Source organism: Balaenoptera ricei, chromosome 10 (genome assembly GCF_028023285.1).
Source record: "Balaenoptera ricei isolate mBalRic1 chromosome 10, mBalRic1.hap2, whole genome shotgun sequence".
NCBI classification, from domain to species: Eukaryota; Metazoa; Chordata; class Mammalia; order Artiodactyla; family Balaenopteridae; genus Balaenoptera; species Balaenoptera ricei.
The window spans coordinates 97848875-97963307 of NC_082648.1; the positions used below are offsets into that span (position 1 = coordinate 97848875).

Below are 114433 nucleotides of genomic sequence, written 5' to 3' on the forward strand. Positions count from 1 at the left end.
ATGACCAGCACATAGTCAAAAATAATCAGGTACGTTGGGACTTCCCTGGTGGCACAGTGGTTAAGAATCCACCTGCCAATGCAGGGGACATGGGTTCGAGCCCTGGTCCGGGAGGATCCCACATGCCACGGAGCAACTAAGCCTGTGTGCCACAACTACCGAGCCTGTGCTCTAGAGCCCACGAGCCACAACTACTGAGCCTGCGTGCCGAGAGTCCATGCTCCACAACAAGAGAAGCCACCACAATGAGAAGCCTGCACACCACAACAAAGAGTAGCCCCCTCTCTCTGCAACTAGAGAAAGCCTGTGTGTGGCAACGAAGACCCAATGCAGCCAAAAATAAATAAATAAATAAATTTATTTTTTAAAAAACCAGGTACACAAGAAACATAACATCATGAGCACAAATCAGCAGGGCAATAGATAACAAAAACAGACCTGCAAAAACCTTAGGTTCTAGAATTACCAGCAAGTACAATAAGCTGGGAAATTAAGAAATGTACTTCTACATTTCTTCATGATAGGAATTAGAATATATTTTGAGCCAAAAGACAATGAAAATATTATCAATACCTATCAAAACTTGTGGTTCAATGCTGAAGCCACTTCAGAAAATAGTTTGTCAATTCCTCAAAAAGTTAAACATAAGAATTACCATATGACCCAGCAATTCAACTCCTAGGTATATGACCAAGAGAAATGAAAACACATGTTCACACAAATTCATAATAGACAAAAAGTGCAAACAACCCAAATGTCCATGATGAATTGATAAACAAAATGTGGTATATATCCATATAAAGCAGTATTATTCAGCCATAAAAAGGAATGAAGTACTGATACATGTTACAACATGGATGAACCTAAAAAACATTATGCTAAATGAAAGAAGCCAGACACAAAAAGCCAAGTATTATATGATTCCATTTATATGGGATATTCAGAATAGGCAAATTCATGGAGACAGAAAGTAGATTAGTAGTTGCCAGGGGCTTGGAGGAGGGGGAAATGAGGAGTGGCTACTAACAGGTATGGATGTCTTTTTTGTGGTAATAAAAATGTTCTATAATAGGATAGTGGAACCTTGTGAATAAACTAAAACAACTAAATTGTACACTTTAAAAGGGTAAATTTTATGGTATATGAATTATATCTCAATTTTTAAAAATTGTGGATTGCAGCTATGTAAAGGAAAATTTATAGCTTTAAATGCATGTATTAAGCCATTCTTAAAAGTTCCTATCAAGAATACTTTCTAGTTTACTTACTGTTCTTATTAGTAAGAATTCTATACTAGTTTGCTTGCCATTCCTAGTAACAAAGATATGCTTGAAAATATCTGCAAGAAACAGAGACCTATGAAAAGCAATAAAGCAGATTTTAAAAGAACCAAGTAGAATTCTAGAAATGAAAAATACAATAACTCAATTAAAAACCCTATGGGGAGATTTAACAACAGATTAGACATAGCTGAAGAGAGAATTAGTTAACTGGAAGGTAGGTTGGGAAATAATTACCCTGATTCATGCAACAGGTATGCTGAAGTATTCTGTTGTGAAGTGTCATGATATCTGAAACTTACTTTCAAAGGGCTCAGCAAAACATGTTTTTGTGTGTGTCTACCTAAATAATGTGTATACAGACATACATGTGTTTAGCAACAGAGGGAGATAAAGCAAACATGGCAACATGTTAAAAATTGGTGAATCTGAATAGAGGCTATATGGATGTGCAATGTATAACCGTACACTGAACATTTTTATAAACTATTCTTTTCTAAAATTTAAAAATGGTAAATTAGCAAAATGGTAGCACTTACAATAGCATAAAAATATCAAGAACAAAGAATTAGGTCTTTAAAAAAGAAATAGAAGCCCTCTGTGGGAGAAATAATGAGCCTATTGAAAAACATTAGGAGAACATTTATATGGATATAGATAGAGATATACCATGTTCATGGATTAGAAGATTAAATTTTTAAAAATTCCCCCAAATTGATTCATAGACTTAACGCAACTTTGTTCAAAATCTAATAGGGTTTTGGAAAGAACTTGACAAGATGATTCTGTAATGCATATGGAAGACAAAAGGGCCAAGAATAGAAAAACCCTCTTGGATTCCAAATACTACACACTGTATTTTTTTTGTTCCTACCTCAGTGGTGGCTCTTTCTCAGCTCCTTCATTGGTTCCCCAACTTCTTCCTGATCTCATGTTAGAATGCCCCAGGGCTCAGGCCTTCAACTCTTTTCCACTATCACACTGACTCCTTTGGTGATTTCATCCAGTCTCATAGCTCTAAATAAAAATCAACTACTAACTCTCAGCCTCCATTCCAATCTAGACCTGTCTCTCAAACTCACTCTCATCTCCAACTGTTTACTTGATATCTTTAATTGGTTATCTGATAGACATCTGATATTTAACAAAATGGATGCCTCAATTTTTTTTCTGTCTTCAACTTTCCTCATCTCAGTTGATGGTAACTTCATTCTGAATTTTAGTTGCTTAGTCCAATACCTTGGGTTCATCTTTGACTCCTCTCTTTCTCTCATATATTTTATCCAACCCATCAGCAAATCCCTAAACTAATCACTTCTCACTTTACTTTACTATGCTCACCCTGGTTTGAGCCACATCAACTCTTACCTGGCTAACTTCAACAGCCTTCTGATTGGCTTACCTGTCTCATCCCATGTCCCTGCACTAACAGTCCCCTCTAGTTCTTAACCGAGTTTGCATGATGAAAATCAGTTTTGATTTGGGAGTGGCACCCAGGGCATTAGAATGCTTTTTAAATGTCTCATACTTCTTCAAAATTATCAGATATTATTTTATCCTTTGGTTAGTAATTGTTGAAACTGAGTGACAGGTACATGGAGCCCTTTACACTATTCTTTCAAATAAATATGAAATAAAACAAAAGCTTCTCTGGTGACTCTACCACCTTTTTTTTTTTTTTTTTTTTTTGGCTGCACTGCTTGGCATGAGGAATCTTAGTTCCCTGGCCACTTCCCCTGCAGTGGAAGCATGCAGTCTTAACCACTGGACTGCCAGGGAAGTCCTCTGGTGACTCTAATCTGCAGCAGGATTGAAAAACAATGGTCTGTAATCCCAAAACCAGAGCATTTTCCCTATAAATAATTGAGACATTTCTACTTGAAAGGCAGTCTTAAAGAATTAAAAAGATACATGTAAGATGAAAAACACCAAATTTATTTTCCAAAATACAAGAAAAAGAGTACACATTTAAATTCACTTTGCAATATACATTAACAACAACAACAACAAACCACCTGTTCCATGTCCTACTTGTCTCAACTTAACTCTCAACCAACGGTGGCATTTGCAAGAAGGGAAAGATTTCTGGCCCTTGGTTTGCAGAACCTGAAACTTGACATGAGAACATGTGAAATGTATACTCCAGACTCAGTTCTCCTAAATCAAGGCAAAGGTTTGTTAACAATGAATCTCCATACAGATGGAAAATGAAGGGCTTCTTACTACCAATTTATCCAAAAGCTCTAGAATAGTCATTTGCAGTTTGAAGTCTGACCACAACTTTCACTAGTGCTCAATGTATTTTGAGGTAAAGTACAGAGCATGGAAGAATGAAATTCTCCTCAGTTTCAAATGAACTAATATCTAAACCTGAAAATATTATCAAAGGTGATTCTTTGTTTCTGTAAAGAATAAACCACCCAAATGAATTTATTGGTTTGAAATATACTTGTTTAATAAACCTGACAAGGAAAAATCAAACCAACAACCCTATTTTTGCCATAGTAATGAGAATCTATAAAAGGTTAACTTCTTAGTCCTTGGGAAGTGACACCACATGAGTTCTATAAAAAAATGGCTATTGAGATTGTTAGACTCGATGTGAGCCCCCCTCAGAATACTGGGGAAACTGCAGAGACTTGTTTATTTGTGGACTACTCCCACTCATGCTTACCAGATGGCTATTGATGACATTAAGTTCTTGTATCACCATGCTCAGATCTTCATGTAATTTAACTATTGCGTTTTTCACCTCCCCTAGAAGAACGTTAGTGGATTCGTTTGTTTCAGGCTCCCTAGGCAGGTCTTTGGTTGCCTGAAAACTAGAACAGGACATAGAGGTGAAATGGTCTACATTTTGGGTGGAAAATGCTACCCAATTACTGCTAGAAATAGGACTTGTCTTCTTTTTGGCAGAATCAGAGTTGTCTGGAAGAATTTCCAGTAGGTTGAGGTGGTCATTTTCCTCTTCATCAGAGGACAGTGGGCCCCTAGGAGCAAAAGGGTGATGAACCCTGGCTGTCTTATCTTTATCTTTAACAGAGGCAGAAGAAGATTGTTGATGGGACAAAGTCCAGAAGGAAGGTCCGGCCAAAATTGGGGGTGAGAGATGAACAGACTTCTCTGGAGAGGCTGAATCAGGAGATGACACGGATAAAGTAGAAAAGGAGGAGGCTCCCTCAGAGGCAGTTGAAACTAAAATGTATAAATGACAGACAAAGATTAGGCAACATACAAATGACAGTAACAGCTAAAATCATTTTACAGTGTAAAATCCTATCTGGTCTCAACTTAAATAAATTACTTAGAATTTTATATGTTAACTCATCATAATAAGCCCAAATAAACCCAAAGCAGGAAATAGAGAGAATCTAAAGATGTGTTATATATCAATAATACCATGGAAATGAAACTAAAATAGAAATATCAATATTCATCTTGACTCTCAAACCTTGCCCAATATATTTTTACACTACACTTACCAGAGAGAGCAGAAAAGTAAAGTATTACATGGTATTCTACTCACTGCCAGCATTTTAAGTTGACATTTAAAGTAGAAAGTGTGAGAAACCTGTAACTTAGATTCCTTCTTTTTTTTTTTTTTGACAGAAAATATTACGGCAAAATGAACAACCAACTACAAGTACCCCGCAGTTATAGAACTAGTCTTTTTCTCTTAATGGTCAAATATAGTCAAGACTGAGTCCAAGCCATCTGAGATCCAGGACACTTCAGCACATGTATATAATTTTTTTTTTCCCACCAAGAAACTGTAAGTAAAATAAAAAGCATTCTAAGCTTATTTTCCATAAAATTAAAAATTTGATAACGTTTTAAACTTCCCTTCAGGCAAAATCATATTAAATCTCTTCTTTCACACTTCATTCTAAATCATTATTTCCCGAACTGTTCTGGGGAACACTGTGTTCCTTAAGATGTAAAAAGACATTTTGTGAGAACAGGGCTTCAAAGTCAAGACTAGCCAATTGCATACTGTGCCTCCCATTAGGAGATTAACAATGTCCGTTAGCAGATTTAAGGTTCTGAGAAATCGACAGTACAGCTGATCCTTGAACATGGGGGTTAGGGGCGCTGGCCCTCAGCACATTTGAAAATCCCTGTATAACCTTACAGTTGGCCCTCCATATCCGAGGTTCTGAATCAGCAGATTCAATCAACCTCCGATCCTGTACTACGTGTTTATTGAAAAAAATCATGTATAAGTAGACCCATGCAGTTCAAACCCATGTTGTTCAAGGGCCACCTGTAATTTATTCAAGTGTTTTCCAAACTTTCTTGGGCACAGAACTTTTTCTTGTCTCCTTGGAATGTCTATTTACGTTCACTTATGTCTTAGGTGGTAAAAATTGGCAAATTCCAGTGCTAAAGTCTTTGTAACTAACTCTGGGCTTGTTACTTAAAAAAACAAAACAAAACAAAACAAACTTATTGACTATAAGTCATAGAAGAGGGGAATTAATGCTTACCATTTAGCACTTATCTTTCTATATTAATTTTATTTATTTTACATATTCATGTCCTTCTAAACTAAATTGGACCTCCTGTAAAAAAATGTGGCCAGGGCAGGCAGCTTCTATTTTTTGCTTCAAAGCTCTCTGAGGCCTATCTCCAGTTCTCAGGAAAGAATTCCAATCACAAACCTTTTGGGGGGTGAAATGAGTATTCTCAGCTGATGCAGCAGCAGGACACAAAAAGGAAAGTAGGAACTTCATTAACACACGGTCAAGACAGGACAAGCACACTTAAGAATCTAGGTCAGCCCTATCCAGATATTCTATCCTGGGATTAAAAAGAGGGTACGTGGTAATGGGCATGCCAATGACGAAAGCCTCCGCATATTTGTGTTCTGAGTCACACAGCGACACTCTGAGCTCCACTCACAGCTGTCATCTGACATGTCCTTTTGCCATCCTCCTGTTTTCTATATCCCAGGTCTTTCTCTTTCTTGGTCTACCCTCGTGCTGGAGCAGTGTGTTCTCCAGTAGTTCACTGAAAAAGGATGCACGAGAAGTAAAATTTTGAGAACTCGCATGTCTGAAAATGTCCATGTTCTACTTTTAGGCTTAATGATATTTGGTTAGGTAAAGAATTCTGGGTCAGAAATCCTTTCTTTCAGACTTGTGAAGGCAAAATCCCACTGTCTTCTTGCTTCCAGTATTGCTGCTCTGGAGTGGGAGCCATTCCATTCATCGTATATAACTGTAGGTAACGGTTTTATCTCTGAAGTTTCATAGAATTTCCTCTTGGTCTGCCGTGTTTGGAGGCTTCTCTGTGTGCCCCAAGGGTGACTTTTTTTATTCATTGAGGTCAACTGAAAGTCAACTGACTTTTAATCAGGAACTCATTTCCTTCAGCTTTAGAAAATTTTCTTTACTGCTTTAATAATTTATTTTCTCCTGTTTTCTCTGTATTCTTTTTCCGAAACTCTAACTAGTCCAGGTGTTAGACCTCCTGGAATAGTCCTCTAATCTTCATTTTCTCTCCCATCTTCCCTACCTTTGTCTTTGTGCCTTACTTCCTCAGAGAGTTTTGTCAACTTTAGCTTTCAGTCCTACCACTGAGTTGCTAATTTCTGCTCTTATATTTTTAACTTCCAAGAGCTATTTTTTGGGGGTTCTCAGAAATTCTTTTTGTAACACCCTGTTTTTGTTTCATGGGTGCAACATATTCTCTTATCCCTTGTTTCAATGTTCCACATTAGAAGTTTCTTTCAGATGTCTGGAACACCTTGCTGTCTGCTTATGATTAAGAATGAAAAATTACAAAGTTGATTGGAAGCTCTGAGTGTAAGTGTGAGACTTGTCAACACTGAGCTTCAGTGTATAGTCATCTGAGTGGGTCATCTGTTGGGGAACCACTAATGTCAGTATCTTTGGTTCTTTCCTCTGAGGGTTATAGGTTCTTGTGAGAACAGTTTCTCTCTCCTGCCTAGAAGGTAAAGATCTGGCTCCCGGTGTGCTGGGAGTCTAGCAGGGAAAGGGGACAGGGTTCTCAGCATTCAGCATTTGGTTTGCATATGGTCACTTAATCCTGTAGTGTTTGCTATAGGACCTGCACACTCAACTCTACCTAGCATCTCTCATTTCAGAGACCCTCCACCTACCTTCTCCAGAAAACAAATCTCCAGACTTCTGCCAGAGGTTGTAAGAGTGGGTGAATATTCAGGGCAATTGTTTATCTATTTGGCAAGGAGGAAAAGTCTAAGGATTTAAATTGCTTTTCAAATAGCTATTTTCTAATTCTCTTTATTTAGCACCACACTCCAATAACAACATGTGGAGTAGGCTTTATAACCCCATTTATTTTATTTTATTTTAAAATAAATTTATTTATTTATTTTTAATCTATTTTTGGCGTGTTGGGTCTTCGTTGCTGCACGCTGCACGCGGGCTTTCTCTAGTTGCGGTGAGCTGGGGCCACGCCTCGCCACGGTGCGCGGGCTTCTCATTGCGGTGGTTTCTCTTGTTGCGGAGCATGGGCTCCAGGCGTGCAGGCTTCAGGAATTGTGGCACGTGGGCTCAGTAGTAGTGGCTCTCGGACTCCAGAGCACAGGCTCGGCAGTTGTGGCACACGGCCTCAGCTGCTCCGTGGCACGTGGGACCTTCCTGGACCAGGGCTCAAACCTGTGTCCCCTGCATTGGCAGGTGGATGTTTAACCACTGCACCACCAGCGAAGTCCCTATAACCCCATTTAAAACATGAGGCAAAGGAATCTCAAAGAGGCAAAGAAACTTTCCCAAGATCACAGGACTAAAAAGGGGCAGAGATGAGACTCAAATTCTAGTCTCTGATGTTAAACCATATAATCTAACCCACTAAGCTCTAAGTCCACACCATTCTACTATATTATAATTATTTTTACAGTATTAGAGAATTACGTTAAATTCTGGATATAAAATTGAGAAGGCAGGCAACCAGGATGGTGAGGGAATATGACAACCATTCCTTACATAAAGATATATAAGGAACGGTTGATGGATATGCAAATCTTTATTCAAAAAGGGATAGGAAGACAAAGGGTAAGAGGCTATATTTGGTTATTGGAAAATAGTCACAAAATCTTAGTAATATTTATCTCCCTTTTCTCATATTGTGCACAAGTTGGAACTGGGGTTAACAGGTGAAAAGTAATAGGAAAAGAGATTTCAGCCCAATTTAAAAAAGAAAACTTTCTAATAGTCATGGTTTTCCACACATGAAATGAGCTGCTTTGGGAAGTGGTGAGTTTCTTGATACTCATGGAGCTCATGCACAGCCTGAATGACCGTTTGGCAGGAATGTTTCAGGCCAGATCAACGCATCATGTGACAGAACTATATATCCTTGGTGAGATTCTAAGATTCTAGGACCCAAAACACATATGTTAAGAGTACTAAGAAACTACTCTAGAAATAATTCACTCTGGTCAGGAAGAATGATTTCATAAGGAACATTTAAGAAGGCTGGGAGGAAAATAATATTTGAGTCAAATATTAATATCATGTTATCCATGTAAAGATAACACAGTTATGACAGTCACACACGTGTGACGGGATGAATATCTGGTATTCCACTTCATGTGCAGTGTTTCTCAGAGTGTGGTTCCTGAACCAGCAGCAGCAGCACCTGGTTATTTGTTAGAGATGAACTTCTTGGGCCCCACCCCGGACCAACTGAATCAGACACTTGCGGGGATGGGTTGGGCTCAGGAAACGGATTTTTAACAAACCTGCGTTTCTGTTGCATGCTCAGGTTTGAGAAGCACTGCTTTTTACTGTATGCCCACCCTCCTTCTGCTTTGTAGCTACAACTGCTGAGTAAATAGCTTCTCACTATTTACAGTTCTGCAGCTTTGATTCATAGGCTACAGGATGCTTTTGCTCATAAAAAGCCACTTCATCTCTAATTGCTGCAGGCCAATTTACTTTTGTTTCCAAACACGCTGCAGCTGTGCCAGACGCTGCACACTGCACTTCAGGGTGCATCTCCCTGCCTGTTTAGTGACCCTTCTCTGGCTCATTAAGGAGGTTATTTGTTAACAAGCACCCTCTTCATACAGTCCACCCCCCAGAGCTGAAATGCAGAGAATATTGCAAATAAGCTGCAGTAAATGGCTGGTTGTAAAAATCTCACTGTGTGATACATGCACGCTAATGAATGTTGCACTCACTTGAATATATATAGCACTGACAAAATTATTCCAAATGCTGATGTGTTATCTCTAACTTTTTATACTCACGAATAACATTGGGTCTGTTAATTATCATATTACAATTTTAAACTTAAAAAGCATTTGGAAGTACTGGGCTGCAAAAATAAGATGACAAATACACTTCTGGAAATATTTAAAAACTCTCTTTAGCAGTAAATGGAAATTTTTCTGCTAGCAGCAGGTCTTTGGTCAACTAAACAGTTCACTGTACAACAGAGGGATTTTTTTTTTTTCATTCTCCAATTCATCTCTTTCAGTCTTCCTCACTGATATATAATGGCTGTCAAGTTACCTACACACATGAATTAAACTATTGTGATTTTGTTCTATGGTTAAAAAAATGAGACATTTACAAAAATCTTCATAACCGAATTATTCATAACAGCCAAAAAGTGGAAACAACTCAAATGTCCATCAACTGATGAAGGGATAAATAAAATGTGTTTATCTATACATTGGAATATTATTCAGCCATAAAAAGGAATGAAGTACTGATTTATGTTACAACATGGATAAACCTTGAAAACATGATGCTCAGTGAAAGAAATCAGTCACAGAAGGCCACATATTGCATGACTCCATCATATGAAATGTCCAGAATAGACAAATCCAGAGAGACAGAAAGTAGATAGTGGTGCCAGGGGCTGGGGTGAGGGGGACTGGGAGTGACTGCTCATGTGTACAGGACTTTTTAAAATTAATTAATTAATTAATTAATTGATTGATTGATTTTTTGGCTGTGTTGGGTCTTCGTTGCTGCACGCGGGCTTTCTCTAGTTGCAGCGAGCGGGGGCTACTCTTTGTTGCGGTGTGCAGGTTTCTCATCACAGTGGCTTCTCTTGTTGTGGAGCATGGGCTCGTGGTGCGTGGGCTTCAGTAGTTGTGGCATGAGGGCTCAGTAGATGTGGCTCGCTGGTGCTAGAGCACAGGCTCAGGAGTTGTGGCACACGGGCTTAGTTGCTCTGTGGCATGTGGAATATTCCCGGACCAGGGCTCAAACCCGTGTGCCCTGCCTTGGCAGGTGATTCTTAACCACTGAGCCACCAGGGAAGTCCCTGTACAGGACTTTTGAGGGTCATGGAAACGTTCTGGAATCAGTAGTGATGGCTGTACAACTCTAAGAATATACTAAAAACCACTAAATTGTCCATTTTAAAACGGTGCATTTTATGGTACATGAATTAGATCTCAATTTTTTTAACGTAATATTTGAAATTTTACTTTTAATGCCATTATTATAAATAAGCTACACAAACGAACCTGATTTAGGAGTAACACAGAGAAATGCTAACAAGTCTGCCTCATTATAAGTGATTATAAATCACTTATGCTACATTTGTATTAGGAAAATTGGATTACTGGATTAAAGATGAGTTTACTCACTTACCTATGAAGTATAAGTTTGGTTCACTAAATTAAAAAAATCAAATCAGTGTGTCTTTTTGTCTGTACAAAAGCAGGCAGGAGCTGCGCAGCTGGAAGAGCTGTCGGGGCCGTGTCTGGGGGACAGGGAGCACCTGTGCTGTGACTTCCCCGGCGGGTGATAAGACTCCCCTCTCCCTTCAATGCTCTGCTCTGCGCGGTGCTTCTGAATCAGCCTGACAAGTAGCTCAGAGTTAGCTGAGATGGTCTGCAGAACTGTTTTCTATCACTTTCCCCATTTCTTAGGGAAATTGTTAATTGTTCTAGCTCTGAAGGCTTTTATAGCCCAAAAGAAAAAGGTATGGTTAATGAGTCCTTTGTGTGTGTGTCATGTTTGGTTTCTTTCCCCAGCAAAGGTGAACTGAAAAACAGCTACAAAGAACAACTACTGCTGAAATTCAGAGTAAGAAAATGGAACCGATGAGACAGAAAGAAAGGACGAAGCCAGTGAGAATGCTCACAACTATCGCAACATGAGAATGTATAGATTTTTTTTCCTCCCCCAAATTAGAAAGTAAAATCCAGTGCGTCTAACACACTTACCCTAACTGTGGCTTATGAGACTATAATGAAAGCTGCCTGCCACCAGATCTGGCTTCTAAGTACTTACTAGCTCCTTCTTCCTTTTTAGCATGCATGATAAACTAAACGACTAACGACCTAAAACAATAGTTTGAGCTCTAAATAAACAGAGAAGCAGAAGGAATGGGCTGTTCTAGGAACAGAGTTATTTACCATCAAAGGGTCAAAGGAGGTCGCTGCAGCAAATCCATCCCTCTCATTCAGTAAAGATACTAAAGTGTATTAGGTGGCTGCCTCAGACAGCCTCCCTGATATTTGCAAACTGCTAAAATATGAGTGTGCAAGTATTTTTTAATTTGCCCAGCTCATTATCTCCAAACAGTTTATAACATCAGACCTGGAGCCTTCCTGTAAACAAATATTTCTTAAAAGAAAACCAGGAAATAGGTACTATCTTCTTTATCCTCCGTCATCTGAGACTAGCCATCCATCCTGACCTCATCATTTCTTGAATTCCTCAACCACAATGACCTTCAGCCATTCCTCTGAGTATTCCCTAGAATATGTCATCACTCACAACTGCCCTACTCTGAAATCTTGTTTTCCAAGATTACTTTTCTTCTCAATTACTTCCAGCCTTTTAGATTCCTTTTACATTCCTTTTAATACACCTACACTTTGGCCTCATTGAGACAATAGATGCAACGATCCTTCTATTTCCTCTCTAGCAGTGCCTCCCGGTTCTGGCTCCTTTCTTGTCCAGTCTAGAATCCCAGGATCCATCACTTCAGCCATTTTCTAGCTACCCCCTTGCCAACACGTCTTCTGCCTTACCTGCTACTAATTCCTAGTTCAGGAGTCAGCAAACCTTTTATATAAAGGACCAGAGAGTAAATCTTTTAGGCTTTGTGGTACATACAGTCTCTGTTTGAACTACTCAGCTCTGCTGATGTAGCACAAAAGCAGCCAAAGACAATATGCAAGCTGAGTAGTGTGGCTGTTTTCCAATAAAACTTTATTTACAAAAACAGGCTGTGGACCAAAAGGCTGCAGTTCCCCAATCCCTGTCCTAATCCTATTTCAATTTAAATATCTACCCTTTTCATTCCTATCCCTGGGATGCTCAGCGCTACAGGAGAAAAGCACAGGCGGCTGCAAATCTGGATTACAAATTACTACTCCTCCGTCTTCTCAGTGTCTTATCAGCTCCCTCTTCCATTCTCTATATTGGCTGTTCTAAATCTCCAGTCTCTTCACAGCCCTTTTACCACTCCAAACCCTCAGGCTTGGTAGGTGACCTCAGACAATAAGATCCTGAGGCCATGACACATAGAGTGTGGCCCACGAAGGCTCAACGCATTTAAATTATTAAAAACAACAGAACCCTTCCCTCACATCTGGTACAGCCTTTCTCCTCTCTCCTTACAGGCCCGCAGCATGAGGTGACTCTCTTTCTGGTCTGGATTCTAGTCTGCCTTCCCCACATCATGCTTCATCTTGGGATCTCTCCCCCTACCTCACCCACCGGCTCTTGTCTCCTTTCTCTCACGTCGAATCCTTTCCTATAACGGCCTCTGTGTTCCATGTGGCAGTGCCATCATGACTTCTGTCCTATAGATGGAGATACTGACATGCAGAGAGGTCAAGGGCCTTGCCTAAGGTCACACAATTAGTGATTGAGCTGAGATTATGAACCCAGGCAGTCTGACTCCAGAACCTGTGCCATTAACAACTATGCAATTCAGCCATTCTTTGTGCTATGTTGTGATGTAATTACATTTACATAAGTTTTAAAACCCAAAATACAGTATTAAAATTTTTTGCTTTAAACAGTTGTGTTACTTTTCAAATTAGAATTAAAAATAAAATATATAGTATTTTATATTTACCCACATATTTATAATTTCCAGTGTTCTTTTATTTTTCCACGAGTCACTGGGGTCTTCCCTTACACATACAGTTTAGCAGTCAGTCAAGGATTTGGGCAGAGTTTATAAATGGAATCTGAGACTCCATCTGAGTCTCCCTCGCTTTCAGGGTTTCGCTCATAAATTTTCAGCTTCTCTGCCAGTGCTGAACTCTCTCTTTTGACGTCTCAGGCCATGTGAACTGAACAGTACCCTCAAGGTATTAATTTCAGTTACTATATTTTTCAGCTTTGGAATTCATGAATTCATTTGATTCTTTTTTTATAGATAGTAGTATTCTATTCTGATGAAATTCCCCATCTTTTCTTCTGTTTTCTTGATTATATTAATCATAATTATTTTAAAGTACCTACCTTGAAACTTCAGTATCTCGATTATTTGTGACTCTCTTTCTGTTGTCTGTTTTCTCCTGTATTTCTGGTCATTTGTTCATTTCCTGGTATGCCTGGTAATTTTTTGTTGAATGCCAAACATTATGCATGAAAAATTGCAGCAGCTCTCAAGAAAGGATTTCATTGTCTTCCAGACACTTTGTTCTAGTTGAAGTTCGGTTTCAGCATTTGGGAGGGCTGATCTATTTCTGGCTTGTCCTTACTCCTAGAGTGTACTTCTGATGCTTAGGGTGTAGCCTGTTAGAGAGCCCAGCTGAAAGCACAGAGTATTTACCAGAGCCCCTACAATTTGGCATATCCTGAACTCCAACCTCTGTCTCTTAGTGCCACAAGATTATGAGAATCTCTGATTAGCTCGTCAGCCTCTTCCCATTTAGGATGGCTAAACCGGTTGGCTGCTTCCCATTTCGATTCTCGGCATCTTATCCAGAACATGAGTTTAGCAGCAGGCAAATGTAACAGTAAGAAATTATACAAAGACTTATGGACTTTTTCTCTGTGATTCCCTTCCCTCTGGAATATTGGCCCCTTGAGTCCCTGACACCTTGGAAGTCCCAAACTCTAACCCTACCTCCCAAGCTCAGTGAGACTGTGGAAAGCCCAGGCCTCTAATTTTCCCTCAGCTTCTATCATCCTGCTCTGCTAATAAGCAAACGATGCAAGCGGGGAAAACTGAGGTGAATGTGGGACCAACTAAATGTGAACTAGTTTCCTACTCTTCTCACATCACTTCTGACACCAAACGTGTGGGGTTTCCACATGAAGGATTTCTCCTGTGCTCTGTGGACACCCAATTGGGTGTCCTACAATTTAATTCAATTCTGACACTACCCAGAGTTAGTGCAGACCCCAGAGATTAAGGATTTAAACCCTCAAGACTGCCCCCCATTTCAGATGCCAATTGCAAGTTCAGGCCTCCTCTATTTCTGATCTGTTGACTATAAATTGAAGGATCCCATGGTCCCCTCCTTGGGTTTGATAATTTGCTAGAATGGCTCGCAAAACTCAGGAACATGCTTTACTTACTATTACTGGTTTATAAAGGAACAGCCAAATGGAAGAAATGCATAGGGCAAGGTATGGGATAGGGGCACAGAGCTGCCATGACTTCTCCAGGTGTGCCATCCTCCCAGAACCTTTATGTGTTCCCCAACCAGGAAGCACTCTAAACCCCGTTGTTTAGGGTTTTTACAGAGGTTCCAATACGTAGCCATGATTGACCAAATCATTGGCCCCTGATGATTAACTCAGCATCCACCCCGTCTCCTCTCCCCACAGGTCAGGGGTGGGCTTGAAAGGGCTTATTATGAATAACAAAAGATGCTCCTCTCTCTCCTATTACTCAGGAAATTACAAGGGTTTCAGGAGCTCTGTGCCAGGAATCAGTGATGAAGACCAAATATATATTTCTTATTATATCACAATATCACAATCCTTTTTCCTAGGATCCTGACCCATCATGTGTTTTCTACCTTGGTTGTTTTACGATGACTTCTAATAGTTTTCCAGCTTTAACCAGTATTTTTGGTGGAGGATTAGACTAATGCTACCTACTTCATTTTAAGTAGGAGAAGAAGTCTTCCTTGTTAACTGGTTTTAGAGGAACTTCTTGCTAATTTTTATAATTAAGTGTACTTGGTACACAAGCAGTGACCAAAATTTATTTTCAATTTTCTTTTTGTGGTATTTGTGAAAGAAATGAATCAAAATAACAACTTCCCAGGGGATAGCCATGCACATAAACTAACATGGCCGTCATAACCAGTACTAATTGGGTTCTCCATCAGCAGTCTCAGCAGAAAAGTTGATCTGGTGACAAAACTAAGAATTAGTCTTATTTTTAGGCTACTCAATTCAAAAAAATTCTGGAAAGAGCAGTAAGAAGAGTCTTTTGTTATTCACTGGCCTTACTAGCACCAAGATAAATTTCTTTAACCTCAACATTTTGGCTTCCATTGTTTGTATTTATATTGTACTTCTGACCTGAATTTGAGGCAGTTTAAAAGATTTATATTAAAAACTTTATATGAGTTAGTTAGCATTATCATATATAAGAATCAATAAACTACTTAGTCTTTGAAAAATGCACCAGCAAACAAGTTATTCTTTTACTAATTAACTTTACAGAAGAAAGTGTAATTATAAAAATGTAGGATTTAATATCTGATGGCCAACGACCTGGAATCTCAACTGGCTTTATCCTTTATTATCCAGTCTAAAGAATACTGCAACCCTCTTAATGTTTTGTAAGACAGAAAAGGGAAGAGATTCTCCACCTGTTTTTGGAATCAGTACACAGCTCTTTTAAAAAAGGGAAAACACACACACACATATTCATGTGTTCCCATATATATATATATGGGTGTGTGTGTGTGTATACATTCCGATATACATACTAACCAATTTTTTTCATATAGTTTTTAAATAATTAGCCTAAATGTTTAACAGGAAGCTCTTCTTTAATGCTAGTTCTTTCTAATTTGTTCTGCATCAAAACTGTTCAGAACGTGTGCTTCAATCAAGCACTTGTAACCCACAAAGATGAACTGCTATTAGCCCTTTAATAAACAGGGACTTTCCCAGCTCAAGTACCTCTCTTAATACCAATGGATGGAGAGTAAAAGGAGGGAACAAAAACAGGAGGCAGAAAGCAGAGAAAAGTAAAAGAAGAGTACTTCAAAAGAGGTTTTCTGCTTGTTTTTTGTAGACTCACCCCATGTGGTTAAGGTCTTGAGGTTTTCACCCTCCGTCTGAACCAGGCCGGATTCTGTTGGTTTCTGATGGTCCTTACTGATTACAGTCTCTTTCACTGGGTCAAATGTTTTGAATGAGGGAGAGACATAGAGTGTCTCCACAGAGCTCTGGTTATAGAAAGTAGAATCCGACTTTGATATCGTTAAATTAGGGTTGATGAACTCTTCTTTACTAGATGGCCAAAATGCTGGTAAAGTTGTCAATGTTTCAAAACTTTTTGCAGCTGGCTGCTTTTCTAGAGACGTTTGCAAAGGGTTTTCTATTACGGTATTTGTAATGGTACTGTCTGATTTCTTGTCGAAACTCACATTTGTCTGCAGAGATGGGCTTTTTTCTGAGGGAACAGGCACAGCATCTGTGAAGTAACAAATAAGAGCTGTAAACAAAAAGTAAAACTGAAAATACTCTATTTCAAATTTACTGCATTTTTAATAATTGGATTTTTTTTTATGCCATAACAGAATTCTCTCCTATTTAGTCGTTTCTACTTTCTTACTATATTTCTCTTCTGTCTATATAAAGTATACCCAAGCTATAATTGATGCACTAGTCATTTGGTGGCTGTCTTCTCTCTCTCTCTCCTCACTAAAGCCAAGGCAAGGAAAGCTTCAAATAACTTGTCTTTAAATATTTCTCCCTTCACCCACTTATCTGTCTCTGAAACCACTATATTTTTAGTGCCTTCAAACTTTCATCTCTTACAAGATAAACTAGAGAAAATATGCCACATCATACTGGTCTAGCCTTACAGAACCCCCAGCTACAAAAAAGCCTTTTTCCCCAGAAATAAAAAAATGTCTTCCCACCCCAGTGTCTATACAAAGCCCGTAAAAGAAAATCATTTTCTTAGATAGCAACCTAATTTTAATAATAAATCTCTGTGGGAGAAAAAAAGCAATTTTCCAGAGCAGTTGTGATGATTACTAAAATGTAAGTTCCATCAGGTCAGGGATCTTTGTCCCTTTTATTCATTAATATTACCAAAGTACCTAGAATATAACAGGCAAAGTACCTGGAATACAACAGACAAATAGTATTTATTACAAATTGAAGGAATTGAAAGAATGGAGAGGATCTGAAATTTAGGGTGGGTCTGATATGGAAATATTATTGAATATGAATTATGAGCCTGGTCCAAGTTTCTAGATGCAAATTGTTATCAACACTGTCAGTGCTAGGGACTTGCTCTCAAATAGTTTCATCTGAAGTTGGATGTGGAAAGAAAGAAAACTGAGACAGGGCAAGAGGAAGACTGTCTCATTTGAGCTCCCAAAAGAGAAGAGGCTTCAGGAATTACATAAGTTGCTATCAAGTGTTTACATATCACAATGTACATCACAACATACCTCATAGTGTGCACTGAGATGCTTATTATCATCACTTGCAGGCTCTGAGTTATTATAAAGAAAAACAAATTTTCTTTGACTCTAACCTTCCTTTCCATTTTCATCCACAGTTGGAGGCTAACCTGGGCAAAAGTGCTGCTGGTTTACCACAGAATCAGACAGTTCAAGAAACCTAAATCATTACCTCTACCAGGAATTCCATTTTTCCCCAGCCCTCTCATCTCCACACTTTTTCATCTTTTAAAACTCAATTCAACTCTCACCTTCTCTATAAAGCTTGCCCTGATTTTTTTTCCTCGCTTTATCCTATTATTGTTTATCTTACCGTATCCTGTTTGGAGCCCTGTGAGCAGTTGAAACACTTCATCTTGTTAACTACAAGTCTGGCTGCCTACCTGAAAACAGGCTCCTTGAGGAAACCTTACTAGGAGTTTTCTTTATACCGCAGCACACAACAGTGCCATTCCCATAGGATGTGATTGATAAGTGCTTGTTGAGTGAAAAGCCAAACTGAAGCACAAGAATAAAAAAAGGTAATGCCTTTGTTTTTTAAACTGAATATAGTTTAACTACTTAATAATGATTAAAGGAAATGGAAAATTGGTAGATGAAAATAACTTCTAAAACATTCCTGATGTGCATATGATCAAGTTATACCTAGCTGATAAAGGTTCTTTAAAAAATTAATATATTCTTAGTAGAATACGAGATCAATGGTATCCCAAAGTGCATGTGTACATCACCAGATTGACATAAAAGCATTCCTAAAAAGTGAATTTTAGTTAAATATTTTTCCACTGACTTTCATTTTTCTTAGGAGGAAAGTCTTTCTGTAAGTAATGAAATCATCTTGAAATTTAGCAATATGTAAACTAAGATAATTCAGAGTGACAGTGACTTTCTGATGACAATATTCATAATAACACTCCATCTAAATCTCAGAATTGGGATGTATAAAGTCATCTGTATAACCATAATTTTAAAGTTTAGTACAAAAGTTTAAAATTACAAAAGAACAAAAAAAAAATCTTAAAATTCAACGAAAAAAACCAGACTGGAGTCATTATGTTTCTATCAGCCCTCTTTCTCAATAGTCCAGAAAGAACAGAATGCAATCTTCTCGTTGCTTAGACTTTTTAAAAAACTGATAACCTTTTAAAATGAATAAAGTACTATGATCTAAAAGAGAAAGCACGATGACAAATCGAAAATAATGATTTTAAATGCACAGATTACCTAAAAGAGAAGAATCTTCACTTAAACGGAAAGCTAAAGAGGCCTGAAGATTCTAGACAGCAAGTTGTACTGGGTTTCTATGCCATCAGCCGTGTTTCATCCCTGCTCTTTCTGTGCAACATGGCAAACTGATCCTCTTCAATTCAATCTCTACTTTAGTTATTTATAGTTCACGTTAAAAAAAATCCTGCAAAAATTCCCTCTTGTTTCAGTGACAAAGTCTACATGCCTTGGGTTTAAAGGCCCTTCATTGCTTATTTTCTATCGTTACTCAATAGGAAACTAACCCTCAGTCAGGCCATTCTCTTGGTTACTCACACACCCCATGTTCATTCAGGTCCCTTTACCCTCATTCTCGTGTTATTCCATCTTTCTTTAGCTTTATTACCATTGATTTCTCACCCTGCACTCCAACACTGGAGCCCCCTCCCCGTTCTCTGTCTATTTAAATCCTACCAATTCCTCAAGGCCCTTCTCAAATAATTACTACTTCTGGAAGCTATTTCCAGTCATGTCTATCGCTCAATCCTAATCCTTCCCTTCTATGAAATAGTATTTATTTCTGTAAACTCGTTTTTTCACTGAATTATTTGCTGTATAGAGCCTATCACACACCATATTATGTTCCTGCATTCTGACTTCATAGTCTCCACCATGCTTTTGCCTATAGGAGGTGTGTAAATATTTGTTAAATTTAATAACTCCTTAATTTGTAAATTATCTAATATCAATTTTATATGTTGACTTTGTGTATAACAATGTATAGTGTATGTGAAGCCTAAAAATAAGAATGATCAATCAAGAAACGCTTGTTGAGCACCTACTGTTTGCACTGAACTGTATTAGATTTTAGAGACATACTTAAGAGGAAGTCAGAGTTCTAATTGTCAATGAACTTAAGAGCAAGTGTGTATTTTATTGAGATAGATAAGTAGATAGGTAGAAGGAAAGAATATACATACATACTTGCATGTATATACACACAAAGTGCCAAAGACATAAAAATAACTAATAATACAAGTTACCAGTTCAATTTCACAATGTATAGGAGACTGCAGCTTCTCAATAAATGAGTGAATATAAAGAATACATTTGTTTAGCAAATGGTCTTTTTCATGGGAAAAAAAGAAAGTATTTGTATATTCGTATACAGATTTATATAACGTAAACTGAACATGTTTCAGTTTGGGTTCCCCCAAAAGCAGACTCTGAAAAAAAAACTTAGATGCAGGTAGTTGATTTGGCTGGTGATCTCAAGAGCACAAGTGAGGGAGTAGAAAGGTAAAGCAAAAAAGGGGCAAAAGCCAATAAACTGTATTAATTACCAGATTATAATATGTATATATATACACATACACACATATATATTGTGCTGAAAGGAAAAGAAGACTGTCAATGCAGAATTCTATATTCTGCAATAATGTCCTTTAAAACTGAAGGCAAAATAAAAACATATTCAGATGAACAAAAACTAAGAGAATTAATGGCTAGCAGGCCTTTATAACAAGAAATGCTAAAGGAAGTACTTCAGGTTGAAGAAAAATTATTATACCAGATGGGAAGTTGGATCTTTGGGAAGGATAAGGAGTGCTAGAAATGGGAAATATTAAGGTAAATATAGAATATTATTTTTTCTCTTAATTTCTTTAAAATATATGTGACTGTTTAAAAAATTATAACACTGTGTGTGAAGTATTACAACAAATGTAAATATAATTTATACTACAATTATGGCATAAATGATGGGGTAGTAAATTAGACCTATACTGTTGCAAGATTCTTACATTTTATGCGAAGTAGTGATGCAATGGGACTGCACAAAGTTCAGGATATATAAATTAATCCCTAGAGAAACCACTAAAATTAATACAAAGAGGTATAACTAAAAATCCAGTTGATAAATTAAAATGGAATTCTAAAAAATATTGAATTAGCCCAAAAGAAGGCAGTAAGGAAAGAACAGAGGAACAAAACACAGATGGGACAAGCAGAAAATAAAATAGTAGACCTAAATCCAACCATATCAGTGTTTTTTTCAGTCACATTTTCCAGACTGGATAAAAAACAAGATCCAATTATATGCCGTATACAAGAGACACAGTTTAAAAACAAAGTCACAAATAAATTGAAAGTAAAAGGATTTTAAAAGACATACCATGCAACAATAAGCATTAAAAAGCTGAGTGGCTATATTAAGATCAGATAAAATAGGCTTCAAGACAAAGGGTATTATTAGAGAATAAAAGGGACAGTTCATAATGACAAAAGAGTCAATCATCTGGAAGATATAAACATAATATGTGTATGTAGATGTATAACAGAGTTTCAAACTAAATGAAGCAAAAACTGATAAAATTAAAGAGAGAATTAGACAAATCCAACCAAATCACAGTTGGCAATTTTGATACCCCTCTCTCAGCAAGTGACAGAATACACAAAATATCAGGATACAGAAGACATAAATAACACTATCAACTATCATGACTTAATCAACATCTATAAAGCACCACACCTAACCACTGTGGAATACACATTTTTTGCAAATTTGCAAGTATACATGGTATGTTTACCAAGATAAACTATATGCTGAGCCATGAAACAAACCTCAATAGACTTCAAAAGCTTGAAATCTTATATTAACTTCTCTGGCCAGTGGAATTGAATTAGAAATAAATAATAATATACCCAGAAAAAACTCCCCAATATTTGGAGATTTAAAAACACACTTCAGGGAATTCCCTGGTGGTCCAGTGGTTAGGACTCCGCGCTTTCACTGCCAAGGGTGCGAGTTCAATCCCTGGTCAAGGAACTAAGATCCCACAAGCCGTGCGGCACAGCCAAAATAAATAAATAAATAAAAACACACTTCAAATGCCCATAGGTCAAAGAAGAAACTCTGTTAAAATAACTGGTGCTGATTAGACTTCCTCTTCTGGCTAAGATGGAACAGAGACTGGATTTAACCTATTGCTTAAAACAACTGAGAAACTGGACAAAATTAATGAAACAGTGTTTCCAGACTGTGAACTTCAGGCAATACAGGACAGTGAATCCTGAAAGAAGGAAATAAAGAAGGTGAGCCCTAAGGATTTTCCCAGTGTACTGCCCGGAGAGAGTTTCCAGGCCACAGAGAAGGAAGTGGGAACCCAGGGGGAGTGCAGTAGTATCCGAATTGAGGAGATGGAGCTGGGCATCTGCGGAGGCCAAGATGATAGGAGTGTGTAGGGCACGGTACCAGAGAAACCTCTGGAGATCTGCTGATCAGTGTAGGCAGGTGAGGAAACTACCTGAAGCCGGGGCATGCACCTCCCGAAAGGAACAGTAGGTGTGATCTTCAGAGCTCACACGGGTGGGGAGTTCATGCATCCACTAGCCAGTGGGAGACCTCATCATTCACAGGACGCTGGTTAGAGTAACACACATTGCTGGTGGGAATGTAAGAGGGTGCAATTACTTTGGGAAACAGTTTGGCTGACACAGCATTCCACTCCTAGGTATTTGCCAATAGAAAACAAAATTTAAGTCCTCACAAAGACTTCTTCATGAATGTCTTTTTGTTTGTTTGGTTGGTTTTTTGTTGTTTTTTAAAAAATTTAGTGGCTGAGCCGTGCGGCACGTGGGATCTTAGTTCCCCGACCAGGGATCAAACCCGCACCCTCTGCATTGGAAGCGTGGATTCTTAACCACTGGACCACCAGGGAATTCCCAAGACTTCTTCATGAATGTTTATAGCGGATTTATTTGTGACAGACAAAATCTGAAAACAACCCAAATGTCCCTCAATAGGTGAGCAGCTAAACAAATTATGGTATACCCATACAATGAAAAGAACCTAGTGGCAAGACGGGAATAAAGACACAGACCTACTAGAGAATGGACTTGAGGATATGGGGAGGGGTAAGGGTAAGATGTGACAAAGTGAGAGAGTGGCATGGACATATATACACTACCAAACGTAAAATAGCTAGCTAGTGGGAAGCAACCGCATAGCACAGGGAGATCAGCTCTGTGCTTTGTGACCACCTAGAGGGGTGGGATAGGGAGGGTGGGAGGGAGGGAGATGCAAGAGGGAAGAGATATGGGAACATGTGTATACGTATAACTGATTCACTTTGTTATAAAGCAGAAACTAACACACCATTGTAAAGCAATTATACTCCAATAAAAAAAAAAAAATGAGTGAACTATTGACACACACAACTTCAAAATAATTAGGCCAGACAGTGAAATAAGCCAGACAAAAAAGCACCTACTGTATGAATCCATTTATATAAATTCTAGAAAATTCATAAAATCTATAATGACAGGAAGTAGATTAGTGGTTACATAGGAACAGGGAAGGGGCAAGGCAGGGAAGGGCAGGTGTAAGGATTACCAAGGGCACAAGGAAACTTTGGGGGATGATGAGTATTATCTTGATTGTGGTTGTCATTTCACGGGTATATACATATGTCAAAACTTATCAAGTTATACACTTTGAATATTTACATTGATTGTATGATAATTATACCTCAATAAAGCTGCCAGAACCATAACTGGTACAGTTTTGTCTCTTTACTGGATTCTGGCTGATACAGTACTTTAGGTAAATTATTGCTATATCTTTAAATTAAATGCTCTAGGGCTGGGAGAGAATAGAAATAAGGAAAAGCAACCAGGAGACCAGAGAGATTCAGATTCTAAGGTTAATTTAATACCAAAACAAGTACCAAGAAACTACACATTCAGGCACTGTGTGAGGTTTAGAGGTACAAAGATGTCAAAGAGGTTCAAGGAAGTCTTCTGAAAGAGGTAGTGTTTGAGCCGAGCTGAAAGGAGGAGAAGTCAACCAAGATGAGAAAGATGGGAAGGGTGTCCAAGTAGGTGGGACAACCTCAGCAAAGCAATGAAGGTTACAGACAGCGTGGGGCGGGGGAAAGCAGGGTAGATACAAACCATTCGGTGGTCCTAGAGCAAAGTGTGTGGCAGAGGGGTGGAGTGAAATCTGCAGAGAAAGGAATGAGCCAGGGCCAGGGGACCTCATGACTGACAGGCAGGAGTGATGAGGAAGACGGAAATAGAAATCTCAAGACACTCCTTGAAACTCATTTCTCTGTGGTTGCTTCAGCTGAACTCTGCTGGCGCTCCTCCATCTCACTAAGCAATCTTTTCAATATTCTTCCCTGGCTCTGTTTCCTCTAAAATGTAGACAGTCTATCCTTGGCCCCCTTTCTTTTCTGCCTCTGCAATACCCCAGGGCCACGTCACCTATTACCATACTTAAAGGAGGATGAGATCTATCACCTGTAAGCAAGTAATTCGCACATTTTAATTCTCAGCTCTGACTTCTGCTGAGTTTTAGCCCTAAATACCTACTCATCCCTCTGCACAGGGCAGTCTCACTACCCTCCAGCCCCCTCATCCTTGGGTGTTTGTTCTACCTCTATTAATATGACCATGAACCTCCCAGTCACGCAGGTTATTTTGGAGCATAGCTGCTCCCACAGCCTCTAAAAGGTCTCCTCGCCCTGTCGCCTCAGTTCAATCTGCATAGCACAGCCAGAGTGACCTTTCCAAACTGAACATCTGATCATTTTCTTTCCAATACTTCTTCAAACTACTTAATATGGTTTACAAGGCTCTTCATAAATCAGTCCCCATTTACTTCTCTTGTCTCGTTTTGTACTACTTTTTCTAAAACCGTATGATTCTGCTATGCTTAACTTCTCCCAGTTCTTCACATTTACCATGCTCCTTCCAGGCACCAAGTCTTCACCCACACTGTTCCTCCTGCCTGAAATGCTCTTCTCCCTCTTTATACCTGATTCCAGCTTCCAGGGTGATGGTCATTAGGCAGACATACACTTTCATGTCTCTCTGGTTTTGCTCATGTTCTTCCCTCAGTCTAGAATATCCTCATCCTTACCCTTCTCTGTCAAAAACTATTTCACGCTTCTAAACTCAATTCAAATACTACCTCCTTTGTAAAGTCTTTTCTATATCCTCAAAAGTTAAAATGAATCCCTCTTTTCTTTGCTTTTGCATAATACAATGTGAATATTCTTATTTTCACTTATTATTTCAAATATTATTCATTCATTTGTCAAATATTTATTATATATTAGTATGTGGCAGGCGCTAAGCTCTGGTATCAGCAATAAACAAATCTGTGGTTGACGACCTGTTAGAGCTTGTTGACAGCTCTGGCACCCCTGGAGGCTGAACACCCGCTCAGGGCACACATCCTGTTCAACTTGTTCAACCTGTAACTGACCGGTGGAGTACCTAAACAGTCACTTGATAAGTGTTTGTTCAAGGAATCATTATCTGGATGATCTAGTCATTAAAAGAAACTTGACTATAGGACAGGAGAAGTCTTAGAGGACATTCTAATTCAGTCCCTTCGTGATATACAGGAGAACCTGAGACTTCCAGAGATTAGGTGACTTGCCAGGATCACATAATGATTAAAGGGCAGAAGTAGGACTAAACTCCAGATTCCTGAATTCTAAACCAATGCTCTTTTTAGGGGAGTCAAAGAAGGACTAAAGAGTGTGGTAGAACCAGCTGCACCAAGTACTTCTTTACCACAGTTGTTGTAATGGTGCATAACTGTGAAGTGACTGGGTTCAGGCCATTTGTCCCTGGGACTGCCTTTAGGGATGCGGGGCCTTGTAGTGGGGGACAGAGTTAAGTTGGCCTGTGTATCTGTGCCTGTTTGTCTTCTCCCAGGAAGGGGGTGTGGGGTAGATTTTTTCTTGGATTCATATAAAGAATGAACAGCATTTATGGAAAATTTTCTGAAGCCCAGGAGAACCTGCGGGGATTTGATGGAGAACAGCAAAAGGTTTGTCTTTTTATGTTTGAACACAAAGCACATAAATGAATACTCTGTAAACACTAAAGGGTTTGTTTCGTGAGGGCTTCCCAACTTTCTCTGGGAGAGAATTTCTCTGGATTCCACTGAAAAGGCAGAGAGGAGTACAGAGTGAATTAATTTGGTTGGCTTGCTTTATCTGGTTTCTCATTTTCTTTCAATTTAAACCTGAATGTCAAAAAGCTTTATTCTCAAGTATATATCCAGCAGACTCCTGGATGGGAAGCCCAGTATTAAATTATGAGACTGTACCCAGTCTCTTCATTGTACAGTGATTTACACCTGCTAATATACTTGATTAATGCAAAATAGGACCTTGAAATGTCAGTCATATTAAAGCTGGTTTGGATATTCTTGACAGTTATCTTTAGGAAGAAGCTTATTCCCTACGTAAGACATCAGACAGCATATTTAAATGCAGACTATCACCAAAATGCCTGAAGCAAGGAAAAAAAAAAACCACCAACAACACACCTCCACGCTTTGAGCCTAAGGACAAAAGAGAAATAGCTATGTTGTCGAAGGTACTGAAAATGTTTTTGCTAGTTTGGAGACGATGATGAAATCATTTTTAAAAGAGAACATCAGATTTAATTCTGAGTTGAGAGACTTTGCCTACAGATAGGAACATTCCCATACTGGTAACACTTTTTCATTTTTCAATAATTCCACTGCCTTGTTTCAGGTACTATAATCACTGCAAATTATTTTATATTCTATTATATTGTGACTCTAATAATGGGTGTTATATTCCAACAGAGCTATTGCTGTGATCAGTTCTCCTGTTAGTCTGATACATAGTATCCAATTACAGCTACAAAGCAGAGAGCTGGCATGCATGACAAAAGACGGATGCCAAAATATGTCTTTCTGTAGTTTAAAACTGTGTAACTGAAGGAGCTTCTACTTTAGTAATTATGTTAATCAAAGGAAATAGGACCTGAAGATAATAAGGCATATATACAATGGAATATTACTCAGCCATAAAAAGAAACAAAATTGAGTTATTTGTAGTGAGGTGGATGGACCTAGAGTCTGTTATACAGAGTGAAGTAAGTCAGAAAGAGAAAAACAAATACCGTATGCTAACACATATATATGGAATCTAAAAAAAAAAGAAAGAAAAAATGGTTCTGAAGAACCTAGGGGCAGGACAGGAATAAAGACGCAGATGTAGAGAACGGACTTGAGGACACGGGGAGGGGGAAGGGTAAGCTGGGACAAAGTGAGAGAGTGGCATGGACATATATACACTACCAAATGTAAAACAGATAACTAGTGGGAAGCAGCCGCATAGCACAGGGAGATCAGCTGGTGCTTTGTGACCACCTAGAGGGGTGGGATAGGGAGGGTGGGAGGGAGACGCAAGAGGGAGGAGATATTGGGATATATGTATATGTATAACTGATTCACTTTGTTATAAAGCAGAAACTAACACACCATTGTAAAGCAATTATACTCCAATAAAGATGTTAAAAAAAAAAAGATAATAAGGCCATTTTGCTAAGAGGCCAGAGTTATAAATTATTAACATGGAGGGATGATTTGAATTGCTCATTAATATATTGGTTTAAAGTAGACAGACCATTAATTTAAAATGGATATTTAATGTGAAAGTTAAATAACATGTTTGACATGAAAATCTTAACATATTTACCTTACAATATATACATAAAGCCCCAAATAATCGTAATAAGTTAGAATAGCTATACTCTCCATATGATCTATGATAAGTGTGTGTATGCATATGTGTATGTGTGGGTGTATATACACACAGTTGTAGGTTCTGAGAATTTTTTATCGTATATCATTATATTTAACTGTAGTATATATTATATCCAAGTATTAACATAAGAAAACATATTTGGAAAATACAGCTATGAAATATGCTAAGTATATTTAGTACTTCTTTCGATATAAATTTGAGATAATGGTTTAGCGTCTCACAGAAAAACAGAGATATGGACACATTTAAAATTAAGGTGCTTTTCTTTAAAAATCTTCAAGCGGGACGGCTGAAGACTTTCAGGCCATGAAAATGGATCACAATGAATGGATTATAAAATAGGTAGATACAGGATGCTCACTATTAAATCTTACACCATAGTTATGGTTCCAACAATAATAAAAACTATAATTTCCCTCAACAGATTATCGTTATCAAAACTGAAGCTGGAAATGTCTTCGGGAAGCTGGTGATCATTCCCTATGTCCGTTTTTCTGTTTTTTAGGCTAGAGTGTAAGTGGATCTGGTCTCTGGCACGCTAAGGTCTCCACGTGCCCCAGGGCATACTCCAGGCTGACCGAGATGGGCAGGTGGCTGAAGGCACAAGTGTTTGTGACCATCCAACCAAACCTTGTAATGACAATAAAACCCTACAGGTGACTCCAGGAGAGTAAAATATTAAGCTAAACTGGGTCAGAGGTTTAATTCTGACATGAATTAAATATATGAGATGTTTGAAGTGGTACCCAGCCCACAGTAAATGAATAAACAGATACTGTATTTTGGGACAGTCTAAAGAGGTGGCATTACGAGGGAGTCCCCACCATGGCCCTGCCTGGAGGCAGATTGGAACCTGAACACGCCAGTACGCTCCCTTCTCCCCAGAACCTTCTGTATTCACAGACCCCAAGCACGATGCATGCTCTTTGTACCCACCGGTTCTTGGTATTTGAGACCAAGAGACCTGGGGTGCCGTGGAAAGATGACGATGAGATGAGGAACTACAGTTCTCAAACATTTTCCCCATTAGATGTACAGACCAATAATAAACTTTATTACCTCAGTACTGAGTAAAAATCATGTCTAAGTCTGCAATACCGCAACAAACCTTTAAATATCATTTAAATTGTGAATTCAAATGAAGTGGTATTTCTCATGAAGCATGAGTGCTCTATTACTCAAAATAAGCATACACACAAAACCCTGACCTATTAAAACTTCAAGTATTATATAATCTATGTCCCTTTGGAAAACACCTTACTGAATACCTGATGACAGGTACCTTTTCTCTTCCCCCAGCAAAGGGGGATGGTCCTTATTCTTTTTTTTTTATTTTAAATATTTATTTATTTATTTATCTTTGGCTGCATTGGGTCTTCATTGCTGTGCGTGGGCTTTCTCTAGTTGCAGCGAGCAGTGGCTTCTCTTGTTGTGGAGCACGGGCTCAGTAGTTGTGGCGCACGGATTAGTTGCTCCACGGCATGTGGGATCTTCCCGGACCAGGGCTTGAACCCGTGTTCCCTGCCTTGGCAGGCTGATTCTCAACCACTGCGCCACCAGGGAAGCCCGATCCTTGTTCTTATAGCTCTCTGCATATATATATATATATATATATAAAATTGAAATATAATTGATGTACAACATTATGTGAGTTTCAAGTGTACTACATAGTGATTTGACATTTGCATACATTATGAAATGATCACCATGACAAGTCTAGTAACCATCTGTCTAGATGTTATTACAATATTATTGACATATTCCTTATGCTGTATATTACCTCCCCATAGCTTATTTACTTTATAACTAGAGGTTTGTACCTCTTAATCGCCTTCACCTATTTCACCCGTAGCTTATATTTTAATAATATGACTTACAGCACCATATTGTAATTTATCTATTAATGTTTCATTTGCTCTTTTTATTCCAGCACCTTCCATATATTTTCATTCATTCATTTATGTAACAAATATATTGAGGATGGATCATGTACTACGCACTGTGCCTGAAAATACAAAAGCCAGCAGAATTAGACCAGCAAAGCCTTTAGACATTGTTAATTCATTGGAATTACAAAACACAGAAGATAAAATAATCACAGATATATTTAATTTGTTTAAAGAAATAAAAGCTTGAAAAGATGAGCAAGAAAGGAGAGATTATAAAAATAAAACCAAGTAGATCTGACAAAGATCCAAGTAGACTTCTAAAAATGAAAAACAAAATAACTGAAATTTAAAAAATAATTGGTTGATTTAAGCAGCAGATTAACTCCAGTTGAAGAGAAAATTGGGAACTGGAAGACAGGTACAAAGAAATCATTCAAAAATACAGCACAGAGATCAGAGGGAAAGACAATATGGATGTGAGGAGTGAGAGGGTCTACACCCCATCCAACCAGAATTTCAACTCTCCTTCCAGTCTCCAGTCACCTGCCCCATTCTGTGCCAGTCATTCTTAAGTACGTGAAAGATTCCCCAGCACACCAGGTGCTGTTCCACCTCTGTGCTTTTGCTCTGGCTGCTTTTTTACTTTTCTTTCCCTTCCGTCTTCTGGAGGTCGACTTAAGGAACACAGCTCCCGCCTCTGAGCTCAGCTTCTCACAGGTGTCGGAACAGAGGCAGGGGGTAAGGGGCAAGTGTCTCTCTTCCTCATCTGGCCCCTGTTGTGGTCACATATCTGTTGGTGGTTGTTGTTTCTCTGGCTAGGATGGTCATCCGCGCCCTCTGTATGGCAGGCACCCCAACGCTGGCTCTCCTGTGGGGTGAGTATGAGTGTACCCTGGGGGGCTCCCACTCCCGAATGTGGGCCATCCAGGTCTGGTTCGGCTTATTCCAACCACGTCCCTGCTGCTCCCCCCTGCAATCCCACAGACTTTCAATCTAGCACCTCAGGTCTGACATGCGTTAGAATCCTCTCCTCCTCTCCTCTCCCAGGCGATGGAGAGAAAAGTCACACTGTAAACCTATGCTCTCCAAGCCACCTGGGTCCTCAGGAGTGCTCACAGACCCTTGTGCTTGTCCTCAGCGCTCCTGCTTCCCTCAAAGACAATTCCAAACCATCACTGCTCTCCTCAAGCACTCCTGTCAACTTGACCTTCTCTCTCTCACTTTAGAAGATGAGCTTCTCCCTTACTCATCAACAAAAGAGAGACTTGAAGCTGATCCGCTTCAGCCTCTCACCCTCCTGCTCACCTGCTGACCTGCGGCCACCACCAGTCCTACACCTTCCCTCAGCCCTTCCCTCCCATGCCCACTTGGCCTGTTCTGCCATCCGTGTCCCTGAGACACCCACGCAAGTCACTTCCTCTCTTTCTAGTTGAAACTTCTTTTTTATTAGCTGTCTCCTCTCAGCTCAGAGGAGCCCAGTCTCTTCTACTGTACATACTTCTTCTCTGAGCTCCTCTGGTTGTTGTTGAATCTTTCTCCTGCTCCCCTCACCCAAACACAACGAAAAATGATTCCTTTTTCCCCCACCAGTGAATTCACTTCCTTCTTTCCTGTTCACTTCGTTCCTCAAAACGCTATACTCTGGCTTCCATTCCTACCCCTCTCTCACAACGAAGCGGCCCTCTGAGAGGCTAGCGCTGGCCTCTTAATTGCTGAATCCAATGGACATTTTTCAGTCCTTACATCACACGACTTCTCTGTGGCGTTTAAGATTGATTAGTCTCTCCTCCCTCTGCGTCCTTCATTTCACACCTTCATTCATTCTGAAGATATTTATTAGGCAATGTGTCACACACTATTCTAGGTACTAAAAATACAACAGTGAACAGAAACACAAAGTCTTTGTCCTCTCGGAGCTCACACTATAGTGAGGGAAGAAGAAATGAACAATTAAGTACTTATATATAGTAAGTCAGATGGTGGTAAGTTCTGCGGCAGACAATGAAGCGGTTAAGGGGTACAGGGAAAGCCAGGAATGAGCAGGCCGGTGGGCAGAGGGAGGGGGACAGGCCTCACTGTTAAGGTGATATTTGAGCAGAAAGCTGAAGGAGGTGAGAGAGAAAAGCACGTGGACTAGTGGAGGGCAGAGTGTTCCAGTCGGAGCGAAGCATCCCTGTAGAGACCCAGAGGCAGGAGGCTGCTTGACAGGCCCCAGGAACACCAAGGGATCTCAGGTGGCGGTGCAGAGCGAGCAACGGGGAAAGGGCGGGAGACGAAGGCAATCAGAGGTGTCCTTGGAGGAGATGAGAAGTCCCTGGAGGGTCCTGAAGCAAAGGAATGATATGCTATGAATTCTTTTTTATAAAATCACTTTGGCTTTTTTTGTGAAGAAAGGCTATGGGGGCAAGGAGAGGAGCAGGGCCACAAATTAGGAGACTCCTGCAATAAACCACGTTAGCGGTAACAGGCAGGACCAGGACAAGCCACGGAGGTGACCTGATGCTGGATATATTTTGAAGGTAGAGCGGAAATGAGAGGAAGAAATAAGCCAGGCATGACTCTAAGGCCTGGGTTGGATGCATCTCTATTCCAGCTGCCGTTCGGGAGGCTCCTCACAGACTTCCAGCCTCTTTCCGCTGAGGTCTTTCGGCCCTCCAGGCACCGCTACTGGACAGGGCCCAAGATGACCACGATGGCTCTCTGTCCTGCAAAACCCACACCTGGGAAGCCCTTGTTCTGATCAGCTACGGGGCACAGGCCAAAACCAATTCACCAGGCCTCAGTGGCTTTACTACCAACGCTACTGGTCAGCGTCTCTCTCTCCAGGCCAGAGTCAGATCCTGACTATAATGCCAAGTATGAGCCCGGCACTGGTTCTCCAATTCCAGAGGACGTATTTCAGAGCCTCTCTCACTGGGGTTGGGGTTAGCAAGTAGCAGTCTCTTCACTGCTCCCCCAAAAGGGGGTTGCATGGAGACTCATGGCATATGGCAATAGCTCCCTCCCAAGACATTTCTTCACCAGACTCTTCCACCACACTGTCCCCTTATAACATTCCAAACTGTGTGTGTGTGTGTGTTTGTGTGTGTGTATGTGTGGTGAGGGTGGGGCTCAAGAGTCACAGAGTAGGTTTTCCTCCATTTCCTTTTAAAAATTTCCACATATGGACTTCCCTGGTGGTGCAGTGGTTAAGAATCCGCCTGCCAATGCAGGCGACACGGGTTCGAGCCCTGGTCTGGGAAAATCCCACATGCCGTGGAGCAACTAAGCCCGTGCGCCACAGCTACTGAGCCTGCGCTCTAGAGCCCACGAACCACAACTACTGAGCCCACGTGCCACAACTACTGAGCCCATGAGCCACAACTACTGAAGCCCATGTGCCTAGAGCCCGTGCTCCGCAACAAGAGAAGCCACTGCAATGAGAAGCCCGTGCACTGCAACGAAAAGTAGCCCCCGCTCGCTGCAACTAGAGAAAGCCCACGCACAGCAATGAAGACCCAACACAGCCAAAAATAAATTAAATAAATAAATAAATAAGTAAATAAGTAAATACTTCCACATATGGATTTGGTATATGATATCTATTTTATTATTAGCTCCTAAGGCAAAAGAGAGTCAGAAAGAGTCCATTTTAACATCCGAATACACATACGTAGCCTGGCAGAGTCCAAAGTTAATATATTAACCCACCTTCTGAATCATTATTAAGAGACTTTAGAACCCTGTAACTCTAACTTGCCCCTCTCCTCAGTTATATGCTGTTGTTACAACTAGCATTTCAGTTCTTCTTCTAACACCACAAATTAAATGTTATAATTATTTTTTAAAAACGGTATTTGTTTAGATTGACCTATATGTTTTTTTTTTTTAAAGAGATTGGAGTTTATTTATTTGTTTATTTATTTATTTATTTATTTATTTTTGGCTGTGTTGGGTCTTCATTTCTGTGCGAGGGCTTTCTCTAGTTGTGGCAAGCGGGGGCCACTCCTCATCGCGGTGTGCGGACCTCCCACTATGGCGGCCTCTCTTGTTGCGGAGCACAGGCTCCAGATGCGCAGGCTCAGCAGTTGTGGCTCACGGGCCTAGCTGCCCCACGGCATGTGGGATCTTTCCGGACCAGGGCTCGAACCCGTGTCCCCTGCATTAGCAGGCAGATTCTCAACCACTGCGCCACCAGGGAAGCCCAAGATTGACCTATATGTTTACCAATGTCTTTGCTCACCATTCCTTCTTAAACCTCAGACTTTCCTTTTGGAATCATTTCCTTCTTCCTGAAATATATGTTTATAAGTTCCTTTACTGAGGGTCTGTGGTGGTAAACTCAGTTTTTGTTTATTTGAAGTGTCTTTTTTTTTTTTTGAAAAGGACTTTATTTCACTCTTTTTCTTAAATGATTACACACTTTAGGTTGACAGATATTTTCTCAGAGAATAGAGACAGTATTATTCCCTGTCTTCTGGCTTCTAATGTTGCTGTTGAAAAGTCTGCTTTGTTATTCTTTCATAAATAATTTGTCTTTCTTTCTTTCTTTGGTGTTCCACAGGTTCACTATGATATGAGAGTTTGAAAATTTTTTAAATTACTTATCCTATTTGGTATATATTATGCTTCCTGTATCTTTGGCTTCATGTCTTTCATCAGTTCTGGAAAAATTATCTCCCATGATCTTATCAAACTTTGTCTCTCTTTCTACATATATATTCTCTCCCTCTGGGACTGTAATTGGCTACATTAAATTTCATTTATCATTTGTGTCTCAAGTTTTCTTTAATATTTTCCATCTTCTTTGCCTCCTTGCTGCATTCTAGGGAATATCTTCTAATACACACTCCAATTCAGTAATTCTCATGTCAGTTTTATCTGATCTATTGTTTAATCTATCCACATCCACTGGGTTTTTACTCTGAAATAATTTTATTTTTCCTTTCTGAAAGTTTTATTTGGTTATTTCCCAAATCTGTCTAGTCATCTGTCCCTTATTGATTTCATTTTTTTTCTTAAACATTTCATACTCAGCTCATGTCTGAAATCCTTGGAAGCTAAATCTGCTGTTCGTGACTTTGCTGACTCTCAGTCATGCAGGCTTATTCCTTGTGTTTTGGTGGTCACTGATGTTGACATCACGTTTGGCCAAGGTTAATCTGTAAGAGTGGGGTCTAAACTGGGTCTGCTTTCCTCCAGAAAGGATCTGTGTTTTTGTCGGGAGCTGGGACAACAGACCTCAAGCACTTTAGCCCCCCAGCTAATGCAGAAGTCTGAGGTTCCGCTCCGCTCCCTCCCTTGCCACAGACTCAGTCAGTCCTTAGTTTTCTGACTGTGGATGCTGATATCAGCATTTGCCTTCAGGGAAAACTGCCTTTGATTCCTTTAAACTCTTAGCTCCCCACTCTAATCAGGTTTCAGTTCTTGGGTTTATTTGGTTTTTGCATTTTTGTTCTGTTTTGCCCTTAGAGATTTCCTTTAGCTCCCATGAACCCAACAGTGCATTAAAAAGTATCTTTTATTCCAGAATCTAGAGGTTTTGTTTGTTTGTTTGTTGCAAGAGGACCTTCAGAGTGTCTAGTCCACCACATTGCTGAAAATGAAGTAAGTCAGGAGTATAGTTTTTACCCTGTAGATAATGAAAAGCCATTAAAGGCTGTTTTGAGGATTTGTGTGTTACACAGATGGCTGTGGAGATTATGTGGAAGATAGACAGGAGTGAGATTTAGGCAAAGAGATCACTGACAAAGGTGTTTTAACAGTGCAGGTAACAGATGACAAAAGCCCACATAGTAGGGGCAGAGATAACAGTTAAAATATGATTATCATAGAACTGTCACAATTTAGTGATTGAATATTTCTGAATAATCAATCTTTTCCCAAGTTTTCCTAAGATTATCATAGAACTGACGCAATTTAGTGATTGAATATTTCTGAATAATCAATCTTTTCCCAAGTTTATGGGTAGCAAAGGATTGGTAACTATTAGTATCAAAGTATTAAGTGCTCCTTTCTGGGTTTTTCTTTTCTAAATTAATTGAGTCAAATACCTCCAGGAAGCAAAACACCTTTTTAAATCCATATTTATTCAAAACATTTGATCTTGGCATGAGCCACAACTGAGCTATCAAGATTTGTAACTGCTGTAGCCCTTTGCTTATCTTGTCTCAAGGCCACACTGCATGCTGGTCCAAAAGGAACACCTGCTACAGAACTCTAAGGCCCTTTCAGAGTACCTTTGCATTACAATAGTGCTATCATATTACACACGAGGTCATTCACTATCTACTTCATCCAGTCCTCTAAAGTGCCCATACCCTGTTTACAGAAGGTGGTAACATGAAGAGGGAAAATCAAGCACCACTATTTCCGTTTTGTTAAAATTGCTAACTTCAGGGAAACGAAACTGTAGCTCGAACATGTTGGACATGTTGGACTGTGATCAACTAGAATGGCAGAAAGATGAACCACTAGATTTCTCTCTGAGTTTTACTAAGGGATCAGGCGTGTTTGACGATGACCTACATTCGAGGTTTGTTGCGCTTTTTTGAAATAGTAATAAAATTCTCAGATCTCTGAAATGCACAGCAGACATAACCACCATCCAGAAAGCACAGTTAGAATCTTTAATTAGGTGTCTCAAGGAAAGAGAGACTGATTAAAGAGACAGGAAAAACAATCGTCTAAGTTCGAATTCAGTTATTTTAGCGTACTGCTATTCAATATTTCCAGAACAAATACAGAACTTTCAATGGATGTCTCATAGGCACCTCAAGTGTAACATATCCAAAATGCAACTCTTAATATAGCCTCAAACCTGTTCTCTCCAGTCCTGCCCTTCTCAGTAAATGGCACCATCACATATTCACTTCCCAAAGGCAGAAAACTAGGAATCATCTTCGTTTCCATCCTTTTCCTCATGCTGACAACCAACCATCAGGAGATCCTGAGGGCTGAACTCTAAAATACGTGCCAAACCTGCCCACTTTTCTCCACAGCCACTACCTCCACCCTCAGCCATGGTCACCTGGACAGTCTACAAAGCCTCATCACTGGTCTTTCTGCTTCTGCTTTCTCCCATAATGCATTTCCCCCCCGTTTATATTTAAGTAACTATAAATCAGATGATACCATTCTTCTGCTTCAAATGTTCCCTTTGTACTCAGAATTCAATCCAAAACTCCCCGTGACTTACGCAGTCCTGCGTGACGCGGCTCCTGCCCACATTTCTCTGACTTCCTTTCATACCAACCTCCCCTCATTTGCTCCTCCTAGCCTCACTGGCCTCCTCACAATTCTAGGAGCAAGCTAACCAGTTTTTCCCGACACTGGGCCTTTGAAATTGCTATTCCCTCTGCTTGGAAGGTTCCTTTCTAGGCTTTTTCATCCTCATCTTACACCCTATCATCTCTTCATAGAGGCTTTCTCCGATGACCCCTAACTAAAGTTAAGACTCTCATTCACTTTACTGAAGCTGCCTGTTTATTTCCTTCACAGCGCGTTTTACACTCTATAATTATCTTATCTGTTCATTGCCGATCACCTTCACCAGAAAAGAAGCTCTCTGAGGGCAGACAGGGCCTGCCTGGCTCACTGCCAAATCTCCATGCCTACCACAGCGCCTGACACACAGTGGAAACCCAGTAAGTATCTGTTGGATTTAAACCAAATTTCTTAAGCCTCCCTTCTAGAATTTTACTATTACTTAGCAATTAGTATCTACTCATTAATAGCTATTTCAGTTTATGCTTATGAAAAGTTGGACAGTCTCTGAGTTTTGACTCTAATTTAGAGAATTAGTTACTAAGTTGGGGTCTAGAGAGCACATACCATTACAAACAATAAAAATAACAGCAACACTCCTTATTAGTATCAAAATTAACAAAATATGTGGCTCTATTGAATAGAATTCTGTTTCAATAAAGAATCAACAATATTGAGTATTCCTCCCTCTATATCTATTTCATTCCACATTTACCCTGAGCACATCCCCAAGCTTCTGCTCTTTTCTCTTCAATATCTTACCAGTTCTGACTCATCCATTATTCAATTCAATAAAGATTAATTGAGAGCTTACTATGTGCTGGGCATTGTGCTAGAAACTGGGGTTACAAGGGTGAAAGGATGATGAGTGAAGTGTTAACAGACATAGTCTCCCTCCCCACAAGTCCCACACATACTGAGTCCCCAAGGCCCTTTCCCCAAGCACAGTCACCTAAATATGAAGCTGGCATTGCCCAGCAGGAAGTTTCATGGTGGGTCTGGAGATGAAAGGCTTGAATTGAAAACAAACAAAAGCCAGATTAACTTGTAACAGAGGGAATCTGGGGAGAATATTGGTTTAGCTTGTTTTCCCCCCTCCCCCCAAGCATCTACCTGAGACTAAATATCTTCTGAGAGGGAAGATAAACAGAGGAAGCAAGAGTTAGGTACTGGAGAGGGAGCTCTTGTATCCTGAGCCTGTCCAGGGCCGAGTCTTGGGAGTTGGGGAAACCAAGGAAGGGCCAATCATCCATCTATCCAACAAGCACTTACCATTAGCTAGCTCTTTTTGGAACTGAGCATTCAGCAATGAACAAAACAGAGAAAAATTCTTTCCCTCATGCTGCTTTCACTCTGAGGGTGAAGAGGATTTCTGCTTGTTTCCCAGGTGGAGCCTGGAAAAGTAAGCAACCTTTTGGAATGCCCACCCCTCTTCACCTCACACCAGCAGAAGAGAATGGAAGCAGAAGAAGAGAAATGCAAGTAGGGGGTCTGGGAAGAGGGCATCTGAGTCAGCCACTCAGAATCTCCCACTACGTGAAAGAGGTTATATTCTCTGCCATCGGGAAATTTAAGATTATCTTGAATTACAAAAAAAAATTTTTAAAAATACAGCTACTCCTTTTGGCACACTTGAGGTCATGGCTTGAAAATATGCCGGCGACTCAAGCACGAGTTAAGACGTCACCTCTGCCTTTGAGGGCTCTTCCATCTCTCTGACAGCCCCTTGTCTTTCTTCACCGCTAAGATAGCCCCTCAGCTCTCTCTCTGCCCTCCAGACCGTCCTCCCTCTAAAACTCACTAACTTGAGTAACAACATCTAGAAACCGGGGGAGGAGGATCATCCATGCTGTGTCTCTGGGCACCTGCCACACCAGAGACAGATCCTGGTTTCAGACCAGATTTGAAATGATATGAAAGGAAAAGCTACATAAATAATATCTGGCCCAACACCAATGCCCACATGCATTCCCTCTCTAAGTCCGTGAACATTATTTTAAATTGTATGTGTTTCCTCCTTTTAAATAGACTTTTTTAAAGCTAATATAACAATCAAGTGTCAATTAGGGATGAGGAAAATCCCACAAAATTTCAGAAGGTAACTCTGCTGGTAGTGAACCTCGCTGGTGAACTTGGAGTACACCCGTTATGCTGCTCTTCTTTTAAAAAACTGTGATGCAGGGAGATCAGCTCGGTGCTCTGTGACCACCTAGAGGAGTGGGATAGGGAGGGTGGGAGGGAGACGCAAGAGGGAGGAGATATGGGGATATATATATATATGTATAGCTGATTCATTTTGTTATACAGCAGAAACTAACACACTATTGTAAAGCAATTATACTCCGATAAAGACGTTTAAAAAAAACTGTGATGAATCTTCTCTGAAGACACTTTTAAAAGTATATGCAGAAAATACAGAAAGAGCAAGAGGACGACTATACTCAATTTAGGGGCATTTCAAACGATACTTTTTTAGCCAACAATTATTTAGTGGAGCACTTACTATGGACTAAGCACTGGATTAGAGGCAGAGAACACAATGATGAACAAGACACAGACCTTCTCGCAAAAAAAAAAAAATCATAGTCTAGTTGGTCTGATGACAGAGGAAATAATGGGTAATGACAATACAGCAGAATCGGCGCAGATCTGGAGCCCACACAGAGTGCCATGAGATCCCAGAGGAGGAGCAACAACCCTGACTCCAGCATGTCAGGAAAGGCCTCCTGGGAGAAGCCACATCTTAGCTGAACCCTAAGGATTCAAATGAATAGGAATGGAGAACAGAGGAATGAGCATATGCAAAGTGTGAGAGAGCACGGCCTTTACAGCAAGTGGTTCAGCATCTATAGCTAGACCCTTGCGTGTGGTGGAGGAGGAAGGAGGTGAAAGGTAGACTGGAGAGGAAAGCAGAGGCCAATGCCAGAAGGAGCTTATCTGCCAGGCTAAGGTGTTAGACTTCATCCTAAGGGGAGCTCCTCAGCATTCTGACCGGCTCAGAGTTGCATTTTAGAAATGTTCTTAGTCTCTAGTTCTGTTTTGACCCCTGACTGCTCTTCCTAACTTGCCCTCCTCCAATCCTTTCTTTACACCGCACCTGCAGTTGTCTTCCTAAAGCAAGGATCTGGTTATATCATGTCCTTGCTTAAAACACTTCAAAGGCTTCCCATCGTTCTCCAGACACAACTGAAACTCCTCAGCATGGCTTATAAGGAGACCGGGCACACATGGCTGTCTTAGTCTGTTAGGGCTGCTGTAACAAAGTACCACAGACTGGGGAGATTATAAACAACAGAAATTTCTTTCTCACTGTTCTGGAGGCTGAAGTCTGAGATCAAGGTGCCAGCATAGTCGGGTTCTGGTGAAGGTGCTCTTCCTGGTAACAGGCTGCTGACTTCTCACTGTGTACTCAGCTGGTGGAAGGGGCTGGGGAGCTCTGTGAGGTCTCTTGTATTGTATAAGATCACCAATTCCATTCACGAGGGCTCCATCCTCATGACATAATTACCTCCCAAAGGCCAAAGTCGTTTTAGAGGAAATGACTAAAATAAAGTCGGGAGACCAGAAGGAAGAGCTCTCAGGCACATACCACTCAACATCAACACAGATCCCAACAGGAAGAAACACACCTTGAATCTTCCCTAGGAAGTGACACTATTTTACTAGAGCCAGTAGGAGGAAGAAAGAATTTCTCCTTGCCTGGCAGCAGCTCAGCCAGTGAGAGACTGTCACAACTCAGCCAATGAAAAGCCACTACACTTTGAACTTCCAGTTTCCTCCAATGGACTTTTTGTTTATAACAGTCCCTCCCAACTTCCCCTTCTCCTCTATAAAAGAGTCTCCTCTGCTTTGCTTTACTGGATTTGCATGTGGATTGCCATAGTTGCATGTCCAAATTGCAATTCTTTGCTTTCTTGAATAAACTTGCTTTGCCCATAAAATAACCGGCTGTTTTACTGCTTTAGGTTAACACTCCTAATACCATCAACTTGGACATTAGGTTTTCAACATATGAACTGGGGATGGACACAAACATTCAGACCATAGCAATGCCACCTTGCCCAGGATTTACATCTATTATTCTGGCATAATTATTAGTTGTGCCTCTTTCCACTCTCAAAAGTATCCTGGTTTGGACAAAAAAAAATTATATGGTCACCTTTATTGATAAGACTCTGCTTACCTCTCTGGTTTCGTCTGGTACCTCTCCTACCATCCACTTAATCCTAAGGCCCTACTAAATTTATTTCAGTTCTTTAAACCTGCCCAGCTTCCTCTTACCCCATCCTACATAAAGGCAGGGATCTTGTCATCATTGGATATCCAGCAGTTAGCACAGTGCCTGGCACATAGTAGGTATTCAGTAAATAGCTGTAGGATGCATAATTTACTCACTCTTGGAAATAGATATATAGCCATTTGTTTCACTCAAATAAAGTCAAATTGGGACTTATACACCTGAGATGTCACAGTCATTTGATGAAGAACTTGTCACCTTAGTTTACATTAAGCTTGATTCTCCTAATTTGAAATGTCTAAGGGTTATACGATATCTTTTATAATACACACACTCATTAGTAATATAGAAAAAGATTTAGGTGGGATGGCTTCTTGACCTAAAACGCATAAATAATTCAAAAGTCAGTGTCTCTTTTAATCATCAAAATGATGAAAAAAGGTGGCTACTGCATGGCAAATAAAAGGTGGCATCTTTAAATGTAGTTACCATCCTTCCAGTCTTTTAATTATTTAATTGACTTCTGCAAATGATTGTGGCTTTGCCCTATTCATTTCAAGAAAAACCCATTTAACAGTTTCATTTATGTCTGTTTTCCATGCACAAATCATGTTTTCCATATTTTTGAAGTAAAAAAGTGGGAACAATTAAATTTAAGAAAAGGTTTTAATTGGATTTCTTCACCAACCATATAATACACAGTTACTATGCTGATAACCTCTCAAATTTCTGTAGTCAGTTCTCTAATTAAAAGCATGCTTTGCAATGCTCTGATGATTGACAGAAAGATACTTTCAGGGAAATGTGAAAGCATATAGCAACTTCCCTCAAAATGGAAGCCGTTAATGTAATGCACCCAACTCATGAGCAACTGCTTGAACAGCATCATACACACCTAGAAGTGGCAAAGAGCAGAGCTCAGAGTCAGAGCTAAGGTAATGGCAGAGTCACTATGAGACCTGTGGGTGGTCTGCAGAACCCCCGGATCAAACGATCCTCTTACTAAATCAAATAGACACATAAGTAATATAGCACATCAGATGATAAGTGTTACAGGGAAAATAAAGCAGGGAAGAGAGAGAGGGAGCGCCAGTGGAGGTGGTGAAGTGTCAATTTTTAATACTGTGTTCAGGAAAGCCTCCCTAGGCTGTAACATTTCAGCAGGACCTGAAAAGAGTGACAGTGAGAGCCAGAGAGTGACTGAGAGAACACCATGTGTGTGGGACTCAGGAGTGGCCTTCAGAAAAAAGGCACTTCCTTGGCATGCTGTAAAAGGAAGCTTAAAGGCTCCAGGAGATGGGACCATTGGAACGATCTATTATTATGTACAACATGCTCAGATACCTTCTAATTGCCTTGGAATATACTCTCTTCACCAACGCATTAGAAAATGTATTGTGATGGGGCACAAGCATTATTGAAGAGCCTGTAGTGCTTGTCATCTGTGGGCTAGAGATGACCATAGGGATGATGCAGTGGGATTGGGTTCTCTGATCTCAGTGGGAATAATGGCATCCCGGAGTGGTAATAGCCAGATGCTACCACTTAACTCGTAGAGACAAGCTAGACACAACAACCACAGTAGACACAGGGATGCAATGACATCAGTTTTTTGTTTGTTTGTTTGTTTGCTTTTTTTTTTTTACTTTCAGGAATGTATAGTAATGGTTAACGAATCACAAGATGGATAGAAAATAGGTGGGCAGCCTACTAAGTGCTGCTTGACATATACAGGTGGAAAACTTAATTAGTGTCATCATGGGAGGAGTCATGGCCTCTTAATTCCTAAACTGAAGCCAGTTCACAGAGCCAGAACCTCCTGATTGAGGGGAAGGTCAGATCCCTTTGAGAAAGAATCCTGAAATGCCCACCATAGGTATATATGGTAAATCTTCCCCTAAGCCTTCCCTAGAGGACCTGAAGCCATTTACAACAATGACTGTCCTTGAAAAGGGAAATACACAGAATTTCCTGGTCTTGTTAGATACTGGCTCTTAACTGACACTAATCTCTGGAGATCCAACAATGCCATTATCCTCTACTAAGTGGGGATTTATGGAAATCAGGTGGCACATGAAGTCTCTGCCTAGGCTCCAACTCACAATGGGTCCGGTAAAACCGCAGACCCACCTCTAGTTATTTCCATGGTCTCAGAATGTATAATGGGAATAGATACACTTAGTAACTAGCAGAATCCCCACATTAGTTCCATAACCCATGGAGTTCAGGCTATTACGTTTAGAGGGACTAGGTAGAAACCCCTAGAATTAATTACACCTCCTCACTCCAAAAAATATTTTTGCACAAACTGCAGACATTAGCGCTACCATCAAAGACTTGAAAGTTGTAGGGGTGGTGATACTTGTTTTTCTGAAAAGCCAGATGGTTTGTGGAGAATGACCAGAGATTATTGCAAATATAATCAGGTGGTGATGCCAATCACAGCTGCAATTCCAGCTGTGGTATCTTTACTAGAGCAAATCAACATAGCCCCTGGCATCTAATGTCCAGTTATTGGTCTAGATATGTTCCTTTAAAAATCTCTATCAATAAAGATAATTAGAATCAGCCTTCGTGTGGCAGGGACACAGTAAACCTCTACTGTCTTGCCTCACAGTGTCTTTTAACAGAGACCAGGTAGACCTGGATTTTCTTGATATCCCATAGAACATCACACTGGTCCATTACATTGATGACACAATGCTAACTGGACTTATTAAGCAGGAAGTAACAAACCCTCTTGGTGCTACATGCATGCAAAAGGTGGGAGATAAACCCTAGGAAAGTTCTAGGGCTGCCACATCTGTGGAGTTTTTAGAGTATTCAAAGGTCTGGAGTGTGTCAGGATACCCCCTTGGAAGTGAGAGACAAGCTGTTGCCCCTTGAACTGTCCAACACAAAGAAAAAAAAACACAGTAATATGGGTGTCTTGGAATTTTGGAGGCAACGTATACCACATTTGGGTGTGATGCTCTGACCATTTCCTGCCGTTTTTTAGTGGGGATCAAAGCAAGAAAAGGTTCTGCAACAGGCCCAGGCCACTGTATAAGCTGCCCTGCCAGGTGGACCTTATAACCTAGAACCAGTGCTAGTGCCCAAGGCAGAGAAGGATGTTAAGCAGAGTCTCTCATGAGCCCCAATAGGAAAATCACAAAGCTGACCTCTAGGGCTTTGGAGTAAAGCCATGTCTTCTTTTGCCTACACCACAGGACACCAAATGACTATGTGCCCATCGTGTAATGGGTGTTATCTGGTCCACAGAACACACAGCAGCATTCTATTGTAAAATCAAACGGAATAGATGAGACCAGAACAAGCCAGAAGGCCCATGTAAACTATTCAAGCAGATGTCTCAGACTCCATGGAACCTGCTCCCATTCTTTTACTGCTTCCCCTTCAACTTACACCTATAGCTCCATGGAGAACTGCCAGTTAAGAGAGAAAAGTATAGGACTGATTTACAGATATATCTGCAAGGAATGCTGGCACTAGCCAGAAGTGGTTAACTGCTAAATCAGAGCCTCACTCAGAAGTGCCCTAAAAGACAGTAGGAAAATCTTCCTAGTAGACAGAATTACAAACAGACACACACTTCACATGGAGGGCAAGATGCAATTCATGGCTGATGGGTGCTATCAGGGACTTGGAAAGAATAAGATTGGAACACTGGTGACAAAGAAATACGTGGATGAACCTTCAGGATGTATGTACACACTGTGTGAAGATGTTCATGTCCCATATAAATGCTTGCCAGAAGACATTTCACTGCAGAAGAGGTTCTCAAAATTCAGATGGGCAAGATGCTCTGTTTAATGGATGTCAACCATCCTCTTTCCTTAGTCACTCTAGTGGTTATACAATGGGCTTTCGCAGTGTGGCAGGGGTGGAGACTGTGCAGGGGCTCAACAACATGAGCTTTCTCTCACCAAGGTGACCTGGCTACCACAACTTCTGAAATGCCCAACCTGCTAAGAGTAGAGGTTAATGCTACATCCCTAGCATGGCACCATTTTCCAGGGAAAACAGCAAATTAATTACCTGGTGTCAGGTTGATTATTTTGGACCCCTCCATTACAAAGGGAGTAGTACTTTGTCTTCATAAGGAGACACACATATTCTGGGTGCAGATTTGTCTTCCCTGCCTGCAGCCCTTCTGCCAGCACCATTAGTGAACATACAGAATACCTTATCTATTTTCACATCATCTCACAAACAACCCTACACAAACTATTCCAGAGTATAAAAAAAGAGCAAACACTTTCCAAATCTTTTTATGAGTCTGGCAACATCTCAGTATCAAAACGTAACAAAGAAAATATGAGAAAAGTCAGTTGTGGTTAATTTCACTCGTAGATACAGATGCAAAACTCCTAAATATAACATTAGCAAATCAAACCCAGCAATATATATAAAAGATAATATATCATCACCAAATTGAGTTTATTCCAGAAATTCAAGGTTGTTTTAATACTTGGAAATCAGCTAACTTACAAAATTAACAGCTTAAGGGAGAAAAACCTATAACCATCAATATAGATATTAAAAATGGATAAAATTCAACATATTGATGTATTCATGATAAGACTGTTAACAAATTAGGAATTGAGATCTGCAAAAAACATACAGTAAACCCGTCTTAATGGCAAATGTTGAACGCATTCTCTTTAAGATTCAGACCAAATCTAGGAAGGCCACAATCACACTTTCTGTTCAGCACTGCCTGAGTGGTGTTGCCTGGCATGGCAAGGTAAGAAAACGAAATACAAAGTATGGTTTACAAATGTGAAACAAATCTGCCATCATTCACAGATGATATGATTTTCCACATAAGAAATCTAGAAGAATCTACAAATAAATTAGGAAAATTGATAAGAGTTAGTTAAGCAAGGTTACTGGTTATAAAATCAATATACAAAAATTAGTTCCACTCATTTTCACAATCAGCAAACTGCTAGAAAACACAGTTTATAAAATTATATCTTTTACAGTAGCAACAAAAAATATATAAAGTACTGAGGGCTAAGTTTAACAAAAGCTATATAAGAGTTGTATGGGAAAAAAACTATAAAATATAATACATCGAAGAAGACTTAAATCAACAGAATAATTTGATATCGTAAAGAGGTCACTTCTCCAAATTGATTTAAAGATTGGTAGCGCCAATAAAAACTCTAACAGGTTTTTTTCGAGGAACTTGAGAAGTTTTTTGTGGGAAAGCAAAGGGTAAAAAAAAGACAAAACACTAATAAGTGAAAAGTCATCAAGAATTATTACAAAGGTAGAGTAATTAAAACTATCTGTTGGTGCAGGGATAACCAAATAACTTATGGAACAGAATAGAGGGCCCAGAAGCAAATCCATGCATATGTGTAAACTTGCTTTAGGCTATAGATGGTATATTTCAGTTCATCAGGGGAAAGGGCAGACTTTTCAATAAATGATGCTGGGACAGCTGGTTATCCATCTAGAAGTAAAAATGAACTCCTGCTTCAATCATACACAAAACCCAACTCCAGCTGCATTAAGAGTAGTGGAAAGCAAAACTATAAAAATTTTAGCCTACATATAAATATCTTATGATCTTGAGATAAGAAAGAATTTTTAAAAATCACAAGATACATAAACCTACCTAAGGAGGCAAAAGACCTGTACTCCGAAAACTATAAGACATTGATGAAAGAAACTGAAGATGACACAAACAAATGGAAAGATATACTGTGTTCTTGGATTGGAAGAATCAATATTGTTAAAATGACCATACTACCCAAGGCAATCTACAGATTCAATGCAATACCTATCAAATTACTGATGGCATTTTTCACAGAACTAGAACAAAATATTTTAAAATTTGTTTGAAGACACAAAAGATGCCGAATAGCCAAAACAATCTTGAGAAAGAAGGAGGGAGCTAGAGGAATCACACTCTCTGACTTCAGACTATACTACAAAGCTACAGTAATCAAAACAGTATGGTACTGGCCCCAAAACAGGCATATAGATCAATGGAACAGGAGAGAAAGCCCAGAAATAAACCCATGCACTTATGGTCAATTAATCTATGACAAAGGAAGCAAGAATATACAATGGAGAAACGACAGTCTCTTCAATAAGTGGTGCTGGGAAAGCTGGACAGCTACATGTAAAAGAATGAAATTAGAACATTCTCTAACACCATATACAAAAATAAACTCAAAATGGATTAAAGGCCTACATGTAAGACTGGGTACTATAAAACTCCTAGAGGAAAACATAGGCGGAACACTCTTTGACATAAATCGCAGCAATATTTTTTTGGATCTGTCTCCTGTAGTAATGGAAATAAAAACAAAGATAAACAAATGGGACCTAATTAATCTTAAAAGCTTTTGCACAGCAAAGGAAACCATAAACAAAACGAAAAGACAACCTATGGATTGGGAGAAAATATTTGCAAACAATGCTACTGATAAGGGATTAATTTCCAAAATATATAAACAGCTCATATAGCTTAATATCAAAAAAAAACAAACAACCCACTCAAAAAATGGGCAGAAGACCTAAACAGACATTTCTCCAAAGAAGACATACAGATGGCCAACAGGCACATGAAAAGATGCTCAATATTGTTAATTATTAGAGAAATGCTAATCAAAACTGTAATGAATATCACCTCACACCAGTTAGACTGGCCACCATTAAAAAGTCTACAAATAATAAATGCTGGAGAGGGTGTGGAGAAAACGGAACCCTCCTGCACTGTTGGTGGGAATGTAAATTGCTGCAGCCACTATGGAGAACAGTACGGAGATTCCTTAAAAAACTAAAAATAGTTTTACCATACGATCCTGCAATCCCACTCCTGTGTATATATTCAGAGAAAACTATAGTTCGAAAAGGTACATGCAGCCCAATGTTCATAGCAGCACTATTTACAATAGCCAAGACATGCAAGCAACCTAAACGTCCACCGACAGATGAATGGATAAAGAACATGTGGTATATATATATATATAATGGAATATTACTCAGCCATAAAAAAGAGTGAAATAATGCCATTTGCAGCAGCATGAATGGACATTTCACAGCTGAGGAAATATGAATGAGCCATACACATATGAAAATAGGCTCAATTTCATTACTAAAAAAAATACACTTTAGAACAACGAGATGCCAATTCTCATCCAACTGATTGGCAATTTTTTTCAAAAATGACAATGTCAAGTGTTGGTGAGGACACAGAGCAACGTGAACTTTGGAATACAGTTTGGCTTTATCTAGTAAATCTGAAGACGCTCATATTGAACCATCAGCAATTGCACTCCCAAATATATGCCCTAGAGAAACTTGTCCATGAGAACCAGGAATCTTGTAAAAGTATGTTCATAAACAGCATTGTTTGCACTACAAAAAACCTGACACACAGTACTGATGATAGTATTCTAGAATGGAATAAATACATCCTAATATATGCATACAGTGAAACACTATACAGCAGTGAAAATAAATGACAACAATATACACACATAGATGAATCCTAAGAACATACTATTGAGTGACAGAGGAAGTCACAGAAAAATAAATTCTGAATGACTCCATTTAGATAAAGCTTAGAAGCCTGTGAAAACTAAATAATATATTGTTTAGAGTATAAACATAGGTAGTAAAACTCGAAAGAAAAGCAAGAAATGATGAGCACAAAATTCAAGAGTGGTCCCTCCAAGAGTGAAGGAAAGGGATGAGGCCAGTGAGGCAGAGAAGGAGTGTCGGTGAGGGTGTGGTGAGTGCTCCCATCCACTGCAGGCCAGAGTGTAAACAGCCCATCACTGTGCGCCTCGGGAGAGGAAGGGCAAGGAAGAAAAGAAGAACTGAGGATGCTGTATCAGAATCACTTTCCCACTTCACTTTTGCCTTGGGCTGAAGGTGCCAAAATCGTAACATGGAAATTAGAACCATCTGTTGATGGGATAAGTTTGTGAACTGGACAGAATTTACCAACAGAAGTTCAGAATAATGCACTTTAGAATCTGCTTCAAATTGAGGAAAAATATCAATAAAAAGCCTACTTTTTTGAGAGAGGAGAATAATGTCACTTCATCATTATTTTTAACAGTAAAAATATGGAAATAACTTAAGTGACCATTAACATAATACTGGTTAAATAAAATAAGATACATTCACACTATGGCAAATTATTATAATAGTTCCAAAAAAAAGGAAATTTAAAAATGGATCAGTGAAACAGAATAGAGTCGTAAAACAGGTACTGTTAAGTACAGGTTAAAGAGTCATTTCAAAACAGTACAGAAAAATGAACTGAGACGACCGGCTGCCCACTGACACTATCTAAAACCATTCACAAAGACTTTAAATCCCAAAGGATTAAAGAACCAAAACAATTAAAATAAAATATGGGTAAATACATACTATGAACTTGGTGTAGGATAAGTCTTCTTAAAAACACAAAAAACAAAAGCTCTGAAGGAAAAGAGTAATAAATGACTACACGAAATACAAAACTTCCATAAAGACACCAACAAAACAAAAAACTTCTATAAAGAAAGTTTAGAGACAATTCACAGCCTGGAAGGTGATATTTGCAACATATGTAATAGAAAGGATTAGTAACATCTATGTAAAAATGCTACAAAATCAATTTTTTTTTAAAAGATTTTTTTTTTGATGTGGACCATTTTTAAAGTCTTTATTGAATTTGTTACAATACTGCTTCTGTTTTATGTTTTGGTTTTTTGGCTGTGAGGCATGTGGGATCCCAGCTCCCCGACCAGGGACTGAACCCGCACCCTCTGCATTGGAAGGCGAAGTCTCAACTACTGGACTGCCAGGGAAGTCCCGACAAAATCAATTTATATTAACAACAACGTACAATCCAAAAGAAAAATAGGTTAAGGATATAAGCAGGCAATCCTGCTTATCCAATAGAAGAGGAAATAGAAATATACAACTAATACGTGGAAATGTGCAGATTATACCTACTATGCAATGCAACCTTTATCCAAGTGATAAAAATATAAGACTTGAAAAATATCAAGTGCTGGTGAGGGTGTGAGTGAATAGGTACTCTTGTATACTGCAAGCCAGTGTAAATTGGTATTGATATTTTGAGGGCTAATTGGCACTATTAACTAAAATGAAAATGGGCATACATTATGACCCAGGGATTCCATTCCCAGGAATTTGCCCTCAAGAAACACTCACATATGTGCAGGAAGCTATTGACTGAAACATTATTTGCAATAGTGAAAAATATAAAACACCAAAACGTCTATCAGCATGGAAATAAACTATAAAATCCAGGCATTGCAAGAGTTTAAGAAACACATAGTAAATCTCTAAATGTTGACATACACTGAAGGATTGACAAGTGATACTGCTTAGAAAAAGTTTCCAAAAAATACAGAACAATGTTCTAAAACAAAATAAAGTCAATTCTACATACTTCTAAAGGTACATGTATGTATGTAAACACACAAAGAAAGGTCTGGAGAGTAACCAACCAATTGAAAACAACAGTTAACTCTGGACAGGGGAGTGTGTTGGGGTAAGGGACAGTCAAGAGGGATTTTAGTTCCATCTACAGAATTCGGATGTTAAAAGTCAGAATATACTCACTTATTTACATAATTTAAAAATAAATAAAACGTATTAAATCATTACGATACAAAACTAGAAATTCTATTTTTGGGGAATGGGCAAAGTCCTGCAGGAACACATTGAAAGGAGAAACTAGTTTAGTGTGCAGAAAGATTTTATAGCAATAGTGACATTTGAGCTGGGCCTTGCTGTTTGAATAGGATTTTGTTAAGCATTCATTATTTGATGGAGAACTGTGGCAGACTGTACATTCCAAAGATGACTGTGCTAATACACATCCCATCCCATATGCTTTTCTTTCAATATGCCATTGACAGTTGTCCATGGAGAGGTAGGCATCTACGTACCCTCCCTTTGAACTTTGGCAAGTCTTTTCTATTGCCTTGATAAACTGAATGGGGAGGAAGTTCACAGCATGACTTTGAGATTATTCAGCTTCTGCCTGGTCCTTTCTTTCACAGGATGTTCAACCTTGGAACCCAGCCACCATGCTATGAGGAAGCCCAAACTAACCCATGTGGAGAGAGTACATAAAGAGGTTCATGTGGAGAGAAACTGAGGCCCCCAGCTGACATAGCAAGCATCAACTACCAGACACATAAGTGAATGAGGCTTCAGATGATTCCTGTCCCCAGCATCTGTGTTCTCGGGCTGAAGCCCAGACATAAAATAACGTCACGGAACGGAGACAAGTCATCCCCACTGTGCCCTGTCCTAATTCTTGACCCAGAGAATCCATGAGCAGAATAAATGGTTATTTTGCACCATAAAAGCTTTAGAGCAATGTGTTACACAGCTGAAGTAACTGGAACAAACACATTCTAAAGAGAAAGTAACAGAATGTCATAAAGTATTGTGAATAGTGGCAGTATTGGGTGATGAGGCCAAAAAAGGCGGGCTGGAACCAGACTATGAAAAGTCTTATATGACAGTAAAAAAAAATTAGACTTATGGGCAGTGGAGAATTGTTGAAAGTTTTTTAGCTGGAAAATGAAATGCTAAGATCTACGTTTGCAAGATATCTCTGAGATCAGTGTGAAGGAAAGACTCAAAAATAGGAAAACCTCCTCCAGTTAAGATGAGTCCTAAACAAGTAAAATGGTGGAATCATCCCTCAAGTGACATGTTTTGTGACCTTCTTCCTCTTAAGGGTTGCCTCTGATGCTCATTTATACTCAAATTCACTTGTATTAAAATGCTGGCAGCGAGAAACATGTAACACAAAAACCTGCACAAGGATATTTACAGCAGCTTTATTTATAATTGCCAAAACTTGGACACAACCAAGATGTTCTTCAGTAGGTGAATAGATAAGTACTCTAGTATATCTTATTCAGCACTAAAAAGAAATGAGCTATTAAGCCATGAAAAGACAAGGAGGTACCTTAAATGCACACTACTAAGTGAAAGAAGCCAATCGGAAAAATTTACATACTGCATGATTCTAACTATATGACTTTCTGGAAAAGGCAAAACTATGAAGACAGTTAAAATATCAGTGGTTTCCAGGGGTTAGAGGGGAGGGAGGAATGAATAGTCAGAACACAGAGGATTTTTAGGGCAGAGAAATACTCTGTACAATACTATAATGGTGGATACATGTCTTATACATTTGTCAAAACCCATAAAATGTACACCACTGAGAATGAACCACAGTGAAAAGTATGGTCTTTGTGTGATTAAAAATAGTGTTAAAGTAGGTTCACTGATTGCAGCAAACGTACCACTCTGGTGTGGGATGCTGATAGTGGGGGAGCTGTGCTCGTTTGGGGACAAGGGTTATATGGGGAAATCTTGGTACCTTCCTTCAATTTTGCTGTGAACCTAAAACTGCTCTAAAAAATAAAGTCTGTTCAAAAATATTAGGGGGTGGGGGCTTCCCTGGTGGCGCAGTGGTTGAGAGTCTGCCTGCCAATGCAGGGGACACGGGTTCAAGCCCTGGTCTGGGAAGATCCCACATGCCGCGGAGCAACTAGGCCCGTGAGCCATAATTACTGAGCCTGCGCGTCTGGAGCCTGTGCTCCGCAACAAGAGAGGCCGCGATAGTGAGAGGCCCGCGCACCGCGATGAAGAGCTGCCCCTGCTTGTCACAACTAGAGAAAGCCCTTGCACAGAAACGAAGACCCAACACAGCCATAAATAAATAAATTAAAAAAAAAAAAAAAGAGTAGGAACCAATGTATCTGCAAGATTTAAAAAAAAAAAAATTAGGGGGTGGAAATGTTAGGAGATATTAAAATACAACAACATTTTCCTTACTGTTCTTCTTTCAAACTTCTGGATCTGGATCAGTTTACATAAAGTGTATTCTAAGAATACAAAGCAAGCTGTCTAAAAAATTGTAACCACTTATAACCAATTATTCATGTGAATAATGCCAAACTTGTACTACAGATATCACCATAACCCACAATTTCTTGTTTTTGGGTCTATTAAAATATCCTCATCATTCTCACAACTGGCTTTATAAGAAAACTATATACATATGAACTTGTAACATAAACCTATACTAATAAACTTAAGTTTTAATATTTTGGATATCAGGGTGCAATATAAGGGGAAAATTGAGGTGCATGGTCCAAAGATGAGGGAGAAGATGTAACTCAGAACATAAGGAGCCAACTCTGTGAAAAGGAAAAGGATGACTGGATGAATATAAAAGCAAAAATATACAAGGGAATAAAAGCTACTGAGAACATTTTGTTCTCATCTTGGCAGATCTTTCATCCTATTTTCTGAGAAAATCAAGAGGAAGAATGTATTGAAAACTGAGAGTTCATGGAGAATAGACGGGATGGAGTGGCTCGACAGTGGATCAATCAGATCTTGAGCAGCAGTAGAGCCCAGTTGGAATTTGATAGCGTAATTTATTGGAGGCCAGTTTTGGATAATTTTATACTGTGCCACTCTCTAATGTTAATTACTCAAGAGATGATTAACCAATTTGTGGTATACCATGCATCATGCTTTTTCATATTTTCATCTAATGCTTGCTTCTGAAAAATATCATAATTTAAACTCTTCATCAAAGAGACGATTAATACAAACAAGAGAAGGAACTAAAATGAATTTTTCTGCTTTAAAAAATTTATAAAAGATTTAAGGTTTGTAGTTAATAATTTTTTCAATAAAACAATGAAAGAGAAAAAAATCATTGAAACAAATGGTAAAATAAGGTTACAGGATCCTGTGTGGGTTGAATTTATCCATGCTAACCCTGTCCCTAATGACCAAAGTTAAATTAAAGCCACTGTTGCTATATTTCACAAAATAAAATCTGATGAAAAACAATTCCTGTCCAGTGTTTCTTATTCATGTTTCTGAGTAAAAATTTTATTCTTTACCTAATTTACCTGCATCCCAGAGGTTACAGACATCTGTTTGCCCTTCTGACAACCATGTAGTTGACGAGATAATGGAAGTAGGAATTGTCGGCAAAACTGGCTTTGGATCATCCTCATAAAATAACATCAGGTCCTTATGGAAAACAAGAGAGCACATGAAAGTAGAAAAAAAATTAATCCCACTGCTTCAATATGCTACAACGAATGGACAACTTATGGAGATACAATGTGCCTCTATGTGCTAACATCATCATAAATACATTTTGACTGAAAAGAACTTGCACGTAAGTTATCTACACGTGGGTGTCCACTTAGTGTTGGGTGGTATTCTGCCCTTAAGAATCCCCACTCCCTTTGCAGCAACGTGGATGGACCTAGAGAATATTATGCTTAGTGAAATCACTTATATATGGAATCTAAAAAATAATGCAAATGAACGTATATTCAAAACAGAAACAGACATATATATAGAAAACAAACTAGTGGTTACCAAAGGGGAGAGGCAAGGGGGAGGGGCAAATTAGGGGTATGGGATTAAGAGATACAAACCACCATGTATAAAATAGATAAACAACAAGGATAAACAACAAGGACAGGGAATTATAGTCATTATCTTGTAATAACTTTTAATGGAGTGTATCTGTAAAAATACTGAATCACTATGCCGAACACCTGAAATTGACATAATATTGTAAATCAACTATATACTTCAATTAAAATAAATAAATAAATAATAAAGAACTATAACTTCCAACTATAAAAAAAGATTCTCACTCCTTGCTAAAGACACCTAGTGCAGACAAGCAATGATTTTGTTTGGGGCATTAACTTTCCCTACCACTCCTTGAGCATCCTTAGAACATACTATCTCAGAGGCCAATTATTCTGTTTTATTGGTAATAACAAAGCTACCTGTGTGTATCTTTTTTCCATATTTAAAATTTTAAACTTTTTATCATGGAGTATAAAGTAGACAATAATCCAATCATATAGGTTAAACAACAATCAACTCACAGCCAGTCTTGTTTTATTTGTATCTTTACCACTCCTCATGTGTTTTATTTTGAAGCAAATCTTAGATATATCACTTATTTCAACATGTATCTCTAAACGATAAGAACTCTTTAACAATAATAATTATTTTACACCTGTAAACTTTACAATAATTCCTTGATGTCATCAATTATAAACTGTTCAGATTTTCAATTTAACATAAGTATCATAAATAGGTTTTTCTACAGCTAGTCTGGAAAAGGATCCAAACAAAGTCTACACAGTGGGATTGGTTGACCTGTCTTTCTTCCCCCATGAATGGGAGATAATTTTTTTTGCCGTACTTTATTGAGGTATAATTAACATATAATAAAATGCAAAACCTTAAGTGTAAAGCTCAGTAACTTTTAGCATTATGTGTATACTTACATAACCACATTTCCTTGACTCCAGAAAGTTCCCTCAAGCTCCTTTCCAGTTGATACCATACTCCCGCCACCAGTAAACAGTATTCTACCTTCTATCACCATCAATAAGTTTGCCTGTTTTTGAACTTCATATAAATGTAACCATACCCTATTTATTCTTTTGTATCTTATTCCCACTGCTTAACATAATATTTGTGAGATTCATCCATATTTTGTGTGTATCGGTAGTTTGTTTGTTTGTTTTTCTATAAGAAGTATTCCATTGCATGAAAATATCTCAATTTGTTTATCCATTCTCCTGCATATGGACATTTGGGGTGTTTCCATATTTCAGCTATTATGAATAAAGCTACTATGAATATTCTTGCACAAATCTTTTTGTGGACAAATGCACTCATTACTACTGGATATTTACATAGGAGTAGGATGGCTAGGTCATAGGATAGGTTTATTTTTAACTTCATTAGAAACTGTCAAACCACTTTCCAAGTGATTTGCCACTTTTCATAATTCAGCTTTTATTCTGAAGTCATTGTAGATTCATATCCAGTTGTAAGAAATAATACAGAGAGATCCTGTGTATCCTTTATCCAGTTTCCCCTAAAGGCAACATCTTGCAAAATTATAGTACAATATCATACCTAGGATATTGACATTGACATGATCGAAATACAGAACATTTCTATCACCATAAGGCTCCTTCCTAATGCCTTTTTATTACCATGCTCTGCTCCCCACAACTACTAATTTATTCTTCATTTCTGTAATTTCAACATTTGAAGAATGTTACATAAATGGAATCATACAGGATGTAACCTTTTGGAATTGGATTTTTTCACCTGGCATAATTCCCGGAGATTCATCCAAGTTGTTGCGTGTATCAGTAACTTGTTCCTTTTTATTGTCAAGTAGTATCCATGGTATAGATGTATCACAGTTTGTTTAACCTGTTATAGGCCATCTAGATTGTTTCCAGAATTGTGCTATAATAAAGCTGCTGTGAACACAGTGTACAGTGTATGAAAATAAGTTTTCATATCTCTGAGATAAATGCCTAACAGTGAAACTGCTGGGTCATATGGTAGCTACATATTTAGTTTTATAAGAAACTGTCAAATCGTTTTCCAGAGTAGCTGTACAATTTTACATTCCCACCAGTGATACACGAGTGATCCAGTATCTCTGCATGATCACCAGCATTTGGTGTTGTCACTGTTTTTTATTTTAGCTATTTTGATATTTCATATTTCAAAATTATATATTCCTAAAGGCTAATGATGTTGATCTTTTCATCTGTTTATCTGTTACCTGTATTTGCTGAAATGACTGTTTATATCATTTGCCCATTTTCTAATTGGATTGTTTGGTTTTTAACTGTTGGGTCTAGAGAGTTCTTTATATACTCCAGATATTAGTTCTTTGCTGGTTATGTGGTTTGCAAATGTTTTCTCCCAGTTTGTGCTTTGCCTTTACATCCTCTTAACAGGGTCTTTCACAGAGCAAAAGTTTTCAGATTGTGATGAGGTCTGACATCATTTTTGTTTTCTTTTACGGATCGTGCTTTTGGCCAGCCCTAGACCCCAAGACTTTTCTCAAATATTTTTCTTAAAGTTTTATAGCTTTTCATTTTACATTTAAATCTGTGATCCATTTGGAGTGAATTTCTGTATAAGGTTTAAGTTGAGGTTCATGGTTTTGCCTATGAATGTCCAGCTGCTCCAATATCATTTGATGAAAAAGTTATCCTTCTCCTTTGAATTTCCTTTGCACTTTGTCAAAAATCAGTTGGCTATATTTGTGTGGGTCTATTTCTTGGTTCTCCATTCTGTTCCGCTGACCTAAGTGTCTCTCTATCAATACCACACTCCCTTGATTACAGTAGCTATGCAGTAGGCTTTAATATCAGGCAGAGTGATTACTCCCACTTTATTCTTTTTTTTTTTTCCAAGACGGTTTAAGCTATTCTAGGGCCTGTGCCTTTACATATAAATTTTATTTATTTATTTATTTTAAAAAATCTTTTGGCCATGCTGCGCAGCATGTGGGATCTTAGTTCCCAACCAGGGACCAAACCCATGCCCCCTGCATTGGAAGCACAGTCTTAACCACTGGACCGCCAGGGAAGTCCCTCCATATAAATTTTAGAATAAGCTTATTATCTATGTCTACAAAAACTTTGCTGAAATTTTAATAGGAAGTGCATCAAACCTATAGAGTAATTAGGGGCATTTTTACTATGACATCTTTACTATGTGGAGTCTTCCAATCCATGAACATGGTAGGTGTTTAATTGGGTGGTTTTAATTTCTTTCATCAGTATTTTATAATTTTCAGTATACTGATCCTGTACAGGTTTTGATATAATTATACCTAAGGATTTCATTCCAGGGAAGTGATTATAAGTGGCATATGTCTTAATTTCAGTTACCACATGTTCACTGTTAGTATATAAAAATGCAGTTGATTTATGTATGTTGATCTTATACCCTACAACCTTGTTGAATTCACTTACTGGTTCTATGAGGTTTGTTGTATCATTTCCTTGAGATTTTCTATGCAAACAATCATGTCACCTGTAAATAAGGACAGTTTTATTTCTTCCTTTAAATTTTGCATGCTTTTCCTTTCTTTTTCTTGCCTTATTACAGTGGCTAGAACTTCCTATACTATGTTGAGTAAGAGTCCTTGCCTTGTTTCTTATCTTAGAGGGAAAGCATTCACCCTTATTTATGATGCCAGTGTAACCAAAAGTGGGGTCCGGCTGCTCGCCGCTCAAAAGCCAATAAAGAGGCCAGACTGGTGGAAAGGAAAGTTTGCTTTATTTCAGATGCCAGCAACTGGGGAGGGGAGGGCGGACGTCTGTCCAAAGGCCGACTCCCCCCCACTGACAATCCGTGAGCAGGAGCTTTTATAGGCTGAGGGAAGGGGGTACGTGCAGAAACAGCACAGTCAACTCTGACAGTCATCTTGAAATTGGTCATTGGTTGTCTGATCAGCGTCATCTTGATTGAAGTACAGCTAATCTTCAGTTCCAGGATCAGTTTGTTCCCATTTCCTTGGGGCCAATTCTCGGAGTTGTATCAGCTTATGTCATGGCTACAGTCTGGTCATCATGTAGTTAACTTCTTCCACCTGGTGGGGGTTTCAGTATCTATAAGACACGTCACAGGATATGGCTCAGAATATTATCTATAGCCCTTGAGAAGGAGCTAAAGGTCCTTGACTATGCTCAATGACTAAACTATTATTATTTGGTCTTCTTTGACTGTTTTCCTTTGTTTCTGCATTTTCTCACTTCTCTGATTAAACTTATTCTTTGGCTAAAGCTTTCCCACAGACAAAAGGCAGGCTGAGGACATGGGGGACATAGACCATAGGGTCCTGCTCCATTATACTAGCTGTAGGTTTTGTATAGATGATCTTTATCAATTTAAGGAAATTCCCTTCTAGTTATAATTTGCTAAGAGTTTTTATCTTAAATGGGTATTGAATTATGTCAAATGCTTTTCTGCATCACTTGACATAATCCTATGATTTTTTCTTCTTTAATCTGTAGGTATGATGAATTACACTGACTGATTTTCAAATGTTGAACCAGGCTTCCATACCTAGATCAAATCCCACTTGGTCATGGTATATAATTCTTTTTATACATTGTTGGATTCAACTGGATAAGTCTTTTTGAGGATTTCTGTATAATTTCATGAGAGATAATAGTCTGTATTTTCTTTTTTCATATTGTTTTTGTCTGGTGTTGGTATCAGGGTAATACTCGCCTCCTAAAATGAATTGGGAAGTGTTCCCTCCTATTTTCTGGAAGACACTGTGTAAAACTCATGCTAATTCTTCTTTAAAAGTTTGGTAGGGAATTCCCTGGCAGTCCAGTGGTTAGGACTCTGAGCTTCCACTGCAGGGGGCATGGGTTCAATCCCTGGTCAGGGAACTAAGATCCTGCAAGCCTCGCAGTGTGGCCAAAAAAAAAAAAAAAAAAAGGTTTGGTATAATTCTCCAGTAAAACCATCTGGGTCCAGAGATTTTTTTTTTCAGGACACTTATACTATAAATTCAATTTTTGTAACAGTTGCAGGTTGTAGTTCATCTTGTTTGAGTTTTAGTAGTTTGTACTTTCTTAGAAATTGTTCTATTTCTTCTAAGTTGTCAACTTTATGAGCATAAAATTGGTAGTAATACTTTATTGTCCTTTTATGGCTACAGGAACTGCAGTGATACCCCATTCCATCCTGATATTGGTGATTTGTATCTTTTCTCTTTATCTTTGTCAGTGTTACTACAGGTTCATCAATTACATATTTTTCAAAGAACTGGCTTTTTGTATCATTCATTTTCTCTGTTAACAGCTTTCCTGTTCTCAATTTCATTGATTTCTGCTCTTTACTATTTCCTTTCTTCTGTTTCCTATAGGTTTATTTTGCTTTTCTTAGATTTTTTGAAGAAGAAACTTAGATTATTGATTTTAGACCTTTTCTCTCTTCTTTTAAAATTATATTCCTCTTTTCTAATTTAAGCATTTAGGGCTATAAACTTCCTTCTCACCTCTACTTTAGCTGTGTCTCATATATTTTGATATGTTGTGTTGCCTTCTCGTTTAGCTCTATGTATTTTAAAATTTCTTCTGAGCTTCCTCTTTGACCTATGGATAATTTAGAAGTTTTTTAATTACCAAAAAAATTTTAAGGTAAAATTCACCCAATTCAATTCCGATCTATTGGGTTCTGGCAATCTCTTCTTGCTTACATCCCTATCTTCTTTCTCTGACTCTCAGAATCCCAGGTCTCAAGGACACCAAAGATGAAGAAAATAAAGTACCACATGATTATTATTTGATTCACACCACATTATACTCACATAATCTCAGATAAAAAATACCAACATCTCAGAATAAAAACACCGACTGAATGAAAGGTAAATTTTATTTTACATTTTTAGGGATCATTTTCTTTAGTTCACTTTTGTCTTATAATTATGCAAAATATTTCCAGGGTTCCAGTGACAAATCTAAAAACAAGGTATAATCAAAGAAATCTAGCTTCTATTTCCCCTCTCCACCTTATTCTCTCTGTCCCCTTATGAGCAACCTACCTTCTTTCCTTCTTTTCTTTTTTCTTTCTTTTTCTGTATTTCTTTCTTTTTTAATGTTATGGTTTATCTTTACATGTTACTTCTTTAATATAAACAAATGGAAAATCCAGGAATGGGGCCAAATATAAATGGGAATTTATTATGTGATTGAAGTCACAGTTCAAATCAATGGGGAAAAGATAGATTATTCAACAAACGATGTTGAGACAACTGATTATCATTTGTAAAAATAAAATTTTAAAAGTGGATCTCTAGGGACTTCCCTGGTGGCACAGTGGATAAGGCTCCATGCTCCCAATGCAGAGAGCCTGGGTTTGATCCCTGGTCAGGGAACTAGATCCCACAGGCATGCCACAACTAAGAGTTCACATGCCACACATAAGGAGCCCACGTGCCTCAACTAAGACCCGGAACAACCAAATGAATAAAATTTTTTTTTTTTTAAAAGTGGATCTCTAACACTCTCCATCTATCAAAACAAATTCTTGATAGATAGCATTTAAATACATTTTTTAAAATTAAAGCATAAAAAGACTGGGATAGTTTCTTACAAAAATAAACATACTATTACCACACAGCTCAGCAATTGCGCTCCTTGGTATATACCCAAAGGAGTTAAAAATTTATGTCCACACAAAAACCTACACATCATTGTTTATAGTAGCTTTATTCATAACTGCCAAAGGTTGGAAGCAAGCAAGATGTCCTTCAGTAGCTGAATGGATTAATAAACTGTGGTATATCGAAACAATGGCATATTATTCAGCACTAAAAAGAAATGAGCTATCAAGTCATGAAAAGACATGGAGGAATCTTAAATGCATATTACTAAGTAAAAGAAGTCAACCTGAAAAGACTTCACACTGTATAATTCCAAGTATATGACTTCCTGGAAAAGATAAAATTATGGAGAGTGTAAAAGAATAATTGGTTGCCAGGGGTTAGTGGGGAGGAAGGAATGAATAGGTGGAGCACAGAGGGTTTTTAGTGCAATGAAACTATTCGCTATATTATAATGGCAGATACATAACATTATACATTTGTCAAAATCTTTAGAATATACAACACCAGGAGTGAACCCTAATGTAAACTATGGCCTTTGGGTGATATTGAAGTGTTAATTTAGGTTCATTGATGATAACAAATGTACCACTCTGATGAGGGATACTGATAGTGGGGTGTGGGGTGGGGATGGGGGTATATAGGGAAATCTCTGTACCTTCTTCTCAATTTTGCTGAACCTAAAACTGATCTAAATAATAGTCTGTTAAAATAAAAAGCCAAGGTGACATTTTATAAAGTCTTAGACTAGAGAAAGTCTTTTTAGAAATGACTTAATATCTAGAAGCTGTTAAAAAAAAAAGGCACATTTGACTACATTAAAATTAAATTTCTATAAGGCTGTGATACTGTGATCATAGTAAGAAATATATATTTGGTCTTTGTCCGTGGTTCCTGGCACAGAACTCCTAAAATGCTTATAATTTCCTAAATGGTAAGAGTACTAGGAGCATCTTGTGTTCTAACATTTGGTCTTTGATCCTGGTTCCTGACACAGAGCTCCTAAATCCCTTGGAATTTCCTGGGCGATAGGAATGTCTTTTGTTCTAATGAGGTGACTCTTGGTGGGCTCCTGGATAGCTTCAAGACGGGGACTGGTCACAAGAAAGATCAAGCCATGATTAGAAACTTGAAACTTTCAGCCCCTAACCCTCACCCTCCAAGAAGGGAGAGGGGTTAGAGATTGAGTTAATGATCAATCATGCCTACATGATGAAGCCTCCATAAAAAATCCCCAGACTACAGGGTACAAAGAACTTCTGGGTTGGTGAACACATCTACATGCCAGGAGGTTGGTACACCCCAACTCCACGGGCACAGAAGCTCCTGCACTCAAAACCATTTTGGATGCATTTTTGGATCTCACCCTATGTATTTCTTCATCTGGCTGTTCATCTGTGTCCTTTATCGTATCCTTTATTATATAATAAACCAGTAAATGTAAATGTTTCCCTGAGCACTGTAAGCTATTCTAGCAAATGATCGAACCTAAGGAAGGGGTCATTGGAACACCGATTTACAGTGGTCAGCCAGAAGTACAGGTGACAACCTGGGACTTGCAATTGGTATCTGAAACAGGCAGGGAGAGGGAAGTCTTGTGGACTGAGGCCTTAACCTGTGGGATCTGACACTGTCTCCAGGTAGACAGTGTCAGAAACAAATTAAATTGTAGGACACCCAGCTGGTGTCAGAAAATTGCTTGAGGTGTGGAAAACCCATGTCTCTGGTGTTAGAAGTGAAAATGTGGTAGCAGTATGACAGTAAAGAAGAAACACAGGAGGAATAATGTGTTTTTCCTTTACAAAGGCAAAAAAAAAAAAAAAAAAGCCCATAAATAAAGTGAAAAATCAAACGAAAAACTAAAAATGAATAGATAAAGGACCAGATAATAGGCTAAATATTTAACAAATAGCTCTAGAAACTGATAAAGAAAAAGGTGAGAAACCAAACAGAAAAATGAACAAAGGACACGAACAGAGTTAATAAATAAAAAGAAACCCAAATGCCCAATAAACACATGAAAAGTAGTTCAATCTTATATACAATTAAGATAAAACAAATTAAAACAAAATTTTTCTACCTCAGACTGACAAATAGGTAAAAATTTGATAATACTCAGTATTTGCAAAGATGAGGGGATACACATTTGGTGAATATAAATTGGTACAACTTTTGGGAGGACAATTTGGCAGTACTTTTCAAAACTAAAAATGAACATGACCTTTCAGCAATTCCACTTCTGGGACAGCATCATAAAAACGTATGTATAAGGTTGTTATCGCAACATTGCTTTTAAGAGACAAAAACATAAAAAATCCCAAGATGATTACCAACAGGGATTGGTTAAATAAATTAAGATTCATTTATACATCAAGAATACAGCACAAGATAAATAAGTACTAGGGATGTAATGTATAACATGATAAATATAATTAACACTGCTGTATATTATATATGAAAGTTGTTAAGAAAGTAAATCCTAAGTTCTCATCACAAGGAAAAACATTATTTTCTTTTTCTTTTATTTTGCATCTATATGAAATGACGGATGTTTACTAAACTTAATTGTGGTAATCAATTCATGATGTAAAAAAAAAGAAAACAAAAAGAAAAATTCTTGGCAGCTATGCATTCTATTTGAAGTTGTGATAAGAACTAATTTTTATGTTTACTGCTGATAAAGAGATTTTTTTTAAATGTCCATTTTTCAATGCAGCATTGGAAATTCCTTACAATTTTAAAGGAAAACCACATACCCTTGACTCTTGGCCTCTGTCTCTTTAAGTTCTCTACCTCCAGGCCTTAAAGCGGCAAGGGTGGTACCCTCACTGTCCAACAGAGTTTTCTTCAATACTAGAAATGTTCTAGTCTGCACCATCCAACATGGTAGCCTCCAGCCACACGTGACTGTTGAGCATTTGAAATGTGGCTAGTGTGCCTGAGAAACTAAAGTTTTCATTTCATTTTATTAATTTAAATTTAAATAGTCACATGTGTATAGTAGCTACCTTAGGAAAGTTGTAATATTTGTGAACAGAGGTTGATTATTGATACTTCTATTAAGTGTGTGAATTAGTCCCCTGTTCTTTCTCTCCTTGTGTTTAGTTCTTTTTTGAAAAATTAATAATAATGGTGATAATGAAAAAAGAATACAGCACATCTATATGTACTAATATAGAAATATGTCCATAATATATAGTTTAGTGAAAAAAGCGTATTTTGGAACAGTTTACATCAAATGATTGCATTTATTATATAGAAAGATGAAGATATATTATTTAGTTAGAAGCATGTATATCTTGAATGAATGAGCAGTATATCTTGAATGAATCCATTTAGGTAAAAAATGTATGGACATAGAAAATTTCTCCCCCAAAATTCATAAAAACTTTGTAATAATTGCCTCTGACGAAGGGAACTGAAAGAGTATAGAGAAGTAAGAAGAAACTTTGTTTTTCACTCTTTACCCTTTTATATTGTTTAAACTTTTTTCAACAAGTATTTTCTAACTTAAAAAGAATAAAAGCCCAAACATGAAAATAAAGGACTTTTAAGCACAAAGCAATGATGCAGAAAAGAGGCAAAAGGATGGTGAATTAACATAATTAGAATAAGTATAATTTCCATTTCTCTAACAGCTTTGATGAGTTCAAATTTTTGCAAATATAATAAATGATATGCTAATTGATCCAAGGATAAAAACTGTTTACTCTTCACCTAACAAACAATAAACAGAGGCAGTAAGAAGTAAACAGTTATCTTCTGTCACTAGCGATTTAGTAACGCACAACTACACTGAAGGCTTTGGTCAGATTTACTTTTGTGTGAACCAATTTATAGCATCCCTAACTGTTGCTATGGAAACAACTGAGACCAAAAAAATCATAACCTCATTGTTGAATCTCCTCAAGCAAGAAAAGAGGAAGGTCTTTTGAGCTGGTGAAAAGCTACAAATAGTCTTATTAATTAGCAAATTTAATAATAAAAATTCTGGACAGTACACAGAGAGAAAACTCATCCAAGTGTCATAAATTTAAAGGTTTTCCTTAGTTTTGACTGTATCAGAGGCAAGTACTATTCTGCTTTTGAAAGCCCTATTCTGTTAAGAATTTTATTTACTGCTTTTAGATCATTTTCACATTTGTAGAAAGAGAGTAGTTAAAGAAGTTTCCATTTAAAGTTTTTAAAAGATTTTTTAAGCACTCCTCATTTTGCCTAAGCAATCAACGATATCATTTCTTTCTCACTCTGTATTAAAAACATGAGAATTTTAATGTAGATGCAGTACATTTGGCAACAACAATTAGATTTACTATTCAACGTGGTAGGTTTTGTCTTCCGCTACAAAAGCAGATTACTGAAGAGGACATATTGGATTGCATCAAATGTTCATGACAGTAATAACAGTAATGCTTGTCAGTAGGACGATGGAATAGTGTCCTGATATAGTAATGCTTTGAAAAAGGAAAATCTAGCTTTAAACATCTTTTGAGATAAGGGTATCATTTTCTGCTCACAGATATAAGATGTGAAATGATGTAAATCAATTATGGTGGGTTCTTCTAAAGTAAGAAAAAACAATAAAAATGAGAATTTAAAGACTGATTTAAAAAAAAAAAACCACTAGGTGATATTTTATGTCTGTTACCCTCTAAAGCATATAAGATTATTCAAGTCTATTCTCTTCTTTAAAAGCCATCAGGAGCAAATAAACTGATCTCAGATTTTAAAATCATTTTGCCTTAATGTCATACCTTTGAAAATAACCTATGTATTTTCAATCTGTGGACTATTATGCAATTAAGAAACAGTGAAATTTTAATTTTATGTACTTTTCTGAGCTGCTAGAAAATCTTGTAAATCCAATACTTAGTTGGTTGGGGAAAAGGGCTGGGAACAGAAGGCCAAGAAATAATTTCAACCCTCCCTCATAGGAACTGTGGCAGAACACCAAACAAAGCACTCTGAGCAGGAGGCCAAACAAGTCTCTATCACAGGAAAAGAGGGGAAGGGAGCTAACACTGAGTGTCTACTCATCCATTCATTTCACTTTTCATTAACAAGAATCTGGCAACTGAAGATTCAATAATGAATAAGACTAGAAAGGTCTCCAAAGCACCTGAAAAGGAGCTTTCCTTTTAGTAGGAGAAACACACATAAAACAGAAAAATGAATCAATGAGATAATTTCATACAGTCTTGAGTGGAACAGGTTTCCAGTCAAGATGGTTCTATGTGTTCATATTTCAGGGATATGTGTTCTCCAAACACATAGTAATGAAAGAGAAAATACAAAGGTGAGAATTAAAGGTACAGTCATGCTAAAAGACAAGATGAACATCTTCATGGATGAGAGCACGAACACAAAACACATGATGGTAAGGAGGTTGAAGCTGTGGACCTTTGGGATTTTGGGTCCAGAAAAAGGCAGAGAAAACCAGGAGCTTAATTCCAGAGTGGTAAACACAGATTTAAAGTGACCATCCAAGATAGGAGTGCTAAATATGGGCTCACTGCTTGAAACTATGCCAGGCCTTGGGCTCCACTACTTACAAAGGAAGCTGAAATAACCTGGCATCAGTCACAGCCCGGGACTATGGCTTCTGGAAGTAGTACACAAGCAGGCGAGAAGACACAAACTAAACTTCACTAGCAACTGAGCCACAGCATCCTTTGGTCTGGGGGCCGGATCTGCAATATCTCTGACACGAGCAAAAGAAAGGAGCCCCAAGCTGCCCGGGTAGGTTCTGAATGTGCTACGTAGTCCCAGGTGTCAGGAGGAGGTAAATGAAGAACTGTTAGGCAGGAAAGGTTAAGGACACTCAGAGAAAAAGAAAGATAAAAAACTTGAGCCACTCAAGGAGAGCTTACAAACCAGTATTCCAAAACACAGAAAGAAAACTGAACCCACTCCTGACAAAATGAAACTAAGAAATCTAAAAAGCATATAAAACTAAGTATATTTAGTTCTCAAAAAGAAAATGGAAAGGTTAGCATTAATTTAAAGGAATAAAAAAACAAGAAGCCAAGACAGGCAGAGATGAAATAAGTACAAATGAATATCCTGTAAAAAAGCAATGCAATAGCTATCGAAATAAAACACTTAATGGACAGGGAAAATTCTAGAGTGGACAGAGGTGAAAGGAGAAGAAAATGAACTGGAAGATGGTTCTGATTAATTACCTAAAATGCAGCATGGAGACATAATGAAACAAAAAACTACTTTTATTTTTTTAAGTTTTTTTTTTTAACATCTTTATTGGAATATAATTGCTTTACAATGGTGTGTTAGTTTCTGCTTTATAACAAAGTGAATCAGCTATACATATACATGTATCCCCATATCTCTTCCCTCTTGCATCTCCCTCCCTCCCACCCTCCCTATCCCACCCCTCTAGGTGGTCACAAAGCACCGAGCTGATCTCCCTGTGCTCTGCGGCTGCTTCCCACTAGCTATCGGTTTTACATTTGGTAGTGTATATATGTACATGCCACTCTCTCACTTTGTCCCAGCTTACCCTTCCCCCTCCCTCTGTCCTCAAGTCCATTCTCTAGTAGGTCTGCATCTTTATTCCCGTCCTGCCCCTAGGTTCTTCATGACCTTTTTTTTTTTTTTTTTTACAAAAAACTACTTTTAAAAGCAGTTGTTGGGGACAGATGGTTACTAGACTTAACATGGTGATTATTTCATAATGTATGCAAATGTCAAATCACTAGGTAGTATACCTGAAACTAACATAATATTGCACATCAACTATATTTCAATAAAAATTTTAATAAAATAAAGCAGTTGAAAGACATAGAAAATGAGACATTAAATGGCCCAATATATACCTAAAAGAAATTAAGCAGAAAAAAAAAATTTCAAGGAAATAGAGAAAAAAATATTATTTGAGGAGCTATATATGCCAGAATTAAAGATGTGTGTTCTTATGTGAAAGTACAAATAGAAGTAAGCAGGTACATGCCTGGGAAGGTCAGAGAACACTGAAGAACAGAGCAGGTTCCAGTTCTGATTCAGTGGCCCCCTCCCTCAGGATCAAGCTTGGAGATACTATAAAGGGACGACATCAAAATGAGAAGAATTTTTTGTTCTAATTCTGTGAAAAATGCCATTGGTAATTTGATAAGGATTGCATTGAATCTGTAAATTGCTTTGGGTAGTATAGTCATTTTAACAATATTGATTCTTCCAATCCAAGAACATGGTATATCTCTCCATCTGTTTGTGTCATCTTTTATTTCTTTCATCAGTATCTTATAGTTTTCTGAGTATAGGTCTTTTGCCTCCTTAGGTAGGTTTATTCCTAGGTATATGGGATGAAGATCTAAATAGACATTTCTCCAAAGAAGACATACAGATGGTTAAAAAGCACATGAAAAGATGCTCAACATCACTAATTATTAGAGAAATGCAAATCAAAACTACAATGAGGTATCACCTCACACTGGTCAGAATGACAATCATCAAAAAATCTACAAACAATAAATGCTGGAGAGGGTGTGGAGAAAAGGGAACCCTCCTACACTACAGTGTACTCCTACACTGGTACAGTCACTAGGGAGAACAGTATGGAGTTTCCTTAAAAAACTGAAACTAAAACCATATGATCCTGCAATCCCACTCCTGGGCATTTATCCAGAGAAAACCATAATTTGAAAAGATACATGTACCCCAATGTTCATTGCAGCACTATTTACAATAGCCAGGACATGGAAGCAACCTAAAAATCCATCAACAGAGGAATGGATAAAGAAGATGTGGTACGTATATACAGTACAATGGAATATTACTCAGCCATAAAAAAGAACAAAATAATGCCATTTGCAGCAACATGGATGGACCTAAACATTGTCATACTGAGTGAAGTCAGACAGAGGAAGGCAAATATCATATGATATTGCTTATATGTGGAATCTAAAAAAAAGGCTACAAATGAACTTATCTACATAACAGAAATAGAGTTACAGATGTAGAAAATAAACTTATGGTTAACTGGGGGGTAAGGGGGAGAAGGGTAAATTGGAAGACTGGGATTGACACACACACACACTACTATATATAAAATAGATGATGAATAAGGACCTACTGTATGGCACAGGGAGCTCTACTCAATACTCTGTAATGGCCTATATGGGAAAAGAGTCTAAAAAATAGTTGGATACATGTATATGTATAACAGATTCACTTTGCTGTACACCTGAAACTAATACAACGTTGTAAATCAACTATACTCCAATAAAAATTTTTTTAAAAATGAGAAGAAAACCATGAGGGGCTGCAGAGGAGATGGCGTGGCTATTCTGAACTGGTATGTTTGTGTGTGAGTGGGGTGAGGGTGTCTAGTTGGCTTCAACCTGGGGCAGAAGGTGGCCTGTGCAATGGTTGAATAAAATAAGGAAGGAGTTGGTGGAATTACTGCCCACTCACTGCCTTGGAACCTGCCTGCACACCTGCTGTGAGTCAGAGAGCTAAACTCGGGAGGGAGTGCTTCCGGTGAGTGCAGAAGCCCCGAGGAGGTAAGAACACTCAGTGGGGACTGACTAGGTAGGCTTGAGAAGATGTTTCTTCACACTTCCTTTTCCAATCCCCCAGGGCAGATGGTTTACAATTTAAGGAGTGCCTCCCTCTAAAGCTGCTTCTTCTTGGGGTGCTAAGGATAAAGATCTAATTTGAGGCATTGATCCTCAGAGTGAGGAATGATTAACTCTGGTATTCTTGGAGGGAGCGGGGAGGGGACAGAGGTGCTCTCCACCGTAGAGTCCACTTCCCCTACATTCCACTTAAGCTGATAGGGCTGACACAGACTAAGGTCCGACCTCTAGCAATCCTAGACAGAGCAGCCGTAACCCCGAGGGGTAACCAGTCATTTGAGGATCAAAACTTTTAAAAAAAAAAACTGAATTACAGGTTTCTTCAGAAGCGCAGATATTAGAAAAGATGGACCAAGAAGTTAAAATAAACTTAATACACATACTAAAATAAATAAGGAAAGGGATAAGCAATATGAAACAGGAAAAAACACAATAAAAAGAATGAAATAGAAATATTAAATATCAAATGTAAAAACAATGTTGAAATAGAGAACACAGATGGAATAAACAGTGGAATGAACATAGCTGAGAACAAATTATTAAACTGGAAGATCAGCTTGAGAAACTCTAGAAGAAGAAAAAAGAAAACAATAAATAGGAACTGTAAAGAAAAGTTAAGAGATATGAAGATAGAAAGAGAATTACTAATATCCAGATAAGAAGAGCCCAGATAAGAAAGAGAGAAAATGAAAATAAACAGTAAGAAATATTTGAACCAGAGGTAACTGTCTCAGAATTAAATAAAGATGAAAGACCTCCCACTGGAAAGTCTCATTGATTGACAAAGAAGAGAGAGAAAGAAAATCACACTTAAGCATATTAGAGTAAAATTTAAGTCTTTTCAACAATGGTGTTGAAACAACTGGATATCTGTAGGGAAAAGAAATTTTTTTTTTTAAACCTCAACCTATACTTCACACCTTATACAAAAATTAAATCAAAATAGATCACAGACCTAAATGTAAAGCATGAAACTATAAAGCTTTTAGGAGAAAATCTATACAACCTTGGGTTAGACAAAGAGTTCTTAGATAAGACACCAAAAGCACGATCCACAAAATAAAAAATTGATAAATTGGACTTCACCAAAATTTAAAACTGTTGCTCTGTTAAGATATTGTTAAAAAGAAAAGACAAGCCACAGACTGGAAGAAAATATATGCAGGTCACCTCTCTGACAAAGGACTTGAATCCAGAATAAATGAAGAATTCTCAAAACTCAATGGTAAAAAACAACCTAATTAGAAAATGGGCAAAAAATATGAATATATATATTTAACCAAAGAGAAGTTATGATGGTACAAATAAGCACATAAAAAGATGTTCAATATCATTAGCCATTTGGGAAACACGAATTAAAACCACAATGAGATCTCACAAGAAACCGAGTAGAATAACTAAAATAAAAATAGTGGTAATACCAAAAGTTGGTGAGGATGCAGAGAAACTGGATCTCTCATACACTGCTGGTGGATGTAAGACGGTACAGCCACACTGGAAAACCGTCTGACAGTTTCTTAAAAAACTTAATATGCACTTACCATGCAATCCAGCAAGCGCACTCTTGGACATTTATCACAGATATATGAAAACTTCACATACAAAAACCTGTACACAAATGTTCACAGCAGCTTTATTCATAAACAGCCCCCAACTGGAAATACTCAACTATCCTTCAGTGGGTGAATGGTTGAATAAACTCTGGTACATCTATACTATGGGATGCTACTTATCCATAAAAAGGCATGAATTATTGATTCATGCAACAACCTGAGTGGCTCTCAAGAGCATTATGCTGAGTGAAAAAAAAAATCTATCTCAAAAAGTTATGTACAGTCTGAGTCCATTTACACAACATTCTAGAAGTAACAAAACAATAGAGATGGAGAAAAGATTAGTGGTTGCCCATATACGGGGTTGGGAGGAGTGGGATGGGGTGAATAGCATGAGGAACTTCTTTTGTGGTGATAGAACAGTTCTGTATCTTGATTTTGGTGCTGGTTATAGGAATCTATACTTAGGATGAAATTACATAGAACCCACACACATACACACACGATGCAGGTTGAAAAAATGAATACTGAACTGAAAATTTGAAAACTGAATAAGGTCTGTAGTCTAGTTAGCATAACATGCCAACGTTTATTTCCTGATTTTGATATTGTAGTACAGCTATATAGAAGTCAACACAGGGGAAAGCTGGGTGAAGGGTACATGGGACTCTGTACTGTTTCTGCAACATCCTATAAGTCTATAATTATCTTGCAATAAAAACTTTTTTTAATGCATAGAGAAAGATGGACTGTTCAAAAAATTAAATATTGCTTATCCACAGGGGGACAAATAAAATAAGACCCCTATCTTACACTATATAGTAAAATTCTAGAGGGCATAAAATTTGAACATTGGAAGAAAAAATAAGACACCTTTATTATATTAGGATTAAAAAAAGAATTTCTTAAATAAGATTTTAAAAAGCACGAACTATAGGGCTTCCCTGGTGGCGCAGTGGTTGAGAATCTGCCTGTCAATGCAGGGGACACGGGTTCCAGCCCTGGTCTGGGAAGATCCCACATGCCACAGAGCAACTGGGCCCGTGAGCCACAATTACTGAGCCTGCGTGTCTGGAGCCTGTGCTCCGCAACAAGAGAGGGCGCGACAGTGAGAGGCCCGCGCACCGCGATGAAGAGTGGCCCCCGCTTGCCACAACTAGAGAAAGCCCTCGCACAGAAACGAAGACCCAACACAGCCATAAATAAATAAATAAATACTTTAAAAAAAAAGCACGAACTATAAAGGAAAACTTTAATTTAACCTTATTCTTATTTAAATTTCTGTATAACAGAAGACATCAAAAACAAAGTTAAAAGACAAGCACAGTTTCTCTTAGAACACACGAAGCTGGAAAAAGCAAGAAAACAAATTCTCCCATAGGGCCTCCAGAAAGGAATACAGCCCTGCAGACACCTTGATTCTGGGACAGTGAGACCTGGGTCAGACTTCTAACACATAGAACTCTAAAATACTACATTTGTGTTGATTTAAGGCACAAAGTTTGTGGTAATTTGTTAGAGCAGCAATAGGAAACTACTATAATGACTTACCTCTGTTGATTTCCAAGCATTAATCTTGACGGGTAGTGTTTCCTGGGACAACACAGTTCTGCTAGGCAACTGAATGTCTTGACACTGCTCTTGTTTCAATCCTGCCTTGGAAGTGTTTTCTGTCAACAACATAAAGCTAAGATTTTACTTTGACAGAAAAGAGTAATGTTTTCACATTAGCTCACAATTTTTAAGTTAATCACTTCTGAAGATCCATTTTGTCTACAAAATATACATCATGTGCCAATGGTTACCTATGAATATTAATCATTTAATATATCCCTTTATCATAATTGACAAGTTCAGACAAATTTTAAAAATACAAATTCAATTCTAGCCCTTTCTCCCATCAATGATTCAATTTTAAGTTTTATTATTTGAAACATTTTTAAAAATAAAGTATAATATAGTGTAGAAAATGGAGTTTGAAAATGAAAATTACTCAAATGAAATTTTAGCAAAGCAGGAATGACAATTATAATTATTCTAATAATATTTAAAAGAACTTTATTACTGCAGTGTGAATTTCATGTGTTCTAGGCAAAATTAGTCAGAAATGTATAGATTATTTTATAAAAAGAAACTTTTAAACAAAATTTAAAAATTTAAACAAAAAAGAAATGCCAGTGAAGATAAGCTGATATATCTGTTTATATATTTTTGCTGAATTTAATGTTTTTGTAGTCTTAATATCACTTTCCTTCCTATGTTAATTACTATGTAAACAAAAGTATTAGCAGCAACTATATTTCAGCATATTATTGGGGACAACAAAAAGCATAAGAAATCTATCTTCAAACTGGTATATGCACACCTCTGGGGGTACTTGAAGACGTCCCAAGTCTAAGTACATAGATAGCTTTATGGGCATAGATAGCTTTAAAGGACTCAATTTCCAGATGCACAAGTTCTGTATATATTCTTACCAAAAACTGATCTGCCTGAGAATGCAACTGTGCAGAAGCATCTGGCTGGTTCTTTCCCCTTTCCCTTTCCTAATCAATTTTCTCCCACTTTACAAAGAAAGACATTTTCTTTACCCATCTTATTATAGTGCATCTTCCCTTAAGATACAAGCATAATTGTCTCTAAGGCACCAAACAATAGTAAAAAAGACCGGTATAGGGAAGCTTCCTTTAATCAAGGCACGAAAAATCGAAAGTAGAGCTTCAAAGTTTGTCCTGTCTTATACCTATTTCTTTTAATCGCAAAGCATGGCACAAGCAACAGTTCTTTTGGTCCACACCAGGATGTGTGGTATTCAGATATATCACAGTGTGGAGGAGCAGGACAGTTGATAAGTTTCATCTAATGTCCTTGTGCTTTCCATCCCCCAGTACTGTCGAAGAATGCATCATTCCTGAGGAAGAGTCCCATGAGAGAAGAGCAGAGAAAGCACCAGAGGCAGGGGCACCTTATTTCACCAACGCAACGTACTTAGGGCAAGGCTTCATGCCTTAGCTATTTATCTTAAGAAAACTGAGGAGTGTCAAATACAACCAGAGTGATGTCTGGTTACATGTTTATTTAAATAAAGTTAGATGTTTTCTGAAAGAAACTTTAAATCTGATTCTACTGGTTGTTTTCACAATGAGGGCCGACTTTGACAACTAGGTAAATATGGTAAATATTCTCCAATAATTGAATGAAACAAACCTGCAGTTCTGAAGACTTGATGAAAATTCATTTAAAGCATATGACACAATAAAACCATTTTCTCAAAAACTTTTGTATTGACGGGTACACTGCAATTAGAGTTTTTATTTTTCCCACACATTTTATTTTTCCCACACATTCTGAGTATATTGGGTTAAATTAAAATGTAACCAGAATAATTAATAGTCATTCGATAAATTTTAGCAAAAGGTTTTTGGTATTATTTCCAGAAATCGAGAACGTAAATTGCTCCCAATGACTGTTTAACAAATCTTTTTCTAAGTGGGGTGTTTCCAATCCTTTGCTTTCAACAACATTAAAGAAAGATCTAATCAAGTTAACAGTTGACAAGAGATGAAAAACATTTTTATAATAAATCACTATATAATTTTCGGCATATTATTTGGAAAGAGTTCATAAAATTGATTGACATTGCTATAATAAAACACCTTCTATTCCCACCCAATTTTAGGTGAACAAATCATCTCAGCATTTACATCTCTAAAAATGTAAAACAGAAACAGAATTTACAAACCCTGTTTATTTCAAGCAATAAGTAATATTCATATATGGGTAAATGAACAGTTCCATGTAGCTCATAAAAAATATGTCTTTCCAATAAAATTGTATCTTTATGTTTAATAAGTACTTAACCACATTTATGTGGTTGTTTTTCCTTTTAAAATTTATTTATTTATTTATTTTTGGCTGCATTGGGTCTTTGTTGCTGCGCATGGGCTTTCTTTAGTTGCGTCAAGCGGGGACTACTCTTTGTTGCAGTGCACGGGCACCTCACTGAGGTGGCTTCTCTTGTTGCAGAGCACGGGCTCTAGGCGCACAGGCTTCAATAGTTGTGGCACGTGGGCTCAGTAGTTGTGGCACGCGGGCTCTAGAGCACAGGCTCAGTAGTTGTGGCGCATGGGCTTAGTTGCTCCGTGGCATGTGGGATCTTCCCGGACCAGGGCTCGAACCCGTATACCCTGCATTGGCAGGCGGATTCTTAACCACTGCGCCACAAGGGAAGCCCCCATTTATGTGGTTTTGATCGACTGTGTACTAAAAATAACTGTAACGGTAAGTCAATCTAGAAGAACTACTTTACCACTTAAAGCCTCTGGTCACAGACAATTTAGAAAAATAATTTCAATTTATATACATATTTTATGTAGAGACAACTTTCAAGCATAAACATACTTTCTAACAGGATAAAATTCTGTGAGGGATCTGGAATAGAAATATGACTTCAAGGAGAAAAGGGAATGATGTACAATGTCCAATAATTAAAGAAGACCACGTATTGTTTCAAATGAATGACTACAGATATGAATCACAATAGTATTTATATTCCTTTAGATGCTCTTAAAAGACTCATGAAACAGTTTTGCTTGTTTTCTTTTCTTTTGTCTTTAATGTCAATATTTTGAATTATATCCTTTGCATTTACTATACTTAAGACAAAATTTCACATGTCAGTTAAAAATGTGTCAGGAGGCATATAATTTTTCAAAGTCATTTGAGGAATTATATAAGAAAAATAGCCTGGTCCTTGCCTTCAAAAAGTTTATAGCCTGACTAGTGAGATAAGTCTAACGTACAGACTTATAGGAAAAAATTAAAGGAGAACAATTACAGGCCAAACTTTCTTAAAATAACTAACTTTAGGAATAGAAATTCTAAGGAGGAAAAAAAATCAATGTGTACCAGAGTAATCAGAAAGAGCCTCAAACAGGAAGTAAAATGTGAAGAAGGCTTTGAAGGATGGCTAGGATCCTGATAAATACAGAGGGAGAAATTATTCCAAGCAGAAGGAACTACATGGGCAAAAGGAGCAAGTATGATATAAGACAAAGATGCTGAAGAATAAGAACTTGGCATTTATGGCTCTAACTTTTCATTTTCTTGTAACTTCACATGAAAATGAATAATTAAAATGAGCTTATTTTGGACTTGGAGATTTTATAAGTAATACCGGCAAACAGCAGTAGTTTGAGGCTTAGATCATCTATGTACTTTCAAGTGATTTAATGAGGAACTATCTTTATTATCACTCTTTGAGCATTCAGCAACAAATTATCCTTGAAATGATATGGACTTAAGTTTTACACATCACAGAAGTAGATTAATACAAATTTCAGGAAGTCAATCGTGAAGTAAAGTGTGAGGAAAACTGAAGAATACTAAGGATTGTGAAAGAAAAAAATATCTCGCATATTTGGAGATGCATTTTAGCCTAGAATAGCTAAAACGTTATAAGCCTATAATAAATTATCTTATGGAGCAAGAAGGAAGGCAGTTAGAATATAGTGAGTCTACAGAAATTCATTTAGAAATTTTTTTTTAGCATCAGCACAACACTGGAAGTGAGGTGTGCTTAATTAAATTAGGTGATTACACAACATTGCTTTCTGGGTTTTCACAAGCAAGTGGAGGGGGAGAACACACTTCACACATTTAGTTCCTTAATGGAAATGAAGTACCTTGTATATCACAAGCTATTTATCAATCAAGACTGTGAAGTCACAGTCAAGGAGGACCAGTATGTGAATGAGAAACCTCAAAGGAAAAAGCGCAGATGCTTCAGGAAACGATGGTATTGAGTCATTCAAAGATGAGTGCTTAGATACCACGGCTGTAGGTACTTGGCAGAAGCTATCTGGAGAGAAGCTATAGATCTCATTGAGCCTGTATCACGAGATAATACCACAAAGCAGAACTGGTGAACCCTTTGATATTTCTCAGATGAGATATCAAACTGACGTTCAAACTATCAGACATTAACAACGTGACAGCACATTTTGGAGTTGAAACCCTTCATCAATACCCAAACTGTTCTATGTATTATTTAGCATCTAATAGACATTGTTGCTATGTATTGACAGCGTCCTTTTAGGTGTAATTGAAGTAAACTAAGTCATTTACCTAACAAAATTAACTTTTAAAAATGAACAAGTATATCTACCATAGAAAATATTCAGTGGGCTAATGAAGAACTAATAAGATTTCAAAGCCTCATAGTGATTAAGTTTATATTTAACTTTTGCAGAACCATGAGTTTGGAACCTTAACAATTTCACTATCTTGGAGCAAACTTACAGAAAAGATGCAAGAATAGCACAAAGAATTCTCATCCAGATCCACCAATTGTTAACATTTTGTCCCATTTGCTTTATAATTCTTTCCTCATTTATGTACGTATCTTTGTCCTATATCGTAAATCTTGAGGCAAAGCCATTGTTGTAGGTTGGATTCCCCAGGAAACAGACTCCGAGACCCAGATTTGTACGAGGGGATTCATTAGGGAGTACTCTCAGAAACCACATCTGGGAGTAGCGAGGGAGGCAGGACTGGGCCAAGGGAGAAATTACACTGTGATGCGTTTGCAGCAGAGGCCTCAGCCAATGCTACTAGGAGCTCTGGGGCTGGAATGGCTCTTCATAGTTGTCCTGCCTTGAAGCAAAGGGGATGGCCCACTTCCATAAGTCACTGAAAGTAGGTTCTCTCAGGGAGGGGGCATGATCTTAGGTAAAGAGGCTTTCTTTAGCTGTTGGGAATTTGAAGAGAAGAACTCAGCTGAGACCCCTCGGGCACCAAGTCTCCCAGCTGCAGAGGGAATAAGTGCCTTGATCTTGAAGCGGGAATACGGGAAACACCACAGCATCCACTACATACAGCACCTCTATTATTCCACTTTATTACTCTGCTCCTATTTACTCATGACAAATACTTCAGAGGCACAGGAGATAGAATGTGAGTATGGTAAATCTTTTTTTTTTTAATTTTTTTTTTTTTTATAGAGACTGCAGCTTTAAATTTATTTTATTTTTATTTATTTATGGCTGTGTTGGGTCTTCGTTTCTGTGCAAGGGCTTTCTCTAGTTGCGGCAAGCGGGGGCCACTCTTCATCATGGTGCGCGGGCCTCTCACTATTGTGGCCTCTCTTGTTGCGGAGCACAGGCTCCAGACGCGCAGGCTCAGTAATTGTGGCTCACGGGCCCAGTTGCTCCGCGGCATGTGGGATCTTCCCAGACCAGGGCTCGAACCCGTGTCCCCTGCATTGGCAGGCAGATTCTCAACCACTGCGCCACCAGGGAAGCCCGGTAAATCTTTTTTGAAAGGTGAATTTTGAGATTAGTAGGGAAAAGCATGTTTTTTTAAAAAAATGAAAACAGAGGAAGGATAAAGAATAAGAAAGCAGAGATGTTTAAGTAGATTTTTTTTAATTAAATTGGAAATAGGTAGCTAATAAATAATGAGAAAGGACAAACTTTTGTTTCAGGAGATCTTAAAAAGGGAGTTGAGGCAATTTTATTTCAGCATTTTGCTAACAATAGCATACAAAATTTGAGCCACTGCCAGTAGTTCTTACTCAATAATAATGGTAAACAGGAAAACCCAAAACTGTATTGTATACTCAGCTACAGGGACAAGAAGAAATAAACAGTCCCTACAAAAGCAAGTCTAAATATTCAGTAGCTGACTCTTGGGCTAAGGTAACAGAGTAAAGCTGCAATACAGAGTTTCCATCACAAAATATTGAATACTTAATGAGATGTTTTTCTTAAAAGTCAAAACTAATCCAGAGGCAGAGTCAAGATGGCAGCGTGGGAAGACGCAGAGTTAGCACCTCCCCACAACTAGGGCGACTGTGGCCGCTGGTGGGGAACTCTGACACCCAAGGAGACGGGAGGAACCCCAGGGTGAACCGGCAGGACGTGGGGGGACTGAGGGGGGAGGAGAAGTGGAGGCCAGACAGGGTCGGCACCCCTGAGGACGTGGAGATCAGGAGAGGCAGGCGGGAGGGACTCTCTGGGAAGAGTGGGAGAGGAGCGTAGAGCAGTCGCCTGGCCCACTTGGGCCGGGGAGCCTGCTGAGCTCCCAAGCCGGTTCGCCCCCTCCAGGCCACGTGGGTCCTGGGGGCATAGGAGGGAGGCCGGGGAGATCAGGAGAGGCAGGCGGGAGGGCCCTCAGGGAGGAACGGGAGAGAAGTGGAGGGCGATTGCCCTGCCCACTCGAGTCCAGGAAGCCTGCTGGGCTCCCAGGTGAGGTCCCCTGCCCTCTGAGACTAGGGGTGAGGGGCACGCCTGGGCCCCTTCTGTTCCTTGAGCCTAAGCCCCACCTCCCACAGCCCTTAAGGCCTTTTCCAGCACTGTGGGTCCTAAGCATAGGCCCCGCCCACCAACCAAATCTCACCCTTGCTTAGGCCCCGCCCTCCACAGCCAAGGCCTCACCCCCCCTTTTTTTTCTTTTCCCTCCTCCTCTTTTTTACTGTTGTGGTACTGATGTACCTTCCAGGTGTTGATTCATCTATATTTTTATTTTTATATTCTTTCTAACATATCTGTTAGTTTCCTAGTCTAATTTTATTTTTTACTTTGTTATTGTTCTTTTTTTTTTTTTTTTTTGCCACCCCACACGGCTTGCGGGATCTTGGTTCATGAGCTGGGGGGTGGGCCAAAGCTGCTGTGGTGGGAGCTCTGAATCTGAACCACTGGACTAACAGAGAACCTCAGACCCCAGGGAATATTCATTGGAGTGAGGTCTCACAAAGTTCCTCCTCTCAGCACCAAGACCCAGCTCTACCCAATAGCGTACAAACTCCAGTGTTGGAAGCCTTGAGTCAAACAACCAGTAAGACAGGAACACAATCCCACTCATTAAAAAAAAAAAAAAATGAGATGGCAAAAAAATATGTCACAGATGAAGGAGCAAGGTAAAAACCTATAAGACCAAATAAATGAAGAGGAAATAGGCAATCTACCTGAAAAAGAATTCAGAGTAATGATAGTTAAGATGATCCAGAATCTCGGAAACAGAATGGAGGCATGGATTGAGAGAATACAAGAAATGTTTAACAAAGATCTAGAAGAACTAAAGAACAAACAGAGATGAACAACACCATAACTGAAATGAAAAATACACTAGAAGGAATCAATAATAGAATAACGGAGGTAGAAGAACGAATAAGTGAGCTGGAAGACAAAATGGTGGAAATAACTGCCAAGGAGCAGAATAAAGAATGAAGAGAATTGAAGACAATCTCAGAGACCTCTGGGACAACACTAAATGCACCAACATTCGAATTACAGGGGTCCCAGAAGAAGAAGAGAAAAAGAAAGGGTCTGAGAAAATATTTGAAGAGATCACAGTCGAAAACTTCCTTAACATGGGAAAGGAAATAGTCACCCAAGTCCAGGAAGCACAGAGAGTCCCATACAGGATAAACCCTAGGAAAAACACACCAAGACACATGTTAATCAAACTAACAAAAATTAAATTCAAAGAAAAAATATTAAAAGCATCAAGGGAAAAACCAAAAATAACATATAAAGTAGTCCCCGTAAGGTTATCAGCTGATTTTTCAATGGAAACTCTGCAGGCCAGAAGGGAGGGGCAGGATATACTTAAAGTGATGAAAGAGAAAAACCTACAACCAAGATTACTCTACCTAGCAAGGATCTCATTCAGATTCGATGGAGAAGTCAAAAGCTTCTGACACAAGCAGAAGCTAAGAGAATTCAGCACCACCAAACCAGCTTTACAACAAATGCTAAAGAAACTTCTCTAGGCAGGAAACACAAGAGAAAAAGACCCACAAAAACAAACCCAAAACAATTAAGAAAATGGTAATAGGAACATACATATCAATAATAACCTTGAATGTAAATGGGTTAAATGCCTCAACCAAAAGACACAGACTGACTGAATGGATACAAAAACAAGACCCATATATATGCTGTCTACAAGACACCCATTTCAGACCTAGGGACACATACAGACTAAAAGTGAAGGGATGGAAAAAGATATTGCATGCAAATGGAAATCAAAAGAAAGCTGGAGTAGCAATACTCGTATCGGATAAAATAGACTTTAAAATAAAGACTGTTATGAGAGATAAGGAGGGACACTACATAACGATCAAATGATCAATCCAAGAAGAAGATATAACAATTATAAATGTTTATGTACCCAATACAGGAGCACCTCAATACATAAGGCAAATGCTAACAACCATGAAAGGAGAAATCAACAGTAACACAATAATAGTAGGGGACTTTAACACCCCACTTACACCAATGGACAGATCATCCAAACAGAAAATAAATAAGGAAACACAAGCTTTAAATGACACAATAGACCAGATAGATTTAATTGATGTTTACAGAACATTCCACCCAAAACTGGCAGAATACACTTTCTTCTCAAGTGCACACAGAACATTCTCCAGGATAGATCACATCTTGGGTCACAAATCAAGCCTCGGAAAATTTAAGAAAATTGAAATCGTATCAAGCATCTTTTCTGACCACAGTGCTATGAGATTGGAAATCGGTTACAGGAAAAAAACTGTAAAAAACACAAATACATGGAGGCTAAACAGTGCGCTACTAAATAACCAAGAGATCACTGAAGAAATCAAAGAAGAAATTTAAAAATACCTAGAAACACATGACAACAAAAACACGACGGCCCAAAACCTATGGGGTGCAGCAAAAGCAGTTCTAAGAGAGGACTTTATAGCAATTCAATCTCACCTCAAGAAACAAGAAAAATCTCAAATAAACAATCTAACCCTACACTTAAAGCAACTGGAGAAAGAAGAACAAAGAAAACCCAAAGTCAGTAGAAGGAAAGAAATCATAAAGATCAGAGCAGAAATAAATGAAATAGAAATGAAGAAAACAATAGCAAAGATCAATACAACTAAAAGCTGGTTCTTTGAGAAGATAAACAAAATTGATAAACCCTTAGCCAGACTCATCAAGAAAAAAAGGGAGAGGACACAAATCAATAAAACTAGAAATGAAAAAGGAGAAACCACAACTGACACTGCAGAAATACAAAGGATTATAACAGACTACTACAAATAACTATATGCCAATAAAACAGACAACCACGAAGAAATGGACAAATTCTTGGAAAGGTACAATTTTCCAAGACTGAACCAGGAAGAATTAGAAAATATAAACAGACATATCACAAGTAATGAAATTGAAATCATAATTAAAAATCTTCCAACAAACTAAAGTCCAGAACCAGATGGCTTCACAGACAAATTCTATCAAACATTTAGAGAAAAGCTAACACTGATCCTTCTCAAACTCTTCCAAAAAATTGCAGAGGGAGAAACACTCACAAATTCATTCTACGAAGCCACCATCACCCTGATACCAAAACCAGAAAAAGATATCACAAAAAAAGAAAACTATAGGCCGACGTTACTGATGAACACAGATGCAAAAATCCTGAACAAAATACTAGCAAACAGAATCCAACAGCACATTAAAAGGATCATACACCATGATCAACTGGGATTTATCCCAGGGGTGCAAGGACTCTTCAATATATGCAAATCAATCAATGTGGTACACCACATTAACATATTAAGGAATAAAAACCATATGATCATCTCAATAGATGCAGAAAAAGCTTTTGACAAAATTCAACACCCATTTATGATAAAAACTCTCCAGAAAATGGGCATAGAGGGAACCTACCTCAACATAATAAAGGCCATATATGACAAACCCACAGCAAGCATCATACTCAATGGTGAAAAACTGAAAGCATTTCCACTAAGATCAGAAACAATACAACGATGTCCACTCTCGCCACTCTTATTCAACGTAGTTTGGAAGTCCTAGCCACAGCAATCAGAGAAGAAAAAGAAATAAAAGGACTACAAATTGGAAAAGAAGTAAAACTGTCACTGTTTGCCAATGACATGATACTATACATAGAAAATCCTAAAGATGCCACCAGAAAACTACTAGAACTAATCAATGAATTTGGTTAGGTTGCAGGATACAAAATTAATGCACAGAAATCTCTGGCATTCCTATACACCAACAACAAAAAATCAGAAAGAGAAATTAAGGAAACACTCCCATTTACCATTGCAACAAAAAGAATAAAATACCTACGAATAAACCTGCCTAAGGAGGTGAAAGACTTGTACTCAGAAAACTATAAAACACTGATGAAAGAAATCAAAAATGACATAAACAGTTGGAGAAATATACCATGTTCTTGGGCTGGAAGAATTAATATTGTGAAAATGACTATACTACCCAAAGCAATCTACAGATTCAGTGCAATCCCTATCAAGCTACCAATGGCATTCTTCACAGAATTAGAACAAAAAATTTTACAATTCGTATGGAAACACAAAAGACCCTGAATAGCCAAAGCAATGTTGAGAGAGAAAAATGGAGTTGGAGGAATCAGCTGCATAGCACAGGGAGATCAGCTTGGTGCTCTGAGATGACCTAGAGGGGTGGGATAGGGAGGATGAGAGGGAGGCTCAAGAGGGAGGGGACATAGGGACATGTGTATGCATATGGCTGATTTGCTTTGTTGTGCAACAGAAACTAACACAGTATTGTGAAGCAATTATACTCCAATAAAGATCTATTTAAAAAATATATTGGAAACCATCAAAACTGCTTTATCAAGGGATTTTGCCCTCTCTTTTTAAGAGTCTTCGTGTACAACTACTCTCAGTGGGATAGGGAGGGTGGGAGGGAGGGGATATTGGGATATATGTATACATATAACTGATTCACTTTGTTGTACAGCAGAAACTAACACAACATTGTAAAGCAATTATACTCCAATAAAGATGAAAAAAGAAAAAAAAAAAAAGCTAATCCAAAAAATTTACAACAGCAATCTGACATGGAAACAGATGTACCTAAAGGTAATTTTAAAAGAAAAAAATAAATAACTGGTGGCCAAGAAAAGAAGCCAAATCTAGGACATCCCCTCTCTCCCAAAGGTGATACCGATGAGTTGACAAGATTCTGAGATTTCTCATCAATATTCTCATATCTGGAAAAAAGGGAACTGAATGGACAATGCTATTTTCCCTCTTTATGACTGAAAAGAGGTGGAAACAGCCAAAGAAAAAAATAATAGGTGTAACAGAGTTAGTAAATAAAGATGCTGACACTTAATTGAAAGTGAAAGCCATAGTTTCACATTGAATTGGGTGAAGGATCTGAAGCTGAGGGTATCTCCCCACCTGATGGGAATGGGGCACATTTCCCAACTTGATAGAATGAGCAGGATCTTGTACAAAAGACTCGGAAGTCCCCTATTCTAAAGAAGATTGCATATGGCCTAATGAAGTCCCCCATTCCTCTTTGCTCCAGAAAAGTGGATAAAATAAGTAGCTCACAAACCGCAACTTGGTGGAGAAAACAAACTGGTCTCAGATATGGTACAAAGAGTCAAGAAATCACATCTGAGCAAATAACCACCAAAGTCTATTGTGCTATACAGTACCTCTATTAACCCATTTACTTCATACAAGAACTCTGTAATAGGAGCTGTATTATCCCCATTTTACAGAAGATGAAATTGCAGCATGAAGTTTTAAGTAGCATGTCCAAGGTCATACAATCCACACAATCTGAATCAGGATTCCAATACAGGCAGTATGGCTCCAGAACCTGAGTGCTTAACCAGGATTCTCTATTGCTTTCAAAGCAGTGTCCAGTCAGAGCTGCCTGAGCATCAGCAAGATGTAAAGAAATGACCTGGCAACTAAACAAATATATTCCAGTAGAAAAAAAGAAAAGAGACGAGGAGGAAGAGAGCGAGAGATAGTATGCCAAAAAAAAAAAAAAGATGCCAAATGTAGAAGAAAATATAGCACAAGGAACAGAAGGAAATTCCTCACAATATGGCATTAGATGGTTTTTGAAATTATTGTAAATTGTATGTTTTCATATATTTCATTTTATAATTGTTTGTTGCTACTATATAACATCACAGGGTTAAGCATTAAAAAAAATGTTTCCTGGCCTTACATATTTCCTCCTCTCTTTTAGGAAATGTTTTCCATATCTCCTTCCTATTTTTCAAATGGGCTGTTCTTGTTTTATAGGAATTCTTTATATATTCTGGAAATTAATCCTTGTCAGTTATACGTGTCAGAAAATTTTCTCCTAGTTTGTGACTATCTTTTTCACTTTTTTATATGGTGTTTTTTGATGAGGAGAAAATTCTTAAATTTAATATAGTTTTATTAGTTTTCTATTGCTGCCAAAAATTACCACAAACTTAGTGGCTCAAAACAACACCATTTATTATGTCACAGTTCTGTAGGTCAGAAGCCCAGGCAGGCTTGACTGGGTTCTCTGCTTTGAGTCTCACAAAGCCAAAATCAATGTGTCAGCTAAGCTGGACTTTCATCTGGAGACTCAGGGGAAGAAAACACTTCCAGGAGCATTCAGGTGGTTGGCAGAATTCAGTTTCTCATGGTTGTAGGACTGAGGTTCCCATTTCCTTGCTGGGTGGCAACCAGGGATCACTCTCAGCTTCTAGAAACCATTTACATTCCTTATCACTACATCTTCAAGCCAGTAAGGGTGCATCAAATCCTTCTCACTCTTGGAATCTCTCTGACTTCTTCTTCTAACACCAGCTAGAGAAAACTCTGCTTTTAAAGGGTTCATGTGATTACATTAAGTCCATCTGGATACCCGCTTTTTGACATATAATGTAACATAATCATGAGAGTGATAATTCATCATAATTCACCGGTTATGCTCACATTCAAAGGGGAAGGCATTATATAAAGGTGAGGGTCATTGGGGTTTATTCACAGAATTCTGCCTACCACAATAGTCAAAGTTATAAATACTTTTTTAAAAATAGTTTGCTTGTTTTTGGTTATGTTTAAGAAATTCTTCCCTATCCCAATGTGAAAAAGATATTCTCCTATATTTTCTTCTAACATTTTGAAGTTTTGTTTTCTCACTTTTAAGTTCTTAATTCCTCCAGGATTTGTTTTTGTGGATGATATGAGGTAGAGACCTAATTTCATTTTTTTCAATATGGATAAATAATTTCCCTGGTATTATTTATTAAGCAGTTCATCCTTTCCCCACCAATGTGAAACGCCACCTCTGTCATACACTAAGATAACATAGTTGCCCAGGTCTGTTTTCAGGGCTCTATAGTTTGTTGCATTGGCCATGCACCCATCCCTGCATCAATACCACACTACCATGATTACTGTTGCTTTATTCTTGTTATCTAGAAAGGCAAGCCCTCCACCTTATTCTTCTTCAGGAACATTTTGGATATGCTTGAGCTTCTGATCCTTTCAGATAAATTTTTGGAATCAGCTGATCAAATTCAATTTTTAAATCCTTTGGGACTTCGTCTGTAAATGCACTGAATCAGTGATTCTCAACTGGGGGCAATTTTGGCCCCCAGGGGACATTTGACAATGTCTGCAGACACTTCTGGTTCTCACAAAAGGAAGGGATGTGTGCTAATAGCATAGTGGGTAGAGGCCAGAGATGATGCTGAACATCCTACAAAGCACAGGACAGTCCCCACATCAAAGAATTATCTGACTTAAAATGTCAATAGTACCAAGCTTGAGAAACCCTCCACTAAATTTATGCAATTTGGAGACAACTGATACTTAATATTTTTGAGTATTTCAATAAACAATTTATTTTGATCTTACAGCCAGCCATTTTGCTAAAACTCTCTTATTATTTCTAATATGTCTGTAGATCTTTTCAAGTTTTCTATATGAAAATCTTTTCATCTGCAAATAAATTTATTTCTTCCATTTCAACACTTATGTTTTAAATTTCACTTACTTGTTTTATTGTCATGGCTAGAACCTCTAGTATAAAACTGAATAGAAGGAGAATGGGAACTTTTTCTTCTACCTGATTCTAAATAGAATACCTCCACATTCAAACGTATGGAAATTTTTTATTTACATTTTTAATACTCAAACTAAATTGCATTTTTGCTAGAAAAAGTGTTCTGTGTGATACAGATTCTTTGAAATGTTAAGACTTTCTTTATAACATATAATCAATTATAAAATCCATACTTTAAAAAATGTTTTATGTACTTGACCTATCAATAATTGAGAGAGAGATTTTGAAATCATCTACTATAATGGTAGATGTTTCCATTTCTTCCTGTAGTCCTACCAATTTTTGCTTTATATACTTTGAAGTTATTTTATTGGTTATATTCACATTTAGAAATGTTATGTCTTCCTGGGGAATTAAACCTTTTATCATTCTCGTTAATAATGTTCTTGGCTTTAAATTCTACTTTGTCTGATATTAATGTAGCTATACTAGTTTCCTTAGTATAATGCTTGTTTTATCTTTTTCCACCCATTTGCTTTCAACCTTTATGTGAACTTATGCTTGCAGCATATATATATCTGGGTTTATTTTTCCCCAATTTGATAATCTCTGCCTTTTAACAGATGAATTTAACCCACTGATATTTGTTGTGATTATTAATATATTTGGACTAATTTCTACCATTTTACTTTTTTATTTCCATTTGTCCCACTTTATCTATGCTTCTTACCCTTTATAAAATTAAAAAACTATTTTTCATTCCATTTTTTTCTTGCTACTTTGGAATTTATATACTCTACTTCTCTTCTTTTAGCATTTACCCTTGAAAGTTTATCATGCACATTTACCTTTAAATGTTTAGAGTCAAATAATATTCTTACCTATCTCTCAAAAAATACAAGGAACTTAGAATACTATAATTCTGTAGACCCACTCCCATGGTTATCCACTATTTTAGTTGTCTTTTTTTTAAACTCGAAAGTTAGACATTATTTTACACAGAAAGTGTTTATTTTATTTTATATACATGTTGACTATTTGTTAATCACACTCCCTTACATCTCCAACCATTCTTCTGGAAAAATTTTCCTTCTCCTTGAAGTATATCCTTTAATTATAGGTCTCATGGTGGTAAACTCCCAGTTTTTGTACTTATCTGAGAATGACTATTTCACCCTCAGCCTTGAATAACAATTTTGCTGAGTACACAAATATAGGCTGTTATTTTCTCTCTGCACTGTGAATATATTGTATCACTGTCATTTGGCCTCCATTGTAACGGATGAGAAGAGTTTACTTTTACTGGCATGGTAACTGTCTTTCCTCTGTAGATGTATCCTCTATGTCTAAACATTGCTTTCATATTTTCTATTTACATTGGATATATCCTCTAGTTCACTAAATTAAGTTTTTTATCTCGATGGTATTTCTCATTTCTGTAAGTACCCATTTTTCAAATTCATACATTCATTCTTAATAATCTTTTTTTTTTTTGAAGTAAAACAGTTTTAATTCTTAAGAGTTTAGTTCAGCCCAAGGACCCAGGCTGTGAGAGACATAACTGACATTTGAATAACTGGATTAATTTAGAAAAGTGCAAGTCTGGTTTTGACAGTTGTGCTTTTGTATATGTCTTTTTTAAAGATTTTATTTTTTAGAACACTTTTAGGTTTAGAATAAAATTGAGAGGGAGGTACAGAGATTTCCCATATACTTCCTGCTCCACACATGCATAGCCTCCCCCATTATCAACACTGTGATTACATCCTTTATTTATTTAAATATTTAAATACATAGTTCTTCTACATATGTATTCAACCTTTATAATATCTACAGTCTGTGGGGGACTAGATATGTTTTTTGCTAATTACTTTCTCCTGTGTTTGGTGAAACAGATTGGGAGCTCATTGCCTGACTTTAATTGGTGGGAATCCTATGGACCTAACTTGTGAATTGAACAGGTTTTCTTCTTGCAGAGAGAACTACCCAGAATCAATTCAGCCCCCTCTTGAGGGTCTGGGTTCAGCACAGTAATCCCATGCTTTCCTTCCCAATGCTAAAGGCAGGCCCAAAATTCATTTTCTTAACTACTAATAACTGCCCTTAAGCAACTCAACCTCTACAGTCACCTGCAGTGTCCCACAGGCACCAGCTCCAAGTCACTTTCACCTGAGCTCACATGTCCTGTTCTTATTTCATTTATTTAATTAAATTAATTAATTTAAAATTTTAGAAGGAGAGATCCTTAGGGACTTCCCATACCTCTGGTGAGGCCAGAAATGTCTCAGTGTATCATTTCTAGTCTTTGATTGTTGTGCAATAAATGAGTTTCTTGGAGCTCCTAGTAAGTGTTATTGCCAGAAGTAGACCTGAAATATTTTAGTGAAACTTAGCATCTAGTACAATTCCATTTTTATAAAAACAATTTCTTTCTAGTTATTCATCTTTACACATATATGTATGGATGGATAGAAAGATGCCTAGAATTTATGTTCATCTGATATTAATTATGGCTATTTCTGAGTGACGGGATTGGAAGTGATTAATTCTTTACAATGGGCCTGTATTTTTTTTTTATAAGAATAGAGGGATTTTTCTGAAACAAAAACGAAAGAAGAAAAATAAGCAGACTAGAAGCAAATATTCTAAGATGTTAACAGCAGTTGGTTTAGGGTGGGTAGGGGTATAAGTTATTATTATTTTCTTTTTTATACATTTGTTTTTAAATTAAAAAAAATCACTGCTTGAATATTCACCAGTGTAAATGTTTTAGTAGCAACCACCATTTGTACCATAAGCCCTGCCATTGAGACTGTATGTGATAAGGCAACCAAGTATGACTCTACATCAACTCTCTAAGTACAAAGTTCACTGTGGGAAGTAATATCAACATTGGTGTTTTGCTTATAAAAGTATGACAACTGATTAGCAGCTGTGTGATACTTCTCCAGTAAGATGGTGATCTTGACAAATGTTATTTTGGTAGAATGGTAAGAACTCAAGCCTGACTGGGTTCAAGAAAGAACAGAAGAAGAGAAATTGAGCACAGCAGAGTTGTAAAGGGGCACAGAGAAATGGGGTAATAATTGGAGGGGAATATGGGGTCAAAAGAAGGTTTTGTTTTAAGATGGAGGATCATATACATGTGCTTGATTAAAGGACATTATGGATTATATGATCTAGTTTTAGCTGAAATAATCTTCGCCGATGGACAAGTGGTTTAGAGATTCACATAGTGAAATGAGGCCGGACTGAAAATAATGCCAAAATGCAACACCAATGAACAAGAAAATGGCAGAGTCTACACTTCTAGCCACAGTAGAAGCTGTTGATCAGCCACATCATGGGGTTCAAAATAAGGGAAAGCTAAGCGAATATGAAAAGAGGTCAGCCCTGTCCCTCAATCAGTAATATTAAAGAGACTAACTGAAATACAGGTTTCTATCTCATATCATTATTGAACCTCTCCCATGTGTTTATTGTGTATGTTGTTCTCTGTGAGGTATCTTTTCCAACTAGTATGATATTAAAATCAATGAAAATTTTTTTTAAAAAGTATGACAACTACTTTGAAGTTTAACTTTTGGTCCAACAGGAATCATATACCATTTTTAGGGAAATATTTCCATGATGTAGAATGTTATTACATTTACCATAGGCCAGAGTAATCCTTCTCTAGTACAGGTAAAGTCCCATTGCAAAGAATAATGCCAGTAAAGAGCTCTTTATGGAAGACTGGATGATCCACAGAGGTCATGCTTTGCTGGTCTAGTTGTAAGCAATGTCTCTGGTGATAGTTTTTATAATTATTACCTCTAAGGAAAGGACCTAACTCTGATGCTTACAGCTCAGAGAAGCTGAGTTACCACTGTGCTTTATATAGCTTTCTGCCTTACCAATCAAGCTGCAATTATCCTTCAGCTCATCTCTTCCTTCGAACAACAAAATCATTTAAACAAAAACTACCCAAGCTATCTACCAGAATTAATTAACATGGGGGAAACATCCAGGAACAGGTAAAAAGAAGGAGAAGCAGTGATGTGCGTTAAACACCTTCTCTAAAGTACCTTTTTTCCCCTTGCTAATTCACCACAAAGAAGTGAGGCACAGCTGTTTCAGCTCTGGATCCTAAAGCCAGGGTATCAGATTTCTAGCAATGCATTCAATTTTCCATTTCATTATAACTAAATTATTTAGAGGAGTCTTTAAATTCCTTCTGATGGAAATTTACCTGTATGATACCATCACTTGCCTCCATTTTCTCTAACTCAAATGTTAGAGTCATTTTCAATTTCTCCCTTTCTTCTCCAATACATCATCTACCTACCCATTTCCTTTCTATATTGTCTTTAAACATTACCTTTCCCTCATTTCCATAACCCTAGATCAGGTCCTGGATGCCTGGATTGAAATAACTGTCTCTTATAAAGCTTCCCTCCAATCTGTATCTCCTTCATGTCTACACAAAGCAGTAAGAATTATCTCCCACCAACAGCTGTTTTCAGTAATAAGAAAGCTAAGTTCTGTGACTAAGCTAAACATCCCTTCTGTTCTCCAAGGCCTACAATGGATCCTAGTTGCAAGTCATATCAAATTGAAATTTCCAAATACTGTTCATTATGTCCTTTATAAACTGTGCTGAGTACTCTCAACTATCTGCCCACATTTTTCTACATATTAAAATTTATATTCTCTATGCCTTTTAATCTGACAACCATGTATTACCACGATTAATTCATTTCTTGTATTCTTTCCCACTATGGTAGGGACTATTTGTTGTCTCCTATATTTATTCTCTCCTTCTTCCTTAACAATAGATTTTCTTTCATCTGGGCACATGTCGGTTCGTATAAAGACTACATTTCTCAGCCTCTCTTAAAGCTAGGAGCGTCCGTGTAACTAAGTGCTAAACAGTACCATGTGAGCCAAAATGTCACGGGCAACTTCCAAAAATGTCCTTAAAGGGAAGGGGCATTCATATTTTCAACCCCTCCTCCTTCCTATTGGCTAGAAGGCAGATGTGATGGCTGGAGTCAAGCAGCCATCTTGGATCATAAAGTGGAAGTTACATCCTGAGTTTGGTGGAGCAACAAGACAGAAAGAGCCCTAACATCATGGAGAGCCATATCAATCCTAGAATACCTAGTTCTGGATTATTTTAGAAGAGCGAAATTCCTATTATGTTTACACCACTATCAATTTTGTGGCCTAATACTGTCACTTGTGGGTGCACCTAATTTTAACTGATCTACCCACCTCCAAATTTTCATTTGCTACTTCTCCTAACCCATTAATAATGCCCCCCTAGTAAATTTTCTTATTTTCCCCCCACCCAACCAAACTGTCAGTTTTCTTTCTTCTTTTAAAATACAGTTTCAGATTCAAATGCCTACATGGATATGGCTGGTACTGCCAAGCTTACTTACTCTAATTTCTCTTTTTTGAACACAAACACACACATCTATATGTCTACTATGTATGTGTACTATACACAGTAATGGATAAATGAAATTTTAAAATAATGTAACAGATTTTTAACAAACTTACTACAGTTTTATATCCAAACATTCACTACTCACTTTAAATCTTACTACAGATGCACTTCAACGATGCTGTCACGCCCCAAAACTCTTTCTGAACACTGGTTTTTGAAACAGACTGAAAGCCCATCACTAGATATAACCTCTGTGAGAGCAGAAATACACCCAGTTTGCTTACCAGGCCTAGAACAGTGTCTGGCATATAGTAAGTAGGTACTCAGTACATGTTTGTGGTATGCAAAAAAATTAATTGTAGCAAAACTTCTTCATTTGAAAGTAGATTGATTTTTTTTAAAATAGTCAAAAGATATTCAGAGCTCAGCCTAGTGAATAAGAAGCTGTTATCAAGCTGGGAAATACCATTTTGGGCTTTTTAAAAGCAGTGACTATAAAGCAATAAGCTAGATTTTCTTATATGAATCATAAGAATGGCTCAGAGTTGAGCTACTTCTGTAGCAATTTAGGGACTCATTTCCTAAGCTTACAGTGAAGTGAGCCAAGCTTGCTCCTGTTTCAAAGCATCTGCACCTGCTGTTCCCTCTTCCGGAACACCCCAGATATACCTGGATTGTTCCCTCACTTCATACAAGTCTCTGTTTAAATATCTGCCTCCTCCAAAAGGCCTTCCCTCCCTACCTGACCTAAAATAAAGCATCTCTGTCACTCTCTGTCCTGTCACTGCTTTCCTTTTCTTTATAGGACTTGACACTATCTGACATAATATTTTATATCTATTTTGTTTATGTGTGTTTAATATCCATCTCTGTCACTAGAATATTTGCTCCATGATGAAAGGGACTTTGTTTTACTCACTGCTATAGCTCTAAATTTCTGCTAGATATCCAAATTTCAAATTATAAATTTAATAAATATGTTTATAATGAAAGAAAAGAAGAGGAAAAGAAATGGAGGAAGGAAGAACAAGAAAGGTAACAGAGAAGTAGGAAAAGGGGTGAAGAAACTCTAGAGGAGTCATAATTGGTTATTTTACTCTGTTACTTTTTTCTAGTATCAGTTTGAATTTAAGGCTTCTATGAGAAAATTTCAGAATGTGTCTGTCTCTTTTGAGATTTATTTCAAAGGACTGGGTACCCTAAAGAAAGAGGTTCCACGACTTTCAGAAGCATTTGGTTGGTATTTATTATTGTAATTACAATGCCCACCTCTTTTACTATCTTTCGACTGCCCCAGTCCACACAAGTACAAATTGAGTGAACATTTGAGAACTCCTGACTTAGAGTAGTACTTTAATGATTTTTAGCAGGATGGGTTTGTGTGGGTATTACTATTAACATTTTTAAATTTCAGTGTTTAACCGACACTTGGAATATCTCTCTTTCAAGATCTTGCTTAATAGAATTACATGATAAAGCTGGGAGGCAGGCCTCTGAAAATGCTTTTAACTCTATGTTACTCCTACTATGCCCCTCACTTACGGCACAAAGTGTAGTTCCTTTCAAGGGACAGTTACGTAAGTCGCATTTCATTAATGTTTTTGCTTCCTCAAACTGTCCATTCTTTACACACAATTTAATAACAGGGTTTATACTAGAGAAGTTAGAGCAAAATGACTTTCCTTTATGTTTTAGCAAATTCAGTAGAAAAGATAACTGCATTTTCCTGCTGATTTCTATTATAACATTATAAATAAGTGCCTTCTTTTTTAGGTTCAGTAGTCCAGATTTAAAGTTTTAGGCAAAGGAAAGGGTTATATAACACAGGGTATTGTCCTAGAAGAGTTTTAGAGCACTTTCAGAATTTTGAGGCACATTTTTTAAAATGTCAGTTTCTTCATTTGGAGGATCAAATAGTGCAAATGCACACACACCCAGACCCCTAGTCTCAGAAAACAGTTCTTCACTCTCCAGTTATGATTAACATCTTAAAACTGAATCACGATGCCAAATAGGGTAGTCACTAGTTTAATACCTTTAAAGCTCAAAAACATTTTATTTGAATCCCAGATAACCACATTCAGAAAATAGTCATAAAATTTTCTACTGAATAGTATCTTTCATCATTGTTCTCTATAGTATAATGTCTAATATAGTAATAGTAGTACTAATACAGCTTTAATACTTCAGTACTAAAACCCAATGTTTTATATGTTTTAGTTGTTCTTAAATGATACCTATTGCACTTTAGGCCAATGCCCATCATACGCACTTTTATTATGTAGTCTTGCAACCTTAAGACGCTCACGCTTCTTCTCTGAAGCAGGAATTTCTGGTGTGGGAGCAGAAGCACATGCTGTTCGTGAGTTACCCGTACCAGGTAACCTCTTAGGAAATGTCATAGAGTAGGAGGTACGCCGTCTAGTCCGACATGCTACTTCCCTCTCTCTATGCAGCAACAGTTCATCCGTCAGCAACATTATAACTTGCTTAGACTTTTCCCGGATATAATAACCTGGAAAATACATTAATTGGGTTAGAAAAGAAAATATTAATTAAGGCTACAATTAAGTTTTATTCTAAGGAAAATTAGGAAAAAATGAAAATGTAAGCAAAGCAAATAAACCTCTAGCAAATGTAGAGGGAAATTTAAGTTTCATTAGAATTGTCAATAACTGTACTCCTTTTCTTATGCTTTAAGAAGTAAATAAACATATGATGAAATCATATCATACACTGGCATTACATTTTTCACCTTAAATATGGTATTGGATTTTCCTTTTGAAAGCAATACATAGTCTTCAATAAATCAAACAATACAGGCATACAGAGGAATGAATCAGATCTAGATGTACTGACCTAGATGTATGACCACAACATATGGCTAAAGATTTACAGTAATATGCATAGCATGATCCAAATTTGTAAAGCATAGGGGAAAATAAACCATTATATATGTATATAGAAGAGAGAAGCAGATAGAGAAATACAGAGATGGGTGGATGGATGGATGGATGATGGATGGATGATGGATGGATGATGGATGGATGGATGGATGATGGATGGATGATGGATGGATGATGGATGGATGATGGATGGATGGATGATGGATGGATGATGGATGGATGATGGATGGATGGATGGATGGATGATGGATGGATGATGGATGGATGATGGATGGATGATGGATGGATGGATGGATGATGGATGGATGATGGATGGAAGATGGATGGATGGATGATGGATGGATGATGGATGGATGATGGATGGGCAGGTGTACCCACAACATTGTGTATATACACAATCAACATTGTGTATAACTTAGGGATACAATTAGGGTAGGACAAGAGAAGGGAAGGCAATTGGCTTGTCTCTGACATAACATCCTATCAAAATAACGTGATGCCATTAACAGAGTGCCAGAGGACAGTCTAAGACCAGAATTCTAACAATGCTGCTGGCCTTAACTATCGGAGTGACTCTGAGCCAGTTAGGTGGTCTGTCTAAGCCTGAGTTTCCTATCTGAAAACTGTATAAGCATATCTGTTCAGGTTAATGCACAGATATAAAATTATACTCATTCAAATATATAGTATTACTAGTACTATTCTCAACCATCTCCTGTAAGAAATGATAAAGGAAACACCTCTCCACATCTTGGGACCAACTCATATTAACATCTCATGTCTTCCAGAAGTAAACTGAAAGTCCCTAAAGCTTCACTACTATGCTCATTTTGGGCTCCAAGTGTGATGAATTAAAGTGTTAATATTTCCAGCTATAATTTACCAGTAGTGGAAGTAATGAGAAATAGTCAAATTCAGGGTATATTTAGATGCCAGGGGCCACCAATGTTCTCTAAGCGCCAGTCGTTTCATTAAGATTGTTATGGACAATGTCAAAAACCTTTGCTCAAGTTGCCATGTTTTCCAAGATTATTTTATCTAATCTCACTTCTTAGCCATTTCTTCCTTCCAAACTTCTTTGATAACTGCTTTAAACCACACCATTCTCAGCACTCTTAATTTCCTATGATTGGCTTGCAGTCAATAACCAAAAAATCCCACGTGTTTTGGGTTACCACTCTGTTGCATGATAGAAGCCTGCTGTGACTATCAGTCTTTGGGGACAACACACCAGATTCTACCTTCTCCCGGATAATTAACATAGCTTGATTTGGTCGGGGGACTTGCCTTCCCATTCTTCGCTTCATGAACTCATCTCCTTCCACTTTCCCCCTCGCTCCCTCTACTCCAGCCACCTTGGCCACCTTATTCTGCAGTCTCGCCACACTCTTTACCTCCTTAGAGCTGTGTGCTGGCCGTTGCTTCTGCCAGGGACTCTTGGCATGACTAGACCCCTGATTCATTCAGGTCTCTACTCACATGTCACCTCCTCAGAGAAGCTTTCCTTCTGCCCATCTTCTCTAAAATAGCCCCACCCCCATCACTCTCTATTCCCTTACCCTGTTTTACTCTTCAACTTGGCATTGATCACTACCTAACACTGTTTTATATAGTTATCTGTTTACTTGCTTATTGCTTTCTTGCCTAGAATACAGCTCCATGAGGGCAGAGACTCTTTAGTGTCTAGAAGAGTGATTGGCACATAGTAAATGCTCAGTAAACATTTACTGAGTGAATGAATCAATAAAGGAGCAAATGACCAAAAAAGTCTCAGTTTTCTCCTTGACATAATACAAATGGAGCCAGATAGATGAAAAATACTAATTGACAATTTATAACAGCTGCCTGAGAAAGCTGCTTGGCCTGAAATAATTTCTTATAACACCCCTAATTAGAAAAGGTTACAACTAGAAATTATGGGACAGATGTGGAATATTCTACTTGGAGTATGCATGGATTGGTGGAATTTGAGGACAGCTGCAGTAGTTCAAAGGGACGAGCAGGTACGTCAAGCAGAATGCCAGTCAATAATGGAGGGCTCCTCCCTGCAGCATCAGGACGGTGGGGCCACAGGAGTTTACAGAAAACAGAGAAGAAATCACCCAGAAGTGAACTTCCCATTCAAAGCTGCCCACTGCCCTAGCTACCTCCCCCCACCCTCGAGATGCTGCAGAGCGGGAACCTGGATGTTTTAAAGCGTCAAAGTTGAAAGTGAAAAAAATCCAAGAGCCCAATAAACCTGCTTGAGATAAATAATAACAAGGATGACATATATAATAACAATAGCAATAAGATGGCATCTACTTACTTGTTACCAATATGTTGCAAAAAAGAAACACTACATAGTACTAAAAGAGAATAGTACTAAATACTAGAAAATAGAATAAACTTAGGCAACAACTGCTTTGTGTTTGAAAAAAGGGGGGCTAGGGAAGGGAAAATAGAATAAACTTAGGCAACAACTGCTTTGTGTTTGAAAAAAGGGGGGCTAGGGAAGGGAACTAGGAAGGGGGAGAGGGAGAAAAGGAGGCAAGGAGAGGGAGACAAACAAAGAGAGGAGAGGGAGGGAGGGAGAAAACAGATTCTCTGAAATAAGAAATTAAACTATGTAAGAGATCAATATCCAAAGACACCATGTAAAACACATCAAGATGAAAAGCTTGTTGGTTCAGGTGAAGGTTAAAATAAAAATAAAGCTATATACTGTTTAATTGGGAATGTTTTGGTTGTAAGTGACAGAAACTCAATTTGAACTGGCCGTGGGAAAACCAGGGGCTGCAATTGGGCCTCAGATACAAGTGAAGCAGAGACTGGAAAACTACCAGGACCCTCCGCCTCCCACCTCTGCTTGCCCCTGTGTAATGCCTTTATTTTCTCCTTTCGCAGGCCGACTTCTTCAATCTGGATGTGGATATTACCACCGACAGCTCCAGATTCATACCTTACACGCTGCCACCTGAGAAGTCTTCCTCTTCATTTATTCAAATCTGAAACATCCAGGAGAATGACACTGAGTGGCCCAGCTTGAAAGTCATATACTCATCACCGTGGCCAGAGGGTGGGATGCTACCATTGGCAGCCCCCATTAGAAAGACACAATGGAGTGAGGGGAGGATCAACAAGATAGAAAAATGAATGAGGAAAAAGCCAATTTGAGCAATCCTCCCAAACTGAAAGGACAAGGACATACAAATCACTAGATCAACTATGCAACAGACCAGTTCCCAAGGATGTTAACTTTTGCAGTCATTTAATCATTTCCTGAACACTTAAGTTTCAGGAAGCGTTCTAAGTAGTGGGGGCACAGGTGAGGAAAAAAGAGACAAGGTTCCTAATGAAGATAATTTCAGATAAAAATTAATGCTCTAAAGGAAATAAAGCAGCGGGGCATGCAAACATCAATTCAGGGTGCAGTCAAGGAAAGTCTTACTGAGGAAGTAACATATCAGCTGAGTCTTAAATAGCAAGAAAAAGCCAGCTGTGCAGAGATACAGGCAGAGAGCACCTGGCAGAGGGTACAGCCCAGATTCCACTTCTTCAGGAAAGCCTTCTACTGAGAGATAACAACCCCTCTTCCGCCTCGCCCTACATGTACATCAGGGCCTCAATGGTCAGGCCCTGCTTTCACACACTCTCATAGCACCTACACTTGTCTTTCAGAGTGCTTCCACAGTTTGTAACTGCCTATGTGATAAATGTCTTTTTCCTCCATTAGAGTATAACATCCACGAATGCCAGAACTGTACTTGTTCACTTAAGAGATACTTAAGAAACATTTGTTAAATAATATGCTGAGGAAAAATTTCCTAAATGCAGGGGAGGAGTCTATATAAATTCACAACTGAATGTCATGTAACGAGATTTGGAAATATGGTAAATTCAAAGATACTGGGCACTGAGATGCATCAGCAAGAAAGACACATGCCAGACTTAAAACCAAAAATCACACATTGGGCTTCTTGTTATAAAACATCATAATACTCCTCTCTCCGTTCCTGACCCACTGACCTGCCAAGATCTGCTCTTCTTCCTATATTCCTTTCTCAGTGAGTATTACTTCCACTCTAAGCCAGAAGTATGAACATTCACCTCCCCAGACTCAGTAATCCATGTCTGTTGACTGCACCTACTAACCATCTTCTAATTCCATGCTTTCCTCTCCATTTCCCTTAGTTCAGGCCTGTGATGTTCTAAATCATTTATTTATCTTCAGTCTCCTTTCTGATCTACCCTCCACAGTGCCTTCAGGGGTGGGGATGGGGTGGAGCGCGGAGGAAGAGGAGAAGTATCCCAAACAGTATAGCTGATCAAGTTATTTTCATAAAAAACCTTCAGTCAAGTTGGCACAGTAAGTTCATGCTTCAAAGTACCCTTCTGCTCTGTTCCAAATGCACAGCAATAATAGACATCACCAGTTCTGAAAAACAAGATAAAAACCTCCAAGAACCAGAAATATCAGAGAAATGAAAAAGCACTGAACAGGGCTCAAGCCACAGGGCTGCTGGGCTCTTGATCTGGCGGCCAGGAGTTCAGCCCCTCAGGTGTTAGGGAACCAGAGGTGGTCTCACTCTTTGATGTTAGGGGGTATCCATGCTTGTGAGAGAAGGCTGGAAAGACAAGAAAAAGGAAAAGGGAAAAAAAAAAAAAACAGCCACTAATTGCTTCCTGGGCTGTAACATATTTGTAGCTGTGGGAATAGAAGGACACAATGCAGCTCTAAGGCCTGGAACTCAACTGGCTCAGCCACCCCCTGGCTCAGCAACTGAATCTGTGGCACCCTCATAACATCACAGGGCATGACCCCTGAGCTACCTTTATAACACTGTACTGGAGGTGGAAACTGAAAAATCAGCATAAATGGAAAAGTGAACATGGTTAGCTGGGGAAGAACCTCTCACCCAAAATAAGCCTGAAAACTAAAATTCCAAAATAGATTTTTAAAAATCTTAAGATGGCCAATTAATGCAGCAATTAAAACATAAATTCACTCCAAAAGAAATCAATGTTCTATAGGATTCTATAGGATCTTCTATAAATCAATATTCTATATTATTGTAAGATTTAAAAATCTAATAATAAAGATTTTAAATAAGTATTAAGACAGACCTTAAATAAATACTAAATAAAGATTAACACAGGAATCACATTCACAACAAGAAATATGAAATTATGAAACAAAACAAAAATAGGCAGAAATGAAACAACAGATAGATATGAAAAGAGCCAACTTAAAATCCTAGAAATGAAAGCTATCGTCACTGGGATTAAAAAGAAAAAACCCTCAATATCCAAGGTAAACTCCAAAATCTAACTGTTGAAGAGAGAATTGGTAATCAAAGAATAGTACTACGGAATTTTTCCAAAATACAGCACAGAGAGGCAACAAGATTAAAAAGATTAACTAAAAGTCATAAGGGACAGGTTGCAAGACCCCAATAGTCACTCAGAAGAAGTTTCAAAAGAAGAAGAATACAGTAATCACACACACAAAAAAAGCAATATTCAGAAAGAGCTGGGAATTTTATAGAAAAGCCATAGAATCCTCAGGTCAAAAATGATCTCCAAACACCGAGCACGATAAATAAAAATAAAAATAAAACTATACCTAGAAACACTGCAGAAAACCAGAAGAACATTTAAGATAAAGAGAAACTCAAAGCTACCAATCCCTTCTTTGGGCCTACAAGAGCCCACTGGCCACTCAGTCAGCAAATATTTATTCAACACCTCCACAAACTAGGTGAAGAAACAGAGATACAACTAAAGTAACCTCAGCCCTCCAAATGTCCACAGTCCAGTGAAGGGACTGAGGTAAAATAAGTCATTACAGCAGAGCCATGCGTGCTACCACGGACATGTGGACAAGGTGCTACGGATGGGTGAACTCCACAGGCAGTGGGAAAGCATTTCTGGTGCATTTTGCATGAAGCTTTACTTGAACGTGAATATATGCTGCAGGAAATAATAAAAGTAAAAATATGTCAATGGCTAATATTTTTAGCTAACATTGATTTATGACTTATTACGTGCCTGACTTTCAGACATTATCTCTAATCCTCACAACCACCCTCAGAGTTTATGAAGTCCATTTTACAGATGAGAAAAGAAAGTTCAGGGTGGCTAAGAAACTTTCCCAAAGTCATAAAGTTGATAAACTAGAAAATAGAGATTGGCTCTATAAAAATATAGACTTTAATTTCTTTGACTGACTTTAGTATACAAATGCAAGCTATTTTATTTGATGAGAACCTGAGAAGAGAATGATTCTGCTGACACAGCACTGAAGTCCTAACCTGGTTACTGGCCCTTCTGTGTTTACAGTCTGCTGTCCATATGAGTACAATAAACAAAGAGCACTGTGGGAAGACTGGCTGGATGGGAACAGTTAACTTTATATAAATTCATGATTTGCTTCCTGCTACTATGATTATCAGTATGACTGGATTTGTTGAAAAGGAGCAAAAGACGATCCAAAATATTCAACTAGGTATAAAGGTTTTGTTTAAACTCACAGTAATATAACTTTTTTTTTAAAAATTTATTTATGGCTGTATTGGGCCTTTGTTTCTGCGCGAAGGCCCTCTCCAGCTGTGGCAAGCAGGGGCCACTCCTCATCGCGGTGCGCGGGCCTCTCACTATCGCGGCCTCTCTTGTTGCAGAGCACAGGCTCCAGACGCGCAGGCTCAGTAATTGTGGCTCACGGGCCCAGTCGCTCCGCGGCACGTGGGATCTTCCCAGACCAGGGCCCGAACCCGTGTCCCCTGCATTGGCAGGCAGACTCTCAACCACTGCGCCACCAGGGAAGCCCAGTAATATAACTTTTAACAATAACAGAACAGGCTTATGATGACCCCAAAGTCTATAGTATGGTTGTTAAATGAAATTCATCTGTTCATCAAGATTATAAAAATGTTTGTTATAGGAAATCACATTTGCTCACGGAAGCTATAAATGAACTCAGCAGCACTGTGTTAAGTAACCCACCTCTCAATAGATCAGTACACCTACATTGCATTAATTAGTCAAGCCACCAACATCTAGCAGGTGAGTTCAATGGTTAGAGAATTCTGACTACTGCTGTCTGACAGCTGTAGAAAAAGATTAAGTCTGTGCCCTTTGAAGCTAGTCTTTTCCACAGTGCTCAGTCACTACATCACACTGCTTAGGAACTGTTGGTTCCCACTCCCCACATCCAGTCCCTTCTGTAAGAGAAGTAGGACCTCCAAATTTTAGTTTTTTGACTTTTAGAGCCTTAACACAGCTAACCAAGATCTAAAATAATGTTTTTACATTGAAATGTTTTCTTTTTCTTGAACTTTCTCTTTCCAGGTATCTTGTCTCTCTTCAATTTATTCCAGTCGCCTTGAAAAGAAAATCCCTATCATTCCTTTTTTCTCCTACTTGCCCAGGCTTCCGCTTTCTCTAAGCCTAAATACCTGAGTTTTTCTCTCCTTCTAAGAGTACCTGAACTCAAAAAACAAACTCCCTCTCAAAAAAAGTTGATTTTAATCATTTATAAGCTAGTGTAAATATAAACAAATGTATTACATATTACAGAAAATTTACGTTTCACATTTTAATTTCTTAACTATGGCTTAAAAGGCTTCATTCTTACTCCAAGACATTACGACTTCAGTGAGCAAATGGGTAGGTGAATAGTAAGGGTTCATCCTCGTGTCTTGGAAGACACACAGAGAAGCAGCCTATACAAAATCAGCCATCAACATAAATGTGAACTATCTAATTTCCTAAATTAGATGACTGATAATGACAGCAGAAAACTAAAATGGCAGTAATGTCATCAAGGCATGCTACTTCTAGTAAAATAGCTTAACGTAACTTTTTAACACTGAAAATTTGTTTTTTAAAATGTACCTTTTAAAAATCTACCTTTAGTTTAAATATATGTGTATAATATATATTTACTTTATATAATTGTAAAATAGCCCATTTAAGTGAAATTAACCGCAATTTCATGACTTACCTGAGAATAAAACAGTACATAAAGTTATAAATATGCATTTCTGAGAATCTGAATTGGTTTTATAAAAAGAATACTATAATTTGTTTAAATAAATTGTTTAGTAGTATGAAACATTCAACCAGGTATTTTTCAGACAATTTTAATTAAGTTCATTCTGGTAGTTCAATGAAACTTTGTTAGGATATTTTTAAGAACTCCTTAAAAATTAAGAGAGGCTGTGTAGCATAATAATAGAATAGAACTAAACAGTATTAGGATATATATGTTTTAATCATGTTCAGCGATTAATTAGCTGTGCAACCTTACCTAAAAAACTTAATCTGAGTGTTAACTCACCATCTCTGTAAGAAAGATAAGACATATCCTACGTTCCTCATAAGATGATGTAAGGATCAAATGAGATACCATACATGGAAATGCTCTATTATTAAAATCTAAAAATGCTCAAACAACTAGATACCATACAGGAAAGAAAGAACTTTACCTCACAATATACCTCCAGTATTTCAGGTGAAATATCTCGAAATATAAAGTAATGTGTCCAACTGTTAACCTTAAAAAAAACTACAGGGCTTCCCTGGTGGCGCAGTGGTTGAGAATCTGCCTGCCAATGCAGGGGACACGGGTTCGAGCCCTGGTCTGGGAAGATCCCACATGCCGCGGAGCAACTGGGCCCATGAGCCACAACTACTGAGCCTGTGCCCCGCAACAAGAGAGGCCACGATAGTGAGAGGCCCGTGCACCGCGATGAAGAGTGGCCCCCGCTTGCCACAACTAGAGAAAGCCCTCGCACAGAAACGAAGACCCAACACAGCCAAAAATAAATAAATTAATTAATTAATTTTAAAAAAACCACTACAATAAGTATAATACAGTGTCCCAAAAGTCTGAAAACATAGGGAAAATCATGTATTTATTGTAAATTTTTTGAGATTAACGATTAGATTCATTGCTTTAAATTTACTTCACCTGAAAAGTTGTCCGGAAGTTGAAGAAAAACATATTGAGAACATTATTTGAAAATGTTAACTAATGTACTATTTGAAAATAAATTTCTCCTGTTTCCCAACTACTGTGACTTGTTTTCTGAATTTTTTCCCCTGTAGTATCACTATTATTAATTACTGACCATGTTCTATATGATAGGCACTGTTATAATGTTGGAGATGGAGCATGGACGAAGCAGACAGAAAATGTTCCTGCCCTCATGAAACCTAGTTTCTGGTAGGAGGAGATAGACAATAAACAAATAATAAGATAAATCATACCCTACGTCAGATAAGAAATATTATGAAGAGAAAGAAAACAGAGAAGGTGGCTAGGGCATATCAGTACAAAGAACAGGTGGGGCTGCTTTTTTATAAATAAGGTACATCTAGAAGGCCGCACTAATAAGATGACTTTTTGAGCAGAGATCCGGAGGATGCAGAAAGCACTGCAGGTATCTGGGGACTCCAGGCAAAGGGAACAGCAAGTGTAAAGACCAATGCAGAAAAAAAAGACTTTTTTCTATAATATTTTCTACTTTTATCTTTTCTGTATCTCTTCTTGATAACCTGTTTCTAGGCTAGGATCCAGCTGTAGATTACTTGGATCACTACAATTTCTCTTTGATTAATTTCCCATTACAGACTTCACTCTCTGCTTTTTTTCTTCTTTGAACAAAATCATTCTTACTGAGTAGTTTTTCAATGATCACATTCCTTTCTTCAAGTCTCTTATTATTTTTATGACTTCCATTTAGTAAAAATTTACTGATTATCTATTATGTGCCAAGGCCTGATGGTAAAAAGATGATTAACATATGGTATATACCCTCAGAACTTAGCTAAGGAGATATATATATAGTAGATAAGATACACTGTAAAAAATACCACTCTGATATTATGAATAAAGTGTTGCAGCAATTAATTCTGCCCAGTGAAGAAAAGAAGAGAGTTGGGGGTACAAAGGAAAAGGCCTCTGAGCTAGGATTTTTTTTTTTTTAATGTCTATTTTTCTTTCCAGTTTTATTTATTTATTTATTTTTAATAGCTACTTTATTTATTTATTTATTTATTATTTTTGGCTGTGTTGGGTCTTCGGTTCGTGCGAGGGCTTTCTCTAGTTGCGGCAAGCGGGGGCCACTCTTCATCGCGGTGCGCAGGCCTCTCACTATCGCGGCCCCTCCTGTTGCGGGGCACAGGCTCCAGACACGCAGGCTCAGTAGTTGTGGCTCACGGGCCCAGCTGCTCCGCGGCATGTGGGATCTTCCCAGACCAGGGCTCGAACCCGTGTTCCCTGCATTAGCAGGCAGATTCTCAACCACTGCGCCACCAGGGAAGCCCTGAGCTAGGATTTGAAGACTAAATAGGAGTTCAAAAAGCAGATAGCAAGGAAAGAATATTACAGTGAAGAAGAAACATCTTAAATACAAGCACAGAGATGTATAAGCAAATAATATATTAAGAATGCTTGGTGATGCAATGTGCCAGATTGAAGACTAAGGAAATAAGAGTAGAAAGGTAGATTGGGAACACACTAAGAGTCTTGACTCTATCACGAGAACCAATGGGGTTTTTTTTTTATACAATTTTTAAAAATTTAATTTAATTAATTTATTTTTTGGCTGCTTTGGGTCTTCATTGCTGTGCGTGGGCTTTCTCTAGTTGCGGTGAGCGGGGGCTACTCTTTGCGCTGTGCAGGCTTCTCATAGTGGTGGCTTCTCTTGTTGCGGAGCACAGGCTCTAGAGCACAGGCTCAGTAGTTGTGGCACACAGGATTAGCTGCTCCGCGACATGTGGGATCTTCCCAAACCAGGGATTGAACCCGTGCCCCCTGCATTGGCAGGTGGATTCTTAACCACTGCGCCACAAGGGAAGCCCTGAGAACCAGTGGTTTTGAACTATTTCAACTGCACACACCATCAGTAACAAATTTTTGTGCATGCATCCACCCCCAAATATATATATACATTTATTTATGTATAAATTAAATTATGTCAAGAGCTACTATTCTAATATGTTACACTCATTAGGGAACAAACATAAAAAGAGAAGTGTATAAAAGATAAAAATAAAATGAGTAATATTTTCCCCAATGGAATCATTTTTCATTAATTAATATTTATTAAATTAATAGTGTGCACCAATGTTATCAATCAATAACTAATATACCTTCCATAATCAACAAATGAATATACAGTTGACCCTTGAACAACATGGGTTTGAACTGCACGGGTTCACTTATATGTGGATTTTTTTTCCATAAATATGTACTACGGTACTACACAATCTGTGCCTGGGTGAATCCGAGGATGTGGAACTGTGGACTGTAAAGTTATATGAAGATTTTCCACTGTGCGTTGTGGGGGAGGGGGCGGTGTCAGTACCCCTAATCCCGACATTGTTCAAAGGTCAACTGTACTATGCTTCTGTTGACAATTTAGTTCTAACTTGCATTTTTTTTTCCTCTCTTGATGCTAACAAATCATCAAGAGTATTTATAAAGTCCAACACAGCATAGTTGTACTTCTTTAATCCTAAACTCAACCATTAGGGAATCTGAAAGACCTTTATGATAGTGTATTCAAACATACCCATATATACCATACCTGTACATATGAAAGGTATAAATGAATAAATAGGTTTTTCTGTATATTTATAATTGCATGCTTATCTATTCTAATGCTCAAAATAGCTCCTAAACTCTTTAAAGCAGGGGCTGACCCTTTCTTTCTACTTAAAAAGAAATTATCATAGTGCTCTGCTCAGTACAGTGATAAAATACCTGTTCTGTAAAGTACAAAAATGATTATACTTCATTCACTATTATCCAAAAACTTATGCCTTTTTAAAACCTAACTCTTGGGCATGGAAAATTTTAATTAGTATTTAATTTTAATTTTAATAATAAATTTAACCCTAACAGAAGTTGATGTCTTTACAATTTCTGGATTAAGAAGCGTAGCATGCTCAAAACCCAAGAAGATATTCTCCAATTTCATCATTAAGCCTCAAACCTGACCTAAAATAAACACATAAAAAAAGAGAGGATATACACCATGGCCAAGTGGGATTTATGCTAAGAATGAAAGGTTGGTTCACCTATGAAGATCAATGTAATAACACCAAGTAATAGAATAAATGGGGAAAAACACATAACATCAACAGATGCAGAAAAGGTATCTGACAAAAAGTCAGCACCCTATCGTGATAAAGGCACTCAGCAAACCAGGAATAGGAGAGAACTTTGTGAACCTGATAAAAGGTATCTATGAAAAACCCATCTCTAACATTGTACTTAATGGTGAAAGACTGAAAGCTCTTAAGATCAGGAACAAGACAAGGATGTCTGTTCTAACCACTTCTATTCAACATTGTACAGGAGGTTTTAGCCAGGACAATTAAGCAAGAGAAAGAAATAATATTCATCCAGATTGGAAAGGAAGAAGTAAAAGTATCTCTATTTGCAGATGACATAATCTTGTATGTAGGAAATCCAAAGGAATCTAAACAAACAAAACTATTATGGCTAATAATTATTACAGAAAATATTACAGCAAAGTAGTAGAATACAAGATCAATATATAAAAATCAGATGACCAGTTGAATTTCTATACATCAGCAATGAAAACTATGAAAATGAAATTAAGAAAACAATTTCATTTATAGTAGTACCAAAAAAAGAAAAAAAAACTTAGGAATAAATTTAACAAAAGAAGTATAAAACTTGTACAATGAATACTACAAAACACTTATGAAAGAAGACCTAAATAAAAGGAAAGATTTCTTATGTTCACGGATTTGAGGAAATAATATTATTTACATGGCAATATTCCTGACATTGATCTACAGATTCAATGCAATCTCAAAAAAATTCTAGCTGCCTTTTTTGCAGAAATTGATAAGCTGATGCTAAACTTGATATGAAAATGCAAGGCACCCAGAACAGCCAAAACAATATTGAAAAAGAACAAAGCTGAAGTTGCAAATAAAGTCACTTTCCTCTATTTCAAAACTTACTACAAAGCTACAATAATAAAAATAGTGTGGCACAGGCATAAGACTAGACATATACATCAATGGAACGAATTAAGAGTACAGAAATAAGCCCATATATCTATGGTTGATTTCTGTAAAGGTGCCAATATAATTCAATGGGGAAAGAACAGATTTTTCAACAAATAGCAGTGGAACAACTGGATATCTGCATGCAAAAGAATGAGGTTGGACCTCTACCTTACACCATATGTAAAAATTAATTCAAAATGGACCCAAGATAAATGTAATAGCTAAAACTACAAAACTCTTAGAAGAAAACATAGGTGTAAATCCTTGTGACTTTAGACTAGGCAATGAGTTCTTACATATGACACCGAAAGCACAAGCAACCAAAGGAAAAACAGATAAAATGGACTTCTTCAAAATTTAATCAAGAAAGTAAAAAGACAACCTATATAGAATGGGAGAAGATAACTGCAAATCACCTATCTGATAAGGGTCTTGTATCCAGAATATATAAAGAACTTTAAAATTAAAAAAAAAAAACCAAAACAGTTAAAAACAGACAAAGGATTTGAATAGACATTTCTCCAAAGAAGACATATAAATGGCCAAACAAGGTCATGAAAAGATGCTCAACATAATTAGTCTGCAGGGAACCATAAATCAAAACCAGAATAAGATACTACTTCACATCTAGTAAAATGGCTACAATAAAAAAAAAAAAGATGGACAGTAACAGGATTAGCAAGGATGTGGAGAAAGAGCAATCCTCCTACACTGCTGGTAGGAACGTAAAATGGTGCAGCTGCTAAGGAAAACAGTTTAGTGGTTCCTCAAAAAGCTAAACATTGACTTAACATATGACCCAGCAATTCCACTCCTAAGTATACCCCCAAAGAAATTGAAAGCAGGGACTCAGACCGATACTTGTACACTAATGTTCACTGCAACATTATTCACAATAGCCAAAAGGTGAAACCAACCCAAGAATCCATCAACAGATGAATAGATAAACTAAATGCTGTAAGTACATACAAAGGAATGTTATTCAGCTATAAAAAGAATGAAGGTCTGATACATCCTCTAACATGGCTGAACCTAGAGGACTTTATGGTAAGTTAAGTAAGTCAGATATAAAAGGACAAATACTACATGATGCCACTTATATCTGGTACCCAGAACAGGCAAATTTATAGAGACAGGAAGTAGATTAGATCAAGCCATGGAGTTCCTGCTTGATGGTTACAGAGCTCCTGTTTGGGGTGATGAAAAAGTTTTGGAAATAAATAGTGGTAATGGCTGTGCCACAGTGTGAATGTAATGAATGTGACTGAACTGTACACTTAAAATGGCAAATTTTATGCTATATTTATTTTATCATAATTTTTAAAATTAATAATACACCAAAACCCATAGGATTGTGCACTTTAAATGGGTGAACTGTATGATATATGAATTACATCTCAATAAAGCTTTTTTTTTTTTAAGTGAAGGAAAAAAAAGAAGAAATGAGCTCTCGAGCTGTAAAACGAATCTTATGAAAGAATCTTAAATGCATATTGCTAAATGAAAGAAACCGTTCTGAAAAAGCTATGTACAGAATGATTCCAACTATATAACAGTCTGGAAAAGGCAAAACTATAAAAACAATAAAAAGATCAGTGGTTGCCAAGGGTTCAGGGCAGGGGAGAAAGGATGGATAGGTGGGGCACAGGGCACTTTCAAGGCAGTGAAACTGTTCTGCATGATACTGGAATGGTAGACACAGGACACTGCATTTTTCAACACCCATAGAACTGCAGAACACAAAGCGTGAACCCTTTGTGTAAACTAAGGACGTTAGTTAATAATAATGTATCAATACTGGTTTAATTGTAACAAATGTACCACACTAATGCAAGATGTTAACAGGAGAAACCATGTGTGGGTGGGGAAGGGTATGTAGGAACTCTGTACTTTCTGCATAATTTTTCTGTAAACCTAAAACTGCTCTAAAAAAGACTATTTTTAAAATGTATACTTAACACAGAGATTGCACTGAATTTTATCCTCTTCTCATGATTCATAAGACTATTCACTTTAACAAATTATAATTTTACATTAGATGGGGAGGAAGTGCTGATTCTTTTACCATTGCAGAATATCAGGCACTACTGAATCACCTCAGTTCAGTATCCTGTACAGCCTTTCCCTACTTCTCCTCTTCCACCCCCGACAGAATTACTTTATGACCTAAATTTCCGTATTCATAAAACTACTTCCTTCGTAGTTTTTGAAGATTCCATAGTCTTTGGAAACACTTTCTTACATTTATAACTAAATTCCAGTCTAATTATAATTACAGTGACATTATTATATCAAATTACCATGCCTCCTATTTTATTCATTTTGTTCTTTTTTTTTCACATTGCCACGTTGGTTTTATTTGGTCTAATTATAAAATGTGTTTTAAAATATACAAATTTATATAAAACAAAATAAAAATCATCTCTAATCCTACCAGTACCACTTGGTGAACTCTTATATACATAAACATAATTTTTTAAACAAAATTGGACCATTTTGTATAGTCACTCTCTGTCTTTCATTTATTCTCTCACTCAACAAATGTTGATGGCTTCTCTCCTTCCAAGACCCAGCAATGGGCAAGGTAGACAAAGTCCCTGCCCTCATGGAGCTGACATCTTTTGGGGAAAAATAGGCAAACATATTTGTACTCCACACAACCATCCTATGAGACAGATACTGTTATTATCCCAATTTACAGAGAGCTAAACTGAGGCCTCAAGTAATCTAGTAAATTGCCTGAGGATACATAGCTAGGCAGTAGCAGAGTCAGGATTCAACCCCAGGTTGAATGACAACACTATTTGATGACAGACTCCGAAGCTTTTAACTTATAAAAGAGATATATATCTTAGTATGATATACTGATCTTTACAAAATGGTACTGGGGGTAAAAGGTTGGATTAGCTCCCCAAAATAACATATTAACTCCAAGGACATAGTTCCTTGACTTCAATCATGAAGTTTGTTCATGGAAAATTATTCACTACTATTTTGTCATATTTAAATTAAGTAGGACATCAAGTCCAACTTTTTAACTTTTTTGGTGTATTTGTTTTATTTTTTTTTTCACTTTATTTTTAAATTCAATTTATTTAGACTAAAACAAAAACAAAATCAGTTCACCCATTTCTCCCCACCCAAACCTCCACCCGTGGCAACGACTAATCTGTTCTCTCTATGAGCTTTTTTTTTTTTTAACTCCACATATAAGAGAAATCATACAGTATTTGCCTTTCTCTGTCTGACTTATTTCACTTTGCATAATGCCCTCAAGGTCCAAAAGAATGAAATCTTGCCTTGTGCAACAACATGGATGGACCTCGAGGGCATTATGCTAAGTGAAATAAGTCAGACAGAGAAAGACAAATACCATAGGATCTCTCTTATATGGTCATCGTCTATGAGACATCATTTTATCAGATACCTAAGTGTGTTAGTTTCACACATCCTTTTGGAAAAGAAAATATTGTTCTCTAAGGCACTCAAGAGTCAACACAAAGGATTAAACTGAAAACCATAACTGTCCCAGAGAAAAGGCAGCTAGTACATTTAAGAACAACATTCCCCCAGCTCCAGCTTTAAAATGATCCCCTCCCAAACTCTTAATCTTTACTGGCACAATGTATAAACTTCTTCAACTGGTACCTTGATCTTTTCCAGCTTCATCTATGTGTTGAAAATCTTTTAGTGTTTGAAGGTTATGGAACCCCTCTCTGCAATGCTGAATAACTTTCTTTGATCCATTCTTGATGAGATAATCCATTAGGGTAAGGGATTTATACACATGGCGCCAGTTCTTCCCATGGTCGTTGAGTCTCTGCCATAACATACTCATAATCTCTGAGAGAGAAACTGTGTTGAAAGTCAGGTCACTGATATCTAACATCAGAGAAGTAGAAGGACCCCAAGGGTCATTAGAAGTTGCTTCCCTGACTTTTATTTCCGCATTTGAGTAATTTTTCACAAAGTTTTTCACTTGCCTCCTGAATGCCATAGGTAAGACAAATTTGAAGGTAAGATGGGGGTTGAGAGCAATGGACTAGGAGTTTATGTGATTGGTTTATAAAACCTTTGAGAGGTAGTTGGTCCCCAGGTCTCCTGCTCCCAAATACAAATGATTAATCTCCACCTTGACAAGGTATCAATTTCCTGCAAAAGAAGGCACAAAAAATATGTAAGTTAAATATTTTTTTAAATGTCTATAGAAGATCAATTCAGTCTGAAAAAGCTAGCTTTAGTTTCCAAATCAGTGCCTCACTTACATCAGCCAGAATTGAGGGTACCATATACATGTTCCTAGGATTGATATGGGAAAATCTCCCACAAGGGGTTGGCCTATGTTATTTAAAGAAATATAGGTGGTCTTTCTAGACCTAAAAGTTTCCATTGAAAGTATCACTGAACCTCTTTGGCCAGAAATAAAATTATTATAAAGCATTACATGGACAGTGGACAAGTTACTATAAGAAAATGGAACTTGCACTGTGACATCTCTTGCTTAAGATTTGTTGTCATGTATAAAAATGTTATGTCCTGAGAGTAATTAAGTGAAAACTGAGTCTTAGAATCATCAACTGACCCTATGGTTGTATCCTTTTTAGAACCTACAAGTCATTAGAATCAGATCGAAATGTGGTCTGTTTTCTTGTTAATCTAAAAGAGGGGAGGGTCATCAACTATTAAGACAACTAATTGTCCTTAGTGGACTCCACAGCTAACTCATGGCACCCTAAACCAATATTTCAGTCCTCGTAAGGCTGGTAAGTTTAAGGAAAAGGTTAAATTACTTTCTTTACTCAGCTTTAGAAAAAGATGCCCTGACGAGCATCCAGACTCACTGAAGCCTCAACAATCTATCATCAGATTTTACGAGAGACACTGCACGCATACAAAAGAAAGATGTTAAAATCCATAACAAATGTGTTTGTTATTTTTAGTTTTGTTTCTCTTCCTTGACCTTCTCAATTCCTAGCTCAGGCTTGATTAATTTCTGTGTATGTATTTAAGGAAGACATAAATTTTCAGAAGCATCCTAAATAAACTATCACTTCTTTTTTAAAAAATCAGAGAAGGGGATAAGTAATCTTCTTTGGTAAAAGTCCAACACATCCTCAAATAAACAAGATAGAAAATCTATCTGTTTAATTAAGATTTCTCCAAAAGAGACTATCATCAACCTTAGGAAGAAAAAGAGAACTTGTGTGTTTTTACAATTTTCTGATTTTCTCTCTTGTTTGCACATCAAACACATTTTTATCTGACTCACTCCTGCAGCGAAAACTCGATTTAATGTGTTTCAATAAGCTATTAAAATTTTCAATCACGAGGGTTTTCTTTTTCTATTGTCCTTTTCTCCCCCTCTACCAAGCTCACTCAATGCAGAGATGCACGGTGACATTGGCTTAGAGCAACGAATATTGATCTGTTTCTTAACAAGTCTATTAAAAAACAAAACAAAACAAAACCCTGTTAGAATCATAACTTGCTGGAATTAAACAACAGTTTTTAAAACCCTCTTTTTCTTTTTTGGATAACTACCTATGTATATTTTGGAGGGACAAAATAATTTTTAGGTTTTCCTCTATTCTCTAACCTGCATTTTAAAATTTTTTTAAATGTTTTCATAAATGAACTTTCTGCCCAAGAAAACTATCTACATAATAGCCTTCCATCCAATAGAGTAGTTTAAAATGGATGTGTTGGACATCATACCAAAATTAAACACATTCCTAACCATTTGAAAAACCACAAGGAAAAATGTCTGGATAAGTGAATTAATATCATTTACTAACATACAGTACTTTGTGATATGAACACAGACTATGTAAGACACCATTCTACTAATGAAATCTTTTCAAGCTAACAAGGAGTTCAATTAATTGCTGTTAGTTGTAAATTATATGTTGTTTAACTGTGTTTTAGATACCTGACTATATGCAAATGCTCAGTTTACTCAGTCCTTCAAAATTTTGAGATTATATCAATAAATACAGTGATGTGACATCTA

General features: G+C 37.8%; 1 protein-coding gene across 1 annotated transcript; it reads right to left on the reverse strand.

Moving 5' to 3' along the window:
* Positions 1 to 3748: 3748 nt before the first annotated feature.
* Positions 3749 to 112420, reverse strand: ENTHD1 (ENTH domain containing 1). Its single transcript, XM_059934867.1, has 6 exons — positions 112072 to 112420; positions 94755 to 94997; positions 72761 to 72879; positions 53990 to 54113; positions 16470 to 16865; positions 3749 to 4475 (listed from the first exon to the last, which is right to left on the reverse strand). The coding sequence occupies exons 1-6, from the start codon at positions 112418 to 112420 to the stop codon at positions 3871 to 3873; spliced, it is 1836 nt and encodes a 611-aa protein (XP_059790850.1). The 3' UTR covers positions 3749 to 3870.
* Between the last annotated feature and the right edge of the window lie 2013 nt (positions 112421 to 114433).

Coding starts and splice junctions, on each gene's coding strand:
- ENTHD1 (XM_059934867.1), bottom strand. CDS start 112,420: ATGGCATTCAGGAGGCAAGTGAAAAACTTTGTGAAAAATTACTCAAAT. Junction 54,114..72,760: donor ATGCTTGGAAATCAACAGAG/GTAAGTCATTAT, acceptor GTTTTCCATAAG/GACCTGATGTTATTTTATGA. Junction 4,476..16,469: donor CAAGACCTTAACCACATGGG/GTGAGTCTACAA, acceptor TATACATTTTAG/TTTCAACTGCCTCTGAGGGA.